This window comes from Genypterus blacodes, unplaced genomic scaffold (assembly GCF_046128005.1).
Source record: "Genypterus blacodes isolate CSIRO-AG114 ecotype Tasmania unplaced genomic scaffold, CSIRO-AGI_Gbla_v1 ptg000077l_1, whole genome shotgun sequence".
Taxonomy (NCBI): domain Eukaryota; kingdom Metazoa; phylum Chordata; class Actinopteri; order Ophidiiformes; family Ophidiidae; genus Genypterus; species Genypterus blacodes.
The window spans coordinates 407,735-545,892 of record NW_027466886.1 but is presented as its reverse complement, the minus strand read 5'-3'; the positions used below and the strand labels follow the sequence as shown (position 1 = coordinate 545,892).

The 138,158-nt window shown below is 43.2% G+C and overlaps 4 protein-coding genes across 8 annotated transcripts; 2 read left to right on the top strand and 2 right to left on the bottom strand.

The window, feature by feature from the left end:
• Positions 1-12,922: 12,922 nt before the first annotated feature.
• On the bottom strand, positions 12,923-46,628 carry LOC143007043 (putative E3 ubiquitin-protein ligase HERC1). Of its 4 annotated transcripts, XM_076158417.1 has the most exons (80): positions 46,555-46,628; positions 42,721-43,721; positions 41,715-41,810; positions 41,422-41,604; positions 41,093-41,305; positions 40,742-40,840; positions 40,407-40,503; positions 40,140-40,283; positions 39,902-40,029; positions 39,181-39,325; positions 38,845-39,016; positions 38,626-38,760; positions 38,369-38,534; positions 37,658-37,783; positions 37,183-37,407; positions 36,943-37,095; positions 36,605-36,737; positions 36,173-36,376; positions 35,843-36,067; positions 35,364-35,537; positions 35,106-35,220; positions 34,816-34,933; positions 34,365-34,566; positions 33,973-34,273; positions 33,700-33,745; positions 33,569-33,614; positions 33,147-33,400; positions 32,844-33,041; positions 32,585-32,705; positions 32,257-32,497; positions 31,964-32,130; positions 31,711-31,863; positions 31,499-31,596; positions 30,533-30,622; positions 30,179-30,346; positions 29,856-30,095; positions 29,650-29,733; positions 29,304-29,529; positions 28,750-29,038; positions 27,635-28,446; positions 27,277-27,490; positions 26,430-26,599; positions 25,602-25,685; positions 25,134-25,320; positions 24,920-25,047; positions 24,642-24,835; positions 24,284-24,543; positions 23,973-24,025; positions 23,671-23,868; positions 23,219-23,384; positions 22,865-23,117; positions 22,532-22,754; positions 22,155-22,429; positions 21,884-22,011; positions 21,630-21,757; positions 21,286-21,513; positions 21,045-21,172; positions 20,564-20,763; positions 20,301-20,415; positions 20,048-20,179; positions 19,817-19,915; positions 19,420-19,593; positions 18,916-19,200; positions 18,778-18,843; positions 18,472-18,597; positions 18,224-18,362; positions 17,956-18,137; positions 17,693-17,848; positions 17,483-17,605; positions 17,229-17,331; positions 16,814-16,983; positions 16,578-16,716; positions 16,315-16,484; positions 15,993-16,162; positions 15,739-15,904; positions 15,572-15,648; positions 15,145-15,397; positions 14,911-15,063; positions 14,138-14,443; positions 12,923-14,028 (listed from the first exon to the last, which is right to left on the bottom strand). In XM_076158417.1, exons 2-80 carry the CDS (start codon positions 43,693-43,695, stop codon positions 13,843-13,845), a joined length of 14,469 nt encoding a protein of 4,822 aa, XP_076014532.1. In that variant the 5' UTR covers positions 43,696-43,721; positions 46,555-46,628; the 3' UTR covers positions 12,923-13,842. The 4 variants fall into 4 exon arrangements, with proteins under 4 accessions (XP_076014532.1, XP_076014533.1, XP_076014529.1 ...); XM_076158418.1 differs by lacking the exon at positions 26,430-26,599 and adding an exon at positions 27,079-27,125 and having other exon boundaries at positions 24,642-25,047; XM_076158414.1 differs by having other exon boundaries at positions 24,642-25,047.
• Positions 46,629-47,326: 698 nt separating this feature from the next.
• Positions 47,327-49,112, top strand: esm1 (endothelial cell-specific molecule 1). The gene is made up of 3 exons (XM_076158430.1): positions 47,327-47,815; positions 48,275-48,418; positions 48,623-49,112. Exons 1-3 carry the CDS (start codon positions 47,509-47,511, stop codon positions 48,718-48,720), a joined length of 549 nt encoding a protein of 182 aa, XP_076014545.1. The 5' UTR covers positions 47,327-47,508; the 3' UTR covers positions 48,721-49,112.
• An 8,663-nt stretch (positions 49,113-57,775) lies between these two features.
• On the top strand, positions 57,776-109,064 carry arhgap24 (Rho GTPase activating protein 24). 2 transcript variants are annotated; one of them, XM_076158408.1, is made up of 10 exons: positions 57,776-58,281; positions 65,255-65,490; positions 76,221-76,308; positions 99,692-99,814; positions 103,192-103,399; positions 104,348-104,480; positions 104,835-104,908; positions 104,996-105,117; positions 105,280-106,474; positions 106,620-109,064. In XM_076158408.1, exons 2-10 carry the CDS (start codon positions 65,281-65,283, stop codon positions 106,882-106,884), a joined length of 2,418 nt encoding a protein of 805 aa, XP_076014523.1. In that variant the 5' UTR covers positions 57,776-58,281; positions 65,255-65,280; the 3' UTR covers positions 106,885-109,064. The 2 variants fall into 2 exon arrangements, with proteins under 2 accessions (XP_076014523.1, XP_076014524.1); XM_076158409.1 differs by lacking the exons at positions 57,776-58,281; positions 65,255-65,490; positions 76,221-76,308 and adding an exon at positions 92,490-92,708.
• mapk10 (mitogen-activated protein kinase 10) lies at positions 108,708-128,833 on the bottom strand. Its single transcript, XM_076158410.1, is given in 14 exon segments — positions 108,708-108,752; positions 108,754-108,787; positions 113,812-113,950; positions 116,058-116,135; positions 116,251-116,314; positions 116,930-117,054; positions 118,684-118,866; positions 121,968-122,039; positions 122,945-123,110; positions 123,713-123,851; positions 124,343-124,401; positions 124,614-124,743; positions 126,964-127,133; positions 128,765-128,833. Coding segments are annotated over 14 exon segments (1,470 nt in total). The 5' UTR covers positions 128,831-128,833.
• Positions 128,834-138,158: the final 9,325 nt, after the last annotated feature.

The following is a 138,158-nucleotide window of genomic DNA, read 5'->3' as shown; positions in this document are numbered from 1 at the left end:
CACGTCATTGCAGGGGAGTCCTCTCGAGACGGCCCAAGGCTCCATTTCCCCAAAGCGTCTTAAATTAAATAAAGTCTCTTTCAAAAAAACATCATAACGAGGCATTTTTGGAAACAGCCGAGATTAGCGGGCGCTGCACACTTTGTCATTTCTGGCATGTTTGCCCTCCAAAAAGGTTAATGAAGTGAGAGAAAGAAAGTCAATTAAATGAAATAAAATGTATCGACATTATTTTCAGTTTTGAAAGCAGGGGTTTAAATAGCAGCCTGATTATTTACTATCTGATGGAAAACATATAACTGCAGCAAAATGTTGGGATTCATCCTCTAAAATGTTATAACTCAGTGAACCTCGTGTGTAAGACGAATAACTGATTTGCATTTCTCCTCCATTTTGCAGCTCAGTGTCTCTCAGTGAAAGCTTTCAATGAGCCGTCCTCACTGGGAGATGACCTTGTTTCCTCCATTAAACTGTGGTGAACAGTGTGCAGCCAAACACATTCTGAGGGTTTCTGGGGACAGGTAAAACATTTGAGTGGAAAAGTCTCAACTGCACCTCAGCTTTGTGCTCGATTTGAATCGAAAAACGGTTTCTAATGAATATATACTGATGTTCTCTGTTCATGAAGGACGTTAAACACGTTCTTGTCATTGATTTTCTGCCAGTCACTGTAGCCGTTTAATCCACTAATCCAGGGAACATAATCACTGTATTTCTTATCAATATTTGGATTCCGGTCAGTTTAATCAGATCCACCGCCCTGTTTTATTTTGGTGTCTCTCACGTGCCATAACAGCAGCTACAGGCCAGAGCACAATGGAGATAATGGAGAATCATTCCAGGATCACCAAGTCGTACTTTGAGAGGGGGACGTATTGATTTTGGAGTGTCTTGTGGTCGATCTTTCTCCCGATTGTCGTCAGCTTAATTGCTTTTTATCGTGCCACTCTCTTCATCTACATGTCGGACCCTTTTCATCGACGTGTTCGCCAAACAATAACTGACTGAGGAAAGAGTGACGGCTGAATTTCATGTAACACCCAGCCCCCCTGCCGACACAGAAAGGGAAATAAATTTGTGATAATTGTCTTTAATACCGCTAAAATAGTCCCTGACAAACTAAAGGAAGTGTTAAGTCTCTATAGTGCTATTTGAATGAAGTTTGTGTCTTTAAATGCTAATTTGCATTAAATTTTCTATGAATAAAAGCCACAATTCATCTCCTTCACTTTGATCTATACTTTCTTACCCAAATAAATCTCAGAATACAACAGTATAAGGTCAATATTGAGCTTAGTACATTATTCAGCTCTTGGAAAGTGAAATGTACTGCACGTTTCTGGTCACGCTGGTTTTAAAAATAATGTAATGATTCATTTTTGGCTTGGTATTGATTTGGCTCATGTCTCACAGTTATACTGGAATCAGACTCATACATGCAGCAAAGCTTAATACTGCAAACATCCTGCCTGGTTTTCACATACATCTCATTTTACTTCCATCGATGTTGCCTGGGGCTGAGGATGTGGCGGTGTTTGGAAAACTGATTCCACAAACATGTCCTGCTGTGGACTGGAGAACAGAGAGGTAATTAGCCGTAATTATTTAGCTATTTAACGTAATACAAGAGATAAACCTGTTGCCGACGCATTGGCTGGGGTTAAATTGCTGTAGCTGTCGAAAGCGATTCAAAATTGATTGCGTTTGTGTCTGCCAGGATTCAAATGTCAGATAAGATCGATCCCTCAATGATTAATTGACAATTTGGAATCAAGTTTAATCAATCAAGCAGTCTGTGAAAACCTCTGAGTCCACAGTCGACGCGTTTCTAAATGATATACTGTATTTGATTGCGCCTGACTTAAAAGTCAAGTCAAGAAGCGCCCTTGAGCAAGGCATTTAGTCACCATTACCTAAAGCATTAGTAGTTTTGCTCAGTGACCCCTTGTGACCCCACTTTGGGCTACAAGAAGCAAGAAAATGAAACATAATAGAAGAGGGGAAACTAATACTCCTGTATCTGCAAAAAGTTCTGATAGTATCATCCAGTGGCATAAATGGAAAAAGTGTCCCACTGTTTCCACACCCGTTTGACTGACAGAGGCCCTGGGACAAAAGGTTTAAATCCAGGTTAAAGTCGTTTGAGCTCACATCCTCATGAATAATTAAGGAGCCCCTAATGGCAAGGTGCCCCAGTTCGATCCTTAACTAAGGAATCAATCACTAATGAGACACTTAGCTCATCAGGCTTGACAACAGTAGACCCAACATTTAACAAACAACACTTCATGTTTGCGTGACGCGTCAAAGCAACACACACACACACACTGGTGCCTCATATTTCCCCGGTGGATGAGAGGTGTGTGAAATATAGGAGAGAATGGGTAGAGAACACACTCAGCGTAATGCACCCTTTAGTTTAGCAGACCAGACTGGCAGATTGGCAAGAATCCATTTCAATTTATCTTAATTCAGTCTTAAAACAGCGGTGATGTTTTAAGAGGCTTTTCACTTTATCCTTGGGAAAAAAATTTGTGTGCGAAGGACAAAGGAGGACAAAATCTGGGAAATGTTGCCAACATGCCTCAGGTGGATGTTAAAACGATAGTCGAGCCAAAATCCATTCCATGTGTTGCCTTGAACAGTCACAAATCCATACAGTGTTTATGTTGTGGACGTCGCTGCCACATGTAAACAGAAACCTTCACAAAATCTCATATGAAGGAAACAGAATCTCAATATTAGACGGAAAACAGCAGCAGATTCACTCCATTTTACCACAAACTAAGGCTGCTATGTTAAAGAAAGGGCATAACAAGGATATAACAGCAATATGTGAGGAAAATGCAGATGTGCTCTTGTCTTCCAATATTAATAAATAAACTAATTACCTCATGAAATTCATAGTTATCTTAATTAGAATTTCTAATACTAATCATTTGACAAACAGCACCCAGGATCCTTTTTTCTTTAATTTTTCTTTTTTGACACAGATGCTTACAGTAAAAGCCGGAACTTGAATCTACTTAAATGTGAGTGCTGGAGACGGGACAGAGAGTCAAAAGAGGCTTTAGGTGAGCTCGGCAGGCTCTAATCAGGAAACTTAAAACCAGCAGGTAAATAGGGCAGCAGAGTCATGAGCGAGTAAGCAGAGCTTGAACAGCGCAGACAAAAGATAAACAAAAAAGCAAAAATGGTTATGATTCTATGTACGTTATTGGATACAATTTAAATATTAAGATTTAATTCCCACTGACCTCATTAATGATCACAGAGTTTCAATCAACTCCTCTTTGACACAGATGAATGTACTTGTGTCTGTGTGTCAGATTCGTGCCTAATAAAGTGGCTGCAGGCTAATGAGACGTCCAGGTGCAGCTGGGAGGAGGAGCAGGCGCTGACGGGGTGATTGGAAACAGGTGTGTGAGGGAGCAGGACGCCACGCTGAGGGTGCCTGGTGGACAGGTAAGGAAACTGAATCACACACACACACACACACGCACACACACACACACACACACACACAGAGGTTTGATGAGGAAGGTTCCATCTGAGGGAAGTGACTGGAGCGTGGCCACAGCAGCTGGTTAACTTGTTTCAGTGCCAAAAAAAAGTGTCTCTCTTCTTCTTTTTTATTACAGCATTCTATTTTCTGGCGCTATTACTTATGCAGCTTTGACTGGAGTAATGGCGCCCCTGTGACTTCAGAGGCAGATTGGTGTGTTTGTGTTTGTGCTTGTTTTGGTGCATAACTCTCAGAATGTGTCCTTGTAAGTTTCTGCAAACTTCTCTTTGGGCTTGATTCAAACAATAAAGCTGTCCTTGTGTGTTTTTGACTTTTATACAGATTATTTTCTGTTATTCTACTTTAATATTTCCCTTACTGCAGTTGTGCACACTGAGTGAAAACAGGATGTTTTTAGGGTAGTCCGCCAGCTGCAATTCTGTTCGGGCCAAATGCAGTCACCACCCATGAAGTGTGCTGTGATATCTATCAGGGTGTGTAAGTGGTTAAATTCAAACGTGTCACATGTTAATACATAACTAAGTAAGTAAAGAATTAAGTAAAGAATGACTGGGCAGTTTGGATTTGTCTTACCAGAGGCGTTTCTACAGGGATGGACATTAAGTTTTGAAGCTTTGACCTTTTTCAACACAAATTCTCTACTTTATTACATTCAAATCAGGGAAAATAATAAAAACACAATATTAAAACACTTTTTTCTGCAGGAAAGAATGAGTGTGAACTGAAAAGAAGCATCAGGTATCTGATAGTATTTGGGCAGGTGCACATTCTCTTTCTGTGTTTGTCGTGCTCTCCTCTTATAAGCTTGTGATAAATCTGTTCGCTGGAGCATCTTTGGATGAGTCAGAGTCTCTCCTCCTCCTCCTCCTCCTCCCATCACACAGTCGTGCATCACATGTGGACAAAAAACAACCCTGGGCTCTGCAGCTGTAACCCCGCTGACAGAGAGCTATCAATTAATACAGGAAGGTTAAGGCAGAGGGAATACAAACTGTAGCTGTAAATCAAAGTTGGAGGTTGTGTTGTGGAGGTTGGGTCCAGCTATTGACTAATGTTACAACCATGAGGAGGCTTTCAAGAAAATGAGCCTTCAGACTCGGCACATGCAGCCGCTGATGGATGGCGTTCAGTGCCTCACCTCTTGGACATCAGACCAAAGGGTTTGATCCTTCTGCACCTTTCTGCTACTGGCAGACTGTGAAAGTTCAAAGGAAGGGCACTCTTAAGTCAGATTAATCTGGAATGCCTCGTTTTCCCACTGTGCGTGTGCGTACACATTTAAAGGCTTGTGTGTGTGTGTGTGTGTGTGTGTGTGTGTGTGTGTGTGTGTGTGCGTGTGGATCAGGCGGCTGTAAACTCAACATAATGTTCTGCAGGAGCGACGGCAAAAGTAAACAGCAGCTGTGAGTGGAGATCACGTGACTCGGCGGCCGTCACACAGGGAACGAGCTTCATCATGATTGATAAGCCCAAACATTGTCCTAATTGAGGACAGCGTGCCAGATCAATGCAATACACACACACACACATACACACATTTAGACGTACTGTATGCATGAATGAATGCGGCGCAGTTATTCACTTTCACTCATTACTTTCCTGCTCTTTCTCTTTCTCTTCAGTTTCTGTAGAAATCCCTCACGCCACAACAGAATTAAGCCTTAAAGCATCCCCATGTAGGCTGTGTACCATTTCATGTTATTTTGTGGACAATGTGAACCAAGAGAATTCCGATTCCATCCATATAAGGCAGCTGCATCGTCTCATTTGAATCACTGAGCCTTCGTTCTGCAATCAGCCGACAACTCCAGACTCATGAAATTGCAATTAACTAGGATGTTACTGATTGTAGCCCGTAACCACATTTGCCCATTGGAATGAGTAATGCTGCGCTGCACAGTAATAGTTAAAAGATATTCACCCTTGTTACGACCTTAAATCCACTTGTAAATGATGAATGAGGGAGAGTTGGTTTTTGCCGATGGGCACAAGAGTTTCCTAATTAGTGTTTCCTCGCTCAATCCACAGACTCTGGACCTGTGAGTGTGTGTGTGTGTGTGTGTGTGTGTGTGTGTGTGTGTGTGTGTGTGTGTGTGTGTGTGTAGAAATGTGAAGTGAATTTGCACATTAAGCCTGTTCCTGCATATTTCTATGTAGAAGTAAAGCATAGAAACATTCCAGGTGCGTGTTTGTTTGTAACCTGAACCTTACAAGCCAATGAGGCAGAATCCTTCAGTGTTCTTTCTGCAAAGTGAGGCAGAAGTGTCCGCGTACCTGGATAGGACGCGTGTACAAGCGCACCCGTGGCACCCGACACTTTGTGTGTAATATTAGAACGTTACCCACAATACTCGCTGCCACTGGAAGGATAGGAATCGACTCGAACTCACACACCTCAAGTGCAAAGAAAGGACAGGTCCATCTGAGTCCAGCGTACACACACACAGGCTTTGTTGTGCTTAGGCAGCAGCTTTGCATGAGCACATTAAAATCCATTTCCAGTGTGAAATTGGATTATTTTATTATGACATAAATCTGTGCTGGTTGATGGTCAGAAACACAGTAAGGACAGCTACTGTGGTGACGATTACGCTGACGTGACGAGCAAATATAGAACGCTGTGACATCATTGTGTCATCAAGTGACGAGAAACGCTCCAGTTACATCATTAACAACATCTTCAACCTCTCCAAGTCCCAGTCATGATAATGTGGGAAACACACTATTGTAATCTTGCCGAATATAAACAAGAACACCATCGGCTTCCACATGACTCACAGGGATGGACTCCATGATTAATAACACAGCTAACCAAGAGATAAATCACAGGCCAAGCTTAAAATATCGTCTTCACCACTTCCATGTCAGCACAACTGTGCACAAGGATATATGTAGGTCAGGCTAATGGTTTGGTGAGATCATACGTGGTGTGTATGAAGAGGTTGGATCTCCGAGTGCCGACAGAAACACGTCAAATGGCAATAATATACAATACTTGACAGCATTATTTTGAGTTAAAAGGAGTTTAATTGTGGTCTGCAGCATATGGGACAAGCATATGGCAACTTGTCCCATATGCTCATTTTGTTCTGTTTCTGATGTTCAGTCTACCCTCACACACACACCCTCTGAGTTACAGTGTGTTTATGTATTCTGGCACATGCGCACAGTGTCGGTCGTGTTTGCATGGAATTATATTAACGGCATACTTGAGTGAAGCTGCTCAACCACTCTTGACCGCTGTTGTTCTCCTGATCTCTTCAGCCTAAAGCCTCCACGCAGCTGCCTCTTGTACAATTTGAGGGAAGAATGCCAACGTTCACTCATCTGCCTAAGATGTTTCTGTGTACCTGAGCCAAGTCTCTTTTTGCATGCCATAAGAAGTTACAAAGACAATTCATGTCCAGGCACATAACTCTATTCTGTCCAACATGCTCTGACCGCTATCATCCATTGAAGGCAGAGAGCGAATTGTGCTTAGAGTGATTTGAATTTGGAATTGATTGCAATTAAAATCAAAACCTAATTAATTAAGCAGTTTGTTTTGTTTTCCTCTCTGCATGTGGATTCTCTTTCAGTCGTACACCACAGGAGGGAATATTTTATATGCACAGCCACGTGCACTTATGCATGTTCTCTCTCTCACACACACACACACACACACACACACACACACACACACACACACACACGTACATACACAGACTGCATTGCAGTACAATCTTGTGCTCCTTCCTCCCTCCTACCCCAGCCTTTGGTATTCAGGGTTCATTTGTGAAAACACACTTTCTGTGGTTCCATATTCTTCCCTAATTATCTCAGTTGAGATATCTACTCTACTTCTTCTTTTCATTCTTTGCACTTTATATGTGCAGATCTTGTAAAAACTCTATGAATGGATGTAGGTGCATGTGTGTATGTGGGTCTTTTTTTGCTCAGCTGGCAAGTTAGGCCTACTTTGTTTGGTATTTTCAGCACCCAGGGGAGCATAAACTAGGTCTCCCACCAACATCTCTCCCTCCCTCCCTCCCTCCTGCGTCATCATCTCCACCCCTTACGAGCAGAGCGTAGGGTTCCATTTGTAAGTCTTGCTTGTTGGAGTTATATATGGCTGTGCATTGTCCCAGAAAACACACTCCCATCTTGCAGGGTCTTTTGCCAACAGCCGTATTGAGTTGCATGAAAGCACTGACCTTCTTAGTTTACAGCCAAACACACCTAAGGAGGCGACTAAATGTACAACCAACAGATGAAAGTACAAACAGCCCCCCGTGTATGCTGGGAGGTACTTGCACACCTCTACTCAGTATTGTAAAAATAGCAGACCCGACACTGATGTCTCTTAGAAGCTCATCACATAATGACACGGGCAGATGGCTTTGACCAAATGTTCCTGATTACTAAGAATATAAAATGATCTCTGGTTTCAACATCATTAGCAAATAAAATAATCTGTTTCTGGCTCGGAATCAACAAAGCAAATCGGAACGCCCTTCATGTTTTGATCCCTTGGGTCGGAAAGGTACGGTTGTTGTAATCTCTGCTGCTTTATAAAAGAGATCCGCTCCCTCGCCCAGATGTTGCGTAATGGCTCATTGACGGTCAAAGCTCTACAGTGGATTATTAGCTTCCAAACCTCAAGCAACAGCTGGCCACCTCTAGCTGTGGGGGGAAGCTGAGCTCGGTGCACGTTGCAGAACACATGAGGTGAAGCCCCGGTCAGTGATCAATGAATTGTGAGTAAGCCAAATGATAGATGTCCAGGCTGAGGTATCAGGCCACTTTATCTCTGGCTAGCAGAGATGCGATCTGCGTATATGGATATATGAAACTGGCTGTGTCTGTATCCATTATTAGGGGGTGTCACAGTTCATTCCGATAACGATTCAACCTCTATTCTTTCTCCACTTATTGGATGCATCATCAAATCTTACATCCTGCCTATGATCTAATCTGATTGTGTTACTTTTGATTCTTCCCAAACCAAATTGTGCAACGGATTCAGCCGACAATAATTAAACATGTAGACGTGATATAATGCATCCTATCCGGTGTTCACCTGCCTCTGCTGTCCACCTGAGCTCTGTTGTCTCGTATCACCTGCATCATTCATGAGAGCAGGAAATAATATCTGAATACACACATCTGCCATTAATGTTTCATTGTTTAGTTAGTGCCCAAATGAGTTTGGCAGCTTCAAATCATGACGCTCTTACCTGTAGTATTAGTATTTTCTTCAAATATATAATCACACACACTCACACTGAAGATATATTCACAAGAATGAGCGTTTTAATAGAGACAGTCTCCTTTGGAGTCAGCAGGCAGTATGAGGGTATTGTATCGCCCCTTCAGACACTGTTGCATTATTGATCAATGCAGTCTCACCAGGTTCCCACCTAAGGCCACTTAAAGCCTCCCTAAGTCCCACGACACGCCTAAGTTTGTCACTGCACGCGTCAGTCAAAACGCAGCCACGACTGAAAATCACGCCAGGAAGAAGAAGTGGCCACTGTGATGCAGTAACACCAACGATGGGAAGGTTTCTATACATACAGCAACACAGGTGCTGCAAAACAAATGCTGTCCGCTACAAGCACACCACAAATACTTACATAAGCAAAAGCATGGGAATATATATTAATTTTGCTCCTGTTGGTTGTCAAGATTGACTGACAAGTGCTATCAGCTTGAATCTCCCCTCCTGAATACACCTGTCAACCCCCCCGAACAGCCTGTGTGCCGGCTCAAAGGTTAGAAATCTGCATTACACTGGCACAGTCTCTATTTAATGTGCAAACCGGTAAAATCAGTTCAGCAGCAGCGGTTTTGGTTTTGAATGAATACAACAATCCAGGAAAAGTATGAAAAACATCTATGATTCGATCAGTGGAGTCAAACGGTTTATCAAAGATAATCCATTCCCTCCAAAGGATGAAGTTTGCGGATCAACTGCACAGTTTACACAGTAACAATGTAAATCCAGGGACTTCCTATGACTGAAATCAGCATCTTCCTCCTCCTGTCTGGCACGTCTCACAAATCAGCTTGAATGTCAACTGGCAGGGCGGCGAGCGTGCTTCCATATCACATCACGGGCTGAAACCGTACCAGAGTCTAAAGTGTCTCTGAGACACACGGGTCACACACTGCCTGTCCTGTCCTGTAATAAGAGACGAGAAGGTGCCAGCCAGGATAACCAAACAAGCCCCGGTGCAGGCCAGCCACACGTCGCAGCACCGCATTACCTCAGCACAGTCCCTGACCCGCGGCCAAGTGCCCTTGTTTCCCACCGCAGCTCTAATCCATTCATGAGTCCGGATTAAATGAGCTCCTCTGATTTTAGGAGGGTAGCGGGGAACTGTTTTGACGGAGGGGGATCAGCTGACCTGTCGCATTCCTCTTTTGCCCAAGTGGGACAATGTAGGTCACACCCTCCTTTGACAAATTAAAAATTCAGCATGGAGAGACCTGCTTCATTCTGCACAGGCATGGAACACTCACAATAAAAATACTAATCTATACTGTACATGTGTCATCTATCATCTATCAACGGCCCTCTAAGGACTTCATATACACTTAACTTATACAAAATACTCCATCCAAAAGCTGCAGTCAGCACATTAGTCTACTGTCACCAAATGTTTTGGTTACATTTTGTCCCTGTCATGTTATTCCTTGATATTTAAACCAAAAGGACGACTAAGCACTAATGCACACAATGGTGAGACACTCAGACTGGGCGAGCGGTGCTGGAGACACTCAGAGTCAGTATATAGCTACAAACTGACATTTATTATTAAACGTGATGTATAGAAATTCCTTCCCTGTCAGATTTGCTAAGGCCATTTGCATTACCTTAGTATTTCCGTATACTTATAATGTTTAAAATGCAACAGAAGAAAAACAGCAAACCGCAAATACTATGTTGCTACTGACAAAACACAAATCACTGGAACCATTTCCATAAATCAGAAGTCAAGATTTGATTTGCATGATGTCGTGGTAATATTTCTCGTCTCACTCCAAGGACGTGTGTGTGTGTGTGTGTGTGTGTGTGTGTGTGTGTGTGTGTGTGTGTGTGTGTGTGTGTATGTCTGTGTGTATGTGATTTAATCATTTTTGTGAGCAAATAATAGTGGATACCGAGGCAGTGGAACGTGAAAACACCACAGGGTCGTTCAGACGGCGCTGTGCATTAATGGCATCATAGTAGAAGCCAGAATAGAATTATGTATTTCCATAGGTGCAGAGAAGACTTTAGCTTCTTCAGGATTGTAATATTTGCATAGCAGCAGGATTTAAACTGCCACACACCATCATGAATAAAGACGGACTAATATATGTAAATGTAAATAAGGCAGAGCTCTTACTTTGACCAAACATTTGCTGCTGCACAACTTAGGCCAAATGGTGTCTATGTGATAGGTAATTATGTAAACCTGCTCTCTTTATTGTCTTCATTCCCTTATTACATCGCCTCCTCCTGAATAATGCCACAGGTGAGCCAAGCAAAGCCAATTTCCTGCAATTATTAATGGGGTAAATATTGGAGTGGGGTGTGTCTCTGGCTTTCCTTTTGTGAATTGCACCTGGTTGGAAGGAACAAATCCGAGCGGCTGACTTTGAGAGGGAACACGTGAGAGCAGTTTTCACCTTTATTTTAAGGAAACTATGTCCAGCTGCAGTTACTCAGGTACAACTTCAGAACTTCATAATCCAAAGAGATGAATGCATAAATGGAGATACAGCGTATTGTATTGTTATTGTGTGTGTGTGTGTGTGTGTGTGTGTGTGTGTGTGTGTGTGTGTGTTTGTGTGTGTGTGTGTGTGTGTGTGTGTGTGTGTGTGTGTGTGTTTGTGCCACAGCAGTAAACTGGAACAGCCAGACTGCCCTCCTATGGGAACAGCAAGTATTACATATCCAAGCAAGCGAGAAGTAGGTGGTCTAACTTTCCTACTTACTGTAAAGCAAAGGTGGTGTTTATGATTTTGCTAATTTCTGGATAATTAAACTCCATTTAAACACATCAGTTGCATTAACACATGGGGATGCATGTCCACTGGATGTATATGAGGAGGGGAAACAAACTCTTGGACAGAAAACAAGCTAATTCAGATGCAGAGAATTTAATTCAATTGCCAAGGTTTCCATGGTTACTTCACATTTCTGCTAACCTGGGTTTGTGAAGTGCTCCTGCCATTAACACTCTAATGTTTAGTGACTTGTCTGGTCCCTGCACAGCCTCCCCGACTCTCGTTCTCCGAGCCTAAGAAACAGCTGGGCAGTAAGGCCTAACATGACTGATGACTGCACACGTACAGACACACACACACACACACACACATGCACACACACACACACACACACACACACGCACACACAAACATACAGTACACAGAGGGTTCAAAGTCCTTCAAGACCTTCAGATGATGTTTGTTCCAGCAAAGAGGTCAAAGTCAGGAAGAAATGTATTATTCATCCATGTAATTCCAGGAAGGATTTGTGTGTGTGTGCGTGTGTGCGTGTGTGAGCGTGCGTGCAGTTGTCAATGTGGATCTGTGCCATGTGCGCTTGTACAAGTATGACTGTTTGTGTATATTTGTTAATGCCTATGTGCACATGCATAGAAAAACAATTACCGCCACAGGGGAGCGTAATCTGTAGCCGACACGCCATGTCCTCGCTCAGCCTCATCATGTGGATCAGAGCATAAATCCCGTATTTTCCTGGGGAAAATCCATAACTGCTTTGCTCCCATCGAATGACCCACGTCTGGCTTCGTTCCATATTCCCAATTTTGGAAACTGAATGCAGGTTCTTGCAAGAAATGAGACATAAATGCCGCCTCTGAACCGTTCATGCACCTGCTTCTCTTTCTAATACTTGGTTGTATGCATGTGTGGCTTTATCTGAGCTCACACCTAATCGCTCTGATTCAATAATACGAATATTTCAAACAAATTCCTGGCATCTTTTTTCCTCCCTGGGCCTTTCTGAATGTACTTGCAAAGTTGATGGACGGGCGGTGCTATTTATAACCGCCCAGGGTTCTTGTGAAACCCCCTCCCTTTTTCTCGGCTGCAACGCTGCTGACTGCAAGTGGGATTGCGCCTTACTGCCCACACCGCACGGAGCCAAACAGATGGGTAATAAGGTCACAGGCAGACATTGCTTGCAGTTGCACAGACAAATTGCAGACTCACCAGCTGTGCTGAGTCAGGACAACATAGGACCCCGGGAGAGTTGAATTAAGATGCCTTTCTATAAAAAGGGAATCTTTTGCCGTGTTACTGGGCTTACAAGAGGAGGCTTTGGGTTTGGTGTGGAAGATATGTTGTGAAATAAAGAGCTTGAAGTCTGGGGACACACAGGGACCATTGTAAAATCTGAACTTCTTTTGGAAATGCATTTATCATACAGTACATAACCTACTTTGTTTGTATCTAACATACACTGTAAGTACTGACGTGCTCTACTTTCTCATATTGCTGCAACACAACTGCTTCCACTTGGAGGAACCCAAGAATTTCTCAGTCTGTTACACAATTGTCTTTAACCCAAAATGCACAGTTAGACTTGTGCGATGGCCTTATCGAGTCAATCACACACATCAGTCGTTTCATGATCTCATTACTCTTTTTCTTCTGGCTTCTCTCCTCTGCTTAACATTCCTGTTTGCAGTACATTGCAGTATAAAACAGGTGTCACTCCCAAATACATCCATTTAATCACATTATCACATCCGTTATTATTATAGCTGCTTCTCTCTTATGGCCATGATATCATTAGAAACACACACACACACACACATTACACATGTATTCATTTGTTTGTATTGTCCATGTGGGTGAAATCAGATTTACCTGCTAATACAGTGAGTTTATGGAGTTAATGTTTGGAGTCTCATTTGGATGCATTAACTCCAAATACAGTTAAGGGGAAATAGACACCAAAGTCCTTAATTAAATATTTTATTTTACAATGGTGCTGCCTAGGTTGGGCAGGTCATTAAGCTAGTACATATTTTCGAACAGTCACTGTAAACTGCTTTATTGTGGCTTGTTATAGCCTGTATGATTGATTAAAAACGGTATTCTATATCCCTGTAGTTTTGATTTAAAGTAAGCACTGCATGAAGTACAACACCTGGTGCTGTTGGAAAGTCAAAACCACACAACTCAGTTAATTAAGCAACATATAAATAGTTACACCAACGTTCACTTTTGGCAAATAAAAATCTGTTCAGTGCATAAATGCGCATGGCATCAGAGAGGATATACATTCGTGGCCCTGTGTGTCATGGCCGGCGGCGTCATTCCTCCGTGTCGGAGCTGTCTGCTGGCTCGGTGTTGTGGGACAGCATGTAGTTGTCCATGTCGATAGAGGGGCAGTTGTGGATGGAGTAGCGAAGGCGCTCGGCGAGGGTGGCCTGGCTCGTGTACGGGGGCAGACGCAGCAGGAAGAAGCAGGTCTGAGCCGTGGGCAGACCGTTTACAGGCTGGGAGAGAAAAAGATCATTCAATATCATTACATTTCACATCTTGGATCAATGGGACATCACCTAGGAAACATCTCTTTGTCTGTCGCCTTCTGCATTAGGACCTCACCCTATCGACCTTGATGATCTGGAACTTTTGCGCCATGTCCGCCGGGTTGGGAGGCAATCTGGACCTGCCGGAGACGAAACGCAGAAATAGCACCCGCTCCTCGTTGGTGAACTCTTCCAGGCTTTGCCACAGCCAGCCGATGAGCTGGTGGCTCTCGGTGATGTCGCGGTAGCGCACCACCTTCTTCAGCATCTCCACGGACACTTCGGGCAGGCCGCACACAAGCTGTTCGAGCTGCTGGGCCGTCAGCAGCGAGAGGAGCGGTACCGGGATGATGGCAGACATGCCATCTCTGATTTCAGCCACCTGGACACGACGCAGCAAGATTATGTTTAACAGCAAAAGACTCAGTAAAAGCAAACACAACCTGCAGCAAACGCTAACGGAGTGGTGAACAGCCTACAAGTTGAAACCCTCATTTTGCCGTGTATTAGCAAGTTTGGGCTGTAATTAGAGTTTGTGAAGTTTGCTGACGCAGGAATCCACACTAGGCCAGCTTTCTCAGCAGGCTTCCAGTCATTTCCAGCAAGTCATTTTCAAGAATGAGCTGTTTCTGGGTGGGCGTTGACAGTATGCAAATGAGGCACGACTCTCATCGGTAGTCTCTAAATCTGCAGGGGAGCAAATGGAGTAATGACACTATACTGGTATCGAGGATATAAATATTGAGGAGATGAAGTGCAAAAAGGGTGTGGATGATAGTTTTGTGTTAAATGGGAGCTTCATACACATCAATATACGCTTGATCCTGCCTACGTAAGCGTTTCTCCAACCTGTGAGTCCATTTCATGCAGTCTGTACTCCAGAGCCCTTTCCACATATTCAGTCCGGTTGTCAAAGGTCAGACCGATGTTTTGACCGCCGGGAATCACAGGAACCAGCCTTCCATCAGCACTGTGGGCCATGAATGAGTCCAGTGGGATCATCTATCGGAGGAGGAAGAGCAGAGGTGAGACGACAAGGGGGACAAGCAGATGTAGAGCAAAAGGAGATAGACCAGTTCTCACCACGTGGAAGTTTTCCTCTGTGATCCCGCTATTTTCTAGGTGAAGGATGCCATGCAGGGTGCGGTAGGTGAGCAGATCCACCTCCTCCAGGTCAGACCCTTCCAGTGGCATTGAGCAGAGCTGTTTCCACACCCAGGGTGCCAAATGCAAGTCCAGTGGCTTCTTGGTGCGGACGGCCACGGCCATGAGAATGCCAAGGAAGCGAAACTGAACCAGGTGATCCTCTGAGAGCGCTGCCGGGTTCAACAGGAACCTGGAAGGGAGCAAAACCAGTGTGGTACAAAGTTAGAGCTAAGATACGCTATGTCAGGGATTTGTGTCTTTCAAGTTGTTTGTTTGTTTTTCTGCTCCCTAGTGGCTAAAATGGTTTAATGCAGTGTTGTGTTTACAGCACTGTACCGTACACAGAAAGCAGTGATATGCGTACCTGTCAGTGTTACTCCCCACATCAGCAAAACTGTTGGGAGTATGTATAAGAAGATCAACCGCCCCAGACTGCAACTCCTGGTAAAAAATAGTGGCAATTTTAAAGTATGACATAAACTCATCTGCTCATCTGCTCATCAGTCTCTGTCACTCTCTCTTCCGTCCTACCTGGCACATCTCGGTGATGGTGTCGTCGAACACCCCACCGGCGTCATCGGCTCCCTCACCGATGAGCTTGACCTTCCAGGCTCGCGACGGCAGCCGCAGCTCCAGCGGATTCAGGCTGACCACCTGCTTTGCGATCTGCACGAAAATGGCCTTGCTGGATCGCCCCCTGCGGGAGAGGGAACGTAGGCAAATCCTCGTAATCAACATTAAAAATCTGCCCTCTGAGAGTCTGCCAATATCGCCGCTAATCTCACCTGGTGGAAATCCGCTTCACAGTGATCTGAGGCCCGTATGTTTTCCCCTGTGTCATGGTTCTGCCAATGGAGCGCACCAAGGGCAGGGTGTTGACCTTGGGTGACAGCAGGCCTCTCAGCTCACCCCGGATGATGGCTGTCGTCCCTGAACTGTAGCGTGATGTGGACACCTGGAAGGACGAAAGAGAAAGGGTATAGAAAAAGGGGGTAATGAGGCAGTATTTGGACAGATCGGCCAAATAAGCACAATTTTACGATATTGATTTTAACAGACGAAAGGCAAGATACTAGGGAAACTTGAGTCTTCTCAGTCTTTGATTACCTGATTCTTGACATCTAAGTTGAGCAGCCGCCAGGACTTGTACATGAGATCAGAAAAGTGGTTAAGAACCCTGAGGCGCATGTTGAGGACACAGGGGCTGCTGTCTTTCAGGGTGTTGTACTGGGGAGGGACCGACTCTGGCAGGCCCAGCTGGGAACTTCCAGAACCACCTGGAGAGGTGAGTAACACATACAGGCTCCAGTGTCGTTGTTTGAGGTTACAAGTTCAAAGAAGTGTGAGTGTGTGAGTATGTGCGTATGTACCTGAGACTTTGGTTGAGGTAGAGGGTGTGGTCCATGCTGAACTGTGGCAGCGGCCGGCAGAGATCTGTCTGATGTTCTTCCCTTGCAGGGCCGTCACAAGTGTGGGCTCCTTCACTGGGTTGCAGTGACCCAGACCCAGCTGGAATGCAGGAACGCAACAATAGCATTTCCATTAAAGCTTCTAGAAGAAAAGCATACATTTTTCCCTCAGGCCTGTGTGTGTGTGTGTCCTTCACCTGTCCCTCGCTGTTGCAGCCCCAGGCGTAGACGTCTCCAGTGGACGACAGGGTGAGAACATGTTCACAGCCCACAGCCACGTCTTCAATGAACAGCCCCTCCAGTGACGGAACCAACTGTGGACAGGATCGATTCTTGAGCATGGAGTCTGGCAGGCCAATCAGACGCTCTGAAGGATGGCAAAAGAAGCAGGCAGAAGCATTTAGTGGTTAATTACATTACATTACATTACGATCATTTATCAGACGCTTTTATCCAAAGCGACTTACAATAAGTGTGTTCAACAAAGGTAGATAAAAGAACTTCAGGTCAGAAGAAATTAGTACAATTAGTGCACTAAATGACACACTGATTGATATGAATATCAAAACAATCAAAATAGTAATGAAAGACAGATTGCAGTGTTATTTGTACCTTGGCCAAATGTGTAAACATGTCCATCATGGGCCAAAGCCACAGAGAACTGAGTCCCACAGCAGACCTTCTTAATTCCCTTGTTGCAAAGTTGCTCCACTTTCTGAAATTAGGAACAACAGAAGCTAATATTTGACCTGCAGCACACAAGCAGCAGTGAACGCATACTAAAGACAATGATCATCACATTAGCCAATCCCACTCTGTGATTATGTTTCTTCTCCTGAGGATCGTCTGGATCATCTCTGCCTTACCTGAGGGTAGTACTTGGCTGTAGAAGAACCTGTCCCCAGTTTGCCATAATCCCCATCCCCAAACGCCCACACAGCCATGCCATCCTGGGAGAGCACCAGAGTGTGGTTGAGCCCACAGGACACCTGAGAACAGAATCACAGGCGTTTAGTTTGACTTCCTTTCTTTTCACTCTGGACGCTTACGCTCACGCTCACGCTCCAGTTCCTCACCTGTCCGACATGGTATCCCTCTAACGCTGCCACCCTCTCAGGCAGCATCTTGTTGGATGTTGACCTGAGACCCAGTCGACCAGATTCACCAGTGCCAAAGGTGAACAGCTTCCCATCTGCCGTCACCACAGCCGAGTGCCGGAAGCCACAAGCAAGCTGGGAAGAGAATTACATAGCGTATTACATTTACACGTTACTCGAGTGTGTCTACTTAATTACTTCTTTGAAAACTTGAAGTTTGAAGGACTGTGGATCATCCCTACCTGAATCACCTCCTCTCCTTGGAGGGCCTCAATCTGTTTGGGTCTCCTTTGCCTTTCATTGTTGCCGTGTCCTAGTTTTCCAAAATCTCCATCTCCCCAACTGAACACCTCCCCGGTCTCAGTCAGGGCCAAGGAGTGTCCATCCGACCCGCAAGATGTCACCAGCTGAGTCACCACATAGCCTAACCCGCAGAGTAAAAGGTCAGTATTTTTAAAAATAAGTACTTGCATGGCTGGGCTTTGACTCAGACAATCCTGGGTGAATTACCTTGAAGGGCAGAGACAACAGTGGGGATGTAGAGATCGTCAGAATTCCCCTGGCCCAGTCTGCCATATTGACCTTCTCCTACAGCCAACACTGTCCCATTGGCCTGAACCAGGAAGGTACAGTTCTGCCCACACACCACCTAAATGACAATGCGCCCACACCCACACAGGAGAGGATCATTAAGAGAACAACAGCCAGAAAGGTGATTCAACGGCCCATAATTACGCTTTCAATCGAAAAACGTGTACCTGTTGTGTCTGTGACAGAGAGGCTGCAAGTGTGGGCATCACTACGTTGGTTCCTATCCCTGCCAACTGTCCATAACGTCCATTCCCCCACAGGTACACCTCACTCTTCCCGCCTTGTTGCCAGTCCTAAACCGGGTTGCGAGACAGAAACAAGTCACAGTTTTCTTACAGCACTCCTGTCGTTGACTTTCAAGCATAGAACAACAAATCCAAATGAAACAAACTACAAACTATAAGACTACAAAATACTCACTTATATCACACTATCAGAAAAGCAATTTATAAGTAAACATGTGTAGCTGTTACCTCTGGTCTGGTGGTGGCCCATGACATCAGCTGTTCATCCATTATAAAGCTCCACTTACTATTGTCCTGAAAGACAAGAGAGCACACGTTTCAATATTTGCACATGATGGGAGACACACAGTTTCAGTCCCTACCCACCAGTCCCTTGTTGATCTCAGTGTTATCCACATCTTGAAACTCCGTAGCAATGAAGGACTCAGGGAACGAAGTGCCACTGGCGATGGCCTCGGCACTGCGGATGGTGGTGGCGTAAGCGGCGAGCCAGCTCCACTCCGAGGGGCAGGAAAGGTCGTCGGGGCTGGCATGGTGCGGGGCGTGCGGGTAACAGCACAGGTGTTTCTCCAGAGACAAGCCCACAGCCAAGGAGGCCAGACTCTGCATGAAGGCACTGTGGACCAGCTGGTCGCCGGCGGTAACATGAGTCTGCATTCAGGGAAGATGTGTAACGTCACTTACTGGCAGAGGCCCACAAGTGTGAATGAAATAGAGAGAGGCTGTGGCATGAACACATGTCCTCTGAAGTGTATAATGTATTAGCAGCACCTTAAATATACTGTAAGGGTGCAGTAGGTTGGTGTCTTACTGATTAGATTGTTGCTTTCAAACACCATTCAAAAAAAATTCCATTCTTTTAGCAAATACCCGCTCATAAGTGTACTGCTCCTGCAGCAGCATGGGAAGCCTCTCCAGGAAGACGGCCAGACAAGGGGCTCGATTCAGACCCGGGATGTTCTGACTTCTGAGGACCGTGCGACAAGATGCCAGCACATGGTGCTGACTGATCCAGTCAGGGGTACAGCAGACCAACAAAACATCCTAAGGACAAAACCATGACAAAAGCAGTTCTTTCACACTTAGCCATTCTGTAAAATGCAGTCGAGATCACGTACAGTATAAACTTTGACTAACTGGACAAACCTTTGCACACCACAGTAATCATATACGTAGTACTTTAAGTTTATGATGATGAATAGTAAGAATGTGAGTACTCTGATATCTGACGCCTGATGCTGATTCATTTATGAATGATCCCTATTACCTTTGACCTTCCGAAGCACGCAGCAACACCAATGTTTGGTATCCAGGTAGTGCTGACCACTGAAACCAAACCTGTAACGGTCTGTAAGACTGAACCATCCTGGAAGAAGCACAGAGAAGCAAGACTGATGAACCTACTGTATTGTTTCAGTTGTCTAGTCAAGTATGTGTAAATGATGAGGGTAGTATTCCCAAATCACAGGGTTGGAACTGCATTCAGGTGTTTTCTGACCTGTAAGGACCAAATGTTGAGCAGCCCCCCTGCTCCTCCAGACACCAGTGCAAGTCCACTGGGGCAAAACGAGAGGGATTTCACTGCTGTGATATTACCACTGAGGATAAACACACACTTTGCCCCGTCACACTGCAGAAACATTTAAAGACATTGATGCTTTCAAAAAAACTGATACATCGTGTTTGCAATACATCATTATTAAAGTGAAACAATGTGAAAATCAACAAATAGAAGAAGATCTAAAACAGACCTTGACATCACTGTTTTTCTCCTGGCTGGGGGAGCTGCCCAATATGTTGGGCAAAGACACAACGGTACCACCCTGCGGTACCGTCCACACATACACAGTACCATTCTGACAACCACTATAGAGACACAAGAGAGATTTTGACTAAAATATTCCACATGTAGACCTACCGATTTTGCTTTTGGTAGTTCTTTCTGTTCCATTGTAAATATGTATAGCTGGCAGTGTTAGATATGGAGTCGGTTGTATTCTATATGTAAACTCACGCAGCCATCATGAGCCTAGGGTTGGGTGCTTGTCCGGGCAGCGAGCACCACTCAACAGTGTTGATGGTGCTGGTGTGGAAGAGGGAGTGAAGGGTGACCCAAGTGCCCCCGCAGCGCCCCAATATCTTTAGCACCTCTGACCGGCCTAAACAAAGCAGCAGGTGGCCTGTAGGGTCCCATTTAACGGAACTCACACTTTCCTGCAGAAGAAGTGTGAAGTTGAACCTTGACAATCATAGAACTGTGTTGATGTCACATTCTCCATCTAAACACTCCTGGTGTTAAGTACATAAACACAGTTGCCATTCATTAGGTACACGGGCAAGATCATTTATAAACTAATACAGTGACAAATGATATCTCTATCGAGCATGTTAATGTGGATGGACAAAACAAAAACATTCTATCATTATCATTTTTACTACTATTGTGATTTTGTACTGTAATCAGAATGGGTAAAGAATGCATTTTGCAGACTAACATGGAAGACAGACAGCACTGTGGGCTTCTCGTCCTCATAGGTCCCAGCTGTGGCCAGGAGGATGTTTCCATTGGGATAGCCAACTGCAAAAGGCTTCTCTGCGTTGTACCAGGCCACACACTGGGGGGCTGGGGGTACAAGGAAGAAAAGAACAGTCCATCACAACTAAGACATGAAACTAACCTGAGATAGATCAGCGAGCGAGCCAAGAACAGAGTGAATGTTTAAGGAGTCTCCTCACTGTCTTTCGTGTAGCAGTGGGTGAGCTCGGTGCTCTTCACATGCAGCTGGGATTCTGGCATTGTGACCTGCAGCCAGCAGAGGGAGCCATCCAGCCTTCCCACCAGCAGGCTCTCAGTCGGGCTGTCTTTGAAGGCCGCCGTCTGATCCAGAACACACAGGCTGAACGTCTGGGTCCAGCAAATGGCTGTGACTTGTGACAGCTGGGCCTCCACATGACAGTGAGACCCTGAGAGATTCATTCAAATAACAGAAATGATATTACTGGTGGTGATATTGTTAAAGTTATTATTTAAAATGTTTTTGTCTAATTAGAGTTTTGAAGTTCAGAGTAAAGAGCCTAACCTCTGATGGTCATGATGCTGATATATTTGTTCTCTGGGGAAGCCAGAAAGTTCCCCCCTGCGCTCCAGTATACACTTGACATCCATTGGCTTCTACCGACCCTCTCTGCTCCAGTGCCATCTGTCTTACTGCAAAGAGTCAGACAGAAGCAAGATGTGACTAAATAGCTTTAGAATAACCCTCAAAAAGTTTGTGATACATCTACCAGGACGAACATCTACATTATTAGCGTTATTATTAATATTTCTGGACACCTTGTACTACAGGAGAGGGTGGTCTTTAACTCCACAGTGTTCTGGTTAATGTTCCACAGCTGCATCATCCTGTCTTGAGACCAGGAAGCCAGCAAACTCTGCTCACTGTTCCAGGAGCAGTTTATCACCTACACAGAACAGAAATGAACCCAAAGCTGTGTTTAGAGAAACATTATTAACTGTGACATCACTGAAACGACATGTGCTTGTGAGGACAGAGCGCATTGTGTTTGGCCTGGATTGAAGGCATACTTGTGCGACAGTCCCTCACCTTGCTGTAGTGTCCTTCCAGCCTCTTGAGAGGACATTTGCGCAGGTCCCCGGCCAGGTCACTGTAATTCTGGGACCGGTTGGGACTGTCGCTTCCCGTGGCAGCCAAGGCCTTCACCAGCTGCTGTGCTGCCCACTGACGGTGTTTGCTGGTCAGCTTGGCAGACAGGACGCACGCGGCCAAAGCATTAGCCAGCTCCAGAGAACCCAATCTAGCTCCGAGCTGGGGTAGGGGAGACAGGTTCGAGGAGGAAGACCCCGCCTGGTTTCCTGCATCTACATCAAAGAGGCCAATGTTACAAAATTCCCAACATAATTCAATCATAACTTGCTACCATGAATAACAAAATGAATGAAATTGCGCTTTCTCTCTCTCACCACTGGTCTCATTTTCAGCCCGATCTGATGTGTAGCAGTGAATTCCCTTTTCAGTGAGCAAGGACACGAGACTTTGCGTGACTAGGAATGTAGGGGGCGTCCTCTCAAAGTAATCCCTCTGCTGCTGTAGTCCCTGAGCTGTCAGAGTGGAGCTCAGATAACCTCTCTCCTGTGAGTCACCAAACACACCTGTGCTCATCCCTGTAGCTGCTGCCATTAGGTCCTAAAATAATGAAATAAGGATAAAAGGATATTACATTTGTTTTTGATTCTTATGACATCTTTCAAATTGAGTAAATAAGAATCAAAAGGAGACATCTGCATATATCTGACCTGAGTGCATATCTCTAGGAGTTGCCTGTAGGCAGCGGGACTGTGGGACACCAGGCTGCCGATAGCCGAGGTGAGGAAGCTGAGGCAGATGGAGTTGCTCCGCTCTGTCGTCAGGCCCCTCACACCTCCTGATTGTCTGTCCACACAGGTATGAGCCCTGCCTCCTGCAGCCAGAGTCATCAATCGCACAAGAATTCGGATATCTGCCAGACCTAAGGACTCCAGTCCAGCGGATTGGTTACATACTGATGCACTGCAAGAGTAAGATGGGAGAGGATGGGAAGAATCTATTCAAAATGAGAACACATCACGGTTTACAAATTACAGATGAAGTGTTGTTCTGCTCAGATGTACCTAGCGGCTGTCTGAGACAGTACTTTCATCACCATGCTGTAGGCCAGCAGGATCTGGGCGGTGGAGGTGACTCTCCTCAACGCTTTCAGTCTGTCATGAGAGTCCCTCAGTGACACTGCCTGCTCCCCCAGGCTTAGTGAGGCTTTCTGGTCAACCAGGGCAATCGCTGGTAAAGGAGGGGAAAAGCATTAAAGCACTTCTATGGTTTTAGACAAAACATACATAATACATAATACATGAGACAGTAAATTGAAAACACGATTTTGTCTGTTGAGTGCACTAAAAGATTAAACAGTGATTTGTCTTAGCCAAAACATGAGATCACGAGGCTAACTGGGGTTGTTTGTCCTCCGATCCAGTCCTCAACATTTGTCAGATTCTCTTGCTTGTGGCTGAACAGAGGGTATGTCCATCTATTAAACCTGCAAAAACAAATGAGCTAACAGCCTTACCTTTGGGGTCCACTGCTCTCATGTGGTCAGCACAGTTGTAAACCAGAGCTCCCAGGGGATCTGTCTCTGTGAAGGTTATGGGGTCTGGCACCAGCTTTTTTTCAGTCAGCCCCAGCGGCCTGAGCAGGAGCCCAAAGTCTTCCAATCCTGTCAGCTTGTCTATGTCGCAGTCCTCTTGGTGGCTAATTTCCCAATCATCTGATCACAACACAGAAGCACCATTGCTATTAGAAAAAAGCCATTTAATCACCACCAGGTCATTGTATTAGGCCCGATTTTAGTACAAAAGTGGCTTTGCCTACCGTCAGAAGTGCTGTCCAATCGGCCTATCAAATCATACGTCAACCCTTTAATCCTAAAAACGGGGACAACAATGATCACAGAAAAGGGATATAATCAGATTTACAATCTAAAATAATATAGCAGATTTAGCAAAATAATCTGCAGGAATGTCAGCAAACACACCAATTTTGGGCCACAATGGTGACAGCAAAAACACTGCTTATAGCTACTGTGACAAACACAGTGGCTACCTGAGTGGCACATCACAATTAACCATGCAAGATTGTTCACTGCTATGTATGTCTGAGTCTCATGAGAAGGAGAGCCTTACCTGTCATATTTGGAATTTGCATCGCCCCTGTTTGCAGCCAGATACTTTTCCCTGCAGGAGCTGCAGAGGAGGTAGAAGGGAAAGTTGGAGCCACACTCCCCTTTGAACCAAACGTCCACATAGGCCCCCGTGCTGTCGTATCCCTTACGCGCAGCACTCTGCCCGCAACCAGGATGTCGCCGTTTTATATGATTGTTAAACTGCAAAGTGAAGGTGTCGCACAACTCGCACTTCACCATCTGACTGCGTTCTTCCCCAGCCTTTAGAGAGAAAACAGTAAGAACGTAGATTTGATTGCATCATAGAGGCAATAAGAGCAAACAAATCCAAATCAAATCAAGATGAGCATATTTATCACCTCAACTATTTGGAGTGTCTCTCTGTCTAAGGAGAGCAGATCCTCATAAGTCTCTTCATGGTAGGAGTCATCCATGAAGCCCAGTTCTGCTTCCTCCTCAGTTGAGTAGGGGTGAAACTCCATCTGCTCTGGCCAATCACACGCCCCAGGGTCCTGCTGATACAGCTGGGGCAGGGGGTTGGGTGATGGCAAATCTGTTGAAAAAAGAGAGGTTTGGTCACAATGATCATATCCCGTGCAAATTGTATTTGAAAGATGAGAGATTCTGTGGTGCTGACCGGTCCTTCGGAAGGAGGTCCTCTGTCCCAGGCCTGACCGCCGTCGTCGGGCTGGAGGAGGTCTGTTCCTAGTCAGGTGTACATCCAAGAAGTTCTCCCTCTCTATCCAATCAAGCCCTGGCAACAGACTGTAAACAAAAAGGTGCACTGGTAATGAAAACACTTTAATATGAATATGCAGTGTGAGTGTCAGAATGCTGCTCAAATATCTGACCTTTCACTGGGTTCATGAGTGGGACCCTCAGGACATTGTACCGTCTCTGGACCATCTGGCGACGGGGTTTCGGCGACACCGTCTGGACTTTGCGAGTCTGCAGCTTGCTGGTCGTCAGTCAGTGGGTGCTCCAACATCCAGCTGGCCAACACCTCAATGGTCCGAGAATCAAGGTCACCTGCCACATCTGCAAGGGAACACAGGGACGTTCAATTCCAAAACACAAGAGTACTGCATTGCTAAATTAATCACACATAAGCAATAAACAATTGTTATAACACCATGCGCTGCCTTATACATTTGGGATGTTGTTTCCACCCAAAGTTAATCACAAAGCTTGTTATGGTTACTTTCAGTTTTAACATTAAAATAAACCTGGAAAGCCACAACACACAGCAGCTGTTTACAGATGTTTGCACCCATAAGTAAGCAGATGAAGCATCTCAGACACACTCTACTGAGCAGTACCTGCTGCCTCCATGGCCCGGTAGATTTGTCTCATAGAGAATCCCATTTCTAGCAATCGACTGGTGACAGACATTTGTGTCCGTTCTGGTAGTTGAGGAGAAAAGAAAAGGTACACAAAAAACAGAAAGCAAAAACATGCCCAGATCTACATTTAGAAATTTCCTTTTTAACTTGCAAAGGATTTCATTGGATGAACAATACAATTTTTAAACGTTGCTTATTTCTCCCATTACTTTATTGAGATATACGATTTACCTGCCACTACATTTAAATAAACAACCTATTCTTTGTATGTCCTAGTGAGAACAAGGACGTTTAGCATAAAGCACATCTGAGAACTGTTCAAAAAAACATCCAAGACATTGACGATGGAAAACAAACACATTCAAACATGTGAGTACACAAACTATGTCATGCATTTATCACATTAGTTTCTTAAATTGCACTGGTTAAACAGCAGAGTGAAACACAAATCGTTTTGAACAGCAAGTCAGTGGTGACAAATACAATAGCTGCCAAAACTACAGTCCATGCAAGAGACAGACAGGTCCCACAGAGTAATGATCCAATTCGTTTTAATTTAACAATATGTCTGAATTTAAGCCAACATGAGAAGGTTTGTTCATGTATCTGATCTGCCAGGTTCCCAAAGTAGCAAAGTATTTCTGTTTCTACTCATTTTGATTTGGAAGATGCGTTAAGAAATTAGTAATTTTACTTTGTAGGCACTACTTTCTGCCAAAATAGATAAACATTAGAAGCAGATTTGTGGATGTACTTCTATCTAGGAGTCCACAGCTCCCCCCCCCCCCTCTCTGTTGTTCTTACCCAGGCTGCTTCTGGCCTGTGTGCTGCAGGGACCAGGTTCCATGAAGCTAGTCTGCTGCTCTGTGAAGGCATCACAAGAAGCAGAGCTGGCCAGGCTGAAGCAAGGGTGCAGCACGGGGGAAGTGTTAATCAGGCTGGTGAGTCCTGGGTAACGAGCTAGCACCATCTGCCTGGAGGGAGTGAAGATATATACAATGACAACACAGGGAGCAAGTGGTGCAAGACAAGCGGCAGTCAGACCTGATCGAATGTTCATATTCAATCCCAAGTGAAAGATAACACGATTAAAATGATTGAACACGTGGAGAGGCAGAATCACAAAAAATTAAACATGTATCATTTTGTCAATTATCTGAAAGCAGGTACATTCAATGTGTTTGTTTATGCAGGCTGGGGCGTGTGTTGGCGAGACTCTTGGGAGACGAGATTGGTGTCATTGTTGGAAGGAACACTCTTCCCTGCAAGGCTCTGATTATATATTTTTGATTACATAGCGCTGAAGCTGTTTGTTTGCAGGGATAACATTGACGCCACAGTGAGTCGGTCAGGTTAGGAGAGGGACAAGAAGGCAGAGCTGCAGCTTAGGTTAGATAGGTGCAGGCACAGTAGCTCACGCTCTTTTTCATAGACATGAATCGTCCTAACTCACCCGTCCCCTGGACTTCAGGCAAGTTGCTGCTGCCAACAGATACACATCTGTAGTAATCAGTAACAGTGTGAGAGTTGTGTGTGCGTGAGTTACCGTTGTGTGTCCATTCATGTGTATGTTTCTAATGGTACGACTCAGTCATTCAGTTAGTTGAATCAAATAACAATTCATTTCAGGTATGTCTTTTCCAATACTCACTGGAGGAGGCTCATGGGGAGCAGAATGCCGAAATTATCAACTTCATCCGGATGCAGGACTGTTGGCAAAGAGACGGCCAAGTCGTTATTAGAGGACGAGACGGAGGCTCTGTGCGATTGGCCGAAGATGGCGGTGCCCTCTGAACCAGCGCTGTACAGGGAGACGGAGCTGGAGGACTTGGAAATGGGCTGAGAGGACACGTTGTGGCCAGATTCTGTAATGACAAGGACACGATGAGAGCTCACATTTTATCCTAGCAAATACCAGAAGAAGAATCTAAATTGTCAAAATCAAATACTACTAGCACACTATGAAATCATTTTAACTTTAACCCTAAATATAAAAATAACAATCTTACCTTTGCATTCCATGTCTTCCTGCAGTCCACTGAGAGCTCCTTTGTAGATCATAACCTGAGCTCTTTCCAGATCAGCAAGGGACACACTCTGTTTGATGGGACACGGTCTGACAGCCCACTTCACCATACTCTGGACCACAAACTGCAGCACTGACCTCAGTTCGGCACTCTCATCCCAATGTTTGCTGTTGGCCTTTGCCTGGTCGGGATTTGGGTTGGAAAATGGACTCGTGGAGCAGTTGGGAGAATCGGATTTAGGCACAACGAGTAAATCGGAGAGCTTCTCGCAGCTAAAAATGGCTGTCAGTGATTTCAAAGCCCCGACTAGGAGGTATGAGACTCGAATTGCTTTGAGTTCAAGGGCAAAGGCATCCATTTTTGATGCTTGGGAGGTTTGGGGAATCTGGGGCAGACAGGGATTAGGACTAGAGGTCAAATCCTGATGGTCCATGATCCTTGTGCTATCTGCGTTTGAAGAAGGTGACGGGAAAGGGTCTGCTTCGACCTTTTGCTCCTTCATTTTTGTCTTCTCCTCCTCTGTCAGCCATCTGTCTTCATATGACATGACATCATCCAGACTGCAGTGTAGGTCACTCTCAGTCTTGTCCCCCTCTGAGCATTTCTTTTTGCGCACTGGGTGCAGGATCTGGGCCCCAAGCAACTTCTGCTCCTCCAGCAGCCCCATCAAATAAATCAGATCTAGCAACACGGTCGGTTTGAGGCCACCGAGTCGCGTGACATCACAGCTGGGCATGTCACAGGGCTCCAAAGAGACGATCGGCGTGTCACTGGGTGACCAAGAATTCATGAAGCTTAGTTAGTGGAAAGGATGGGAAGAATAGATACAGCATCGAGAGACAGCCAAAAGGGAAATGAAAGGAATGGAAAGGAAGAAGCAAGAAAAGGAAGAAGCAAGAAAAACAGGAAGATCAGGAGGGCAAATTATAAAAAGAAAGCAAAATGTTTAAGACAAAGTAGAAAAGAAAAAATAAATGCATACTAACTATCAAAATAAGAGAAAATCAATTCCATGGAACTCAGTTGGAAACATGACTTAAGCAATTTATGCAAATTAAATAGTTAACTATTCTTGTTAAGTTAGTGACATTGGATACCTGACAGAGAGGTCGGCCTCTTCCCACTGAAGTTTGGCCAGAGAGCTTCCCTCTTTCAGCACGCCAAGAAGAATGGCCTTCCGACTACTGGGCTTATGCATGCACAGTCCCCCAGCCCGCAGGCCGCTATCCACTCCTCCGATCAGAGCCAACACTGGCCACACGTCAGCACACAGAGCCACCAGCTTGGTCTCTGTCAGCCCCAGACGATACGTCATGGTTTGTCCCGCGTCGTCACCAGCCTGGTCTCTGTTTCTGTCCTCTTTGTCAGACTGCGTGGGACTGAGGCCTGTAGATGGCCAAGAGACAATGAGGACCCAAAACAGACGATCAAAACACAGATGGCACAGAAATCAATATTTTTATGTCTCCAGTTGGTATCTCAGTTTATTTTGGCCGTATAAAGAAGATTGTTAAATTAAGGTTTCCCGAGCTGATTTCATTTCAGTCTCAGGCAATACACCCATGTGAGCCTCTATGTATTGCACCCTGAAGCTCCCTGCTACCGGGTGCTAGCAACATGGTGTGTATTTGTGCATTGGAGAACACCTGACCTGGTTTGAAACATGCCGAGTCATCCTCTTTCAGCAGGGGACCAATAAGCTCCAGGTGTGTATGGATGTGCTGGTTTATATGCGGGGTCCACTGGTCACACCGATGGAGCCCACGGAGGAGCTGAACTGTAGATTCCAACAGCACGGTGTTACGGGGACTGCAGAGTGGCGCGCCGGGAAGTAAGTCACTGGGCACGCCTCGCATCTGGAGGTCCTGCAGTGCTACCTATGGGGAATACAGGACGTAACCAAGGATGAACGTTTTGCATCTTTCTCCTTATGTGTCATCAGCGTAGATTCAATACACAATTATCATTCGTGTTTTTAAATGATCATAAACTCGTACCTTCTCTCCAGGATTACTGCTGTAGAACAAAACACAGGGGTGCAGTTCAGAGGCAACCACACCTTCAAACGCCAACTTTGGCTCCTTGCAGAGAAAACACAACAAAGACCAGCAAGAATGGAAATGTGAACTTGTGTGAGTTTTCCACAGAATCTCAGCATTTAATGGGAACTTTGCAGACATTAGCAAAACGTGTCATCACAGACCTTTTCGTTCTTTGCAAATGATATAGTGTGAGCCTCCATGTCCAGAATACATGTGATGGTATCCCCCTGGGTAAAGGAGGGAAGCGTACGGACTAGTTCTCCGCCATGGTACAGGTTCCCACTGTAAGCGCGATACAGCCACATGTCCGTAGTGGTGTGGTGGTTGTAATCTCGGACTGGCCAGCGCGAAACACCAATACACGTCCCCTCATTGCCTTTGTTCTCCTTGGTAATGTAGAACTGAGGAGAGAAGAGTGTTGATGATAAGTTGATGGGCACACGTCACGATTAGTGTAGTGAACTGTGTGCATATCAGTCCTTACTTTCCATATGAAACAGCCGGAGGTGATGGCAGCGGTTGCCAGGCCGTAGCCTTTACCCCCTGAACCGTGGGAGAGGATGTTCCCGCTTTCCAAAGAACAGCAGATTAGCTTTTGAGGGTCGAAGGAAAAATCTCCAATAGGAATACATTCATTGTAGCTGCCAGGATTCTGGAAAGAAATGATCGGATGGTAAAAAGAGTTGAGCGCAGATCAAAAATAACTACGTTGAGCAAATCGGATACCATGCATGTAGTGTATAACAATATATAACTGAAAGGCAAACACTAGGACACAAACAGTAGGAAGTGCATAAGCCCAGAATGCATCTTATTAATAATGCATAGTCTGTTTTACCTCTTTATCAACTGTCTCCTCATGGTTCATCTCAGCTAATGGTTCCTCCCACATATAAACAGACAGCAGTTGGAAGAGTTGTTTAACAATCTACAAAACAACAGAATCAAAGAGATATTATCAGCTAAAGTATCTCCATTATCACTTTGAAACGTACATTGTTAAGACATAAACCATCTCTGGCTGTGTTTCCAAAAGAAGTGGGTGACCAGGGAGGCGGGGGCAGTGTGTAATGAGGCTGTCCAGGAGCAATGCAGCCTGGGGGATAAAACCTGTCGCTGAGCTGCTAGGGAGTATAAGTATGAGGAGCTCAAGATGGGGATGGGTAAGGTCTTTGATGATGTTATGAGCCTCTAATCATAAATGCTTTGCAGACATAAAGGGGCTATATATCCCTATGATGTTCTAGGCTGCCTGTTCATTACTTGTCTCCCCAGGCTGTGCTGTTGCAGAAAGCAGATGGTGAGTGAAAGGAGGGGGGGGGGCACTTCAATGTGTGTCAATTGCAGTTGTCTGAGAGGTTGAGTGCAATCACTGGACCTACATTCTGTGGGAAGATGTTCACCTGTTCGACCCAATTTATCTAAAAGGCTTCTTCAGCTAAAACTAATCTAGGGAAATTGTAACAGCAATTATGAGCCAGCCAGGCCCGTCGAAGAAGAAGCAGTCGGAACCCTTGTGGAAGTGAAAAATTCTTACAAATGTTTAAAGTTTACACATTTTTATGGTAAGGGTTCTAAAGAAAATAACATGTCCTACCACCAGGCCCAAGGTGGGGGTTGACATATGGTTTTGGGACACATTTAAGCAGCAATGTAAACAGCTGCTGTTACAAAACCCAAACTACACTACCGAACTCTTCTTCGATCAAAATATGTGTCCGCTTAATCTCTCATACATTGTCATGTACAACATTATTCTGATGTGTCCCCTGTTTTAGGTGAGATGAGGAGCTTTAAACCATACCTGTTGGATTTGAACTGTATCAGAACAAGCGGGTAACAGTCTTTCTAAAACATGGAAGGCCAAAAGCTTAGTGCGAAGGTTCTGGAAGCATGGGGATCCTGCAAAAAGGATGAATGGTGGCAGTGACCCGGGAGTAAATCACAACACAATTGATACTGTTTTGCACTGGGACGTCTGACACTCTGGGTTTTTAGATGGTGCAGAGGTCTTACCTAAGGAGCACTTGTGGGAAATGATGGCCATGAGTGGATCGATCCACTTGACAAAGGTAGAAAACTTTTTCATCACTCTTAGTGAGAGTACACGCCTCAGAAACACCAACAAGTCTCCGAGCTGACATTCCACCACTTTGCTGCTCCCCACTCCTGTAATCACAGAATAATAGCTTTCATTCTGCTCTTAAAAATTACAGTACTTGTTTTGACATTTCAGTGATGTTTTGATATCACATCAACTTTGCCACACCAACTAGATTTGTGCTCTTTCTACTGGAGTCCAGATCTGTTTGCTCAGCCGTTCCTCTTTCCGCTGCCTGCTGTTGGTGGAAAGTGTGCAGGATATTTTGGAGCTGCACACACATCACTTCCATTAGAGCATGGGACACATCCACAGGCAGTGTGTCCTCACAGGAGCTGAGAGCAGAAGACAATTTGCTATGTAAAGCTACATGAGAAAATGGTTATTATTTGATTAAACACAGTAAATTGACACAATTACTTCCAGTTGTATACAACCTCAAACATGCTCCACATTTTCACCTTGCGGCTACAGTCAATATCTGCAGCAGGCGGGTACAAGCTAGCCTGACAGCCCCGCTCAGTAGCATGGATCCTGACATGGAGGCCGCAAACCAACCCTGGTTCATCAGTGCACAGGTGTTGTCGGTCAGCATAGATAGGATCTCCAGGATGCCACACTTGGTGACGAGCACCAGGTCCATCGGTTGATAGCAGAAGTTCAGTGCAAACATTGTGGCTAAGAGAAGGTGCTGGTTGGAACCTGGATATAATGGACACAACAGCTCAAGGGGTTGCAACTGCATGTGAATAATGAGCAATGTGAATGACAGGAAATCAGCCATCACACCTGGATGTTCTCTTTCATTGAGGACCTTTTGTCTGAGGACACGCACCACCTGCTGAAAGAAGCTTTGCGCAGCAGATTGCAGCTCTTTTTGTGTTTCCATGGAAGCTGAATGGGTGCCAGACTGGATTGAGACAAGATTGTGCATGAGAGTTAACGAGAGAATAAATATAGTACTAATACTGCAACACGCATGACAATACTGTTATGAAAAGAGAACACTGAGGATAGTTAGAATCATTATTGTGGATATTTGAGTTACCATGTAATGCTGGGTCTCATAGTTAGCTCCAGAGTGAGAGCCGCCAATTTGTGTTCCCAGGCCAAAGCACCCAGAAAGAAACTGCAGCTGCACCGATTGCAGCAATGCGGGAAATTGCGACGCCACTGAGGACCCACTGCTCTTTTCCTCCATCTTTGACAGGAAGGACGACATCTGACAGAAGGCCTCCACACGCATCTGATCAAGACAATACAAATTACATGCAGGTTTCTTCCATCCTACACTTCCAGTACAGAACAGTCTGCATACATTTTGTCTCAAATGAAAAGAAGCTCAAATTACCTCAGCCCTCTGTTGATGCTGCAATATAGCAAACGTAATGGCCTTTGGATCGGCCTGATTACATGTCTGTCCGCCCGTCCCCGACGGGGAAGGAGCTGGCATTGGGATCAGGTTTCCGCAGAGAAAGTTGAACACTTGATTAAGAATAGGTAAGGTATCACTGCTATAATGGGGAATAGCGGTGGTCGGGCTGATACACTGCCGCAGACGCTCCCAAGCACCTTTCATGATGCCAACAGAACACAGAGGCAAACCTGAAACAAACAGAGGAGAGAGGATGGGTTTCATTCAGATTCAGTCTGATATGATTACCTGAGAAAATGAGATTCAAACATTCATTATTGATGTACCGTGTGCTGTGCCATTTGACACAATTTACCAGATATATATACCATACATTGTACTCAGCCTATTCCACTTACCAATTTTATTCTTGAGAGATCCCAAAGAGTTTTTGGACTGGTCAGACTACATGGAACAAGGCGGACGTACAGGATTAGTATTGATAAAGCAGATAAGTGAGGGACATAACTTGGTGGTTTGAAGGATTTACCTGTTTTCTACCATCAATGGAAGTCAAGGATTCTGCTGATAATATCCTAAAGGAGGAGAAGAAAAACATTTGATTTAAAACAGACACATGCCAAAAACAGTAATGCCACACACACCCACACACCCACACACCCACACACACACACACACACACACACACACACACACACACACACACACACACACACACACACACACACACACACACACACACACACACACACACACACACACACACACACACACACACACACACACACAGCAGAGAATTTACCTTGCTCTGGGGTTCACACTGTGCCTGTTCTCCATTTCACTGGGCTCCACCCAAGCAGGCCTGACCCCTAGGAGAAGGAACAGACAACGGGACACGACCAGATGGCAGGCAGCGGGGAAAGACAAGCTTTCCTGCGAATCCCTTCGTTTTTCCCACTGCTGTTTGGGATCCGCGTCTCTCTCTGGGCTGACGGGGATCTCTATGCTGCCAGGGAGGCTGGAGGTGCCAAGGGACTCGTAAACTGTCACATTCTGCTGCATCTGCATGGCCTCACGTGTGGCCATGAATGACTCCAGTATTTCTGCAGAGAGGAAAAATGTCTTGAGTATCAGACGTGTTGTGAAAGTATGCTTGTCAGGAGTAGAGAAACACACATGCTGTTTCTGACCAACCTGAAAGGTATATACGACTGTTGCTGAATGCGTCATCATCCCCCATCTCTTCCTGGTTGTGGTTTGCTGCAGCCACTGGGGGTACCTGCACTTCCCGACTGCAACGACCTTCTGTTTGCTGCTCAGTATCCTTCACGGCCTGCAGCAATGAGGTGCTTGCCTCCTGACTGTCTTCGACCGAGCTTTGGGTAGACTGAGAGGTCTACAATTCATCAAGGACAACATAAGACAAATAGGCAATAAAAATAAATCAATAAAATGTTACTGTTTAGTCGCTGCTTCTTGTGTAAGAATTGGTAAGAAAGTGACATGAACTCGGGTGTGCAAGTATCCTATGTAAACTATTCAGTGGTGTGTAATTAATGCATACATGCTTCTTTTACTCTACAATTGCTCACATTTAACAAAATAATACAATGTGGAGTAATTCCAGTAATGGTTAACACGGTACCTGTTTGGTTGCAGGTTCCGCTTGTGAGATAACGGCAGAGTTCTTGTGAGCCAGCAGAGCACTTCTGATTTTGTATACTGTTTCATAGACATCCAACAGAATCTCACACTGTTCATATCTGTCTCAAAGTACAGTGGATAAAAATATTTGCGTCAAAATTGTACTGATGTCATACAATGATGTTTCATTCATATCATATATTCCAGTACATTATGACCGAGACATTCAGAGGAACTTTGACAAGAGCAGGCATTTAATATCATATTTTAAATGAAATGTTGACTACTGACCTCTCCTGCAAACAGGCATAATGCTGCAACCCTGTATGCTTCAGAAGAGCAGCCAGACTACAGCGGCAGACGGTGTCGAGCAGACAGTCAGCTGAAGAGCCCACACCCTCCCATTCTGCACTCACAGCCAACAATTAATGAACAAAGTCACATAAAAGAACAAAGACAAGTTAAAGACACAGATTTAAAATACGTATCTGTTATTATAGAGTAATCACAGCAACTCTAATTACGCACTGAGACGCAGACACAACATACCTCTCATTTGAGCATACTCCTCCATTTTCAGCCAGAGAGCATGTGCAGGTTCTCTGGAGGATCCCAAAGCCAGCTCCAGCAAAGTACTGGTGTCCTCACTCAGGCTCAGCTCTGCCAACCGGGCATCACTATTGCCCAGCAGCAACACTTCGGTCAGCCAGGCGATGCCAGAGTCTACAAAACAAAACACATTAAAGAATACATGAAGAGGGCACTACAAAGTACACAAGGAAAAGTACAAGTGATTCTTTCATTTCTCAAAAATGTAGAAATGCATTTTGCCAATAAAAGTAGAAATAGTTCCTCCACCCATGCAAGTTATCCTTTCAAAACAGCAAAGAAACATTGGTACAACACAATACTGAAGACACATTACAGTAGGGAAGTATCTGGTATCACTCTCATGGCATTATGCTAAACAGGGCCAATTTGTGAAGAATCTGTGTCAAACCCAGAGAATATGAATTGCGTGTTCCTACCCAGCTGTTCAAAGTGTGTCTCCAGGCCGTTCCTGAGGAGAACATTCGACAGCCAGAACTCTGATATCTTCTCCTGGAACGAAGGAGCCGGGCCCTGCAGCATTCCATCGAGGCAACGGCCAACAGCCAGCGCTACAGACCTTTCCAGGTCCAAAAGCCAAATCCACATGTAATCCTCCTCCACCTGGTGCTGTTCTCCAATCAATGTGTTTTCTCCATTTTTATCTGTCAGAATAAAATCCCTTTCAGCATTAATGTGCAAAAACATGTCATTGTCATGTCATTCTTGGATTGTATAGGTAGTTGAGTGAACACAAGGATTCCGCTGACCTGAGCAGATTTTATGAGCCTCTGTACCCAGTTCCTGCTCCTCCAGCTGCCCTGTCTCTGGCAGCACCCTGTTGAAATTATTGAGATGCTCCAAAAGTGGCAACAAGTGGCTCAGAAGAGGCTGAACGATGCTCAGGGGCAGCAGCAGCAAGGAGTACATTACCTGGCACAACAGACTGCCAGCCACTGAGCTGTACAACACCACTGAGACAAGGGACGAAGAGGACAGAAGGGTAAGAATGACTGATTGAGGAATACAGAAGGAGACAACAGATAAGATAACCACAGTACTGTAGTCTTCCTACTGAGTGAATTTACTCCTGTTGCTCTGAATCCTATGCCTGCAGGTGACTATAATGACTATAAAAGAAATTGGACAATACAGGACTTGAGTTATAATGAGATACATCTGGCCACACATGCTATTCTTACGGTGCAGCTTCTTGATAATTTGCTTGTCCAACGAACTCTCCTTCAAAAGTGTTGTGGATCTCCTGAGTGTCTCGGCAGCACAGGGAAGCAGCAGGAAAAGATGCTCACGAAGCAGTGTGACACTGGCATCATCCTAGAAAACACATGAAGAATTGTGAGCACATACAGTTATAGAGTTATAGTGTGTGTGTTCGCTGCTTTAAATTTAGGTCATCAGCTGTGAGAAATACTGTAATATGGTACCAAAAACACTACCATGGGTTTGGTGCCTGGGAGTTATTTATGTAATACTGCTTGTATTGCAAATTGCATTTTGTACAGCAAATTCTGTATCACACCTGAGAGCTGGAGCAGACGTAGCAGTGGGCAAGCAGGTGTTTGTGAAGTCCAAACAGTAGCTGGTGGAAGTGAGAGGGAGTGTCAGTCTGTCCCTGGCTCTCACTAGATAGCTGCTTGTCACTGTTTTTCTCCAACTCTCCAAACGCCTGTTCCTGTATGTACACAGACAAACCTACAATGCATCTTTGGACATTACACGGATCGAATGGTAAAGGTGGTTAAGGTTATCTGTTTCATACCGTGTAGAAGCCAATGCTGAGGAGAAGAGTTCTGAGCAGCACCTCTGCCAGGTGGAGAGGGTCACAGGCCTCAGCAGGGCTGGATGAAGAGGAGGGCCGGGCCGATGCAGCTGCCGTCATGTGGAGTCCTAGCGACTTCAGCTCCTCAAAAGTGCTGTAACCTAGCAGAGAGGCTACATGGCTCTGCTCCTGGAGGCTGTTCAGTACCATATCCAACTGCAGACGCTTGACAAGACGAAGAGAAAAAGACAGAGGATTAGTCTGGTGTTTCATTGTCTAGCCTCTTATTTGGACTATGTGAGAGCTTGGGAGGCAAAGCAGGCAGACTACAGGACACCGCCAGGTACTGAATTGGGGCATGACACAGGCTTCAGCATATGATGGTGTTACATGACTGCAAGGTTTGTTTTATGTAGCTAAATGTGACCTAATTTCACGGAGGCAAAGTACAATACTATAATAGTGGACTAGATACCTGTCCTCTGGAGAGGTTGTTCCAACTCTGTGGGCCCTGAGGGAGGAGGGAGAGAAGCAGCTCTGTTCTTTCCCTCAGAGGAGGCAGCAGCAGTGACGCCCCAATAGACAGTGTGTTCAGAACTGCCTGAGGAGAAATACAGCCGTGAATGTCTAAGACAATTTAAAATGACACAAAGCAATAATGGGAAATTATTTACTGCAAGCAATACACCAAATTGAATCAGCAGATAGATGCTCTATGGCCCAAATTCACAGACTGACGTCAGCGCTCCACGTTAAGATGGCAAATGGAACATTACCTTAGAGAAAATAATTCATTGCAAAATGGTCAACTGAAGCCTCTCTGTGACAAGGACACTATAGACACCAGGAGATACCCTTGCCGTGGACCCGAGTGTACTTGACCTCAATGTCATAATTGCCAGAGGGATGAAGAAAATAGAACGACATTGGCGCTAAACGTACAGTATGTCAAGTATTTGATTTATATGTCCTTTACTTAGAACCACGCTGCACAACTAAAATCCCTCCCATGCTCCCACAGTGTTATTCCACTCCACTGATGAAAAATGCCCCCCCCCCCTAGCTCTGCACATTGGGGAAAACATCTTGCAATTCATGACCAGGCACACGTATATAATGTGCAGTCTGAACGTTTACGACAGTAATTTCGAAATGGACAGCCTGTTAAACGGACTGCTTGGTTTACCTGATGTATGGAGTCTGGCATGTTGGTGTCTATGAGCCTGAAGAGCAGGTTTCTGAGGGGCCTACCCTGAGCCCCTAAAACCATGGCACCTGTGCCCCCAGCATGGGCCAGAGACAAGTGGATGGATAGCAGCTTCATGCACAACAAAAGAAATTGGTGGTGATCCCTGAGGAGGAAACATCAGCACAATTAAACACAGGGGAGGGAAAGTAAATCTGCAAAGTCAAAACACAAGACACTCAGCAGATTTGTTTTACCTTTTTGTTAAGAATGGTGCAGGGGGCACGTCACTCCCTATACCATCACAGTAGCTCTCAAGAAAGTTGCGCAAGTAGGTAAAGGTGCTCTCTTCCAAGTCCACACAGAAGGACCTGTGCCAAGCCACCATTTGTCTGGCAATACAAACGCAAAATTACTCTAATAGTACATGCTAATTGTGCCAGCAACTGTCAATGCCTGAAATAATGAGGCTTCACCTGTCTGTTGGAACTGCGGTCCAAGCCAGACTGTGCGACGTGCCAGCCGTGATTTGCTGTATTGAGACGCCTTCTAGTCCAAGCACCTTCTTGGGTTTGGTGACAGGTGTAGACGTGTGGCCCTGTCCACATTGCCCCATCGTGTTGTTCCCCCAAGCATACACTTCATTCTCTAAGAAAGAAAGGTACAGTACATTGCAAAAATCGATTTTCTGTCTTGAAAATTGGACTCAAAAACAGTGAATTTATTGTGAGATTATCTGAATTATCTGACACTTTACAACATCAAGCTTTTGTGGATTGTTTGATGGATTGGGGCTATTTATGGCGTCTTACCGTGGGTCAGAGCCAGGCAGTGGCTGTCCCCACATGAGATGTCAATAATCTTGGTGACACTTAGGTCTTCTATGAACCTGGGCCTGAGGGATGTAGTCTCAGAGGAGCCACATCCCAGGCACGAACCACAGCCCCATGCAAACACCTAAATGAACATATGCAAGCATAAATGAGTAAATTATGAGGTATAACATTTACAAGAAGCCTTCTCTATGTCATCCTTTAATTTCCTCCATCCTTATCTCTGTATGTTTGCCACCATTGAAAATATAATCCAATAGATACACATTACTTGCAGGAGCTTCAAAGTAAAAGCCTTCTAGCAATGACATTAAATGACTCCTGCCGTTTTAGAAACTGAGTAATGCTATCTGTGGTTTTTTAACAGAGGTTAGAAATTGATCAAAGGAAACATTTTCCAGATCATTTCATTGGTGTATTAGTTACACACCAGCAAACTGATTCAATAAAGAGCTGCAAGTGCTTATTCACTTGCATGTCCCTCGCATTGCTTTGGGATAAAACGTCTGCCGAATGGATTAATGTACTTTAAATGTACAGTAAATGTACTGCAGACAGAGTGACCCTCAAACCTGTGAACACAAACGTACCCACTGTCCCATCCCTCGGCTCATGTCAAGCCAGCAAAAACGCCTGTAACTTGGCAGTGGCCGTTTCTGGCACTGGAAATGAGTGTCTGAGCCAACCCTCCACATCTCACCTGTCCAGCAGAGGTGAGGGCCAGAGATGACTGGCTGCCGGCACAAACTTTCCTGATGATAAATCCGTGAAGAGCCTCTATGACCTTGGGCCGATACACTCGGCAGGTGTCTCCGTGTCCTAGTTTACCTGCAACGGTGCGTCACACATCCATGTAGCATCTTAAACTCGCACTATTTCCAGAAAACTTACTTAAAATGGTAGCAGTGGTGCTTGAATCATATTCCATGCAAGCATACCATTATCCCCACCACCAAAGGACCAAACAGTGCGTCCATCCTGTGCCACTGCAATGGTGTGGGAGCTCCCACAAGCCACCTGGCCCACACCGCTGATGTCCTTCACCAGGGTAGGCACGTTCCGACTCTGGATGTTACTGTGACCTGGCCAGAGAGAGAGACACGAGAATGCTACAGCGCAAGAATATAGATGATGGATATAGATGATGGTTTATTGTGTTGTCTAGACATAGAAGTGCAAGGAAACTTGTGAAACACAGTTTGTACCAAGCCTGCCAAAGTCCCCCTCTCCCCAAGTATACAGCTCTCCATCATTAGTCACGGCAGCACTGTGCCTGTAGCCAGCAGACACACAAACAACAACCTGACAGAGACGGGAGCAGATAGGGAAACGTTAGGGGGGAAAAAAAGTCATGGGAGGGATAAAAACAACAGCTAGGAACGATTTTGGCAAGGAAAAAACATCACACACACGTCAAGGCTTCCCATAAAAATACTAAAAGATAACAATGCCAGTCATGTCTGAAATTTCTTCTCCATTTTAGGATTACCCAAGCTCAGCTATCCAAGGTTAGATTCCTTGAAAATGTCTGCATGCTTACTTTGCCTATCAGTGGTCCTTGTATGATTTTGGGGTATTTCTGTGTTGCACTGTTGCCGTGGCCAAGCTTTCCATATTCTCCATCTCCCCAGCTGAACACCTAAAAGAAAGGACTGTTATTATATAGAATCAACACACACACACACACACACACACACACACACACACACACACACACACACACACACACACACACACACACACACACACACACACACACACACACACACACACACACACACACACACACACACACACACACACACACACACACACACACACACACACACACACACACACACACACACACACACACACACACACACACACACACACACACACACACACACACCTCTCCCTCTACAGTGATGGCTAACGTGTGGCCATCTGAGCCCTTGGAGGAAGACACTTTCTTCATGTTCCTGTGTGGTTCCAGAACAAGTTTCCTGGGCATGGATTGATTGTTGGAGTCTCCCAGGCCCAGACGGCCATAGCTGCCTTTTCCACACGCTTTCACTGAGCCATCTGAAGAAACTGAAAATGTGCAATACTGGCCCGCCTCAATCTAAAAGGAAGACAGAGTTAAGGAATCACAAATAGAGAGATAGAATGTATATCAGTGCATAATATCAAAATATGTTTATGTTGAAGTCACGGTTGACTAGTAGTGAGTAGCTTTACCATTTGGGCATCACTGAAGCCCTGTGTCAGCTTTGGTAGGAGGATTTTCTCGAGCGTTCCCTCTGCCAGCTGATGGCTGCTGTTGCTGCCCCAAACATACACCATAACCGTGTCGTCCTCTGCTCCGGCGGCAGATGCGTCGGTGTTGCAGGAACAAAGGCAGCAGGACGCCAGGTTACAAATCTGTGGGGGGAGGAGGGTGAGTGCCTTTGAAACATTTAGTGAGAAGTACAGCTGTTCCTAAAATATTGCTTAATAATGGCTGGTTTGTTATGTGAGCTTCTGCTTCTCACCTCCTCAAACAGGCAGAGAGCCGCCTGAGAGACACGGCAAAGTCCCTCTGCATCCTTCTTCAACACTTGAGTATTGACAGTGTCCCCACGAAAACCCTGGAAAATAAAATGGAGGCTATGTTTATCTTTCTATAAAGTTTGTATTATTACTGTGATGACACACACACACACAACCTATAAGGCAAACAGATTTTTGTATATCTATTGTTTTCAAATTTGATATTCTCATTGTGCCCATTGCATGACCAGGCAGAGGACAAAGTCAGTCAAAACAGCAATTGCAGCTTTCCGATGAAGACTGGACCTTTGCAAGAGAACATACTGTATGTATCATATGGTGTGTTGTGATATGTGTCGGTGTGGGGTTGTTTGCAATAGCCAGCTTGTAGTTGCCATTGTTATGGAAATGATGCATAGCTGATACTTGCCAGGAGATGACTCAGTGTTCATATTTTTATGCAGGCAGGTAGAGTTTTAATCCTTACCTGCTGCTTCCCCACCTCCAGCTTCAATTTAGTCTCAAATAGCTAAGCTACTGCACTGCAGGGATGGAGGGAGGGATGAGGCCGTTTCCCTTCGTTTCATCCCAAGGGCCTCATTTATCGCTCTGCTTATCAATGTGTGAAAAGGTTCCCCTATACAATTTCATGAACTAATAACCACTGCCTCTGAAAATGTGTTTATGCAACCTTATTTACAATACGGTCATATAATGGCACTGTCCCGGAAAGGTCATATATAAACAAAGCAGAGCAACAATAAAGACCATTCCATGTGAGAAAGGCAATATCTAAATGGTGGAGGAGAAGAAGATACAGGGTGGACACAATAACATTAACACATGTATGATGAAATGCAACCAAATGTGATCGTCTTGCAATGTTTGCTGCCTTTATAAATATTAGAATGTTAAATATATCCTTAGATGCAAACAGAGAGGTGGCCACTTGGGTTACCAGCATTAAAAATAACCAAGCAGCAATCGAGAAACTAAAATGTGACATACCGAATATTGCCTCATTTGAATAAGGGTTTGATGGATGAGGTCAAAGCCTACGCCAGCTTCTGACTGCTGGGGGTTCAATGAAGATGACGAAGGCAGTGCAGAGTTGGAGGAAGACTTGGAAGCAGCCAGAGCCACCTCCACCCACTCCAGCAGAAACTTCAGGGCGCCCCTCTGCATAGCCAGGCTGAGCAAAAGCTCCAGCGCCAGCCTTCGTCCGGTCGGGTCTGCCCCGCCGGTCCCGCTGCTCACAGACGTCTTCTTCAGGAAGTCGGCCACCTGTGCCAGGCAGTCCAACCCGACCGAAGGGATCTTAGTTTCGTTGGCCAGAGAAAGCGGAGGCAGCGCGGCCAGCACAGAAGACGCCGTGGCGAGGACGTCGTTGCAGAGCACGGACTCGGGATGCACGGAGGCTGCGTATCGCCAGTTCTGCTGCAGTAAGGAGAACAGAAGGCTCAAACCTGTCCTCACGCCCATCTCTATCAGAACATCCGTGCCCGACTTGGCCTTAGACGCTCCCCCGGACAGGCAAGGCTTAGAGGCCAGCTCAAGTTGCCCACATTCCGTCTCGCAATCAGTGGACTGGGAAGGCATCTGGACCCGGAATTTGTCATGGTACTTTGTGTGGAGTGCATAGTAGATCCTCTGGAGGACTACAAGCCTGTGATGGAGGCTCAAGGTGTAGGAGGTCTGAGTCAGCATGCGGTGCGCTAGCCATCGCTGACTGTGAAGAAGAGCCGACAGGTACTCTTCCTTCTCCTCTGAGGCACAGGTCTCGTACTGGAAGTCTGGCAGGCGTGGACCGATGAGTTCTTGAACGGGTTGGGCCAGAGTCACCACCTCCTTGTTGAGTAGGAGCCTACTGTAGAGAGCAGCGGCGCCGTGCCTGCTGGACGTCTTGACGGTGTCCTCTGCAGCCCAGGAGCTGTTGAAGTGCTCCTGCCATTTCAGCAACACATGGGTCTGGGAAGGCACCATGTCTGAGCATCATCTAGATTTTACACCTACAAAATAGAGAATGTGTTATTAGACTCGCTGATGGGTTTGTATATTGGCATTTGGAACATTTATAAAATTCACACATCTCTTTCTCACAGTTGCTACCCTAACGAAATGAATCACTTGTTTCCCAGAACAAATGATCTAGCGGTCTGCGTTTTCCTTTTCCTGCCAAGTGTATTCAGTACGAAGCAGTTTCCCTCCTCGCCATTGGTTCTTTTCCAACATACATCAGGTCTAAAGCCATAAGCCAGGTAGGTATTATTTAAATAGGCCAACTCACCCTATGAGCACAGCTAACAACACATCGACACCAAACAGGTTTTTTGTCTCACAAGCTGTGCCAAGATATCCATTTTTGAGTGTAATCGCAGTAAAATGGTTGCTTTGTGTCATCAATCAGGGTTCAGTGCTTTGAGAGGTTAGAAACAATAGCAATAGTAACCTGAACCCTGTGTTGATCTGATATTATGCATTCATATTTTCTGGCCCTATCTACTGGTCACGTGACTCTGCAACATACGGGAGGTCCAATCCCAGGCAAAGCACACAGAGGCTCAACCTCTCTCTGGTCTCACAATTCTGCAGGTTCAGTCTGCTTGACACACACAAACAAGGACCCCCCCCCCCCCCCGGCTGCCCTAGGAGAAAGACTCTATATAGAATCATGTTTCTACTGTGCTTTACCTTTCTCGTCATCTCTCTCTCTCTTTCTATCCCTTGTCCCTATCTTGCATGCTATTTCCCAATGCACAACTTTTATGTGTTATGCCCTGCAAAGGCATTTTACAAAGGCATTTTGTACCTCTGTATAATCCCACTGGAAGTTCCTACTGCACACCCAGCCATTCGGCCAAGGTTTTTTCCTTTTTTCCTTATCCATTTAGGTTTTCTCTGGAGTTTTTCCTCGTCTTCTTGAGAGCTTTGGGCTGGGTCGGGAATTTTCCTGATGTTGTGGGTCTGTAAAACCCCTGAGACATTGTATGCGATATTGGGCTATACAAATTGACTTGACTTGACCACCCTGGTTAGCCAAAGGGGTCTCAAATTTTATGTGCAATGTGTCCAGTTTTGTTATCATTTCCAGAATCAATATCCACACCACTTAGCCTATCATACCAGTGTTATTGTGTACATAAAGCCTAAAGCATGTGATAATACAAGGCTTAGCTCACAGTGAGTGAGTTTCATGGCAATCAAGCACCACACCATGTCCGGCTGAGGCTGAGCTAAGCAGTGAAATCAGCCGTTTGGGTGCATGAACGCGATGGAAAGCTGCACAGCTGAAGACCCCTGAAGACCCCTGAAGACCCCTGCCCTGAGTGAAACATGTCATGAACACACACCAGAATGGATGACAGGATCTTACTGACAGGCTGCAAGCATGGGAGTGTACACTTTGACTCCAGAGTCACAGACACTCAACTTGGCTTTCCCCGAGGCTATATGGTTTCCAGTTTGGCCAAAAATAACAAGCATTGATATAGCCTGGAAATGGCTCAGGCCCTAGCTTCCTTGAGCAGCAGCAGCCGACAGCAATGTGGGGTTCAACCAAACAACCTGGAATAGCAACATACTCACGCCAAAAACAAAATGCTTTACTTGCTATTGACAACGGGCTACACACAGAGTTAACTATCCAAATAAGTCAATAAACTGCTAGGGGGAAAACAGAGTCATATATTACTCAAGCCAGTCAACACATATCTGAAAGTTAACACAGCTTAGACAGCTTTCTTTACACAAGTGAAGGCAAATGTATACAAGATACTGAGTGCCAGGTGTTACTGCAGAAATACAGGCTTTGTACTGGAACATTTGAAAATTGACCAGCACACCTATGGACATTAGATTAGGTGGCGAAATAATTAGATCTGGCTTCAAGTGGCTGATGACACATAGATACTCCTCCAGTGCCTATATTTAAGAGATATTCTGGGCCCAACTAAAGGGAATAGAGACCCAGTGCAGATGCAAGAGCTCGCTCTGTTGGCACGACAACTCTGAACACAACAATACTCAGACAATGGCAGGACGGACTGTCAATCAACTACCAAAACAAACACAAATTGTTCTTCAGTGTTAAGGTTTGTATTGTTTTAGACAATCAAGGGACTAATGCCTAATTATTGTAGATATGCTTATTAGGATGCAGATAGATAGATAGATAGATAGATAGATAGATAGATAGATAGATAGATAGATAGATAGATAGATAGATAGATAGATAGATTTATTTTTTGGTGATGCAATTGACTGAGAGTGTCACTGATTCTCAAAGCTTCATTACACCATCACTGCCCCTTATTTCACCTTAATAACCTAACAGTACATCTAATATTATCAAATATTAGTATGAAACAGGCATATTGTGTTTCTAAAATGCACATACTCTCCACTGAGACGTATAGTTACTTAACAGATACAAAGTTAGTAGTATGAAGTTGTCATCCCTGGCAACCGATATTTGTCTTTTTTCCCACGTTTGTAGCCTCCATAACCGCATATACACTGTCCTTGCTCCCGGTAATGTTGCTGATATAGCTCATTGTCGTGTTATAATAGTCACACTTGCATTAAAAAGGGAAGTGCAGCTTTGAAACGAAGTCTCCTCCGCGTCTTTCACAAATACCGGTAACATTAGACCCATTCTGGATGTGACAGCTGAGCTAACGCTGGCTGCATTGCAGCGCTAATCAACAGCGACCAAGCCCCGTCTGAAAGATGACAGCTCCAGGCAAAACATTCCTCTGACCCGCTCACATCAAACCAGAACGTTAATACGAGTATTAATAGAATAAATGTAACCCCCGCTGAAAGACAAATGATTAACGGTACCTGTCCCGTCCCACTGACGTCTCCCGTGGACGAGGGTATCATAACAACCTTCTCTCTTTCCTTCTTCTTCTCCCTGCCCTTTAAAGACGGCAGGAAACGGTATGAAACAGACACATTACCGCCATCTTGTGTCCGGGAGTGTGTACTGTCATTCTCTCCTCCATGACCATCATTGTCACGCTCTTCGACATTTTTGGGGCCCCTGAAGATTATGTTCCCTCAACTCCCTTCATATACTATAATTAATGTAACAACCAAACAAGGAAGAATATAAGAAATAAGATGAATAGAATACCTCACATTTTCCTCACATAATGTATATATATGTATGATTTTTTGATATCCCTATTCTCCTTATAAAATTTAATTGACAAGAAGACTCCTTGTTAGTTTCATGGAGGCTAATTACAGCACCCTTGTTAAATTTAAGTTAAACAAAAAACGAGTTAAATAAGACTGTTCGTCTTTGCTATCTTCCATTAAACCATAAAACCAGGCTGTGCAATGAATAATCAAATACACAACTATTCCTGTAAAGTTAAATTCTTCATAAAAACAGTCAGGAGAAACTGGTGCTATCTGATGCTTTGGGGGCTCTGTCACTCACACGAAAACAAACCAAAGATAACTTATGACATCAGGTCACACACATTTCCACTCCTGGATGGCGGTGCAGAGTTAATCCCACTTCCCAACCGGATTTCTAAAAAAGGGCTCTGGCTGGTCAAAAAAAAAAGCACGACAACACCGGATTGAGGAAATTGACGAAGGCAAGCCATGTGCAAAACAAAGTTGTTCAATGCTGATAACCGTGCAACCTGATGAGCCGCAGGTCACTCCGCTCCAAGTCCGTCCACAGGCAGCCAGACAACAATCTCTTCCACCCGGGATCGCTCATCCAAAAGACGGCAGCTCCGCCACAGAACCAGCCAACGGCTCCTTCCTCCAGAGAAGATGTCTCTCCTCCTCCTCACCGTGCTGTCTGCGATCCTGCTGCGTGATGTGGATGCTTGGGGCGCCAATGTCAAGTATGCGGTGAACTGTCCCGACAGATGTGACGTGAATCAGTGCGGCGGGACGCAGCGGTGCACACGGACCGTCCTGGACGACTGCGGCTGTTGCCAGGTCTGTGCAGCCGGCAGAGGGGAGCACTGTTACCGCACGGTGTCCGGCATGCACGGGGTGAAGTGCGGTCCTGGATTATTCTGTGAGTTCTACAAGGATGAGGACGACTATGGAGACGAATACGGAATTTGCAAAGGTATGTGCAGATAGACCAAATGAAAATAATAATAATGTTGCCATAATGTGCTTTTCCAGCATGCTGAATATATGCTGCATTAGTCAATCTCTGCTGCATCAAACGCAGTATTCATGCCATTATATTTTAAGAGTATTTTATGCTGTATTTAGTGAATTCTGACATGAAATGGCTCTATTGTTCTTTATGAAATTTCCAGTGGCAGTAAAAGCATACACCAGGGCACATCCATAAAATATTATTTTAAGGTCTTTGACACCCTCATCACACACATTCAAACATCAATTTACAGTTTTGTTTCTTTAATTTGCCCCTCAACCAGTAATTATGTAAACTGCAAACACTCCAGAATATCAGTGGGATAAACTGTTTCAGCTTCATTGTGACATCATGTTGTATTTCCCCTGCTTGTCCTTTCAAACAGAGACGCCTGTCCTAAAGTGTTTTCTTTCTTCCCAGATTGCATGTTTGGAACCTATGGAATTGAGTGTCGTAAAACCTGCAACTGCAAGGAAGGCGTGTGTGACAGGGAGACAGGAGTTTGTCTCAATCTCAGATTTTTTGCCAAAATTGCCAGCAAACTCAAGACTGAGCCAGAAGCAGGTAAGCGAGACTATTCTTAAGTGTAAGACTTGTTTTATAATTTAAGAATGTGCCTAGTGAATCTGTGGCTTCTGATTGGTTTCATGACAATCACATAAATTGAGTGCAATGTTGTAAGATGGATGGCTGTGCTTGAATGAAATACTCAAACATTCTTCGTCTTCTCTGAGACATTGATGGCTTTTTTTCATTTTGTCCTTGCAGGGTCAGAGGTCGGCTCGGGAGAGGTCACGAACCAGGACACAAATCACACAAACCACACAAACAGATCCACCGCTCCAAAGTGGCTCAACCCTCGCTGACCAGCGCCGACATAACTACTCAGCCTATTCAGTGTAAATGTAGCAGAGTATTAAGTTATAAATGATGGAAAGATATATTTTATATGTTAAAGAATGGAGAATTTTTATAGCATTCTGAAGGTTTATCTGATTTTCCTGATTGTTATTTTAACCATCACAAATCCATGGAAATATCTCATTTTTATTCTCTGTTCTTCTTTTATCTTTCTTTCTTAGAAGAGTAAGTAAATGATCATCGTCATAGTAACAGTAGCTTTTCTGGCCTATGTAAACCTAATTTTCTCATTTAGTGTAGGAGATAATGGTTAATGCATGGTTAATGTTGCCATGCATGTATGTATGACTAGAATACAGCAATATTTTGTTTGCATTAAATCATTGCATCTAAACAATTTGAATTTCTTTAGAATCATACTTTTATTTATGCAGCGTATGTAAAAAGCTGACTTGAAAATGTGTGGATGTATATGACAGCAGCTAATGTAACAGATCTTCCTTCGATTAAACCAAAGCGATCACTGAAATCTGTGGTTTGACCTTCACGGCATGATTTCTGTCTTTAAAGAAAAGTGACACAAAAACAATTTGACATCGTATGTGATAGTTAAGTAACTGAGCAAATGTGTGTCCAAAAATGTCACTTCATTGAATTTAATTGTGATTTATATAGACAGACAGCAAAATGGGTGAGAAAATATTACAAAATGAAATAAACATAGCACACACTCACCTACATTCAAGAGCAATGGACTCAAATTATCAAAAAGCAGGAATCTGAGGCATTTTTGTGGTCTTGAATCATAACAAGCATCTTGCCTCCATGTGAAACCTGTGATTTCTCACATTCTTCATCTTTGTGGTCTCACACAGTGACAGATTGGATGAGAGACCATCTGTGTACTTCAGGTCTCTCTACAGATTTCAAATGATATCAAATTCAAAGGTTTTTGTTCCAAGAAAGCCATTAAGAGGCAATGTCACTCCTGCATAGAGTTGTTTCATCATGGATCTCTCTGTTAGTGGTCGTCTTCATCATTCTTCAACCCCATGCAGTCCCCACAGTAGCCGGATGCTGCAGCCGTCACACTTCAGTATCTGCTGTATATTGGTGTATACTGTCCAGATGGTGAAAATGCTTTGTTTTCACTTGATATTCAAACCAAAGACATCAGATTTTCTCTCATCAAACTTGTTTATCTTCAATTTGTTTGGCAAACTACAGCCAGGCTGTCTTTCCTGCCTTATAGTCTTGGGAATAGACCAGAAAGGCCCATTTGATTGAGTGCTGCAGATATGCTTGTCACTCAGACAGATCCTCCCATCTTCTATCATTTGTCTGTATTTGGATCATTGTCATGTAACTGTTAGGAGGTACAGTATTGTTGGCCAAATAGCTCTAGATACATGATTCAAGTCAGGTCAAGTCAATTTTATTTGTATAGCCCGATATCACATATGTAATGAAATGATTCAGTGAAATAAGTATGAAAGAAGAGAAATATTAAAATATTAGTTATTCAGTTAAACTTTCAGTGTTGAATTATGTCAGTATCAGATACACTACTGACATAACAGGATTTAGATTTCAGTCTGTTCAGGTTCATCCAGGACATCAAAACGTGTGTATTCAAGACATAAATCATGATCTTACATGATGAGTAGCAACTTGGTGTGCATTATGTGTGACCCGGAAGCATCACTGAAGATAAGATGAGTCCTGTATACAGTCAGTAAAATGAGACTTGGACAGACTTTGTTTCTGGGAAAGGAAGAGAAGGAGACAGTTTTCCCTGTTAATGGGAGGTGAAAAAATGTCCTTATCTCCCTCTGAGGGGTGCAAAAACAGCAAAGGAGTCTGGAGGGGGTTCTCAGCTTCATCTTTTAACAGGAAGACGGTTTTGTCGGAGTCTGGTGTGCTGAAATGTTCTGATCTCTCTCTCTGCTCTGATCTTGTTCTTTAACACTGATAGTTATGATTATAAGTTCTGGTGAATATGATGACATTCCCTTTGTCGTGAATAGTTTAGATATCTCTGACAGTTGTGGAATGCTCGGTTTCCTTAGCTAGTCATGAAAAAATATTCTTGTTGATAACGTGAGGCAAATCACAGTTTGAGACAGGAGTGAAGAAGTGGGGCTTGATTAAGAAATGAAGAGATCAGTACATTTCGTCAGACTTTGCAGCTCAACTGAGAAAAAGAAACTTAATGTAAGTTTTATTGCATTTTCTTACATTACCAAACTCTCTCTCACAGCACTCAACAAAAACAACAACGGAACAATCTCATCTGATAGATACTGTTTAAATATAGATCCATTGCTTCATGTGGTGTCTTCCCGTTCTTCTCCCAGATTTACTGGAATAAATCTTTTCCCTGGACTTCATGTCTTCGTTCTGTCTGATAAGTGAGGGGCATTACTCATTGTGAATAAATTGCAATGAAAGGAAGACGAAAAATAGAGGGCATGAACTTCTTGGAAATTAAGATTACATGATTCTGAAACTCTAGTACTTTTCCTTTGAGTGCATTTTATTTCTTCACGAGGTTATTATGTTGGTCATATTATAATGTATTCACCTCACCGTCACCCTACAAATATACTAAATACATTGATTCATCATTAAACATGTCCACACAAAGCGATTTTGAATGAATGAATTATCAAAACCTTACGAAAACCTCATTGTGCTGTAGTAAAATACAAAATATTAAAGCCAGGAATGTCAAGCATTTCAGTCAAAGCTGCAAAAGAATCCCATAGAGGCTAAAAATATCTCTTATTAGCCTCACCTCTGACTCTTGGTGCTACAAAAATGTTTTCCAGTATTCAGCTTGTTTATTTCCTGCGCTTCCTGACACCTGTGAAAATGTCCCTACTTCCTGTTGTTGTTGTGTCTGCCAGGATAGGAATCTAAAAGCACTTTGTGTGTGTGTGTGTGTGACAGTCCCAAAAGCAAGGGGTGACAAAGAAGTGCCTGTCTTCTTACCATGCAATATATATATATATATATTCATATACAGTATATCAAGTCATTGCTTCAGTAATAACATGACTTGTCTTTAAATGTTTTAATGCAGCTTTGATGCCTCATGTAAAACACTGAATTGCTTTTTGTGTTTGAAATGTGCTATGCCTTGTGGGTGTAAGAATATGCAAATGTGAATCTTAGAAGACCTTCTCATAAAGAAAATAAGAATAAACTGACATATTTTCTCCCTGTGTTGTCATTTGATTGCAAAAGCATCACAAGAGCTAAACAAGAAGATTTTTATGTAACGCGAAGTTTATCGCTCTATCCGGTCACGGCACTGTTATACGTCATAGGCCGTATTTGGAGCATTTCCCCTTGTGACACAGGCAGTGATACAGACAGGTATGCGCATAGGGTCAGGAGAGTTCTTAAGTATTCCGCGTTCAAATGTTCCTCTCGTTCCCCTGAGAACCAGCAAGCCGAGGCGTCGCAACCAAACAAAGGGTCCTGCAAAATAACAGGAAAGCGTTGGTGAGAAATACCCTTTATCTGACTCCCTGAACACGTCACTGCCGCCTCTACATAAACAAAGGTGCGTGAATGAAGTAGTAAATAACACTGATTTACTGCAAATACACGCTCTGGTATTTACAGTTTAGTCCGGCCCCAACAGGTTGTTTATGGACTTTACAATGACAAAGCTTATTGAAGACATCACACGCACATTGTGAACCAAGATACAAAGCGAACGTGACGGCTTGCACGACTAGTTTATTATACGTACGCTATCAGTATGATCAGTATTGAGAGTGTAAAATTCATCCAGCACACCATAAGCTGTCTGATTAATGGAATCAATGGCTTCTTCAGCTTCCTGAGTGTCTTTTTTTGATTCTGCTGCTCGTAAACATCTCGCACTGAACTGGCAGTAGAGCGACAAGCGGCTGGAGCCTTGACCTCTGTGACCTTACAAACTGCTGACCCCCTGCCAAACCCCCCCAAAAAGATCCACTTTTTTGGCAAAAGGGGAAAAGACAGGGAAGCCCAAAGCGAGGTAGAGGTTGAATCATTAATGGCGTCCCAGAATCATGTTGCGAAATGTCTCCAAAGACGTCATCTGTCAGATTGTTTCCTCCACCAAAGGATGTTGTGTTGTTACCAATGTCTCTGAGTTAGTTTGTTTGTTAGCAGGATTGCACCATGGGATGTTGACAAAACTTGGTGGAAGGGTGGGACATGGCCAAGGGAACAAGCAAATACATGTAAATAGTGGGTAAAGCAATGAAACTGAATTGTTGTTGCTTTTTGAGACTTTTTTAAGTGTGGTTTCATATTAGATGGTTGCGATAGTTTTATTTTGATCAAGTTGTATTTGATGATCTGGTTTGAGGCTTGAAATTCTTGTGGATTGTGACTTTGCCCTTCCTCTGTTAGCCTTCCTGCATCAGCAAACAGTTGGTATTGATAGTATACTTATACCACCCACATCCTGCTGCATTACCTTATCCCAAAATACACAGAAATTACGCATAAGAGACTGTAAATGCTGATTTGACTCAAATGAATAATATTTGAACACAATTTAAGAAAGGAAAATCTATGTACACTCATCATCATCATCATCTACACATACACTCATGTTAGGCAAAATCAGTTTCTCATGAAGGTTAATTTGCTTCAGACACATAGTCAATAAATAACTCACATCCATTTTAGTGAATCTAGTCATCTGAATCAACAAGTCTAATGGAGGTTCAGCTCTTTGTCACAGTGAGCAGATGTGTTGCTAATGTATGATGTGTGCCTACACCACACAGCACTAACTCACACAGGGGCCTCACCTCATCACCGGATTAATCAACCTGTCACGGGTTAGGGTTAATCAAGTTTTAAATGATCTATTATTTAGCTTAGGCACTTTAATCAAAGGTAGAAAATGCTGCTGGTTTCATTAAAAGGGGAAAGAACTCAGCAATTATTTAATGAGTTTTAAATTTTATTCCAGAATCAGAATCAGAATCAGAATCAGAATCACTTTATTTGCCAATTAAGTTTGCACTTAAGAGGAATTTGCTGTGGTTCTGGGTGCGAACATATAACATATAGAAAAAGACGACAGAAGACACCATATAAAACAACATAAAACAACATGTACAAACAGCAGCTTGGTGAACACTTAAATTAAAAACACACTATATGTGAAAAATAAGCTTGGTAGGTTTACAGAGCTGCATCATTTTACACCAAATAGTAAATATCCTCATTGTAAGTGATAGAGAAAGGTCATAGTAGTTTATCTAAATTAATCTACAGGTTTATGTGTGGTAACGTTTGTGGCCTTCTCTGTGCTTCACATTCCTTTATTGGTAAGGGACGTTGACCTCTGGTGGCTCCGTAATGGTACTGATTTCATTTATTTATTTATTTATTTGTTGAGATGTAGTTTGTCTTCATGTTCTGATTAAAATATATAAAAGGATTTATTTGTATTTTTAATTTAGCTTGATTTTCTAAATTGTGTATATACCAACTTGGCATAAACAAGGCGTTACAGCACAACTAATGTATATTCATAATTATTAACAATGATGTCATAGTATCACCTGTTATGATGCAAATGCTTCATTTAAATACTTAATAAAGTGATATGCTTGAGAAACAGCTGCAAACATGATGGTTCAGTAATTTTAATGTTTTAAAAGTCACCACCAGAGAGCAGTAGTGCACCAAGTAAAAACATGAGGAGGAAACCTAATGTCTAAACTACTGCATCATTCAAAGCTTTGTTGAAATTTACTGGTGATAAGTGATTTATGTAGAAGCCCTAAATTCTTATAATTCTGTGTTTAAGTTTCCATTTAGTCCATTGGGAAACACTTCCTGTTTGTATTGTCCTCAAAGGACTTTTGGGGTCTGACCCGGAGTCACCAACTCTCCAAAACGTCAGGCTTTTAGGCCATGAGAACTGCAGAACCATGGACAACATCTAAACTCCCTCAGGCTTCCCCTAAGAAGGTTCATCGCCTATCTGTTGAAGATCCCCAGAGTTCCTCATGGGAGTAGATGTGGCTCCACTATGTTTACAGATGAACTCTTTTTGCGTCACAAGGTCACAGGGTTTCATGTTCGGCATTCCATGTCCCGCAAATATAATAAAACATGCTGAAGGATGTCTGTGGACACATGGCTCAGAGCCCACTAATGTCGCCACATTTCAAATGCAGCCTTTGATAAAAAACGTTCTATCTTATGATATATAGTTTGGAAGAAGTTCTTTACTGTACTATTACTATCAAATATGAATATTTGCATGTCTTCAAATATTCTAGATAAACATAGGTCACAGCAGTCGCATCAAGGTTACCAGAGTTGTATCTGTCTTGTGGCAACAGATAAATGGTGCGAATGGTGTCTCACTGAAAATAACAAATGTCTGCAGAATAGATACACATTAATCATATCAGGACTGCCAACTCTGGTCCAGATCCGGTCCGGTTCAACTGTTTGTAAAGGGAGCTCTCTGAAATATAACTAAACTATTAAGGTGGCTGCAGCCTGTGCATACATAACAGCCTGTAATACATAATAATACAGCTACTTTTGAACACTTGACACAATCTGTAACATAGGAAATGAAGGCCCAGATGTGACAGCTCTGTCCTATAATGTGATATCACAGACCTCCCCCCTGCCTCTCTCCACTTCTAGTTTGCATACATATTAAACAGATCAATAGATAATCTGCTCAGCCCGGTGCTACACTTGGTCTTCAAACACATTAGTCAGTGACCCAGCCGGGGTTTTGTTGTTGACCTCAGCAGCTTAGGGTTTGACACCGTCACAGTAAAACTCCTCCATCATCCTCTTCCAACTCAACCAGTCATTCAAGCACACTTACTTATACAAGACCCACAGGAGAGGTTTGATCTGCATTCCACTTTGTCAATATCTGCTTTCCTATAATTCTTCTTTTCAGGTGTAATTACACTGATTAATTGACTGACTACAGTGGAATTTCCCTCGGGTTTTGGCTGCATGTTTCATTGTATGTTGCCGATATGTGAAGCCATTTTGATATGAATAAATAATCATAATGATAATATAATCTACACTGACTTATTTTTAATGCATATGCCCTGCAAATACAGCATTTTCAGATTACTTGTTATTTCAAAACCCAATATTATACAGACCTGTAAAACATGCTGTCTGTTCTGGTTTAGAACCAAATCAGGTTCCGTTTTCAATACATTGGCATACATGAACATGATATCCTTACTATACTTTTGCCGTGTTTCTTATCTAAAACTTCATATTGACTAAAATTGTGGATCCTCTCACTGAACTATTGGGGCTGAACTGTTGTATTTATATCTTCCTATATATCATCCTGTATTGTTCCAGCTTTCTTTGTAATTGGTCTGCTCCCCCACCAGTTTTCCTATAGCACACCTGGCCATTAGAGGAGAGGAGGAGACGTCTCTGAATTGCCTCAAATGAAGTTTCTTCCATTCCACCCCTGTGTGCTGTATGCTAAGGGTTTTTGTTGAGTTTTTCCTCATCTTCTTTGCTTTGAGCTGGGTGGGGGGGCCGTTGATATATTGGCCTCAAAACCCTTGGAAACATTGAGTGAGATATTGGGCTGTATACAAATAGACATATAGCTGAATGAGCCACATTGTAGAGAGTGGTTAAGGAGCTTAATTCTTACTGTCCTCAGGAATGTACTTAGAATTCCTCTGTTTGTTTTGGAATGGCAGCCACAGTAATCTACTAAAAGTATGCTGTTACTTCTATTTATCATATCTATTGCACATATTTTATTTCACATATTTCAATTTAATGAAAAACATCAAAGTTTCCCTGTACTCAGACAGACGTATACTGCAGAAGGAACCGCTGAGACGTTACAGAGCGGGAAGACATTTTAGACCACTCCCAAGTAAACAAGGTGCATTTTCCACTGGTGTGTGTACAGCTGTGCTCGCACCACAGTGAGGGGAGTCACTGAATAAATGTTTGTCCTCGCTGCTGCACGCACGCAGTCTTTTGTCTATGTCATCTTGAAGATGCTTTAAAACTGGGGCAACGTGAACCATACATGTTTGGCAGATTATAAATGATCATTCCACATTACCGTATAAATCACACTGTTTAACGATTATGGCAAGGCTGTGCAACTTCCAGACTCATCAAATTTCACATTCTATTCTCAGAGATTAGATAGAAAAGTGTGACAACACATTTTACCCACAAATGCACTTCTCCTTTGGCTTGATAATTGATCTGCTGCACAGGTGTGGCATATCAAGATGCTGATTAAAAAGCCATGATCACTACACAGGTGTTTCTTATAATGGGGTCAAGTTAAGTCCAATCTAAAATGTGGAGCTTTTGTTGTTCAACACTGTATATCTCAAGAGATTGTACAACAAAGAGCTGTTGCCAGAGTAATGGATGTTCTTTTCTCCTCCATAAGGCATCTCCAGGTTCATTTAAGAGATTTTGGAAGTTCATCCACCTATGAGGTCAGCCATAAAGACAGCTGATGAAACAGCTGGTTGATACATCTGAAGAATTTCTCCACAGGGGAGTTCATCTGCAGTGTTCACCGTCCACAGCGGGGTCTTGATTTTTCTGCACACTTCCTCCAAACTGGAAAAGTCCTGGTTCTTCCTTGGCCTGTACACTCACCAGACGTTGATGTCAACGTCTGGTGTCAACCAGTGAGCATGTTTGAGATGCTCTGTTTTCCAGTTCCCACCAATACCTAACAACTTGTAACAGCTATTGAAGAGAAGTGGGAGAATATTCCAAAGCTAAAATCAAGAATTTGGTCAATTCAATGTGAAGGACATGTGTTCCAGAGGATGAGGCAAATGATGGTCACACAAGATACTGATACTGAGTACTCTGTTCATGTCAAGGTACCTGCAAGTTATGTGTGTGTGTAATCTGCTCTCTCAGAACTGTGATCTGGAGACTTGCTCACTCATACTCACATACATTTCCCCCCCTCCCTCTCTTTTCCCTCCTCCTTCTTCTCTCTCACTACAAAACCTGCCCACACTTACTAACACACACACGCGCACACTCACACACATATTGCCTTCTCAGACCTTAAACTTGAGTGTGAGCGTCTCTCTGTTCCCAGCATGACGAGAGGAGCCCGGACTGCAGCAGAGTGTTGAGTGAGTGTGTGGGCGTGTGTATGTGTGTGTCAGTGCATGTGAGTGTGCATGCGTCTGGGCGGATTCCCACTGACTGTACTGCTGTCCCATGTGTGACTATGCTGACCGCCGCAGCCATCCTGCCTACAGTGGAGACTTTTCTCAGCATGCAGATGGTGTGAGCAGCCAGGGGAAAAGTTTGTAGCAGCTCTTCTGTCAGTCCCCTGTGTTCACACTGTGAAGTCAGTCGACATCCACGAGGAGAGCAACAGCAACCCTGGATTTTGTTGTTGTTGTTGTTGTTGTTATTGATCACCTCCCTATGTGTGATTGTCACTGTCACTGGATTGGATGTTACACTGGTGCACAGCATCATATCAGAGCTGAGAGATTCTGCGAGGGCTGCTTGTTAGAAAGGTGAGTGAGCTGTTTTTTGCAATTTTTTTTGTGTTTTCTGCAGAGCCATAGCGTCTTCACCACAGATGTGCCTGTTGTTCTAGACTCATGTTTACACACCTCTGCACACACACATTGGCATGTCAGAGGAATCTGCAGAGGCTGTAGGGAAAATGTGTGACTGACAGATGATTGGTAACAACTGGCTGCATTGGCAGCAACACCTAAGTTTTATAAAATGACCCATTCTCTTTTTTAACAGTACAGAACGCACTGACCTGTACAATCTTAAATCATCTAGTGCCGTATTTTCAGTTCCCATATTCTATTTCCTATTTTGCTTGTGAGTCAGTGTGTGTGTCATTTACTTTCAGCACATCTGGTGCCAGAACACAAGCGGGGGAGCTCAGTCGGTGTTTTCCATTTTCAAAGCGCTTCAGTGACTTTGGTCTTGTGGAGTAAACATACTAGTACATGTCAACTGTGTGTTTTCTTTGGATTTGTTAATAATTGATGACATGTTTAGAGTTGAAAAGAGATCCTGCCAGAGAAATAAGTTGACAGGAATCAATAAATGTGTGTAGATGTGTGGTATGAGGGGGAGACCTTGATAATGACTTTTGGACAGCTTGACAACATCAATGTTCTGTATTTTAACCAAGAAAAGTCACTGAATGATGTCATCACAATGAAGCACACCTACTGTGGATGTATGAAACTAGACTGGAGCTAATTCTGTTGCAAGACACACAGATGGCAGGACAGTTAGATATAACCACAGAGGCACGGCGCCCCCTGCACGGCTGTCTGCTGGCCAAACAGAGAGGGAAATCCAATCTCGTATCCGGATAAATCTGTTATCTGATCGTGTGTCCCTAAGTTGCGCTGCATGTGTGAGGATGACATACCCAGAGCTGAGCAGAGGGATAGGGAGGATTAGAAATGAAAGGAGGAGGGAAGGAAAGGGGGGGAGAGGACAGAAATCCGTGGATGGGAAGATGTGAAAGGAAATAGGGTTTGGCGCTGAGGTAGAAAGAGGGAAGATACAGTGACTGCCCCCCCTTCCAACCCCCTTATGCCAGGAATGTCTGCAGTGCACAGGCTGTGCTGCTGGAAAACCCAGGGATCAGGTTCCCCATGTCAGCTGCTGCACTGCACTGTTCCCAGGTCTGACTCTCATCTGTTTACGGAGAGAAGACGACGCGGAGGGGAACGAGGGCAAACGTGGAACACAACTGGAGTTGGGAAGAAAAAGGAAAGAAACACAAATTGATTCACGCAGGCCCTTTCCACAGTTTTTGTCTGAAAATAAATATAACCTGCTAACGTCAAGGTCATTTGGTTATTTCAGACCTGGTAGCTTCTTTTTTTACGATGTCATGGTTTCTTTGGCCAATGACAGCACTTGAGAGACAGAGGCACACACACACACACACACACACACACACAGCAAGCATTTGTTTGATGTTATTTGGTGTCTGAAAGTTTTGTTATCAATCATTCATCAGTCAGTGAGAAATGGTACTGCGTCTGCTTAGCATTAGGTCATTAAAATCCAAAGGAGATACTATAAATAACACAGCAGCGCAAATCATAGTGACTTGTGACTAGGAATTCATCATCAGCTCATGATTACCTCATCATTACTTTGTCTGGTACCCTTCAGTAGTTTGTAATCCTACTTGTAAACGATCGCCAGATGGGATTTCTTTACAACAACCTCTCACCCGATGACATTACACTGTGTAGTCAGACTTTGTTGTGTAAAACTTTCATCTTTGTACCATACAGACTGACTCACGGTCAATGTGAAGTCAATTATCTGCCGCTTGGTTCCCAGACATAGGACGACACATGGCATGGGGAAAAATGGAAAACGTGGGAGGCGACTGGCTTAAGAGAGAGAATCATACCAAGTGGCTGCACTGTAGACTATAAAGGGGTCACATATGGCGTCCAAAGTGGCGTGTAGACAAAATATACATTGACTCATCACACTGATTCAGCGGGAAAGGGAATATTGGATGTTTCATCTACAGTGGGTGCCGGAAAAGAAGAAAATGTATCTGTGAGAAGCATTCCCTCTGTTTCTTTGATACATTAAACCACCCACCCCTCCCCTCTTTCCATCCGTTCACCTCTGTGTGTGTGTGACTCACAGGGTTGTGTGGGAAGTGACTGATTGAAGCCCCACCGGCAAAATGAAGGATAGGCTCCCGTGATGGTGACCTCACTGTAACCCCCCTCCAGCATTAAATCAGGATTGACTTGAATCTGTGTGTGTGAGTGTGAGTGCTTGCTGGCAGGAGGGGGTGCATCTGTGTTATATTTTGTGTGGCCCTTGGTGTGTATCCCCTTTCGTGTTTGTGTTAAGGACCTGTCACCTTTCCTCTTTGCACGTCCTCTGCTGGACCAACAATTAGCACTGGAGAGAGCGGTGAGCAGTGTGCCCTTCTCTCACCTCTGTGACTTTCCAGCGGGAGTGTGACAGAGACAGACTGCTCTCTAGGTAACGCGGGGTTATATTTGTCTTTAACACATGTGGGTTGAGGGGGCCCCTACTGTGCAGAAACTTCCACAGGGGCACATAGCGGCCAGAGGAAGGTTGCATAGGGATATTTAAAGGACTTACAGCACCAGACAATGTGACATTCATGTTTTGCCCTTTGCAGCGTACTTAATTCATATAATTTGCTAATATCATTGATTTGCTTTATTTGTTTTTTGCGTTGCTCATTTGTTTTGCAGCCTGGGCAGCAAATCACACTGGCATGCAGTTTGCATACCAGTTGCATAAATACAACTCTGTTATGCCTGGCGTCATTGGCAAGATTAAAACAGAAGAAAAAACTCATCACAAAGGGAGAATATATGGACTGTAAAAATGCCCTTTATAAAGCCCAACCTCTACCAATAAAAACGTTTAATAGTCACTGAAGGGACTACATTGCAGATTGGTTTGACAGTAGAGAATAGACATAATAATAATAATGATAATATAGTCACTTACAGAACATTTTAAGTATGTGGAGAGCACTGACACTGTCCTAATGTCTTTGAAATGTTGCTCTCGTCGATAATAAAACGGCCAGCACCATTACAGTTTTTCAAAGGACCCAAGAGTGATCCTGGTTATTGTTTCAAAGTTTAGATACTTGCCGGCTGAAAGGTTTTTGGGGGACAATGCAGAGCTTTTATGCAGGTCACCCCTGCTGTAGGGACAAGAGGACCAGGGCAAATACTCACTTCTCTATTTCACACACCTTTGATGTCCGCATCATCAATGAAGTATTGGGCATGGGGTTTTTTACGCGACAAGAACCTGGGCCAAGAGCAGCTGTGGAAATGCAGCGATGTGTGCAGCAGACAGACAGATGGTCGGTGATAATGACACTGTGTGCCACGTGTTAAAAGAGATGGATCAAGAATATGTGTCTGCAATTCATCAGTGAATCATGACAGCGACTAGGATTTTTTCCGTCTACTTAGACCTTGTGAGAGACGATAGTTGCAAAGGTTAACTGTGATCTGGATGGAACAGACACACAGAACACACAGGACAGCCATGTTTACCATTATGGCAACATTTCATAGTGAATGATACCAAAGGGGATGGGAAATGGCATGAGGGCAGCTTTCTGGTGCTCCCTTGCTGCTGTTTTGACTGCACACTTCCTGTGGTCGCAGAAGAATTCCCACCACAGTCCATAAGCAGCACTAGAATATGTGACAATTTAGACAAATGGGATGACACGTCCTTCTCTTTGTAACCATAATTTATGATTAAAGGTGGTGATTTGGGTGTATTTTTACAACCAAATTTTACTTAGCACAATTTCAATTTCCCAAAGGATGAGTCTGACAGTGAAAGGAAGCCACAAGATCCTTTTTCTTCCCAAGTAGACAAATCAAACAAGGATGTGTTAAACACAGTTCAGGCTTTGTGTGTGTGTGTGTGTGTGTGTGTGTGCTGGGAGGTGGCACACATTCTATATGGGGAGCAAACAGGCTGTGTAAGCACTGAGAGCTCACAACCTCCTGATGCTGTGAGACCAGACAAGCACTCTAGATCCGCTCATTACACCAACAGGCACAACTGACATGACTGTTTAATCGGATGAAACATGGATAAATTACTATGTTTATTTAAATCTGTATTGTCCTAATTAACCCTCCACCTGTGACAATAATGGACAAAATATAGGAGCCTAGATGGACCATGCATTTTTCTGTGTACAGCTGTTGGACATATTTGTATTCTATTCGGAGAGAGGGTAAACACAAGTAAAGCACACACTCTCCATTCATCTCTCTTTCAATTACATGGTTTGAAGTCATTCATATAACTTGTGGCAAATTCCAGAAATCCTTGGGGCTCTGACCAGTGACTGTTTCTTGTGGCATCCTTCGAGAGTCTGTGTGTGTGTGTGTGTGTGTGTGTGTGTGTGTGTGTGTGTGTGTGTGTGTGTGTGTGTGTGCTGTAAACTGGAGCTGCAGTTGTTTATCATGAAGGTCAGGGTGTCTCTTCCCACTGACTGTTTATGTGTGTGTGGTCAAAGTTCTCAGGCGTATTGTCAGAAACTTCTCAGATGTTCCCAAACCCCAAAAGCCTGAAATGATACCAGCCCATACTAACATTTAATCTCTATCTTAGAATAAATGCTTCCACTAGTTCTGCACATCAAGGATGTTCCCGTCTTTGTTTTCCCGACATCTATGTTTAGATTCGGTGTTCAGTTTGCAATTTGAAAACTGTGCAGTGATTGAGTGTTATTTCCTTGAAAATACTTCCCATGTTTTATGATAGGAAGTGTCATTTCTGTATGTATTGTGTTCATCCACTATGCACCAGTTGTAGTTCAAATACAATAGAACATTATTTTCCAACCCCCTCTTTAGGTTGGGTTTAGGTTTAGGTTTTGTATATTTGTGTATTTGTGTATTTGTGTATTTGTGTCAACTTTGACCATTAGATTGTTGCTCTCTCAATGTTTAGGGATGCACAGTAACATCACATTTGCACACATTTTGGGAGTATGAACAAGGTAAGAAATACATTAATAATATAAATAAATAACACATTTGATGAGGGAAGGATTTTGCACTTTCCCTGAAGCTCAATTATTGCCTCGAGCTAGATTCCTATGAATAAGCCTTTAATTAGTTACTCTTTCAATTCACAGCAAAGCTCAGATTAATCCCAGCAGTGCTGTTTACTAGGCCTAGAGCAGACAGCATGCAATAGTATAGGAGCTGCGGTACAGATGGGTGAATTACCACTAGACTCATTTAAACTGTATTTCTCTGTGTGTGTCTATACTTACAGACTATTGAAGCTAACAGAATTAAGGGCGTAGGAAGCAGGAGGGATAAAGAGAACATTCCCTCCAATATTGAATAAGAGTAAATTATCCCACGCATTCAAGAATTTTTGACTCAGAGGACGTTGAGCCTGAATGGGACTTTTATGGTGAAATAGACTTCAGTGTTGGTAAAGTAATGCCACTACCCACTTCCTTCCCCGTGTTAGTGGAGGAAAGGTGAAGGAAAACGGAAAAAAAGGGAATAAGCAAGTTTTGAGCAAAACAAGTCAAAGCTGCTTTGTGTCCGTGCATGCATCCAGGACGTACGCTTCTCAGACTGTGCAAGGAATCAGGGAAAAAAAAACTCACCACGGCAGCCCAGCTACACTTGCTCCACTAGCTGCACTGCTGACTGGAACAACTGCTGGGCTGCATCTGGTCCTCATCTGGACCTGTGGGCTGTTTGGACCGGCACCAGACGAAGCTCGAGCACAACCTCTGATAACATGGCAGTGCTTCAAGCTGACAGCAGCAGTCCCAAAGTAGTAGCATATGTCACCCAATGATGCTATTGCCTAGGAAAACAATATGTGTGGGCCGAGGGAGTTTGCGTTGAGTGACTTTGCTTGCGTATGTAGTTTGTTTTATGTCCGGTCTGGGATACGTAAAGCATGTGTGTGTCTGAGTGCACAGTAGAGGTGAAATGAATGAGTCCCATTCTCATATGTTGAAGAAAATCACTGGTTACATGTTAGTAATATGTTTACTACATGATACAATTACTGCCATATGATCCAAGGACGAATGTGTAATCAGCAGAAATAGAAACCCTGAATTTCTTTGTAGCTGCAGTGCAACAGTAAACAGTCATAGTGGTTAGGAGATCCCCTGCTGTAATGCCTTTGAGCAAAACAAAGAATAGCTGCAGTCAGTGGGGTGCTTTTCTGCCCGAGGTTTGACTGACAAGGACGACAAAAGCAATAGATTAGATTTTAAGGAGCAATTTGGTACATTTCTAGCCTGTAGTCAAATGAGGAAAACATCAACAATTCACAAAATGAGACTAACACAGAGAAGGACAGCAGGGCAACTGAAGAAGGCGAGGGTGAGAAGACAACAGATTGATAAAGAAAGGAAGTGTGTGTGAGTGTCAGCCAGATAAAGGAGATTAGAGGTCTGCCTTGTGGTCTCATTATCTGGTTTATGAATTCCTCCTCCCACACTTCGCTCATGTCCTCGTCTCACTGCAGCCCTCTCCGCTTCCTCCTCACGTTCCGAAATATTCAACCACGAGACAAACAGGGAGATTAAGACAAATAGAAAAATGAAATGCCAATAGAAAGCGTGGGGTAATGTTTTAATCTCTAAAAATGGTTGAAACCTTCCTGTCTTGATCGTATGATGTATTTCCTTTCAATAGAAGGCAGATCATTTAAACGCGAAACCTCTTACCTTCTTAGACAGTTAATGCAGCAGTCTGTCTGCTCTCCTACTATTAAAGGGTGATTGAATATGAAAAATGTACTGTCTGTATTGAAGGGGGTACTCTAATAAACTAATATACTGTTGTGGTCATACGTTTTTGGAACATTTCATACTGTGTTTTGCGAATTTGCTTTCGAGAACTAAAACAAAAGCAACTGTGATGAAAGACACAAATAATCAAACCCAACCTTTTTGACCTTTTGCAGATTAGAGTTGCCGTCCAGAACTGTTAATGGACGACCAGTCTGTGTCTCACACCAGTCCCCAGCATGGTGCAGGCCAGGCCAACACTGAGCGGCTGTGCCAGGGCAGGTCAAACGTCGTCAGGTGTGGGTGGCTCAGGAAGCAAGGGGGGTTCGTCAAGACCTGGCACAGTCGCTGGTTTGTACTTCGCGGGGACCAGCTCCACTATTACAAAGATGAGGAGGAGACCAAAACGCTGGTAAGGCACGAACACACACACACACACACACACACACACACACAGGTCCAAATCAGGCAACAAGCAATTACAAGATCAGTTATTTTGACTGTTTGGTTACAAAAGTCAGAAACTGTTGTGTGCTCGCTTTGTTGAAGTCTTGACAGAGAGCTTGGCTGAAAGAAGAGGAGACAATGAGAGGACAAGGCCATCTCTTAAGTTACGGTAACCAAGCAGCCTGTCTCACTGAGCATGTGGAAACAGGACAAAGAAGCAGACAGACAGTATTTTGATGTCCATTACTCAGCAAAATCATGAAATGGAAAGAAATCCAGAGGAGAAGGGATCAGTAATTAATTCCACAAGGTCGGTGCAATTGAAAGACGCTGCTTGTTTTTAACGAGGGAGTGTGTTTGATGAAGCTGAATTGACAACCAGGATGAGGATAAATTAGAATCTATTATCAGTGATTTATTGCGTGCCTCTCTTTTAGAGCAGGGGGAGTCAAAGCAGGACAGGAGTGCAAGGGAGCCAAGGAGACAGAAAGCAGGCAGAGATCATATGTATTGATAATTCATCAAAAAAGTAGAGTTGCAATTTGGACTGACTAAGGGCTTTTGACTGAGATGAAGTTTGACTAAGTTAAGCTGTGTGTTAGCATTGGCAATAGCCCAGTTTCACATGAGGTCATGGGTCAAAGGATACAGTATCTTGCGTCATATTTGTAGGCTTGGGTCAGCAGTTGTAGCTGCAACATGGTACTAGTTCACAAATGAGTCTCCAGAATGTCCAGCCTTATAACCCTCTTCAATATCAGATGGTAAGGGTTGTTATGGTTTGTTCTTTTTCAATTCACAGACAGTTTATCCTAGAGGTGATTGCGCAATTCCACTGTGAGAGTGCTAGAGCCACTTTACCTGCTCACTTTAGAGCATCAAAAACAGCGATGTTAAACTTAACAGATGATTTATACATGTTTAACTTTGTTCTGTTGTAAGTAAAAAATGTCCATCTGGGTGGGATGTGACCCAGATGAACACATGACCTCATGGGCCCTAGTGCATCTGCTCCCTTTGCAGCATTTGCCATTGATGGCATTAGTGGAAGTACTTAAGCATTTATAAAAAATATATATAAACACTTTAATTCCAGAGGCCTTGTTCTTTGTTTGCACAAAAAAATACACAAATGAAAACAATCTTTTTCTAACAACCATCCTACACAAAAGACATCTTGTTTTTCAATGGAAACTTGGACACTTGAGCTCACTTGAAGTCTTCCTCCTGCTCATCTACCCACGTTGTTTCTCTGGCTAATTTCCCAGCCGGTCCAGCTGAGCCAAACCCAAACCACCTCAGCAGTGGAAGCCTCTGAAGGTTAAGACCTGATTGTGGGCCACTGGCCAGATATATGGATGGAAGATATTCTCCAGTGCTATTCTTGGGCCGCCATGTTTCTTTAGCACTGTCAGACTGTGGTCTTATATTAGAAGCACCACTTGCTTTGCTCCAGTTCTAAGTACAGAATATTCAGCTGGAACTATGCATAGGCCAACTGTATGTTGGATAGCAGATCTTCATAATAATGTACAGAAGATGACAGGAAATAATCTGTTACTGTTACTTTGTTTACCCAAACAGAAATGCGAAACATTGCTGGCATTACTCCAGCTACCTGAGGAACTCTGCTGTGTTTTGCTATTTTCCAGTCTCTGTCCTACTTCTGAATCTAAGCCAACATAAATGTTTCTATACTTATTCCTCAAGCTATTACCATCTTTTGCCAAGAATGGAAAATTGCAATGAAACTAGGCCATGAAGAGAGCTGTGTGTTCAAAGTCCTGAAATCTCAGTGACCTCCATATAGAAGAACAGCATGGAACAGCACACATCCCCAACAGAGAGCAAATCAGGTAAGGAGAGAGACTAAAGTTGATCCTGAATTCCGGCTGCTTCTAACAGAGCCTTTAACGTCAACGTTTAAAATCTGGACCAATCCGCCTCTCGACAGTTGACTGATATACACAAACAGAAATGAACACAAACACGTGTCTTCACTCAGAGCGTGTATGCAGCACAGCACAGATACAACTCCCTGTCCTGGGGCATGAACCACAAAATGTAGTGGTGTGAAGCCATATTTAGATCAGCTATTAATTAACTGTCTCATGCTGCAATGTTTTCATTTGTTACCTGTCACATTAGCCTAATTGCTGCCTCCACATTGGGAACGGGATGGTCTGCCTTTCTCTAATACCGACGGAAAAGCAGACAAGGAAATAGATGGATGTGGAATTAACGCGGCACTTACAGAGCAGAACTTTGAAACCAAAGCTAGAGAGATTCTGAAAAGGTTCTTGAGTTGAAAATGTTTCCAAAAGTGGATTAGGTTAGCATAGAGAACATAAAAACTGATGGATTGAATGTAACATGGCACAGGCATGATCATTGTCGCAGAAACATGTAATCTTAAATTCCCAAACACAAACTGGCCATAATTTAAATTTAAAGCTTCACATGGATATGAGAGCTTTTGTGCTCACAGATGAGTCATGACGGTCGTGAGACACGTGTGAGACATGAACATCATCGGACGTCAGCGTGTTGTTATTATTATTGTCCCGACAAACGATGGTGTTGTGTCCCATGCAGTCAGGCCAAACCTCTTTGAGCAATGGGAGGAATCTGAAGAATGGAAGTTGGATGGAGGTGAAGGGTCACTGAAGCACGCTTGGGGTACGGCACGTGTGGGCTCAGCGTCAACATGCCATCTGCCTGCCCTCACTCGCTCATGCAGATATATGCGCACACAGGCACGCATGTACTGACATTCCTTTATACAGGCACGCACACACACACACATACGTACACACGCGCTCATATTTCTCCTAGCTGAGCTGTAAACAAAGAGAGTATTCATTCAGTGGATGAAATGGTTTGATTATTGTAATTCAAACCACTTAGTAGTGTATTTATATGGCAATGAAGTACGCAAGGTAACATAATGAATGAATAAAGGACTTGTGAATGAATACACTCAGCTGTTTGAGTGTTATGCATTATGGAATGAAAGACAAATTAAAATTTAATTAGGGTATCACTATAGCAGCCACAAGACGACTGTAACAGGAGCACCGATTCTACTCAGAAAATATGAGCTGAATGAAAGTAGTTGGTTTTAATGGGAAACTAAATCAATAAAACAGCAACATTCCTTTGTTTTTCCCATGCTTGAGCAGTTGCCCCTCTGCCCTTGGCATTTACCAGAAAGAAAGAGAGAAATCCACTGCAGTTCTCTAAGTATTCATACAGCAAAACTGTTTTGTTTCACTGAAGCTTTAATGAAATATTAACACTGGAGCCATGTTTGTGACCTTTACCACAACAGTGACTGCTGCAATGTTCAAAATGAGCTTCATTTGTTAAGGAGATAAAATAAAGGCACTTTGCCAATACGACTTTGACTGAACAGCCAAATTCATGTAGTGTCTATGTACTGTCTATACTGCTGTAGGTCTCATAGATGCACTTTCAGTCGTTCACCTATTCATTGGCTTGTACCTGTACTTGCTCATTGACAATAAAGTTGAATCTAATAATGCAGATAACACAGAGTAATGCAACAAAGGGGAGTCAGCGATTATGTTGTTTGCTGACTAAGCATAACTTGATTAATCACACACTGCCCTGTATACATTAAACTTAACCTGACTGTCTGCTGATCACAGATCAAAACACAAATTGCACATTAATGTGTCAAGTCTCTGTGTTTACATATTAGGGTGTGGCTGGTTTCCATCATAGTAGCTGAACTGAACAGGAAGTACTATATACTTAACACAAGACAGTTTCTGCTTTATGTCTTCCACTTGTCATTAATTGATATCTTGGTTTCTCAGGAGTAGTTTGGCATAAACTTTTTCTGAAATTGGCTGGAGCCATCAGGGAAAGATATCATTAATCGTTAATGAAATGTTGGATCACATCAACATTCAAGTGGCTTTCCATGCAGCAGGGGTCTCTGCTGGTATTTCAGGGTCACGGACCTTGTCTGACTAATATCCATCACTCTCCAATGGCTACATATTTTAACCAGTAAATAGTGTTTTGGTAGTGGGGTCTGCAGATTGTCTCTGTCCAGACTGGAGTAGTTCCAACACTAATATGCTACTTTTGAGGTGGGATATATCTTCAATGAGACTTTTAAGGGATCTGTTGTTAATCCCCTGTATGGTTATAATAAATACCTGACACCAGGGATACCATGATTTGTTTTAGATCTACCTGATGTACTTTTGGTTTTTGCAGTATCCCAATGACTTTGGCTTTTATTGTTATGTCACCAGATTTCTGTCTTTGAAGTAGCATATAAATTTCCTTTATCATTATCATGTCCTTTGTTTTTTGGGGATTTTGTTCTAAAGAGACTGACAAATAAGTTAAAGCCGAACTTGAGTTTTGGTATAAATCCTTTATCATGTCTTCTCAGGGTAATCCACAACATCAGGTTCAAAGAACCTTTAATAGGTAGCCAGAAAGGGGAGCTTAAATTACTGTTAAGGCCACATGAAAGTGAAGTTCATACTTGAGGACACAGGGACACAGAATCTGCACGTTCGCACACACACACATCGGCTACAGTTACTGTAAAATATTCACTTCAGACACAGACACAGACGCATACACAATGTCTCCACAACACAGTCATCCATCAACTGAGTCCAAAGGTTTTTAAAGGGTAACAAGCTCAAATGCATGGAGCATGTGACTGAACTTTACTGCACAGATTTTTACAGCAGACAATATAAATATATGACAAAAAAAGGGAACTACTTGTACATTTATCACCAGAAGATGAAACCAAATGTCATTAGTGAACCATGACTTGTTGTCTCATCACCATCAGTTCAGTTACTGTCAAAAATCTCAGTATAATATGCAATCATTTTATTAAGGCACTTAAAATTCCACCCCAATTTTCATTTTCAACTCTTTTTGCAATATTTTGGGAAGGCCTGTTGCTGAAACTGTTACCCGTATGTGTCATTTATGAATGATGCTCCTTGGGTGTAATATTAGGTATGTGGACTATTTTTTATCTTCTATCTACTTTGATCCATCAATCCAACCAGTGCCTCATTCCTGTCCTTTGGTATAGCAGAGCTACATGTCATATCATCCCAACACAAGGTGTATGACAGTGTTATAATTCCAGGCTTGATTTGTCTTAAGGGACTGTTATCATTTCTGGGGAATGTTTATATCTAAGACCCCAAGCAGTCAGGGGAGATATAGCCCCATTTGACTCATGCATTTATCCTCTGTGGCTTAATAAATCAAGGATATGAAAGTGAAATTTGATGCGATGCAGCTGTAACCTGTGGGCTGGTGTTAAACGCTCTGCAGAATCTGGGGGAAATACCAAAGTCTTATGATTTATTATGAAATGTACCCAGTTCTGTTTCTTGGCCTACTTCAGACTTATTGGTTTGAAATGAGGATCTGGGAGTTCAGTTGAAGTGGCCAGAAAGTTATTTCACTGGTATTGTTTGAAAATCAAACACTGTGTTGATATGCACACACAGTAAGTCTCTTAGATAACACAGTCAGTGTAAAACAGCATTTAAATCATCATTCTCAAGCTGCCACATTTGCATCTACAATCATATTCTCATTTGTTCAATGTGATGCAATGCAGATTACAACTGCAAACCCACAATGAACAAAATGCTTTTATGTGTGTGTGTACTGTGCAAGGGTTCCTCTTAGCTGTAATAAAGTTATACACAGTACAAACATGGAGACAAACATATGACCCTTTGCATTTTTCACAGCAAGAGGAACTCATCAGAGCTTCCTGTGTTCTTCAGAGACACACTGCCCTGCATTGCAGAGGGGCGATACAGAGCTGAACAGTAGAGCTCTCCAGTTTATCATGGGAATGTGCAGAGAGGAATATTAGAATTTGGCTGAATATTTTAACATAGATATGAATGTAATAAATTGTGCAGTTTCCCCCTGTATGTGAGCAAGAAGGCTTGTTAGTATTCTGGAGTCATGTAGGTTTGGATGACGCTTAGGAGCTCTCACAAGGTGGAAAAGGAGTGAGACGTGGAAGTGTGAATGAAATGAAATGGAACAGAACAGAAACTGCAAGTTAACATGCTTGAACGATTCTATTCTGATTCTTCAGGTATTACTTTAATTTTCATCATACCAAGGCGACTGACACACACTCCTGACTTACTTTATTGTGACCATTAATCTACTGCTCAACATGAGGCTGATGAGATCTCCACAGTCCAGACTCTGTTGAGCTTCAGACTTTGGTGATATGATGGAGAAATTCTGATAATCTACCATGTGGTGTTACAAGCTTAACACAGGTTTAGACCTGAGATACTCTCTGGGTGGAGATGAAAGGCCCGATTAAAGGCTCTGGGAGGCAGTATTTTCTCCAAGAGTGACAGCGTTTCGGTGTGTTTTCAAGCAGTCTGCACACTTGGCACTTTTGTTCTTGACATCTTTGTGGTTTTTGATAGATTTGCTGTGTCAAAACCCACCACCGTCTCCTCTGTGTGCCTCCCAGATTTTGTTGCATATTTGATCTGGTTTTGTTGCGTGGAGGTCCCTCTTCATATGAGCGACCTGTTCAGACCACCTTGTGAGCTGTAAATACAGGATTCACTTCAAACTGATGAGAGGCTGATTCAGCTCTTCTAAAGTTACAGTTTACTGATGGAAAATGACTCAGGTTGTTTTAATGGTTTCAGCCTCACTTTCTCCATTTCTCTCTTTTTAATTTTCTCACCATTAACTTCTCAATGCTATTATCTTCTTCTGCTCTATGGTGTCTGACGTATCACATTATTCATCCTCAGTTAATCCCCCGAGTAAATTAAAATTAATGGAGTTGGACTTTTTTTCCCACCACCCTGTTGTGCTTGACTGGCGTATTAACAATTTGGTTAATGTTATGCCACAGCTGTGTATTTATTGAGTATTTTACAATGGTTTGGTTTTATAACAGAGGCTTGGATTTGAGGACAGCAAACTGCAGAATGGATGGTAACTTTCACAGCCTTCTTCCAGTTAAGTTCTTAACTGTTCTGTCGTATTTTCCTCACTCGCGTCCTTCCCTTATGCATTAGGAGGCAAGGAAAGGGGATGAGGACAAAAGAAGCAAGGAAATCTACTTCTTTTTATCGTCATTATTATCATTTGGGAAGCCTCTTCTCTCCTCGTTCTCCGTCTTGAACATCTATAAAGATGAGTCACCGGAGTCACATGAAGGGTTGAGGAGCAGAGAAGGATGAAATAAGATAGAACAAGCTTAGTCTGGGATTTCCTTGTGCCCCGCTGAGTTTGACTTCCTGTGTCTGAGTCAAAGAGGCTTGTGAAGCTGGAGAACAGTTACGATTGGATAAAAGCTGTGCTGATCAACCAATCAGGGTTTAAATACCTCTTAAATGATCGCTGTTTCATCCCTAAATTCCATTAAATTGACCCCCGTGACCTCATGGACCATTTATCTGTTTTCAATTTGAAATCAGTTTCTCCTCTGCAACAGATTACTGAGTTTTCTTACACCGTGTCCTGTTTTTGTACATTCCTTTTATCCATTCAGGTCGTTATCTATCAACCTCAGGATATCTCTTAATTCAAACATCAGGGTTCAATCTTAGTGGCCTTGAGCAAATCGAGACACAATATCTGCAAAGAGGAGTTTGGAACATGCTGATTCCTTCTCTAAACTAAACCCCATCTGCTCATGTTAAGGACAAACAGTGATACTGCAGTAATCTCAGCAAATGGAACAACATACACACTCAAGGCACAGATAGCAGTTTGTGTTTCTGGTCCCATTGTGTCTTCCCGATTATTTAGAACACTTGTCTGACCTGAGAGCTTCGATTTAACAGCCAAGGCTGACAGGAGCGGGCGAAGTGCACCGTCACATGGGAATCTGACACCGTGACTGGCAGTCATAATGAAATGTGGCTCACGTAGCTCAACTGTTGGGAGTTATGATGCAAAGAAATTATGCATTTGGCTTGAACTAGTTGTCAGCTTTCCAGAAGGTTCCTGCATTTAAATGAACACACCTGCACTCACAATAAGTATTCTGTGCCCCATTTAGCAGCAGTCTGAGAGCAGCGGATGTGATTTAATTTGATGTTTTGTCAGGCGCTCTTGAGTCACATCCTCGCACTGAGATGGAGCCTCTTCAAGCGGCTTTTTCTTTGTGTCGCATGTGTCGCATAGGAAATGTTATCTGCGAGGAATGACATCACCCTTGTTAGAAACGATATAAAGATTTACAGAACATGAGGATAAGTTTTTCTTTAATCCTGCTGGGTTGGGCCAGGCTCCTGGGTAAATATTACTCTGCCTGTGGTTGTGCTTGTCTGCAGCAAACAAGAGGCCTCTGGGGAGGACATCAGCATGGAAAGAGCGTCTGTGGCTGAGAGGCGAAGGAGGCGAACATTAGCGTTGTGGTTTAAGAGTATGGAGCAGCAACATAGGTCCTTTCTTTCTTTCTTTTTAAGCCTGTAAATCGGTATGTTAATGCGAAAAACTGTCAAACCTCCTCCTCCTTTCGGTCATTGAAGCTAAGCAGATTCTCCCGCTGACAGCCACTTCAAACAAACTCTCTCCCGCCCTCGTTCCTCTTGCTGTGGAACACGTCTGCGCCGTCTTTATAACCCCTTTAAAAGCACTTCACTCGGGGGGCCCTCAGGTAGGGTTTCCACTTCCTGGTTGTCGTGGTCATGGCTCATTAAAGGTCTCTCTCCCGGCAGGAAGGAGGCCGACTGCTCTCAGATCCTGTGAATGTGTTTGGGTCTTTAATCCTGACGCTGTCACCGATGCACAGCTTGTCCACATTAACCTCGACAGAGGGCACTCTAATGGCTGTCAGATGCTGCGTCGTGTCACCAAGGTCCAAGTTGTTAATAAAGTGAAATATCACCTGCTGAGGTGTGTGTATGTGCTGGGTCAGGGCATAAAGTGTCAATTTACTGTTGATTATTGTCGGTTTCGCTCGCTAATCCATTTGTTATGGGCACCATCAGTAATAGGTGCTCTCCAGGTGAAAGTTGGGAGCTTGCGGCAAAGTTATGTGAAGAATATTCGAGTTCCAGTTCATAGAAGGAGCTCATAATTGTCAGGGCGTCAAAAAGCTCTCATATATTGGGGTGACTTACATTGCAGCTGTTTTCATGCGGCACTTTTGCTTACAGTTTCTTAATGTTGACTGTATTAGGATTCTTCTGTGTCTTATTGTTTTAATGATTACCTTGTGTGCATGGGTGGATTCTAATTTTCACAAGCACTTTATGGTGTAACTGGACTGCAAATGAAAACGTTTCATACATACTGTAAATGACAGAAGAAGAGGGTGGCAGGTGACAAGCTTGAACCCACAACAAACACATTTATTTTTGCCATTAAATTCCAAAGATACTAAATAGGGTGGAAAGCACATTAAATGATATTGTTATATGATTGATGTAGATAGTATAGAATTCGCCTATAGATAATATTGAACTCCACATGCTCTAATTTAATTTCAGGGAATGGCATAAGCAGGTTGAAACTTTAATGTAAAGAGAAATGTTTAATTCTTATCATATATCAGCCTTGTAAGGAAGAATTGCCTCATTTACCGTCTTTAGTGGTACAAAGTTGAACATCAGAATTTATAGAGAAAGCGAATGGAAACAGCCCAGCAGGGCCCTGAAATTTTGATCGGATCTATAAAGGACACTGGAGGTTTTTACTATCCCGCAACGATGAAACCATAAAGGGATTATAGGATTCTGGATGAATGTCAATAAATTACAGACAGTATGAGATTTCTGGCTTTCAAAAAACCCATAAACAAACCCTGTGACCCATGAACTCAGGGCTCAGGACTCCGGCCCGGACTATTAATAGAATGTCTCGGCCTCTCAAGCTTGTAGACGTGATAGAAAAGCTGGTGCTGAGTGAAGACAATCTATGCAGATCTGCTTAGGTGAACCGCAGATATCCTCGCAAAGCCCTTCTAACAAGGCAGTAAGGTCACTGCTGGCTGGACTTGTTTGAAAGATGCTGACGCTGATGTTATGGGAAGCGGAGGAGATGTGGCCTTTAGTGTCACAACAATGATGATGCATCATTGTGGACGGAGCTGAATGTGCCCACGGAGGGCAGAGAGAGATGTCGTTCCCCCAGCACGCTGCCACCTTGATGCGTTTTACAACCGCTGGGCTCGGTCGCCACGATCGGCCCTTGGGGACCGATGCAGCAGCTGCTTGGCCGGCAGAGCTGTTGATGTACATGACTGTGCAGAATCCTCTCACAAACCTCTGGAACCTGGAAGGCTGCTGAGACCAGAAGGCAAATTAGTTGTCTTTGCAAAATACAAATACTAATAGTCTACTACATATAATAACGGTGTGGTCACTGTGAGGGAATCAACTCAGATAACCTGTTGATTATATGAAAACACACAGTACAAGGGGACCAGCTAGCTCTTCTGAATCAAAAGAGCAAACCCAAAAACGCTCAGTACCACTCTTTGTGGTCTTTCAACAGAACCGCAAAAAGTGAAATCCTTTTGAAGTATTAACTGCTTGATAAGTATTATAAGACACAGAAATTGACCACTTGTGGAAAAGAACCATAAGTGAGCATGTCTGTCCTGAATGTTTTAGCTTTAAAGTGAAATGTAGGATCTAATTATTGCCTCTGGATTGTTCTCCATAGGGAACCATCTTGTTACCTGGAAACAAAGTTACGGAGCATCCAACCAGCGGCGATGAAGGAGGAAAGTTCCTTTTCGAGGTGGTTCCAGGTAAGATTAAAACAATATAACTACTTTTCACCTTCACTGAAAACATCGGCAGTATTGCTTGAGCAGTGGCAGCATTAGTTTCCTTGGAACCTAGTGGTGTCACACATGTATATTCTGGTGCAGCTGCAGCTAAATGTATTGGCTGCATGAAGAGTCAGGACATTTTGAGGTCTTAGATCACTTGACGTCTACTCTGTTGCTGACATGTTGGCAGTGCTTGCAGACCTGGTTGCTAAAAGGTGACAGAGAGGATGAGATGAAGAAGATGTGCAGCACTTGCGAGACATCTTGAATGCACGACACAGGCACTACATGGATTTTACATTAAACGTTCCGGTTAGATTTCCCAAGGCACTACGAAGCAGAAACAGCAGGATGAATGTGATGCTGTAAAAGCCGAAGAAATTCCATTGGAGTCAGAAACGGTCGAGTGTTGTGAAACTGATTGTTTCGCTGTAAAACACACACAATCCCCATTGCGTTCCATTTTCTGCTGGCACTCTCTTTTATTTTTACCCATGGTTGAACCAGTTATCCTCTTTCAAAGCCCGCATTTGTCATTTTGGTGACAGATCGTTCCACTAGTCTTTTAGACTAAACAAGCTGGAGTCAGAAGCGGAGTTAAACACATTCCTATCATCAACTCAAAGACGATCACATGCACACAAAGACTGGATGGGTAAAGCTTGAATGATAGTGTAAAAGAGGAAATTACAACAAAGAAGGGGAATGCAGAGAATGTGAGTTTATGGAATTGACATTTGGTATGGACACACACACACTCTCTCCCTCTCTCTCTCTCTAGCTATCTATCACACACACACACACAGAGACACACACACACACACACACACACACACACACACACACACACACACACACACACACACACACACACACACACACACACACACAGGGAATACAGAAACAGCTTTTAAAAGATGTAGTAGCAGACTGCAGCAGCACCAATCGATCCATCGGAATCCCTGTAGAAAACAACGGACGTTTGCAGCAAACACTCTTAGTTTATTTGCCTTAATCTTTCCCCTAATGTATCTCTCCACCACATTTTGTCTCAAAGGAAAAACAAGCCAACAACAGGAAGCTTTCTCGCGTGGTGAATCATGGCTCCCATTGCTGCACACACACACACTCACACATACACACATAGAGACAAACTATCTGACCGGGCATTTATCAGCAAACACTTGGGTAAAGGTCACACTGATTGAGTCAGATGAAGAGCTTGGTGGCATCTTTGTTCCGGGATGTCTGTGACTTTCCTTGAAGGCTAATACTCAAATGATTGTTCCCTCAGTACACACACAATGAAGTGTTTGATTTGATAAGGATTTGAGATGTAAGACATGATTCAAAATGATGCGTATCTTCGCGCAAGCAAACAACTCCCATCAGTTGTATCATTTACATGCAGGTGGTAACATCTCAAGACCACTTGTACAAGATGGACAAAGCAGGTGAAATGGGTGCAGATGTGCTTCACTGGGTGCAGATGTGCTTCACTGGGTACAGATGTGCTTCACTGGGTGCAGATGTGCTTCACTGGGTGCTCTCCATGATTGCGACGCCTGCTTTACAACCCCTCACCACTTTCCAGACACAAACTAGTCCTTAGCTGGAACTCAGGAAATGATCTGCGTAGTTGAAAAGCAATTTTGTTGCAATTCCTTTGATTTCGATCTTTCCATTGTAGGCTCAGAACTTATCAATCAACCCTCATGTGTGCAATCTACATGGGCTTATTTTCTTCTTCTGAGTGTGTAAGAGCATGTAGTGACATGTATTAATGTGGTCATGTAGATGCTATTCTGGAGTATTTCAGTGGGGATATGTGTCAGTGAGTTTTGCTGTGTACTGGAAAACACACTGGATCGTCTGTCCCTGTTATAAATAGTTCCTCTCCATTCCGGCCTAAGAGGAAAAACAATAAAGAAAAAGTCGCTTTAGTTTATACGCTCCTTCACAGTGTTGTGTGCACAGTTGTGTGTATTAGCGCACATACATAGAATCCAGAGACGTATCAGCTTTTCAAAAGGCTTTAAGAAACTTTAGATACCAAACCCCAAAGCACTGAATACAGGTATTCGAGCACATTCATCCCAACCGCACTCGGAAAAAGGGAAGTTTCAAAATCCCAAACTGCACATCGTTCTCCTGTGGATGTTCTGTTCTCAGTTTCTTCTTCACACCTAACGGAACTTTCAGCCGTAACTGTAAAAATAACCGAGCGAGCTGGTGACACTTCTGTCTGTTATCAGAATGCAGTGTTTGTGCAGCTGACTGAGCTGTTGCTATAGGGATGCACATGTGTGTATGTGTGTGTGTGTCGGTGGGGCGGGAGGCATGATATCTGGGTGTAAATTGGAATATTGTTCGGTGAAAATCTATTTAAAGACCCACTCACCAAAAGGCCGTTGGTTAGAGCTGAAGATGTCACATACACAAAATGATAGCGATAATGATCACATGGCTGAGTGAGTCATTGTTCCATTCAAACAAAGCAGAGCTAATGTGAGTAATTATGCCATTCGGGGGGGCTTTCAGTTCCTCCTTTTAACATGCTATGTGCTGCTGTGTCAGGGCATTATAAAACATTGTGTTATCGTTGTGTGAAATGGCGTAAGAGTAAAACCTGGTGAGGCGTAAATGAATATTGTTCCTTTCAATTAGCGATCGCTCTGAATAGAATGCAGTTTGAGATTTTGTGTACTTTTAATCACATGTTGACGTCTCCTAATTCTGCTTCCCCATCACCCACGACCTCTGTTGGGTTCACACAAAACATATCCTCGTCTCTAAAGCTTCTAATGCACAAAAACATACAAGGCTGCCATGGCGACACGCTCAGTAGTAAACAGGAGCAAACTTTATAAGGCTCGCTGATGACATAAGGGCGTTTTCTTCTCGGGCTATCACAGTCTGAGCATGTTACAGCCGCGTCTCTGACACGATGCCGTAAAAGTACTCATGCAGACCAAAACACTACCCGGCATCTTGACAACAAAGGGCCCTGTGGGTTGACCGAAACCCGTCGGGATTTTGAACATTCTTTAATATGCTGCTAATAGCAAACTGGTTTCCTCATTCTGTGTGTCATGCACTGCGGAAAACAAGGCCGCGGCTTATGAGGACGTAAATAAAGACGCCTAAGAGAGCAAATTGGAGGAAAACACAACGCATAGATTCCACTGGTCTAAATGCGGCCCCTGCACTTTGAACACAAGCACATAGACAGTAGTGAAAGCAAAAGCCCAAGCCATCTGGGCCCGTTTGGCTAGACGGGAGACGGGAAGTGATGAAGAAGTGTGTGTGTGCGTGTGTGTGTATGTGTCAAGGGAGGGGGGACTGAACGGCAAGTGCAAGTCAGAGTTGTACACAGTCCTCCTTTGTTTTTTAGAGGTTTGGACATCAGGACATCTGCTGCACTGGGAAAGATGGAAATTCTGCGTCCGGGTTAACACACAACCCAGATTCATTCAGCTCCTCCAGTAAAGTCTCACTTCCCTCATGAAAAGCTGTCAAAGTTGCAGAGAACATGGCTTTTTGTATGCTTATTGTCTTAAGCTTTTCGCTCTGTGCCGCTTATTTCTCTCACCCTGAACCTCACACGTTCACACGTTCACACTCTCCATTATTCTTTGCCAAACTCCAGCTATTTTTTTGTCATTACGCGCCGCTATATCTGGATGACTGGTGGCAAACATGCAAAAAATGGCGAAATGAGGAAGTGAGAGTGAAACAAAAAAGGGAAAAGGAAGACGGCTCCTTTGCAACGCAGCTGTGCCACATGGCCTTTAATGTTTAGACTGGAATCACATACAGTGTATCTCTATTGGAACTGTCTGGCAGATACATGCAGGTACAGACACACTGGGGCTTTTGTTTTGCTCCTCCAAACCGAGACTGTAAGCCCCGGTTGATGTCTCTTTCCATCACGCCGACACATGTTGGAACATGTGTGAGCTTGCAGAGGCTGAGACGGAAAAAATGCATGAAAACAACAATCTATAGGACTTTTGTTTCTTCCAGCGGTGAAGCAAAACGCGAGCAAACTTACATCTATTTGTTGCGCCTTGCATTAAAAGAGAGATAAATCAATTTGGGAGTTGGCGAGGATTCAAGCGCTGTGGGGTTTTGTTTCATTCACGTTATAGATCACGCCGTTAAATAATTCAGTTTAAAATAGATTGCAAAACCTTTGATGCCATTTCTTGAGGGTTTGCAGGGAAATAAGTTGTAGCGTGGGCAACTTTCTGCTTTTAATCCATCTATCTGGAATAGATATCAGAAGATTCTGTCACTGAAGCTTATCAGACGTCGTGAATCCTCCCAAGAATGACAGATATGATCGGAATACAGCTCTGTTCCAACAGCTCTGGGCTGAGGCGATCTGAGCTTTGAGGCACGAACACGTTGAATTTTGAATCGTTTCCAGCATAACAGATGTGTTGCGTGCTTCTGGGTCGTATCGTAACATTTCAGGGCAGTTCTCATTATGATTTTGCTCCGTGCACAATCAGAGGCACTGTCAATGAAAGAGACTTCAAGTACTCAATTCATTTGCGAACACTGTCAGAATATGATTGAGGTAAAATTCAGTGAAGTAAACAGTCCTCGCTCTGCTTTAGATGGAGACACTCTGCTCCAAAAGGCTTAGGCATGTGGGCTTTCAAAACGAGTTGAGGATGGCACACTTTCTTTGCCTCAGGCTCAGGTTTTTGCTCTCTCTCTCTCTCTTTCTCTCTCTCTCTTTCTTACTTTCTCCCTGGCTCGGTGAAGCCACTCACCGGTCAGGCCACAGCAAGCTGCTGCATCTAAATTATGGGAATGTATCCACACTCTTCCCCTGAAGGCGACCACTGCCATTGCGAGCAGGGGATCACATCGCACCCGGCAGGTGGAATCTCCCACCAGCATAACTGTTGTTTACACAGCAAAGCCCGGCCGAGCATCTCCATCAAAGATTGTGTTTGGCTGGAGCTTATTGTTTAAAGCTTTACAGGCATTTCCTCAGTTTAAGTTTGAGCTGCAGTGAACTGTACAGTCAATAACCCCCAGAGGCCCTGTTTAAAATATGGGGATAGTGCCTCCTTGTGGTACGTTTAAGTCATTACAGTATTGGGCAACATCCTGTGAACCGGTTTACCAATTCATTTATGAACATCAAATAAACCTCAAATGTCACTTTAAGTTATCACGCTGAGCACCAGTTCAGCTTCCACAATTATTTTACAATGCTCAGCTCACCTGTAATGATTTGGGATGATGTCATGGCGCCACAGGTCTCTAAAGCAAGCAGGGTGACAGCAAATCAGACTGCAGAGAAACACTCACACGTCCTTATCAATATGATTTGGATTATGAAAATGTGGATCAATATTGTCAGTCAGCGTATTTAGTCCTATGTTAGACCTCTTACCGCGGCATAATGACTGAATGTCAGACTAATGCCAGTATAAAAGGAGGGTGATGATGGATATGCAATTCTAAGTGCAACAGAATAAGCTGAGCTATCGGGGAATTTTACTGCGGAAAAAAACATGTGAGCCGTAATGTTTGAACCCCGGTGATGTAATGATGAATGCATGAAATGAATAAAACATCCCATAACCAGCAGGGGGCTTTAAATAACCCAAACATGTATTTCGAACCCAGAGTTTATGAGCCTCTGCCTCCACTAGTGGTTAGGTTTAAGGAAGCCCTAGAAGAGCGACGGGGATTGCATATTAATCTGGAGTGCTGACATTTCAGTGTCGTGGATGTATGGAGGCTTTAAAATCGACCCCCATGTGACATTAGTCATGGATAGCGCGCGTGTGAGAGAGAGAGAGAAATTTAGAAATCTTACACTGAACATTCATAAAATTTACACTGGATTATAAAAGTAGATTAATGTCCAGCGGTTCATTCATACACTTTCATATTCAACCCCCTGTGGCTCCACTGTGCTAAAATATGATGATGGCCTCAACGTTAACACGGCGCCTCAAAGACCCCCGGGCCCTTTTAATCCCACAAAAGCCTCGCAAACTGAATCTGCGGCTCTAATTCACAGATATTGAACGCCTTTCTGAGAGAAATTAAAGGCGTTCTATTCCCCCTTCACACACACACCCACACACACACACACACACACACACACACAGACACACACACACACACACCTCCTCCCTCGCTCCACTGTCAGAACTGAGATATATTTACAATCCATACGTAAGTTTGACCAAATTGACCTGACACAAGCAGACCTCTTGTCTCGCTCACTCCATGTTTTGATATATTGATTTAATTGGAGGTTCAATGTAGCTGCCATCACAGCATCAAATGCCTCATAAATCACATGACTAGCAGGAGCAACAATATCGAAGAATGAATTAGGAGGGAAAGCTCGGGGGATTGATTTCATAGATATTTCTTTGGTGGAAATTATGAAGCGTGCCAAAGCAGGAATAAGATCCATCAGATCCGTCCGTTTCTTATGATGATATTTCCCAAAAGGTCAAAATTGCTTTCCCACACAAACCTGCACCAAAGCATACAGAGTGGCTTCCTGGAGGCTCTGTGGCTGTTGTTGACATTTCTCATATGTGGGGTTTCTGAGATTGAAATCGCTTGCTGCTGCTTTGCTTCGTATCTCAATTTGTGGCCTTAAGTGTCCAGCATTACCACGAATGACAAAGACTACCTCACACACGCACGCACACACGCACACACACACACGTGCACACACACACACACACACACACACACACACACACACACACACACTTAGACACACACACACACAGACACACACACACACAGGGATCTTATTCAAGAAGTGAGAGGAATGTTTAAGAACGCTCCTGAAATTCTTGCGGTACATTGGAATGCTTTATATGTCTGCATTAGTATTCATTGCCTGTCACCTTCAGTATTTTATAGAAGTGTAAAGCAGCGGCAATGCTTCCTGATTCATCTATTCCTAAGGTGGTAATTCAAACGCATGTTACAAATCATAATAATAAATCATCTAATATTAATAGTGATTGATTATTTGGGGGAAATTTTAAGACAAATGAATCCTCAGAAAGCATATTCTTTCATAAAACACTGGCAGATTCAGATGCAATATTGTTTTTACTCCATCAAAAGTATTTAATGAGATCGTATAGTTCTATTTCTAACATCAGTGGTTTTGGCTCCATGAGTGACTTTTGTCCCTCGTAGAATCTTAGGTGAGGAATGTGTGTGCATTAGTTTGTGACATTTCATTTCATATGCAGCTTGGTGTCATCTGAAATGATAAAACACGATATTTACAACTATGCTGTGCTGAGTTTACAGAAGATTTATTTAGTTTATACGACTGGGTCTCGTTTTTTGAGGCGTCGGCCATCATTTCGGTCGGTTGCGAGAAGAAATCAACGACTCTTTATCTCAGGACACAGATGAAAGCAGTATCACCGCATACAAGCAACAAGAGCCATCAGACATTCAAAAAGGTTGTATTGTGTATAACTCTGCACTTTATCTGAACTGGATGCACCTGATTTCTCCTGTATTGTCTCTGTTTAGTTCATTTTTCACTCAAGAAGATAAGAGTTGTAGTCAAAAGTTAGCTGTTTCCCCCCAAAATCTGATCGGTCGACTCTGTGGAAAAAGAATAGGAGCGAATTGGAGCTAAAATAGGAATCCTTGGACGACTCCTTACTCAGCCGGGAGGTATTGGCAGGGCGGAAAAGGCTGCAGCTGTGAAGCATTGGTGAGGCTGTGGAGCATATGTTTAAGGTGTTCTCTATAAAAACCATTTAGCGTCCCAGAAGGAGAAGGATATACGGTATGTTGCTGGCAGGGGTGGAAATGTTGCAGAGCGTGACTGGCGAGAGATTGGAGAAGGTCTGAGTTCCATTTCTTTGGCAGTGGCGGCTGGGGTAGTTAGAAAGTTAACATCGAGGCAGAGATTAGCTGAGACAAGATTTTAATCCCATCCTCCATCAAAGCGCCAATATTTTACCCCCTTACAGATATTTGAATTCACTTATCCTGAAGTGTGAAAAATGGCCTTACTTTATCATCTGGGAGCAGACGTGTGTATGATTGATAGCTTTACACAGTATGTTCTCCGTGTCTTCAACAATCGGGCCACTTACAGTTCTCGTATGTTTCCGTCTGACCACACTGAGCTCAGTTTGTGTTTATAAGAGGTGGATGACAGCCAGTTGATGACGCTCATTTCTCACAAGCCCATGATTGATCGACCAATAAATGGAAAGAGAGAGAGAGAGAGAGAGAGAGAGAGAGAGAGAGAGAGAGAGAGAGAGAGAGTGAGAGAAAGAGAGAGAGAGACACAGTAACAATGTCAGTGAGGGAGAGAGAGTGTAGGATGAGCAGACGTGGTGGTGTAAAGGAGAGATCCGGTATTTTATGTGATGTTGTAGCCACAGAAAAGATGTGACTGGTTCTACGATCAGGCTGCTGAGCATGTCTCTACGCCTGCTACACCCTGCCAGCAGGGGGTGCAGAATGAATTCAGTTGTAGAAAAAGGCTTTCCAATGTGGTTGAGGCGACCCATGTGATGTTTGAGCCAATTATAGCCAAAGCAGAAAAGACAAAAGTTCCCTTTGGTAGTCCTAAACAAAGAACACCACAAAAGTCCAAATCAGACATTCTAAGCCCTGCAAGATGTCTTTTTACTCGAAGAATGTCCACATCCTCTGACGCACAGTGGTATTGAATAGTACAAATAGTGAAATTCCTCTGCAACAATTTTACCCTCATATTGCATCCCAACCATCGCAAATTCAAAGTCTGTCACCTTTCCCCGCGGTGATAACTCTCATGATGAGTGGGCACATGCTTCAAAATGCAGGATTACACGGCCAGTGTCTGTCCACGTATGACTGAATGTCTTCCTGATGCAAGAAGAGCCAGAGACAGGAATTCCGAATGTCAGAGCCATACACTGCATACCTTCTGTATGAGACTGGATGCAGTTGGAAATATCAGCTTCACTCTCCATGAGGAGCATTCCAGTCTGGGCCGAGTCTGGTTATGACAAATGATAGGTGAGATCTTCTGGAAGAGATCTAGCCAGAGCTAAGCGCAGAGTCCTGCAAGCGTGCCAAGTCTCAGACCGTAGAGAGAGGGACAGGACAGGAAGCCCAGATGCTTACGTAACAGCCTTATGGAGGGGATCGGTATGTGACATGTCACATACCGGTCTACTCCATCAGCCTCCCACCCTAACTCCCGTCCGTAACCTCCTGCCCCACACCATGTACCAGGTCGGGCCAGGTCTTTGTCAGGACCTACAGTGTGTTGGCCTCTGTGTTTCCCCCCCGAAGGTGCTGCTGCTACTGCTGCTAGACGGCAGTGCGTGCATACTTGACTTGAATGTTCAGACACATCGGTATGTAAACTGATTTCACTTCTGAATAAATATTTGGACACGTCTCCTTACTCCCATTCCTTTGTCCTCTCCGCTGGAATTCAACAGGTATTATCAGTAATTAACGTCCTCGCCCGGGTTCCGCTGCCCATGCAGTTAGATGGCATCCAGCAAAATGTGGTTAGCCTGTAGGTCTGAGTGAGATTGAAAAACGATAAGAAGGTTATAAAAGACCCTCCTCAGTGAGTGAGCTGAGAGAGAGAGACCCCAGCGTCTCAGGGCTTCATGGCCTCCGGTAGCTGCCTCGCCGTCCCTGCACGGCTGTATTTATAGAGCACTGTGGATGAGTCATTTGGCCAAGTGCCCGCTCTTTGCTCGCCAGATTTACAGGTCTCCACTTTGGGGAGGGCCCGGGTGATTTACGATGGCCCCCACCAGCCCCCCAACTCCACCTCTCTCACTTCCTACAGAGGGGAGCAGACGCACCATCTTGCCTTTCGGCTTGTTGTCTCAGTCGAACTCCTTCTCTCCTGCGTGTCTGACAAATATGATTCCTCCATTCGCTCGGCACATCAGAGTAAAAGTACAGGACGGAATTTTTGATAGGGAGGCAAACAGATTACCTGCCTCACTATGACATCACTGATCGGTGTGTTGCACTGACCCACTTTGACTACCCGGATGAAGTGAAAGAATTACAGGAGGAGGTGGAGAAGTAAAGGAAGAAGGGGGAGAATAGGAAGGATAGTAGTGTGTGATTAAGCTGTGACAGAGAGAGAGAAGGTGATCCATGGCGTAGGACAGGGACGGATGAAGAAGTGGCACCGGGGTGTCTCTGGTCAGCGGCAACATTGGAGGAGGGGGCGAGTCTTCATCTGCTCCCCATGGATCTCAACTCCAACCCAGGTCTGTGTCTTTACATAACAGCAGTAAATACTAACAGCTTTGTGTTTGGTTTGGGCTTAGGTTTCATTGCAGCGGCGGGGATTTTATTGGGTTTCGTCAGTTCAGCTTCGGGTGTTTGGGTTTCTCAGGCAGCCAGTCTAATCTTAAACTAGAGGCGCAGAGCCGCTTGTAGCTGGAGTGCAACAGTTTTCCAGAATGTTTCCTGGGGGTTTATCATGTCGGCAAATCTGTGTTACAAAGTTACAGTTCATAGATAAGTTTTATTGCAGCTGTGATGTCAGACGAAGAGTTTACGATGCTCCTGACCCCGGAGCTTTTTCTGCAAGAAAGGAGTCAAGTCCCTGCTTTGCACAATATTCCTGGAGAATACTTGTATAATTAAATAATATTTGTTTGCTGACAAAACAAAAATATTTCATCTGCACTGACCTCATTTGTTTAGTAGCACCATTGATAGCAGCCCCTTCAATCAATGGTGACAATGTGATTGACTTTCATTTATTGCATTGTAAAATTGCATTGGATTTTTCCAGAATTCTACAAAATAAGTCAAAGTTAAAGTTGCAATATGTTTGGCACTTTTCAAGATATTTAAACATAATTTAGTTTGACACTCATGCATACAAATGACTCCCAAAATGATCAAATGTATCAATGTTTAGTCCTTAACATATACAACACGCTTAATTGCTATGTGACAGTAAATATGCATGATTTAACCATTAGAGACATTACAGGTGTTATATAACTACAAACGCCAAAGCTCTTTATCGCATTGCATTGCCATAGTAGTAAGTCAAAATCATTCATCCTCAATGCTAGGTTAGATTTCACTCTGCGTGGATCCTTGAGGCAGATAGCAGAACGGACTGCTGAATTCATGGCTCCCAGGCTGCTTGTAAATCCATCCTGATGAAGGCATTTGCGAAGCACGAGGAAGAGGAGCAATGAGGGGAAGACAGGGTGGTCAGGAGAAGTGGAAATGGTGAGAAAAGAGAAGAGAAGCAATAACATGCGAGTAGGAGAACTGATAAAAAACAACTGATGGATGATTCCTAATTTCAGTCCAGCATCTCTATGACTCTGCAGTGTTGGTGTCAGTGAATGTAGTGGAGGTCACAGGGTGAGATGGGGGCCACACTGACACCTCTGAATGCTACGGGCAGTTTTGTCTTCTAAATGGCGATCTGAGTGACTAATAGATGGAAAGTGCTTTTACTTTGAAAGGTGATCAAACAATAAGACAGCCTACAAAACGTGACTAACAATAATAACTGATAATGATAATGACTTTATCAAGAGATAATAAATGGTTTGTGTCCATCTATTGATAACCAATTCTCATGAATAAGAGTGATGTTTATGTTGCCATGTTTGATCTGTACTTTGTCTTTTAGAATGGATCTCTCAATGCAATAGCGACTTATTAGAATATTTGTAACCGCAGATTGATTATTTTTTACTAACATTCATAACTGCAGAACTGATGGCTTATTGGATGGTGAGAGAGTCAAATTGATTTTTCTCAACCTGGCAAGCTGTGTATCGAACCACAGGGTTATGAATGAAGCATTAAGAGAGGAAGTTTTTATTTTCAACATACAAACCAGGTAGAATGTATGAAATAGTGGAATATAATGTGGTTTCGAGGCACAAACACCACAACACGCTCAACACCACCTACCCAACCACACACACACACACACACACACACACACACACACACAACCTCATTGTCAGCGTTTCTCTGCCTCTCCACTCAGATCATCACCCATTTTCCTTGCCTCTGCACTGCAGCCCTCAAGCTGCTGTGTCCATCTTTGTTAGGGAGAACAACACGGATGTTGAGCAGCAGCAGAGACATAACGGCTGCGACGGATAAATGAAAACACATTCATCTTGCCAAAGTTGACGGACAGTCTCCATTAAGCTGTCTGAACATATGGGCAGCAAGACAAAAAGGGGGTGCTTATGCTCACTGACCATCAGCACATTCCATATTTGTGCCCTAAAAATGATCTTTCATGCTCCATATACCACCTTGTCAGTCATTACGTGCAAATATGAACCTGGTGGGAAAGGTTCATACAGGCTGATGATTGATGCTTGTAGGCATTATCTGTACTTTCTATCACTGTAATATCCACCTTTGACAGGTCCCTCAATCTCCTGCAGCAATCTACCAAATGAAAATGTTGATTTATGTTTCTTCACATAGCCAGAATGAATTAATTTTCATAAAGAAATTACATCAAGGTGAAGGAAACTCAGGAGTAGCCTTTTCTTTCATACCCAGTCGTCAGCATTTTTTATTTTTCATTGTTTGCATCTCTCAGGTCAGAGGTTTTGATAGCATATTGAGCTTTTATACCTTGATTAAAGCTGGAGCCTTTCCCATTTCATTATTGCATCCTTTGTTGTCAGCTGTCTTTTTGAAGATGTATGCCAGGTGTTGTTCACACACAAAAAAAGTCAGGTTTCTATAACCCTGTCTGAAAGGTTCAAAGGGCTTTCCATAGGCCAGACTGACTCAACATGACAATTTTGGCTGTTGGGGGGGAGTGCAGGTGTGCCTCTGCCCTGAAGCCCTCACCAGTGCTGAAAGGTGATATTAGACGGTATTAGCAAGGAGAGTAACGGGTACTTTGCAAAGTCTGCTCCTTGCTTCAGAAGTGTATGGGGTAGATAAAGGGATGTTTGCGTCCTGATATGACTGTGAGGAGGTTTGTCTAAATCTGCTCTTTGCAACGTGTTCAGTAATGGAATTTTTTATCTTCACACATTCATACGCATAGAGGTCAATGCGGATGATTTGCAAGGAAAAAGAGGCTCAACTGTGTGTGTGTGTGTGTGTGTGTGTGTGTGTGTTTCTGAATGCGTATGGTCTTTAGCACTGAAAACATCCTGTATTTAAAACTATTTTCAAACAATGTAATTAGTTTGGATCACTGGGTGCACTAGTATGAATTCCTGGCCTGCAGACGGTCCAGATTTACAGTCCCAAGGCCATGAGTGTATCATGAACATGTCAATTTGGCAATCTGTCATTGTCAGATATGTTTATGTAACCATAAGGATAACAACATACTTCCCCATGAACATACACAAAGATACACACAGGCGCACAAAGCTGAATATACAAACACTCAAACAGAGTCAAACCTTATCGCTACCAACAATGTAAAGTAAATGCGTCTGGCTGTATTTGTATATATTGTATATGCTATTTAATCTTACTCAACAAGGCAAGTACAGTATATGATGCAAATATACTGTGAAATTGGTGTCAAACCTAATATTAGGTTGTGAAATCCGTGTCAGATTCCCTTTGCAGGGCTCCTGTAGAGACACTTGAGCATTACAGAAGCTTCCTCTTGATGTGTAATAAGCCTGCTGCTATCAGTGATGTCGTGTTTAGTCTCCTAACGTTGCACACAAGTGTGTAAGTGACAACAGCTGCCAGGCCTCACTAAAACTAAGAGCTCCTAACATTTTAATGGATCATTAATCCCTAGTCAGTATCTGGCGGAGCTGTCATTGGTGTAAATGGTTCCCTCCTAAGGATTTAGGCACGTCGATGAACCTCAGAGTGTGTCTGATACATCGTTTAGTGATCTCTGGAATGAATCTGGAGTCTGCACGGAACGTTTGTGGTTTCTGGGTACGGCTGAGACCTTCAATGAGTTTTTTATTTTTTTTATTTTTTACAAATGTTCGTTTTGGCTGGAGTTAAAGGTGCACCAAGTTTTCATTTTGCTATAAATGTTGAATTCCACCAGCTGTTTTCCAAAAAACATATTTTTAATTGGAATTCTTAAAGCAAATGTCTTGCCTAAGAACTTTCTTAGCTCGAGATTCCCGTGAGACCTTAATCCACCACGCTGGCAGGTTTGAGATCCTGCACTCAGCTCCATTACCATTTAGAGATTATGTAACTTAAACCTAAATAAAAGCAGATATCATGTTAACTCTGTGGATTATATCAGTGAATTAAACAGAATTGCAGATGTAGCGGTATGATCCTTTAAATCGTCCCCTCCTTATAATATCACCTCAGCTTGTTTTTCCAGCACGAGCTCTGTGCACTGTTAAGCTCTGTTAAGTCTGAGCCTCGTTTCCTTTTCCTGAAGTTGAAAACGACTCCCCTTGCATCATGATATATTTACGGCGGCCTTGGCAGGACACACACACATAGCTCTTCATTTAGTTGGCATGAAATCAGAACATTGGGCTCTCTGCACTGACTGACCCACTGACGCTCTAACTGTCTTCATGACAGCTCATTACATCTCTGCTTACTCAAAATGTAGAAGAGCTGCCTTTGACGAATGCAGGACATTTCACATTTTCGGGAGGAATATCTGGTAACTGAATTACTAGTTCAATCAATTTGTTAGTTAATCATAATAAGGTTGGGTTTGTTTGGTTGCTAGAATATTTAAAAGTTATCTACAGATTTCAATGTAGCTTGGTGGGCAGGTTGGACAGGATGCAGAGGAGAATCCATTAAGATGGTGGTTTGAATGGCCTAATGGTGGCGCTGTAATCCCTACTTTTGTGTCTTATTCCTTGGGTCCAAATGACTCAACACCAAACTAGACTGAGTTGTACCTTTTTCTGCTATAATTGTCTTCCAAAGTTGAGTGGGCGTGGCTCATTCTTTACGTAAAATTCTAATTCTTCATTGCTGTATCTCATGAATGAATTTGTCTACTGAAACCAAACGTGGTGGGCATGCTTGGGTTTTAGGTAAGACACGTTTCTGTTCATGTCTAATCCCTGCGACGTCGTGGCACACCTTCCTATTTCTGCACAACACAACATTTCTGGCTGCAGAGCTCAAGCACGCCAAGTATCATGTTTGCCTGTCAGCGCCAAACAAAGGAGGAGAAAAGAGAGTTGGACCCGGGCATTGTTCTCCGTTATCTGATGTCATGATTACCTACTTCCCTACGGGGGCCTGAGAGGGACATTAGAGCCAAACAAACTTAGTCCCCTTTGACCTAAACCATTCCTACTCTCTATGTTACTCTTTCAGCATCAGATGGTAACAGATAGCTAGAGAAACTCTATGGAGTCTGTGTTCCCTGCTAGACATTGTCTGTGGGGATTCAGGTGGAGGAGAATGTTTTGGCGTCTGCCCTCTGATTGTGTCTATTGACATGCGAGGACCACCGTGACACCGGGGGGTGGGGAGGAGGTTTTAGTGAAACTGGACGCCCCCCAGGATCGATACACTAGGGAGATAGACACAGGAGCTAAATCTACACATGGTGCCCGATTACACTGTGTTGTATTTGTGCAACATGATAAATGATGAATAACAGCGAAGCCCTTTGGATGAGACAAAGCTATATTTTCCACATTTTAAGTTCTCATTTCATCATGAAAATTGCAAAATGCAAGCCGTAGCATGATTTTGATTCATTTCATTGTCACTTGCTGATAGCTTAATAGTAGAAATGTTTTCGCTTCTCATAAAAACTATTATTCATGAAGTATTAAAGTTTAAATTATCACACAAAAGCCTGATTTCATTATGTCGCTCTAAATGCCACAGGCTGTTATCATTAGGCTTTGATTGTTTGTCGTGTTTATTAGCTGACAGTCTCTGGCTGAAGATGTTAACAAAGCATTGCGGTGTGAATGGGTGATGCCACGTTTGCTTATGAGGGTCGCGACCCTAGTGTGGAACCAGCTTTTTGTAAAGCCAAGCCCTTAGACGGAGAGATCTGCCTATTGTTCCCATTACAGTGGTTAAAGAGAACTATGTGTGTTTGTGCGCGTGGGTGTGTGCGAGTGGGTGTGTGTATTCCCCAACCCCCTCTCTAAACTCTCAGCTCCCCTCCTTCCCTTTCTCTTTCTCACCCTCTCAGCTGTGCTCTCTCACTCATTCTGAGCCGGGCCAAAAAAACTCCCAGAGTCGGGAGCTCCCGTCCTCACGTTAACCCCCCCGGCGTCCAGGAGTTTTGTATCCCATTCTGGAAGCTTGTTTTCTGGGTTGCCAGAGGTAGGCGAGCGGAGGAAGCATGGAGGTAGTTCACCAGGCAGTTCACACTTTACCACAGTACGGATTATCCGATTTACTGTCCTCACACCAAGGTAACAATGATAAGTAACTGCATGTATTGTTTGACTATTTTCAGCTTTCAGTGCTCTGCTGTCTACTGTAACACACACGCACACACACACACACACACACACACACACATTCTAGAGACATACACAGAACTTTTCTTCAATAGGGAGACATACTTGACAGCTTGTTTGCAAAAGTTGTACTTTGTAGTTAGATTGTGTCGTATGAATGAACCGTACAGAATCTATTATTAGAAAATAATTGTGGCAGATTTCATTCCATCTCTCCTCATCAACAATCAAGCGTTTCCCTTGAGATGCAGATGTTTGTCCTTGTGTCACTTTCCACTGTTGTAAATAAGCAATGAATGTAAGCGTGTGACTTCCTGTACTGCTGGAGGTATTTATGATGTGTGTACTTCTGAGAAGTTCAAAGACTATCATTAGACACAATATTGAATCTCAACTTGTCCCTGCTTGCATGCAAACAAGAGCGCTCATGCCATCTGTACAGAGGAGAGAAGACACTGTGTGATGCATCCCCCCCCACACTTTTTAGTCATGTAAAGCTAAACAAGGTGAGCCAGCGTCTGTATTGTTTTCTGGCACCTGCTTCCTTCATACTTGGCAAGCAGAGCTATCAAAGTCTGGAAGAAGTTAACATTTCCAGAGTGTGTCTCCCAAATATTCTCTTTCACATTCATATCTAACAAAAAAAGGGTGTTTTATCTGGATAAAACTCATAGAGTTGCAGATTCAGGTCAGAGAAGAAGGCTTCAGGTATTTGTGGGCAATTACTGCACTGTGGGGTCCTTTGTTTTCTCTCACCTGTTTGGAGCCATTAGTTAAAGACCAGGTTGGACAGTCTGGCCCCTTATTAGAGCCAGTGGTCACAACTGGAATGAATAGTTAGAAGGTATAACAAATTTGGTAATTAAGACACACACACACAGAGTTGCCATTCATTAGAGAAGATGAAAACTGCCTGGTTGTCAGTAGCAAACTAAAATTTAGGTTTAAAAAAAAACACTTAGGAGCTTTACTAGAACCTGAAGAACTTAAACAAAGGAGGAAGGAAACATGGAAGCTTGTAAGCATGTGGAAGGACATAAGGACACACAAAAACAGGGGGAAACTGACAACAAGCTGTGGATTTCATCAGGAAGTCCACGGAAAGCACACAAGACAATGTGGCCGAGAACACGTGGCTGGATATATCCTGTGCACTGTAGGAAGACCGAACGTGGGAATGGGAATCGTGTCTGGGAAGTGAATGAGGAGGAAGGAGGAGGTAGCTCACCCACAGAGCAGAGACAAACCAGAATACAATCCTTATTTTGCGGACATTTGTTATCAAGTTTGTATTCACCGAATGTCTTTATAAGATTCAATCTTCTAAGATGTAAAGGACGGTGTGTTTCTGCAAAGTTGACACGAGTTCACCTCACTGCCGAGTGTAAAACTTTTGTGGCATTGTGCCGAGAGCGCGGCGAATCAGGGGAACAGTGACAGCTGTCACGGTTGTCTCTTCAGGTAGAACGTGAAGATCCTCCACTGTCTCAGGCGGTGAACTCCTGCCAGGAACGTTCTTGTTTCAGAGGAGGCAATCAAGGGGGCTCTTTCCCCCCTTTTGAGACACAGTGCCAGTCACACTGTAAGTGCTTTGAGATGGGGCTGATAGAGAATAACACCTAAAGGCACTGAAGAATATCATTTTCCCACAGGTGTCAACACAACCTGTAATCTAAATGTTATTATGTGCAAGAGATTACATTTGGTGACCAATATCTTGATAGCTGTGAAAGTTGCAGGGGAGCGAAAGGCTAATATTTGCTCTTCCCAGGAATCTGGCTCCACTTTTATCCGTTGTGGTTTTAACCTGTGGTCAAATCATTGATCGACCTTTCCTTCATAGAGGACAATGTGGAGGTATGTGGGGATGCATGGAGGTTGTGACCGGGGCGAAGGTTCCCTCTTCAACCGCTGCCATTAGCATCCAGAACATTAGTCAATAGTCGATAATCTGGACTAGCAGCTTTTGCTACATATAAGATACTGCAGCACAAATCTATTAACACAGGCTCATTCAACTGCTGCTTGTAGACTTAAGGTCATTTTTCATATAAATTACTTGAGTCTTTAAAAGTATGTAACTGTCTGACCTTTATATAAACACTTACAGTATATAGCAGAGTAATGATAGATTGTATTAGTTTGGAATTGACCGGTCTGATTTCTTGATGATGTAAACAAACTGGTGCCATGACAGAAACGCTGACGACATGGATGCAGTTACAATTACACAACAATGGGGCACTTCAAAAGTAATTTAGTGCTGCTTGAAGTATCACTTATATTTACGTATCAACCTCAGTTGACATTTACGACAATATTTGCATGTAATAATAGACCTTGATTGTTCAAATATATGTATTTTAGCTTTTCATAATGTAGTTTTGTTATTGAAGTGACTTTTTGGAAGGAAACGTCCCTCCATGTCACGAGACAAGACGTGTTGGACACGCGTCTCGCATGGAGGTTTCTGACCTGGTGCATAACACAGTCCAGGGCTCTGTACAGGAAGTTATCCATTTCTGAAGTGTGTTTGACATCTCACCCTTCTTGTTGTTGTCCAAATCAGCCACTGTGGGGGACAGCGTCAACGGGAAATGGCAGGAGGAACGGGACTGTGCGGTAATGGGCGCGGAATGCCATATAATCCTGGCGCATGCTTGTTTAACAGCTGATTAGTGGAGGAAATGCTATCTTTCTGTGGGAGTGATGGGAGCAGGCACACTGTTCAAGGCGGGTCGTGTTTAAATGTGGACAAAAAGCACTGGACAGGAACAAACGGGAAATAGTTTGCATGACAATTAAGGCAAATATTGTTGTCAGGGTGGAGACGCTGATGGAAAAGTATTTGTGAGAACCAGTTTCCACATGACACAGGACGACCATTTATATAAAGATACAGGAACGGCGCGGAATGTCAATGTCTTTCCGCGCCGACGCTCTCCCCGTGTGACAAATCGGTGTCACCGTGGATCCGGGTTGTGACTTTCCCTCTCAAGTGTACGAGTCAGAGGTTTCCCTTATTACTCAAGCTCGGCGATGATGCTCCGGCGTTACAAACATGTCCTTTTGATTTGCCAAACGCTGCTCTTCAGCAGTTCAACAGTTGTTCCTCTGAGGGGTTGAGTCAGTGCTGAGCAGTATTAAGCTTTCACCAACTGTGTAATCCAGATCTTCAGGAGTAAAATGGAGGAGCTACTCACAGACAGCAGGACATGCCAGGAATGTCTGCTGCTGTGGGTGTGAGCATGTAGTCATGGTTACTAGTGTTTTTTAATCCTCTTGTTGGCTCATTTTGTGTGTCAATCTTCTCCAAAATCTCCAAATCTTAAAACAAGCAAAACAAGGGCATAATTAATTATTCATCTATTTCCGAGACAAATTTTCCAGAAGTATCAGACATGAGTTGCTATGAAATGTTGTTGCAATGTATTATCTAATATTATCTCAATCTTGGGAATTCTACAAACTAGACGTGTTAAATAAGGTACGTTTCCCATGCACAGACTAATAAATCAGTGCAAAAATAGCCTGCACCTGCCACTGCACGGAAAACTGAGAAGCCAGTTGTAGCTAAACAGACGGGAAGCTTCCCCAGCTGACTGGAAAATTCCCACTGTTTCTGTCTTTCAAGAACTGCGAAACACTGATATCGCTGTCATGGATAAGTTGACCCTTTTTCCTCATTAGCTTGTACGTCTACTATTTCTCAAACTTTTCCTATCTTGTGTCGTGTTTTGATGTTCACACTTTCTACAGTTGGTTCATTTGGAGTTAGATGTTGTTTGATACATTTGTAGATTGCATATTTAATTTAACACTGTTAACAAGTAAAACAAGCAAATATATCAAATGAAGTTGTATAACAGTATTAATCAGCTCTGCAGGGGGGAACTGATGTTGTCAGCAATCATTTTCTGCACAGTAGTGTCGTGTTGTTGTCATTCGTAATTATAATATCAGAAATGCATCAAGTCATATTCTAGACCCAGTTGGACTCAGGTTCACTGATCTTCTGCAACCCAAATTTTTTTTTTGTTATCTTATGTAAGAAACTTAAAAGAAAGTAGCAATGCAGATGAGGGCAAAAGTACATATTGAGGTCTCTTGTTGCATTTATAATCCAATTTATGCCTAAATAGAAAACAAAAATGCTTGCCCTTAACTGCAAAGGGTGGGGTTAGGTGCCCATTTTGAAGTACTGCCCAAATCCACAAAAAAGGCTTCAGCCGGCAGTGATAGTCGCTCTCTCTCTCCCTCTACCTCACTGGCACACACACTTACACACATACACACATACACACACGGCTCTCCCTGTTGTGCGATCCGGTGTGTAGACGGAGGTCTGTGGGTTGATCCCTGACGTGAGTGCTTTTTTTGCGGGCGGAGTGTATCCGGAGCGACGGGGGCTTCAGCCGCTACAGACACACGCACATGTGCGATCACAAGTGACCTGCAGCCCCACCGGTCAGTGCATCATTTACTTGTTGTTGTTGTTGTTGTTGTTGTGCTTATTGTTGTTGACAAACGGCGTTACCGGAAAGAAAATATGTTGCGCTTCTCGGGTCGATAGTTGGAAAACGAAAGAGCGGATAGCGGTGTGTGTGAGTGTAAGAGGGAGGGAGAGATGTCTGTGTGTGAGGATTTTAGTCATGAGTGCATATAGATTAGAGTTATTATCCTAATATTAGGGGGATTTAATTAGAGGGTTTACTGAGCACACGTGTGTTTCCTCGCATATTCAAAGCTAATGGCAGGCGGTGGCTCTAATTGTCGCCATTGATCCGGCGATCAGACAAAGTTGATCGATTGTGTCTCGTCCATGTGGGGGTGTCGCCTAATTAACGCGAGCTCTCAGTGGAAGTCAATATTGGGTAGGGACTAATCACTGGATGAGGATCTGCGCTGAGCTTCTTCAATATGTAGGAGTTGTTTCTTGGACTCGGATCAACATGGATGGATCGATCGAGCCTGTTGTGCTGATATTTAGAACCGGAAGCCATGTAAAGTCATCGATCACCTGTCACCCAGAGCTTTTTTAATGATATCAATATCAAACTCTGACCCTTTGAACTTTGCCAGACTCGTGATGTTAACATTGTGATGTCGCCAGCATTGAGTGCAGCCTAATTTGTGTTTAAATAAAATCTGGGGAAATTCCCTATTTGTGGCAACATTTTCACGAATATAATTAGTGTCAATGAAGAATTTATTTTGTTAAAGTGTTATTCTCTATCATGTTCTATTTATGTGAATTACTGGACGGGATTTGTACATACAGTGAGAAAAGCAGTGATTGTGATCATTTCTCCCAATCTGTCATCATCCTCTGCAAGTTTAAGACAAAAACAAGTTGCCTGTGAAAAACACAACTATCACAACAAGGTATATCAATCAGGTTCAACTTCAATTCCAGTATTCATCTGTTATATCAGTAAAAGTGTTAGTTTTACCTGTTGAAAGCAGCACTGATTACCATTCATGTGCAGTGAAACTCCATCTGGAACACCTTCCCCGAGCCGGCATTCTCCGTCGATGACACCGGGCCACATGGCAGTAATGAGGTCCGTCGCGGTCACAGAGTTTACCCTGGCAGTGTTTGTGAAGGGTTCGGTGAATAAACATTCTGAACATGTTGCATGCCACACAGGACAAACACTGGCATCTGCAGCCTGCTAATGAGAGCTCATCAAGACTGACAGGGGGGCATCAATCACACTGTCAGGGTTTGCTTCCAAATATAACTGTCAGTCCTGTGGTCTCTGAATATTAGACCACAACAGCAATTCATGCGTTGTTTCAACCGATATTATATGAAATCATTTTTACTGCACACCAGTTAAAATGTGATGTGACAGGATCTCCAATTCAACTTAATGGTGTAAATGTATTATTATCAATTGTGATTTTGAATTTTAGGTCAGAATTCTGCTTGTTAACTCCATATTTTCTATCATCGGCAAGAAAAATATCCAATATGTCATCACCGTCATCATTATCAACACCTCCACCTAGCCAACCAAACAGCCCAGACCAAAGGTGCACAGTGCAGGTTAAATGAGAATATGCCACTTTTCTTGAGTTCCTTTTGAGGTTTGGTGTATTGAATGGGAACACTTATCCAGTCTGACATCTATAAATACGATTCAACATTGACGAGCAAACCTCATCAGTGAGAAGTCTGGATGAGGATCCCTGGTGCTTTGTCAAACTGAGCGTCATGCATAATTCAGCTGTTGTGTCACAGAGCAATTTCCCCTAATAGCTCGTCTCATCCCGTGGTGCAGACGAGGTGCATCTGTGTGAAAAGGCCAGGTTTGGTTTCGTTCATTTAAATTGGACTGAAACTGCTGCTGTGCAAATGGATCTGTTGTCATGGTAATACAGAGCACAGTGTCATTGCTGCCAGATTTTGTGTTTGGTTGAATCGGGTTCAGGTCTTGCACTGGGGTCCTTCTGGTTTCAGATGACAGCAGAGTATCTGTGGCCATTACCCATAAACCTGAGCAGGATAGGCGAGCCTCAAACTTCTGCCCTCAGATTTAAACCTTAATTGTTTATTTGTGGCTACAGGCGAGTTGAAAGGGTGTGACTGCGTGTGAAGTCGCCACATTTATAGAGACGCATCACGACTGGGTGAGGTTCAAGTCAATTATCAGATCATCCGAGGACTTTTAAAGTCATTGATGTGTTCTGTGTCAGGAGGTCAGACTGCTGGGAGGTACGCCTGAAGCGTTTGAAAGGTTTCCAGTCTCATAAACTTTATTGAGAGTGAACAAAGAGGCAATTTTTACATGTACAGTGTTTTATGCTGGAATTCACAACACGTATCTATCAAATCTGATCTGACCTGGATTTGGCTTGTCTTTACAATCAGAATTATGGTCTCTTGTATATTACTAATCTATATTTTGTCTTTCTCACACTATTAACAGGGGGAGACAGAGAGCGGATGACAGCCAACCATGAGACCTACTTGCTTATGGCCAGCACCCAGAATGACATGGAGGATTGGGTGAAAACCATACGCAGGGTCATATGGGCACCCTTTGGTGGAGGTCAGTACACAGGCAACATCTGATTGATTAACGGAATGCTGGTGATGCATCTCGCCACCGTCTCTTACCACGTGCCTTTGAACAATCCCCAGAAGTACCCAATAGTGTAAAAGTCCTTCTTTTACACTAAAGTCACTTTTACCTGCATGTTTACCGCCGTCTGGTTGCATCCAACCAGTTGTTGCATCCAACCAGTTGTACCCACAGACGTTGTATTACAGTAATATGGACCTCTAGAATGGTCCCGGATGTTTGGATTTAACTGTATCATTATGTTTTTATGTCTGACTTCCTGTGTCTCCTGCTGCACTGGCTGGCGTTGGGCTGCATCATGCACGAGCAGAGCTCTGGTGCAGAGCAGCTCGGGGTCACAGTGAATAGACTGAGGCCGCGCTGGCCCCCTCTGTTTTCAGAGCGCAGAGTTTGATGTCTATTGCAGTTGACTGCTCTTCAAAAGGACGAGCCATTTGTTAAAGATGCCACACGATAGGTGGCTCCATGTTGGAGCGGCGCGCTCACACACACACACGTCTCTCTCTCTCTCTCTCTCTCTCTCTCTCTCACACACACACACACACACTCCAGCCTTTCACATTTTGCAGTAACAGCAGAAATAAACTAAGAGCGCATTGGCTGCTTGGTGTCCCGAAAGTGTGATACATTTTTTGGGCTCCTCTTCAGTTGCTGGAGGCTCCGGATCACTGGGCCCCCCTGTGTTTGTCGCTTAGAGCCCCGAAATGTTTGCTGGGATGTTTTTTGTTTATTTGTTGGTCAGCTGGATGTGATCATTCAGTTTGGTGTAAGAGTTGGACAAAGGAGTGATTGAGACCAGACCATTGAGAAATGTGTCACTGCGGCCTCTTCATCTGGATCTTTGGAGATATTTTTGATGGTAATATCAATTTATTTACTTTTTTTAAAAACATTTTTGTATAGATTTTCTAGACTGATCTTTAAATGCAAAAAATATATTGTTGAGTAAACTTTAGTCATAGATGTATTCTTTTAAAGTGAACATTTGGTTTGTTAGTGTATTGTAGTTATATGTATTGTCCAGTTAGATGAAGTGCCACATCTGTTAAACTGTTAAACTAAAATTAGATCTTGGATGAAAACTGAGATGAGCCTGAACTCATTAGAAGCACTTCTAAAAAAATCCATGGAGACTTATTGAACAGGTGTCCAGGTGCAGCCGTGACAGTCAGGCAACGTCATCGACCTCTGTGCTCCGAACACAGAGCCGCTCTGTGCTCTGCAGCTGTGCTCTCACACTGAAACGCTCCCTTTCTTGTCATGTTTCCTCATCATGTCTACTTCAGCAGAGGTCAGAGCACCCCTGGCTTTGTAGCTCAGGTAAGGCAAGACAGGGAGACTCAATTTATACCCTGAAAGCATGATGGATCCTGGTTTTAATGGCTAAAACCTGCTTACAAGAGGTTCTAGTGTTCTGTGTTCTTCAGAATGTAACTGTAACATGTTGTGAGCCAGTGCAAAGGTCAAATCTGGCGAAACGCTCCTCTAATTTTAAGTACTGGAGAGTCTTAACAGGCTCTCAGATCAGCTTTTAATGCTGTTACGGCTGGATTATGTATCACATCTTCCTCAGTTTCTAACTTTACATCTGTCTTTTTCTTCCTTCATGAAATAATTCCTTCTATCTGCAGAAAATACAGCAGATTTCTTTCTGATTTAACCAGATTTTTCTCCATATTTTCTCCATCAATATATAATATGAGACAACCTGTGTGTGTGTGTGTGTGTGTGTGTGTGTGTGTGTGTGTGTGTGTGTGTGTGTGTGTGTGTGTGTGTGTGTGTGTGTGTGTGTGTGTGTGTGTGTGTGTGTGTGTGTGTGTGTGTGTGTGTGTGTGTGTGTGTGTGTGTGTGTGTGTGTGTGTGTGTGTGTGTGTGTGTGTGTGTGTGTGTGTGTGTGTGTGTGAGTGTGATGATCAAATCTCACACACACATACTGTATATACACACACACTTACATTCTCACACACACGCATACGCATGCAAACACACTTCATAAGCTGGTCCGCACACGGAGCTCACATGTGACCCGGGAAAACATTCAGAGACTCATGACCAGAATGTCTGGAGGGACGACCTTGTTTCCATCGAGCTGCTCTGGCTTTTCTCCTCCTTTGTTCTGGTTGTGCGGCTGAGGGCGCACATATGGATGTTTTGTTATTCCTTTGTTCAACACAGCTTTTTTGTAACTCTGATCCCTTTGGTAACTGGACACTTTGGAAATTTACGAGTTGATTGCTGTTTTGGTCACCTAAGACTCTTTTAGGAAGATAAAAACATTCAGAACATTTGTCTGAGAGTTGGAGACGGAGACACAATGACTTACCTGGAGCCGCATTGATGCATGACCTCTGACCTATAGACACTGTAAAAGCCTGAGCCGGGTTCTGTAAAATGCTCGAGTACAGACAGCCGAAGTTCTGCGCCTCTGGCAGCGGCTCGTCTTATCATCAATTTATTAATAGACGTCTCCTGTGGAAGCTGAAACGTTGCATCAGCTGTAACAGCGGTGAGTACGGCAACAAAACCCAGATTCCATTAGCGGAGGAACAACCACTTACATCTAATGAAAATATGTTAGAGGGATTTTCACAATCACTACAGGAGCTACATTCTGAATTACTGCGATGCATTCACACACTTGTACCCGATGTTGTCATGTCAGTGTTAAGTACCAAAATAATGAAAATGAAATTTATTTAACAAATCCGAAGCATTAGGATTCCATCAAGCTCAGTCTAATTCAGTCACCATATCGCACCACGTGTGTGTGTACTGTATGTGTGTGTATGGGTGTGAGCGGCCTCTGTCTGTATCTGGAGACCGGAAAAGTATGCAGATCCAAATCTCTCAGGAAGGCTGCCTTAATCCCCTCTTGTGTTGCGTCCACATGAGACGGCTGCTAAATGGAAATCAGCCTTTTTTTTCTGCTGCCACTGACTCAGACAAAAGGCCAGAGGTGCTCAGCAGGAAGTGAAAGATTTGATCATCAGACTCTCGGCTTTGTGTGTATGTGTGTGTGTGTGTGGGAGTGGATTGTCTGGCCAACTTCATTGCAACTGAAGCAAGAAACTTTGATGTGCTTTAAGCTAGGCAGCACTGTAATTCTTAGATAAATGCCCCTGTCACTCTTTTCATAACAATATTGAAAGTAATTTTTGAAAATGATTTGATTTTCAAAGTAAATACCCCCAAAGAATCTAGATGACAAATTAGAACCAATTCTATGGAATGGAGGAAATTGAGCCGCATTGTTGCCTCCATGTTGCTCACCGCATTCAAACCACTATCGCCAATGTCGTTTTCCAATCGCACACCACCATCAATCACCTCGATCTGTGTTTCAGGGATCTTCGGCCAGAAGCTGGAGGAGACGGTACGGTACGAGCGGCGCTTTGGGAACAAGCTGGCGCCCATGCTGGTGGAGCAGTGCGCCGACTTCATCCGGCAGTGGGGTCTTCGGGAGGAGGGTCTGTTCAGGCTGCCCGGGCAGGCCAACCTGGTCAAAGAGCTGCAGGACGCCTTCGACTGTGGAGAGAAACCCTCTTTTGACTGGTAGGGAAACAGGAGGCCCCTCAAAGTTGAAGGTTCAAAGCTCTTTTCTGTCAGATGAATGCTCAAATAGTCTTAATAATCCTACCAGATTCTTCTTTTAATGTCCACTTAAGCAGCATGAGGACCAATGCAGTGAATATTTGTGGATTTAGATGCATGTTTTGACCTTTAGACCATTAGTTATAGTAGAGTGAAAACAATTGTATATGTAGGACACATGTGTTGTGTTGGACTTGTTTCAGTCACATGAATCAAACACGTTTCATTTAATCACGGAGGGTCAGATTTGTACGACACTCAGCTGGGAGGGGAACGATCGAGCCCCAGATTCTCCACAATATAAAAAATCATCCATCACATAAATCTTAAAACCACCTGCAGGTTCCATCTCCTGCTGATAGGTACAGTAGATGTGGCTGTCAGCTGTACAGTAGAGCTGTTTGTAATGTGACCACCTTGATCCATAACTCAGGATGACACACAAGTGATGGAATCCGCTCCCTCCAACCTTCTCCCCGACACCCTCTCTCACCCCATCCGCCATAAATAAAGCCGGTACGTGGGACCGTCGGGATCCAGGCTGTACATCAGAAATATCAGCACATGGGATGACACCCATGGGTGCCACAGTCGTGTCAGCTGCATTCCCTCAACACGTCTTTCCTCATGTAGACGTCTGCTTAGTCTGCTTGTCTGCGCTCTTCTATTTTATCGTCAATTATCTTCTTACCGTAATGGCTGGACTCTTTCACTTGAGGCTTAATATGTGTAGTTTTATTTTGATATTTAAGTAGTTTTTGTCTAAGTAGGAAATGCACATTAACATTAACTACTGCTGATGCTGTTACACTTGTGCTCCTCAAGTGATTTGCTGTCTGTTGTTGCCACTGTGACATCTATCTTTGATCCTTCTATTCCTGTCTTACGTCTGTCTCGTTTTTCCGACAGCAACACGGACGTCCACACCGTCGCGTCCCTCCTGAAGCTTTATCTCCGAGAGCTGCCCGAGCCTGTCATCCCCTTTCTTAAGTATGAGGAGTTCCTGGCCTGCACCAAGCTCCTTGGCAAGGATGATGAAGTGGTAATGGCTCTCACATCACATCAATCCTCCACATTCACGCACTGTGGCCTGAAGCTGGCCTCTCACTGCCCGGTCATCCATTCTCGCTGTTCCTAGAGGACATTGTCTCTATTGTGCTTTATTTCCACTATCTAAATTGGATTTATGTCACACCAGAAGGCACGATTTTGCTTCAGAAGTGTCTGCCTCCTCTCCACACATGCATGTTCTGTCACATCGCCACATGTGTTTGCGAGCGCAAACCTGTAAATATCTCTTAAGGCTTAACTCGTGGCTTAGAGCTGTGCTGTCAAGTAGTGATTACTGCTGACAAAAGGGATTAACGGTAGTAGAACATGTCCTCTCTGTCTACAGGGTATGAAGGAGTTAAAAAAGCTTGTGGAGAGTCTTCCTCCGGTGAACTACAACCTTCTCAAGTACATCTGCAGGTATCATGGGACATTTAAAGAAGACACCATTGCAAAATTGTGACTTTTTAGGTGAAAGGTTGATCAAACATATTTCATGTTTCCCAGATTTCTAGATGAAGTCCAGTCATATTCAGGGGTGAATAAAATGAGTGTCCAGAACTTGGCCACCGTCTTTGGGCCGAATATCTTGAGGCCGAAGGTTGAGGATCCTGTTGCGATAATGGAAGGTGGGTAGTCAAAATAGACATGTTGTCCAATGCATGAATGTTTTACCGAAAAACTTCTGATCTAAAAAAGGGGGGCGTGAAACAAAGAGTTTGGGAACCACTGTTTTAGTCAATGCGGAAACGAGAGGTTAAAGGTCATATGTTGTGCGTTCCTGTTGTCAGGTACTGTTCTGGTCCAGCAGCTCATGGCTGTTTTCATCGGCCGCCACGATGTGCTGTTCCCTCCAGATGAGGACAGCCCAGTGACGCTAGAGCTCGTCAACAACAACAACATTGATTTACCGAGGCGACAAGTGAACTCGGGCACCGCCGCCGTCACATCGGTCGGACAAAACAAGAACGCCGAGAACAACAACAACACACCTGTAACCCGGCAGTGCGTTTGGGAAGCGCCGGAGTCTCCCTCCCACCGCCAACACGTCGACAACAGCGGCTCACCGCGATCGGCGAGTCCTCGGAACGGCGTCATGGGACGCTTTGACATTAGTCGCAGTCCGCCGCTGACTGTGAAAAAGAACCCGGCCTTCAGTAAAGGCAGCGGCATCGTTACAAACGGTTCCTTCAGCTCCTCGCCTTCCTCAGACCCACACCAAGAAAAAAGGCAGACTTTGCCAGTAGGTGGTAGCATGCAAATGCGCCGGCAGGGGGCGCTCAAGGGGTCCAGCACAAAAATGGGCACCAGTGTGACAAGTGGGAGCAACACCGGAGGGAACGGGACCGGGGTCGTGCGAATGGGCATCTCTAGCACTGACATGGTCACGGGCAGCATTAACGGCAGAAACGGTCTTTGGGTGCCAAACGGCTGTGTCACATTACGGGACAACAAAACACGTGATTGCTCCAACGGGGATCAACCGTCAAATCAGAACCGCCTATCCACCTATGACAACGTGCAGTTAAACCACCAGAACCTGCAGCAGCAGAACCAGGTGACCACCACCACCACGTGTCTGAGCAGCAGCTGTGAGGACAAGCAAAGCGTGGACAGCGCCACCTGGTCCACTTCCTCCTGTGAAATCTCCCTCCCAGACAACTCCACCTCCTGCCGATCCTCCACCACCACCTGCCCCGAACAAGACTTCTATGGGGGTCACTACGAAGATCTGGACGGACGCAGCCAAGACAACGAGCCCCCGAAGCCCGGTGAAGGCGGAGAGGGGGAGGGCAGGAATAACAGCGGAGACAGAGGAGGAGATGGAGCTGGGAGCAGCAGTCGGGGCACCAGCAGCAGCGGTAACAGCGACGGATTCACCGTCAATAACGGGCCGGGAAACCACAGCGCTCTGCACAGCTTAGTGGCCAGCCTGAAGCAGGAGATGCACAAGCAGAAGGCCGAGTATGAAGCCCGGATAAAGAGGTAAGCATGTCCCAAACGTTTAAATCACAGTGGAGGGATGTTCAGATCTGTATAATCTGTTATTTTGAGCACAATTTCTGATACTTGCTTAAAGTCTGACTTGCTCTCCATTTCCCCACAATCCTCTGCTTGACTCTCTCCGCAGCCTGGAGCAGCGTAACCTAGAGCTGGAGACAGAGATGGTGAGCCTGCACGAAGAGCTGGACCAGGAGAGGAAGAAGTACACCATGGCGGAGATCAAGCTGCGCAACGCGGAGCGGGCCAGGGACGACGCCGAACGCCGCAATCAGATACTGCAGAAGGACATGGAGCAGTTTTTCTCCACATTCAGCGACCTCACCGCCACCGGCGCCACCACGGCAACCGAGCCCCGGCGACCAGACCGCAACAACCCCATCTGGATACAGTGAAGGAAGGCTGTTAGAAATGGAGCAGTGGGAATGGGTTCAACATTTGGTGTAATGGTTACTGGAGCTCCAAACAGGATTTGGCTGCTGGTTGGTGAAGGCAGGCCGGGTTGTGACATGGCAAAGGTTTATGCAGGGATGTAGGACATCCTTGGTTTATGACATCTTTGACTTTGCTTAAATATAATAAATGCAGCAATCACCTGGGGTGATACAAACTAATGAACAATAAAATATTGATATTATCTGTAAATACAGCGTTATTTAAACAGCTCAGCTCCCACTGCAGACACTCTCCAGCCTCATCACAAACTGTGACGCTCGCTTAGCTTATCAGATGGGAGTAAAGGGACAGTACGCAGTGTCCTGACTATCTCACTTTAGCTCCCAAAGCCAGATAGGAGGGAAGGTTGTGTAGCAACAAAAACATTCACCGACCTTTGACCTGAAACATCGACCATGCCAAAAACGCGACCCCCGACTTTATTCACGTTTGAAATCTAACCAAATATATATGAAGAGCCTATTGTTCCATGTATTTGTGTGTCTGCTCGTGTACATAGCGGGAAATGTATGTAAAGTAATATTTTAATGTTTATCTGATATTTAAGCAAAGGTATAAATGTGTGATATTTACATTTTGTATCAAGGGTTTTCCTTGCACTTACCTTGGTTTTTATTTTAGTCTCGGCAAAGTGGTACTGAATGTCCTGTCCGTGGCTGTGTGCACCGTTTGGAGAATATACTGTATACCGTATATGTGTCTGTGCTTCTGTGCTGTTACATTTACCCCATGACCAAAAAAAAAGAGCCTGAACTGTAAATATTTTATAGATCAATGGTAGACACTACTTGTTAGTCTGCACTGTGGTTTGGAGCATATTCAGATGGATATGGCATGTTAGGAAGAGATATTGGAGAATGTTTTGTCGCTTGGAATATAAAGGCTGAGTTGCACAATTGCAGAACCCCCCCCCCCTTCCTCAATTAGATATTAACATTAATTCAAAATTTCAAATTATGGAAAGTTTTCTTCCAGTTAAGTCTTTGAGGAAGTCCAACTTGAGTTTGAGAAGCCAATTCTAAAACTTTTCTCAAACTTTCCCCTGTAAAATTCTAATAATATATCCACTTAAAGGGGCAAACCGCCAATTTTACGCATCAAAACGCAATTTGTTGGACTAGGTGGACACTATTCTGCAAGGAAGGACGACTAAAGACTTTTGGGCTGTAGAGTGAAATGTGATACCTCTCGTTGGTGCTTTAGACAAATGTTGGTGCTGCGACACTTAAGCCTCTACTGGAGCTTTTAACTTCTACAAGAGGCTTTAGTCTTCAAACTTGTATTTTTCAGAAACCATGTGATGTCATAGAGATCAGTATCCCCTCTCTACACACCAACAAAAGCCTTCATCGAGTTGTTTTCCTTTCACTTGCCGAATAGTGCGCCTCAACAAATGGCGTCATCCTCTTTTAAGACGACTCTCTGCTTTTGTTTTTCCTCTTGAATTAGCACAGAAACGTGAGCTGTAGGTACAAAATACTAACACAGATTTGTGTTTGTGGATCATTACTGTGAACCAAAGAGGATTACTGCAATGGATGTGTTGGCATTGATGGTGTAAGCATGATGGTGCATGTATCTCAGAGTTGAGGAGGGTCAGTGAACATTAAGCGAATGTGTGTCAAGTGTCTGCATATCAACAAAGTGTATTTATGTAGCTTTCAACAAAAATGTCTACGCGTGATGTGGATGTTATTAATGGGTACAAAAGAGGACACAGTTCAGTACGGAACAGTGGGGCCGTGCTTGCGTACGCTCCCAGTCACACAGGCCTGTTGCTGGCTACTTTTCCTGTGGCGACCAGGGACCCATTTCAACCTGCTGCTGGCCATTGCAGGACCTCTGGAATGTGCAGACAGATGAACAAAAAGTGCCTGAACAACGGAGTAAGGGGAGGGGAGCCAGGGCGTCTCATTTTGCACCCGTCACCGGGAAATAATAGGCTTAAACCAAGCTGACGGTGTCACCTCGTTCCGTGAATTCCACCCAAAAGAGCAGATTATGGACAGACGACAGAGGAAGAGGAGGACTGGTGGGCTAGTGGAATATTTTCATGACATGATACTTGATACACAAAGATCATTCAGAAAATTTCATTAATATGAATAAAAGTGGATTTTCATGTCAGTGTCCTTTTCCTATTGATTATGTTTGATTCTGTCAGGTTGCATTGTTTCATTTGCAGAAATGGGAAACGTCAGAAGTGAAATGTACCACTTTTGACGCAACTGTACTTTACTTGAGCATTTGTTTTTTAGATTAAGACTTTACACTCAACATGAAATAATCTTGCAAAGTATTGTCATAAAGTTGATTTTTTTTTTTTCAATTTTAGTGTTAGTACATTTATGTAATACAGGATTTAAGCACTTGGAGAACTTACAGGTTTTGGTCACATACTCAAACAGCTTGATACTGAAAGGATAAAACTCTATAAGATGATTTTCTGATTTTCTATGAGCTAAAACACCACAACGTTGTTAAGTGACTCCGCCCACATTACCTATGGATCAGTAGTGCTGCACAATGACGTAGAGTCTGGAGTCTCTTTATGACTGGTGAACAGCGGCTCCCAGTTTAAACAATGTAGCTAATTGCACATAAGGTCAGTGCACATCTCCAGGCTTCCTTTTTACACACATTCTGCCTGAAACACACCAGCAAAGACAAGTTTTGGACGTTAGCAGATGGCCTCCAAAGAAAGTAACAACAAATACTACAGGAGCTCATAAATCAGATATTTAATGACTAAGAACCAAGACAAAACACAACATTTTCCAAGGTCAAAGGTTTTGTTTATTTTCAATCACATACATATACTATTTTTACATACACAGTTCCTTTAAAATGTTGAGTGTTTACAGTAACAGCTTTCAGTTAATTTTTTTGTTGTTGTTGAACAATTTCTTTTTCTTTTGCATTTGTTTTATTCGACTTCATTTGAAACGCTATAAGCCTGAAGCTTTGAGATCAGCGTGAAATAAGATACATTTTTCAACCTGACAATGTCAAAAGAATGATTCATCGAAACGGCACGGAGGAAAAGGAACGAGAAAGAAGAAATAGTAAAAGAATTATAGAACAACATCACCTGATTCAGATGAGCTATACAGGGGGTTTCGTCATTGTAGAGTTCTATATTTCAGTTCACATTTAAAGTTTAAACATTTGCTTTGAGCATCACCCGACCCTTGCTGTAGCTTACCTCCCTGTCTGAGTGCAATAAGTGTGTATTGCGTTGTTGGATTGTTGTTGGTATTTACAGAATGACTTTAATCAGATTCAAAAACAAAGAAAACAGAACCCAACAAGCTGAAGTGCTGAAATGAGTCATAAGTGTTTTGTGTTGGCACAGCTTGAGTACAAGATGTGGCTCATAACTTGTGACATCTAATCAATGTTTCATAACTGGAAATATAATTGTGGCTGAATGACAAACATGAATGGTTGACAGACAGATGTGACTTTGGCTGATCTTGAATCCATCTGGGATTATTTTGGGGTCCCTTTGTGGAAAAATGACCAGGATTTCCGAAAACACATTTCTAATTCTAAGGATACGGTGAGTGAACATGAACACACACCACTTCCAAACACATGACTGTACTGACATAATCGATACCTCTCCAGTTTACAGTCAAAAACACACTCACACATAAGTCAGGCTCTTATACGGAAAGAAAATCCACGAAAAAATGAACTTTTTTGTTAAAATGCCAAATCACATCTTCCCATCGTCAACCTTACAGACGGTTAATGTGGGACGCTGGTTTGTTTTTAATCACACAGCAATGACGCGCGAAATAGAAAAACCATACATTTCTACATTCAGTGCTGAAACCCCCAGCTGTCCCTGGATTAGAATCAACTCTACTTCAAGCATTTGGCATGAAATAAGACCACGGGCTGAAAATAGAACTGTTTGAAGGGGCGTCTTATCAAAAGATCAATCACATCGAGGAAAAGAAAGAAAGGGGAGAAATACAGTATGATTCAGATGAACAAATTTGGTTGGTATGGTCTAAAAAATGCCCTGTAGAAAACCTTGATACGCTGTAGGAGCCCATACATTCACTATAGACCCCAATGGTAAAAATTCAACAATTGAAAAGTTCCACCATGTTTGAAAGGATTGCCCCGCGGCCCCCCTCCTGGGCCAGACCCTGAACACAAAGCCGAGCTGACCTATAGCTTATTCTGGAGACCGCCGCCCCCTCAGTCGCCCCTCTTCGCCCTGTGACGGTACTGTTAGTCTATGTGTGTGTTTCATCGTAGACAAGCCACAGGCAGAAAAACAGCATTGATAAAGTCACGTGTATTTGCTGTGTATCGTTTTTGAGTTGGGGGGCGGGGGGGGGATTGGTGAGCCGTTGTATGTACAGAGGCGGGGTGCGTTATAGAATCCGTGCAGAGAAGAGAAGCACAGTGCTGCAGCAGCTGGACTGGAGATCACTGAAACATGTTAGGACATGTTAGGAGACAAAGGCGTGAAAGGTGCTGTCACCATGCCTCTTCAATGATAAGAACAATGCGTGTGTCAGCATAAATTGCACTGTTGAACCTCTATGTTAGATCACTGAGCATGTGCGCCCTGTAATCTATGTCCATGAGTGACGCAGGATGACAGAATTTACACATTAGGTTTATTATGGGGTATTTGGGATTCTGATTTTGTTTTGTTAGTCACCTGATTGTCTGTTTGTGTGTTCCATAGGTTACTTAGTGTTCTCTGATTGCTACTGGCCAGATACAAGGAGACTGGAGACATAGTATGAAACCAGCAACAGTTAAGCTGGTCTCTTAGACAATTCACTTCATCAATATTGAAAGCTAATTTAAGAAGATTAATGAAGTCCAGAGTACCAATTCTGTCTTGTATGTGACAGCCAACTGCTCACATGCTTCACATTAGCCAACTTCATTTATGCATCCTACTGAAAAGTTTGTATATCCAGATGTTTGTGCATCAACGTGTGTTGAACAAATTCATGCAAAATATCCTAAATTCCTTGAAGAATTTCACCATAACTTCCTCTGAACTGCGTTGCGTTACAGGTGATTTGTAATTCATTGCAAGCATCTGAAATGTTACATGATTATATTTGCCAAAATTCTACATGAGCTCAGCGATTCACTGGCTTATGTAAAATAATCGCTTCGTATTAAAGCACCCTCATCTGTCCTGTCAGTGTATTTGCCATGACGGAATCCACCAAAATCTGGAGTTCTGGGGTTAAGCTGTGCTCTGGATTGATATAAGGCAGGAAAAAAACAAGTAAAAAACCCAGAGGGAAAAAGACAACAAACCAAAACAACACTGAATAATTCTGCAAAACTGCATCATTCCAAAAAGGCACTTTCCATATTCAGTTTCCATCTATCTCAAATAAATAAATGAACCAATGAACTAAGCTCACAGCTAAAAAAATAAAAATAATGTACTCAACATAAGCGTCTGTTAGGTAGTCTGTAAATCCAGTTCCCTTTTTATTAACGTGAGCAGTCCTGCAGTGAAATTATATACATGGCTTTGGAACAAAACACTCCATCGCTGTGACTCAATATTCTGCCTTTAAACATCCAACAAAGCCGCTGTGTTTCTGGCGGTCAAAATAAATAAGTAGCAGTGACTCAGAAACACACCAGCCCCCCTCTGGCATAATGGTACATACATGCAGGGGCTGCTGGCGGACCGTGGAGTGGCAGAGGAACATGGAGGATGGGTGGATCATACCAACACACACTGCTACGGAAAAATAAAAAGGAAATTCCGCGCGAACCAGACTCGTTAATCTCACAAAGTCTTGAAAAAAATCTAAATAAGCTTAAGTTTAGAGTATACTGACCCTTTAAGTCCCAAACTCAGCCCCGACATTCATCTCTTCTCTCACTCACAGACAAACACACTCACACACACATGCACACACACACACACACACACACACACACACACACACACACACACACACACACCTGTTCTGTGACCGGACCCCTTCTCCTGTATTGTCTGCAGTTGAGTTAGTTTACATTTACAAAAAAATCCCTATACAGACTCTTATTTTTAGCATACAGTGAGATTAGCGTTGTTTTAAATCTAACCATGCAGGACTACAGCGATAGGCAGGGGGCGGGGGGCAACTCAGGTGGAGAGCCGTGATGTGGCAAGGTGTGCTAGCCAAGAAACAAAAACAAAACAAAACTCCCAGTGTACTGGCCGTCAGTCCCACTCTGCGTGCCCCTCAGCTGTACAGAATTACATTATTTACAGAAGCACAGGGAACATTGCTCTGGGTGAGATATCCCTGCAGAATAACCACATAAAAACACACAAATCTGGCAACCTTACATTGGGGGTGTGTGGCATGTAGGGGATGAGTAAGGAGGGCGTCTCTAACAATACTGCGGGGTGGTTACATAAGGGGAAAAAGGGGGAAAGGAGAGTGGGGTGTGTATTGTACAGTGATGAGGAACTAAACGTCAGCCCACCTTGCCACAAAGACTGAAGCGTAAACGCTCATGTCAGGAGTTGGGAGACCTGCAACCAGTCAATATGCACTTTACAGGAGATGCAAGTCTAAGCATTTGGTCATTTTGTTGGTATGCTGTATACAAGATATGTGGGGTAATATAAGCAAAGCATCTAGAGGATCATTAACATATATCTCAGTTCTTTTGTTTCAGTTTAAATACCACAGCTGTTTTTGAATGACAATGCACAGGCTTTAGATTTCATCATTTTAAAATTTTTTGTTCTTAATATATGAATTCTGATCTTTTCATTCTTTTTATGTTTTGTTTGACGTTTTCCTTGGATGGTTCTTCACCTCCGGAAGAACACGGGGTTGCGCAGGCAGGCAGCTAGTCACCTGCAACACCCCAGGGGTCCCGCAGAGGTCTCCAGGCTGCTGTCGGTGTCTGAGGCCAGGGTCTGGTCGGTGGACATGGAGGAGATGTCGTTGATGGAGGAGGAGGGAGGGAGGCTCTCGCTGCTGTTCACGGCTGCACCTGTGCTGAGGGAAGCAACAGCAGCGGGGGGGTTACAATGTAAAAGAGTCCTGTTCAAGACAGGGGCGCAATTATACCAAATGCACAAAGAGTGAGATATAACTGGACACAATCAACCACAACATCGATCACAGTGTGTCTATAATGAGACAGTGGATTTGAGGTTCGGGTCCTGTGGTGCCACTAAATGTTCAGTTTTGAATTGTGCTGATGTTTCTAATGTTTTCCTCCTCCAAGGAAACACCAAGTGGCCTTGTCAAGTCAGCATTCATTGCAGTTATAGAGAATAAGAGGGTATCATCAATATTCATCTCTGTATGCATCTTGTCTATTTCCACATATCTCAAAAAGTGATTTGCATCGCCCCTGGTTACGTTCTAAAGATAGCTAAAATGGCTCTTTAATCACCTAAAGTTGCTGAGTCTCTTCTTCCATCACATCCATCTGCAGTCTGTGCATAGCCATGTGCATCTTTGAGCCACTCAGTAAGAGTAAAGTGAGTGGGGGAGAAAGTGGACCAACCGCTTTTGCTTCAGAGGACGCCAATAATCTAGTGATGTACGTGCACAGTCCTGCAGGCAAGTAATAAATCTGCTGTGTGTGTGTGTGTGTTCTGTAGGAGGTAATTGCTTAATGGAGACTGGCAGCCATTTCAGCTGACCAAACATACAACACAGAGCTAAGCGGCATGAATGTTTGGCATCAATTCAAGTAGTCATTAGACAATCAGGTTTGTTTAAAAAGAGAAATGACTGTTAAAAGCATCGATAAAGTAAGAAAAGCTCTGATGTGAGATTGAAACTTCATCTTGTGTATTGCTTAGAACGGATGGCATGAACTTTAATTACATCTACTAACCAGCAGATGTCCCCAAATCTTCACTCACTTGTGAACTCAGAAGAAGCTGGAGAGAGATCAAGGTGAACCGGAGGAACTAGCTGACAATCAGGATGATGCAGAGCAGGTGAGGGAAAGCTTTGGAGTGAGGATGTTAGTCTGCAGCTGGAGGAGTTGCAGATAAAAGCTCCATGAGGCTACAGCTGCCTTGAGGAACCATGTCACTCTACTAAATGATGAACCTGGGGACCTGCAGAATGATTTGCTATACAAGAGAAAACCGCCCGACAGTTAAAAACATTCTGAGGATTATGGAGATTCTGGGTCAGCTCTCTCTTGAGTGAGAGTCAGACGTTTCTGGAGAAAGTCGGCCAGTTGGAGAAATCTCTCCCTACTGAGAGAACCCCAAGCTCTAAAGGCTGAGGCAGGCCTGGCCATCTGAGGGGTATTTCTCTTCCTCAGACAGACGGTAGTGGCTCACAAGCACCTGGAGAAAATCCAGGCCACTTATCTGGAAGGACTGGAGCAGCAGAAAATGAGGACAGCAGGATTATGGACGCCACAAGCTCTGCAGCAGAAGGAAGTAGACCGGGCAGAGAAGAAGTGGCAGAAATCCTGCTCACTAACCAAACTTCCACACATCCACATCCAGCTGCTGAATGATGTAGGTCCCTCCCTCCCATATTTTTCAATTCTGTTTTATTCTATTCTCATTCTTCATTGCTGATGTAAGAAGTTTGAATATAAATTACCTGAATTAACTACAGTTTAGTACAACTGATAGTCATCTCATTCTTCCAGGGACACACTTGCGTATGTTGATTAGATGATGTAATCATTTTAGACTAAATGACGTGATGAGCAAAATGGATGCATTATAGAATTTATTGCATTATAGTCTTGGACTGGTCAAGATCCTGTTAATCATTTGATTCCACACTGCCTCTCTGTGGCAAACCATGAGAATAGCATTGAAGTTGCATAACTTGCAAGAAGCAATGTGATGGAACATGGACCAGGGACCCCAACCTCAAATCATGATATGTCCATACATACAAACACACACTACAGAAAATTATATGAAGCCACATAATCTTCATAATCACAGTCTAAAATTATTTAGCAAATTCATGTCACGACACATAAAACAAGAGGGATGAGACGGACACATGGTCAACAGCACAATGGATTTCTCTGTTTACAATGGAAACTCCAGTAAGGTTGTAATAAATTCACTTACAGAGCGATTAGGGTTATGCACTGAGAGTACCTGAAGGTGAAGGTTGTCCCTTCACAACGCCATTCTTCGTTCTCTCCTCAAAATTCATCACCTCTTTGTAGATTAGTTCTGCAAACCACCAAGTATGGAGAGAAAACTCATTAAAAAATAATTGAATATGCTTAATGTGTCAAATTAAAGTTTTATGGTTAAAGTATGAATCTGTATCTGCAGTAATCCGCACCTTTCCATTCATCAATGGAGTGTTCTCTTTCATCCAGCTGCTTGTCGTAGATCTGAGGTGGAGGCTAGAGGTAGAAACACAAAGGCTTAAGTTAATAAGCCATTGATATTCAAATTGCAGGAACATGTGGTATCCAGTTAGTCAACTTTATCTAGCTGCATGTTACTTGACCCCCCCCCCCTCCATCCATTTTATACTAATACTAATGAGGCACTTGTGAAGAAAGTGAACTTCACTCCTAAATACTATTACAACATTTTTCATTTATTAGCAAGGAGAGACAAAATACAAAGGCGTCATTACAGGCGTCATTTAGCTAGACGCTTTTATCCAAAGCGACTTCCAACACACACAATTGAAATTTATCTTGCACCCCCTCATATCACACACACATGCATTACAGACATGGTGCAGGGCAGCCATTTACGGCGCCCAATAGCAGTTGGGGGTTCGGTGCCTTGCTCAAGGGCACCTCGGCAGTGCCCTGGAGGTAAACTGGCAACTCACCAGCTACCAGTCCACTTACTTGGTCCATACGGAACTCGAACTGGCGACTCTCGGGTTCCCAAGCTGAATCCCTATGGACTGAGCTACTGCCGCCCCATCCATCCATCCATACACACACACACACACACATATTGAGTAATCAAAGATGAGGATTTACCAGAGTCCAACTCACTGCCTCCACCTCTGCTGGATCGTACCAAACATTGATGTAGGGGTGCTGTAAGGCCTCGTCCACCGATATCCGTTTAGAAGGGTCGATGATCAGCATCTTAGACAGCAGGTCTCTGGCCTGGCTCGCTGTGGTTTGGAAAAACAGAAACATCCTGTTAACAATATGAGAGAGAGAGAGAGAGAGAGAGAGAGAGAGAGAGAGAGAGAGAGGAGAGAGAGAGAGAGAGAGAGAGAGAGAGAGAGAGAGAGAGAGAGAGAGAGAGAGAGAGAGAGAGAGAGAGAGAGAGAGAGAGAGAGAGAGAGAGAGAGAGAGAGAGGCAAAACCACCCAAACCAGGGAATATGTTGATAATTCTATATCTTTTTTCATTTTGTGCAAATTCTGTTGTATCCCAGTTCAATATGTGTAATTTGATTCAGTATGTTGCAAATGTAGTACAGATACAGAAACTGATCCAGTTATTTAATTTCTCAACATGCAGAAATGTCACTGGTATCAGCAGTTTCTCCATCTTCAGTCTCTCCTGGACTGATCTGAAATCGAGAACCCTTAACCCACATACATTCCCTCTCCTACACACACTGACCTTCACTACAAATAGCGCCTCACCCACAACAACTGAGAGAAAGATAGATGAGCCTCAGCGTCAACACATCAATAACCCAAGGATGGAAAATCTGCAGAATCTCTTCCATGCTTTCTCCTTCTTTCCCTCTCTATCTTCAGTCAGACCAAAGCCTTTGAATCCACTCCAACCTCAAGCATGATGGCGGCTGCATTTCCTTTTTTCGCCATCACTCTAACAGGGAGCAGCCAGAATACAAAAGTGATTCATGAGAATCTCACCAGGCAGTGGCTTTGAAGTTGGAGCAGAGCGACGAAAAAGCATTCTATTACTTTTTTAGAGGAATTTTCCATATTTAAAAATACCATAGATCACTTTTTTTCAAGGAAGATGGGTTTGATAAGAGATGGATCAAATCCCCTCTTGGCTGCACAGCCTGACATTCACAGCATGACAGTTAGTGAACTTATCTAACGGAAAAAAGCCCAAGAAGGCACGGTTTTAAAAATCACAACTTCATGACCTACATAGGACATAAAAAACCTGCGAAATGAGTCAATAAATCAACCTGCCAGATATTTTCTCCTACATATCAGAGATAATGATGCACACCCAGGAGTTTGCAGTTTGGCTGAATCACCCAGCAGCACCCAGAATGTCAGAACGCGTGTGTCTCCCATGTGGCAATGCAGCACTGCTCAGCCAAAGACTCTCTGCACTGCTCGAGTGGCAGTTACGTGTCCGACAAGCAGAGGGAGTTAACACCACTCCAAGAATGGCCATAAACTTTATTGAAACATTTATTGAACAGACCTCAGATTTCCATTATGATTTACTGCAGGCATTAAGAGCCTGTTGGAACTGCATAACTGCAAAGTGCAGCAGCAGACACGTGTGCAAGGACAGTGAGGGCGTAACCAAGCAACACCCTGAAAGCTAATGTATATAAAATGTTTTTTTGCACTCAATAATCGTATCTCATACGTGTGAGTCTCTCATTAGTTATATCTGCCAGTTATTCTGTCCTGTAGGCGATAAAATTGAACATAAAATGTTTTTGGCAAACGCTGACTGTCCCAGAAATACAGAAATATTGTACAATTAATCATTCCATACATTTGAAGATGCAAAGATGGGCACATGAAGTACACAAATTATGGCTCCATAAAAGTAAAAGTGCAGGTTCTCACCTTTGAGTTTGTTGTGCTCAGAGTCAGCAGGGAAAAGGCAGTCAGGGAAGAGTTTGGGAAAGGTGAGGCCTGCATACTTTGGCCTGTTCTCCACATAGTTCCTCACCGTGGGCTGCAGCTTCTTCATGAACTCAGGTGCGGGCGTACCCAGCTGCTCGATCACTTTGTTCCACTGGTCGATGTCTGATGTGTTCATTTAGGATTAAGGAAAACACACATGGAACTAGAACACAACTTCATTTTTGCATAATTTTGCGTTTCTGTATCTGGTCTCATGTAATACCTCAGCAATCTCTGGCACCAGACTTTCCTTCTTATGAAAATGAAATGTGAGCTGGGGGAGGGAGAGAGCATCATGCATGAAGAATATAAAGAAATTCAACAGATATGTATTCATTTCCAAAATATAAAATGAGTAATAAAATATCACATAGTAGCTGTGGAAGTACATGCTCCTCATCCTCATCATAGTTTCTTCACTTGTCCTTTTGCGTGTAAGTCATTCATCATGGTCTGTCACGAGACAGAAAGTCTGAACTGATCGTCTCTATTCCCTCTCTACGGACTTAGAATCATTGAGTATTGACACACTGTTCTATGTTGGTGGTCTGATGGTACAAAAAAAGCTGTGAGCCTGTAAAATACCGCTTATACTGTATGTTTATTATAATAGATCATCATCATCATCATCATCATAAAACGGCTTCAATCAATGCCATTAATCCATCCTTTTTATCAAACTTAACCATTCTATTCTTACCAGTGAAATAGTTTCACTCACCTCAAAACCGTGCTACTGTGAGTTCTATAGAAGTGTCAATAAAACAGAAATAACATTAATTCATTCACTGTGTGCTTTGTTGGCTGTTTGAAGTCCATTGTTCCCCGTGCAGAGCTTAGCCGACCTATAAAGCAGGAACTGGGTCACATAAAGGCAGACCTGCTGATGAACTCCCTAATGAGACTTATTTGTTTGTGCACATTCATCCGTATATTTTGTGTATTTGTTCAAACGCTGTCCCTCTTTCAATGACCCAAACAGTTGGCCACCAGGCCCACCAGAGTTCCACCGTTAAGTCATCATACTAGAATGTTACACGCTCGTCCACCTCTTCTTTATCTCTATTTGCACTTTGGTCACAATCTATCCAAACATCTCCTTTTTTTCATCCACACGGCTGTTAAGCAAGTGTTTGGATTCGCCCCCACAGCTTGAAGTGATTCCCTCAGCGTGTTTCCATCACGCTCAATTGTTTTCAGAGTCATTTGTGTGTTGAAACAGGCACAACTGCTCTCCAGAGAACAGTCTTGCAGGATTTCGACAATATTCGGTTTAAAATCAGACAAGATAAGGGAGCGTTAGAGAGTGGCGGGCGAGGTCACAAGGATACGGTCCATGCCGGGAAACAGCACTGTCCCTCTTATCACCTCTCCAAAGATGCAGCCCACTGACCACATGTCCACTGGAGATGCGCGCACACACACACACGCACACACACACACACACACACACGGGATACATGCGCTATCATTACCAAAGATCTATCAACACAAAGCATTTCTATCTCCTAGCTGACTCATTAACATGCTTGATATTCATGTTGTCATGGCAACAGTCGTCCGATATCTTTTCCCACCACTCCTTATGTAACTATACACTAAAACAAAGTGCGACATGTTACTATATTCGGACTCTCTGCCCCTCCAGTAACACATAAAGAAGCGTGTTTTCCATCATCTTCCCTACTGCACCACATACTTAACAAACTGTACTGAGCAGCTATAGAGAAGTCAGTCACCCTGAGGTGCGGTGTGTCGTGACCCATGTAGCCAGATTGGTGTTCTATATCATCGTCTGACAGACACTCAAAAAGGTGCAGATAAAGTCACCCGGGTCAAAGCCTCTGCAGAGTGAATTATCAACAAGAGCGCTGGTGCAGAGCCCGATCTATAAGCAAAAGATTAACGAAAAACGGGCCGGTCGAGGAAAGGATAGAGTGTCGAGTGAGAGAGAGGTAGAGAGAGGTAGAGAGAGGGCTTATTGCAGGGGTCTTCTGCTTCTCTGGTGCATTAATCTTTCAGGGACTACATGTTCCTAGAGTAACAGTCCCAAGCACCTTCAGACACGCTGGCCTTGTGGAGCTCATTACTCTAACTTATCTTACAGTATTTGGCAGAATATGAAGATGATTTAAATCACAACTGGGACAGTGACAATTTTCACACCTCTACCTCTCTCATGACGAAGCTTCATTTTGTCATTGAAGAGAGTTTGGACCATTAACCTAAAATATTACCTTTGCTCCGGCATTCTTCACAGTGATGAGTGAGGGAATGTATGAAAGAATTATATATTATTCATTTGTTGGGCACTTAATAACTATGCATGACTCGCACGTGTTAAGAAGCAGAAGCAGTATTCTCAGCATTTATCCAACTCCTTTCAGCTAAAAGGAGTCACACTTAAATACGCAGAGAGGGAGAAAATGTCCTCTTGCCAAAACACGACTGTGAATTAAAGCTCTCAAGACTTCCGACATAGACTGCTCATTCTGTGTTATTGCAGCACAAGTGTGTTATTAAAAGACGATCAGTGGGAGTTGACACTGACATGTGTTACAAAGCCAGCTCGGTGTAAGTTTCAGTTAGAATCTGCACCTCAGTAACATAGAGAGAATATTGGAGCAACGGGCACAGAACAAGCTTCCATCAGACTTTACAGAAAAAAAAACAAAGTAAACAAGATTGGTTTCCACACAGAGCTTAATAGATCTTATTCTAACATTATAATGGCCAAAAGAGAAAGAAACAAGTATAAAACGCTGAATATTTGGCTATTTATTTCAAATAGGTCAAAACTGTTTGCCTGCTATTGCATCAGCTTTATTTCAGTTGCTTATTCAAGGTTGCTGCATGTTTTCCAGCTTATTTGCTTTGTTACAGCAATTCCATTAATGCAACTCACTCCTCCGCCAGATCCAAGTCTTTATCCAGATCTGGATGTGGACCAAGTTCCAGTTAGGTGGATTGGTTCTCTTAGATGGTGGATTGATTGTCTGGTTTTGGCTTCAATTAAATGAGAAAAATGCTAAGATCCCTGTTGCCACGCCCCAACCTTCCAAACCAACAGAGACAAGTGGAGGTGAAAATGCAATTTGGGCATTATGTCATGAGGAATATGTCTTAATTATACTAAATGGTAGTATTTAACATTTATCATCTAGAACAGCTATAACTAAAGAGTGTTACCATCAGACCAGGTCGCAGTGTGTTAACAAGGATACAGTCCCGTCCGGGGAAAAGGATTTTGTGGCGCACCATTTCTCCCATAATGCACCCCACCGACCATATATCCACTGCATGTACCAAGGTGAGCGTGGGATATAAAAGGGAGCAGAAGAAAGGAAAGGTTAGTAATTAAGACACAAGCTTTCTGAAAAGGAGGAAACAATGACTAATAAAGAGAGACGTTATTCCATTTTAGAGTATTAATTAGCAAGTTCCACACGGCTACAACTATGCAGGGACAGATGAATGAGACGTTAGGTAGGAGAGTAGGAGAGAGAAAGAGGAAGCAGACTCGAGAGGACAGGCTTCCTCGCTCATCCCTGTGACTAATGATTCATAATTGGAGACCAAATGCGTTCGGAATGTGGGGATTGTGACGAGACCGTCAATCTGTGCTGCCGCTTTGATGTTTCATACGCAGTGACTCATACCTTCAACACCTCTGTGCCCTTTAGTTCAGTTTGTGCAATCATGTAACCACTCGCTTTCCGCAGCATCAATGTCCATCAAAGTCTATACCCACAGAAACACATACAATGAGCTTGTGCTACATTAAGTCTTGATGACCATATTCCTGTTTTTGTATCAGACTCCAATTGTTGATCTTGTGACATTATCTCAAAGTAGACCTGTATGTCCTTTCCCTATACATGGACCAAATATCATCGGTCCCCGGTGGTCTAAATGTGCCACTGGAGATATGGCTGCTTTATTAACTAATTGATGACTTAATAAAGTGAAATTGGTGGAGTTGTAAACGTTTTATTTCAGCGTGCATTAAGCTTCCTCCCACCTTCACTTCAAAGCAGATCGATTACACTCATAAAGTCAAGATTTATGCTGTTAGATATGAAACATAAACTTTTGTCGAGGCATCGCAATCACTGCCAGCTGTTTTAATACAGTACGACTGAGGCCAATCACCAGCAAGGTTAAACTTTTATTGATATTAACGACTTTCTGGCGTTCTCACCGTTCTCTTTGTAGCCCATGCCCAGGATGACCTCTGGGGCTCTGTAGTATCTGGTCACCACGTACGGGGTCATCATGAAGCTGGTGCCTGCGGTCCTGGCCAGACCAAAGTCCAGGATCTTCAGGGTGCAGTCTGACTTCACCACTATATTGCTTGGTTTGAGATCCTGGAGGGAGGGAGGGAGAGAGAGAGAGAGAGAGAGAGAGAGAGAGAGAGAGAGAGAGAGAGAGAGAGAGAGAGAGAGAGAGAGAGAGAGAGAGAGAGAGAGAGAGAGAGAGAGAGAGAGAGAGAGAGAGAGAGAGAGAGAGAATGTGCATTAGTGCTGCTCATGTCGCACTAAAAAAGGTTGGTTATTGCAAGAAACTGCAACAATACGCTTATCATACCAGGCAGGAGCACGCTGATACAACAATTTCAGTTTAAGGTTAGGGGTATAATTTAAATGTCTCTGCTTTCAATTTGTGCTACTAGTCACTAAGCGTCCATCCATTTTCTAATGAGCCACATTCAGCTGACATGTAGAATGTTAAACTAATTAGGCGAGGTGATAAAGCGAGTGACTGATGACCTTTTCAGCCCTCAACACCTGCAAACTTTATCAGCTCCAGTAAGCACTGACTAAGAAGTCCCTCACAAACATTCACGGTCGATTCAGGCCCGATTACTTCGCGAAGAGAGCAAAGGAAATGTGAGTGGTCATTATTATCAACGTAAAACCTCTACAGTATCTGATCTACACGCTTTGCTTCATTATGACACAGCTCCTACCCTGTGAATGATGCCGGCTGAGTGAAGGTGTTTGATTCCGCACAGCATCTGGTAGAGCAGGTAGGACATTCTCTCGTGGTCCAGCTCCATCTGAATCACCTGGCACAGGTTGGCGTCCATCAGCTCCATCACGAGGTACCTGAGAAAAGGTGGACGCATTGATTTACAAATGATTTACACACCGATCAGCTGGGTGAATGATGAATTGGGATACTTTGATGTACATATACTAAACTAATTCCAGATTTTGGTAATAGCATATTGGATATTAGAGATAAAGACCAGCGTCCAGACTTCTGGTTGGAAATGAAATGCATATTGCCTGATAAAAAGACGCATGAATCCTACTGCAGCACTACTACTTTACAGATTGTTCTAAAAGTGAACACGCTCATTCATCATTCAGTGTGAGAACAAGATACTGCCAACAGCCTCAGATTACACCCACTTTCACTGAATACACCCGCACGGTTGTGTGTTCTCACAACAGCAAGAGGGGAAGGGAATCATGGGCACAAAATGGAAATGAAATCCCTCCCCTTCTTGTCCTGCCACCTTACATTTGAGATTCATTTGTGTACACCAAGCGGACCCGTGTTTGTACTGCAAAGAAGTGTATGCTGTACTCACACATCCTGGAATTCCTCTAATGATTTCTGTGGTGTGAAGACATTTAATAAACTGATAATCTGGAAGAGAAGAAACAAGAAGCAGAGGTTTCACTTACAACAGGAGGGATTGGTGATTACACTGATGCCTAAAAGGTCTCAAATAGTCTAATTTGTGACATTTCCAGCACGGTTTTCTGTGATTTTAGTTGCTTCTATCGCTCCTTCCCTCTCTCCCTCCTGTCCTGCATTCCGTCTTCCCTCTGTAATCCCCCAAAAAACTGATCACTCACATTTTTGTGATTGACACATTTCATGAGCACCAACTCCCGATACGCCCTCTTGGCGTGGGTCTGGTTCTGGAAAGGTCTGCTCAGCTTCTTGATGGCGACGTTTCTGTCCAGAACAGCATCATAGCCCGCACTGAGAGAGGGGAAAACCACAGAGAACAGCGGAAAAACTGAAAAATGACATAGCTGAAGTGGTGCTGGCAGGGAAAGAGTAAAAGACGTTATGTAAAAGAATTGGACATGGCAGGTTGCTCAAATTGAACACACATTTTAGAATTATTCAGTGAATAGCACACAGATGAAGACAGGTCATGTTTTCACTCTCTGTTAAATCCCTGTTTCTTTCCTCATCAATTCTCCTCAAAGCACCCGTGTTATAAGCCAACTCGGCTTGGAGAAACCAAGATTGCACGTGTAGCTCTGTATACATCACCAAATGGATTTTTATTGTGGATGGCTAGGCGGGACGCGCTGTGGTTGGCTTGTCATGTCTCTGTGGAGACTGCAGGCCAGGGATGATGTGTGACCATGGAAACAGCAGAGCCTTCATAAAAGCATTAAGCCAATAGGGTTTGAGCAAGTCATCAGCAGCAGCCCCCCCCCCCCCCCCCACACACACACACACACACACACTTTGCTGAGTGAAAGATGAAGTCATGAAATTACTTAAAAGACTCCATCCTTCCTAATATGCTCATGAAAGCTCATCCTGACTAAGCACACGGGTCAAGAGAGCAGAGAGATACGCGCAGATTGCGATGATTGTGGGCGACAGTATTGGCAGAGTCTTAGCTTTCCTCATTAGCATGTTGTCAGGCTGTTCGGGGGGCGGAAAGATCTCTGATTGCGTAAGAACAGAATGACGTGCTGGAGTTTTGATTTGAGATTAAGCTTCTGTGTTGGGTGCTGCATGATGCAATCTTCAGTCTGGAAAGTGGGTGTACTGTATGTTCCGGCTATAAATAGACAAATGTTTATATTCATGGAATTACATCATCGAAACAATCATTTGATTCATAATATTGCAACCAAATTGTCAAGTATGAAGCATCTATAATCTAAATAGGACTATCTTCATTGCAAATCTGAATTTATCTCCACAAGCAGCAGCATAATCTATTAGTCCTGCAGGTTTTCATGTTGTTTGGTTGTGGTTACGCCATCACCATATGACACAAGATGACAGAGCCAAGCACACACAGCAAAGCAGGTTCTATTCGATTTGCTCTCTCTCTCCTCTACATTATCCTTCCCATGGACACAATCCCAGCATTAGCCGCCACGGCCATCTGTGGCTCCTTTGCAAATGTACAAAAACTCTTCATGTGATAACGCCTCAGGACACAGGAGGTAAAGGATGGCAATGAAAGACGGAGGGCGACAAGCTGAAATGAAAAACCTCAGCCTGGTTCATCCCACTGAGGTTCTTTTAGGCACGTATGGCCACAGTGAGATGGCATCAATGTAAATATGTCTAACAGATCATTTGACACAGCACACGTGAGGCTTTTCTTGGCAGCACGTTCTCTGCATTGTGGAAGCGCAGGCATGACAGGAATTGCAATGAACATGAGCCCCATCTCTGAGATCTGGATTAAGAGCCCATCCTGCTCAGCCCTTATGGCCCATAAATACATAGTAGTGGACAGTATATAAGCCCTGTGGTACTTCTCACTATTACTTTCACACTAAAATAGCATCATCATTAAGGTTTTCTGTTTTTTTAATCTAGTTTTAAGAATCTACAACAGCAGCTACACCTTAACATATCTATCATTAATATTATCCCTGTATAAATTGAAGATATGTTCAGATTTATAACTAAAGATTTGGACTTGTAGGTGAAAAATAGGCATTTTCTGATGCTCAACAACTCCATCCATTCATCATCCTTCCCTCCTTCCTTCTATCTGATAATAAAGTTGATTTACAGTTGTGTTTACAAAAACACTACTAGCTTCAGAAAACATTTATAACTTTGATTTATTTGTACTCCAGTATGGATCTGTGCAGTAATAGATAGTCAATCAATTTAAGAGCAGCAACAACAGCACAGGCTCCAACCACCACTTCTGATGGTGTTTGGATCCCAGTCAAAGTCTTAAGGGCAAACAATTGAAGGTTTAAAGCTCAAAGCATGTCCAAATGAATTTCCACCTCTTTCATTACATTTCTTCACCTGAAAATGCTTTACACAACTCATCCTGTGTAGTCAATGAACTTAATGTTGGGATTGGTCAGGAATACGGCAAATGTAAGAGAATTTCCTCAGTTTTGTCACCGACTAAGTGAAATCAAAGCACATTAACTTAAATGTGATATGATGTAAGGATGTAAAAAGAAATGCACTCACCAGACGATTCCCTGAGCGCCAGAGCCGATGGGCTTTAAATTCTGGTAACGCTTTAAAACTGTGAAGGTTGAGTCTCCCACTTCTACGCTGTAGAACTGGTTGTCCACTTTGCTTTTACTCATGTTGTAATGCTTGGCGATATATGACACATCCACTTGTTTTCCAAAACCCTGCATGATGCAAACACAACCAGAAAACCTCAGTTAATGACGTGGAAGAGCTGCTGTGTCATCACTCACCTGCCTGCTGGTCAAGCATCTGGAAGAGAATCAACAACTCTCAGAATAAGAGTACCACATTATATGGGATATATAGGATATGAAATTAATCTAGTCAATCAGCTGATTTACTGTTGCTTATCATAAATACATATCAGGTAAAATATCGGCTTTAATGTCTGTAGTAGCCTAGACCAAAGCCATTTTTCTTTTATTCATGTGCACACAGTCATCAAGCTATAATTACTTGGGCAGAGCAGGTCTACAAATGGTGCCACAACAAAAATATCAGTTAATTACGCAGTCTGTAATTACAACACGGCTCACAACCCAAACAAAGCTGTGGCGCTGCATGAGGGGCATTACACAGAGGGGCAGGAGTCGCAGGAGTCATCACAAACACCACGAAAAATTAACGTTTGTGATGGAATACAATGAACACGGCTGACCAGTCATCCAAATCGATGATCAAATCATTTCATCTGATTGGAGTTTATCCTTTACTGTCCAGCCAACAGGGCCACATGGCTAGTACACATCCAAACATCCATTACTAATGAAAACATTCCATGCAAAGTGTCTGAATAATTCAACAATGGTCTAAGATTAGAGCATCATTACAGTGGTTGGATAGCTCTTATCCCGTAGCAGTGGTTCTCGAATCTGGTTCTCGGGGTTCAACTGCTGCACTGCTTACTTTGTCCACTGATCAGCTACATTAGGTGTGGTCACTTGATCAATAGGTTGGGTGGTGCCTTACAGATCTTGTTGGCTGCTAGACAAGTAAGACATGGAAAACGTGCAGAGCTGCGGCGCTCCAGAACCAGGAATGAGAACCACAAGGTTTTATAATGACATTGCTCACATACAGAAATTGTTGTTTTCATTTCCAGTGATTATGTATTTTAATTATCAATACTGAAAATCGCATTTGCAGTAGTTTAGTGAACACTAATAGCCTCAATCTTAAAGTTTTGACTACTAGGGGTCAGAAAAACTGAGTAACACAAAAGGCCTTTTTCCACAGTCACTAGAGCCCTCATTTATTCTGTTAGTGTTTCATCTGCGCTTTTCCTGCTTTGACGATTCCAAACGTCTGCACAGTGAAAAACAACAACTTTCTGACTCAGCTGAAGTCTTTTTATCTTATACCTGTCAAACTTAAATCCCAATTTCCCTTCTCCTTTGAGCTTTGGTCTCCACTAACGCTTAAGAAGAAATGTCTGGGTAAGACTCAGCTTTCTTTGTCAGCCATGTGTCAACTTTGTCTCTGGAGGCTCATGCAGACATTTTGGGCTGACAAGCCTTTTGGGCTGTCACAGACAAAAGTTACGGGAATAGAGACCTTTGTCGGTTAATCCGAAACGGTGGTCCTATGCTACCTGGAGAATCAAAACACTGAGGGGCATTTAAGAGGTTTGAATCTCCACAGAGCTGCAGATTTAGGGGACATATATCACATGTAATATGAAAAAACATCACATGTAGAGGTTCAAACCACAATTCCACAACACATAGAGCAATGAAGGGGAAATGGAGGGGAATGAATACTGTACCTTTTTTTACCTGTAAGGAACACACACCTGACAAAAGGCTATCTTCACATCCAGGATTGGTTGGCTGCAGTTGTATAAGAAATGTCTGCTCATAAATACCTGAAAGACACAAACAGAGGAAGAACCCCAGAGTCAAAAAGTGACCAAATTATCATAATAGTGGTCCAGTGGTAAAAGGCATTATTTCTAATCTATGACCTCCTGAGAGGCTGAAGCATAATATTTCTCATTCTTGTTCTCCTCTGACTACAGTCATATTAGTATGAGACAATCCCCTCCCCCCTTATAAACTTACAAGTAATAAAATTGATCTGATTCAAAGTACACAGTCCTCCAAAGACTATTAATTATTCACATTACTCAGTTCTATGTGATACTGGTTATGAGTCAAAGATCTTTAGATGTTTAGATGTTTTGGATGTGAACAATAAATTGTGCTTTCATATCAAATACAACTAATGAGCAGTTATATGGACATTTCAGCATGAATTCATTAACCTCTTCAACTTCACTAGGATCGGCAGGGCATTCTTACAGGTTATGTTTTAAGACAGTGAATACAAAATGTATGCTATTCTACAGGGATATGTTTTAATGGCGTGATTGTGCACGAGAGTGGCTTTTCCAAGAGCTTACAGGATGAGGAATTACATTTGCATAAGAGTATCGGGTTAATTAAGGGCAGAGCTGGAAGGCCTTACAGTGAGGAAAAAGGCAAATGGGACGATAAAAGTGGGTTTAAATGCAGATTTGCATATTTTCATTGCTTTTTGGCAGATCATTTAAAATATTGCAAGGGAGGAATGGCCTTCATTATTTCCATCAAAGCAAGACATTTAAGCCGGAGCAAGGCAGGTAGGGAGGTTGGCAGCTTGCCCAGGTAATAACAGGGTAGAAATTATCAGCATCTTCTGAAGACAAATAATATCTGCAGCAACTGTTGGATTAAGGGGGAAATGAATTGGAAAAACATGAAGAAAATGGATTTTGTTGGCATGGAATTGGGAAGAAAGCTGGCCCCACATGTCACTAAAGAGTATGGGATTGGATGTGGGTTTACAATATGCTCTCACAGGAGTAAACTGAGGCTTTCTTCTCACAAACGTATCATTGAGCTCCAGCAGGCCTCTAATAATGTCACAGTTAGAGCTGCTTAGTGTCGCCGATAAATCCAACGGGAGCAGGACAGGCTTTAAAAAAGGAGATGTGGGGCACAAAGAGTGAAATTTCTGGTTTGGCCTATTTAGATCGGCCAGTGTCACTGTATGAAGGGATGATTGCCACTCCTGATGTTCCAAATCAGCATCTGTTTGTGCTTCTGTCAAACATCCCAAATAATGTAAAGGTTGATTATGGAGGCGTTGGATCACAGTAGAGAATTTATTGCATTGCCGACCAATGAGAAGGAGTTATTGAGCTGGGGGAGAAAAACGTGAGTAGAAGAGATGAGAGAAGGAAGCCAAAATACAGTATATTGAAGAAGTGAAGTGGGGAAGGGGAAGGTTATGAAGAGATGATGATCAAATTGAGCATTCCGGGTTTTAAGTTTGATTTTGGGCGAGAATCATATATCGATTTTAAATGAAATAAAACAAACTAAATAAAAGGGAAAAGTGCATAAATGAAATGCATAAATGTAAAACAAATAGATTGATGAATAAAATAATCAGGACTATTGCAATTTAATACCACAGCTGTGTGTTTGACATGACTAACATTTGTGGCACCACATTACCCAGATCAATATTTTCAATTAATCTAATAGTTCAACATTGAATCAGCCACACTTTCGAGTGCTGTGCTTCTCACATCTGTGTACATAAGATATTAAACGTGTTTCTGCAACGGCGTTAAACTATTCAAACACTGCCTAGGTCATCTCTGAATTGTTCGACGAATGTTATTAGGTTATGTGGGGGAGTAGAGCGATTTGGAACATTGGACAAACACGCAAGAGAGCTGAAGTAATAAAAAGAAACAATAAAACGATTACATAAAAAGTGCAAATTCACCAGAATTAATCTTGTTTGATTCTATAGTGAGGATTATGGAAATGGGAACCACTGCTGCTGCTGTAGCAAACGTATATGTGAGGCAGGCAGTGGCTCAGTGGGTAGTGCTTCAGTGGGCAGTGGCTCAGTGGGTAGTGCTTCCGCTTGGGAACCGGAGGGTCGCCGGGTCGAGCCCCTGCCAAAGTGCCCTTGAGCAAGGCACCGAACCCTCAATTGCTCCCCCCTCTGTAATGTAAGTCGCTTTGGATAAAAGCGTCTGCCAAATGATCGTAATGTAATATGAGCCAAAGCTGGGTCATCACTGTATGTGGAACTGGAATATATGCTGTAATATATACAATTATGCTTATAGAAACAAGCAGAGGACAGCAGCTGTTTGAAGTTAAAAGAGATATCGTTTTTACATTGGTGATGAATTCACCATTGCCCATGTGCATTATGTGTAGTCTATGGGCATGTCTAAATATATGCTCTTGTTTTATGGTTTTATCTCCACCTAGACACAATCTTTCTTACGCTACTGAAGCCTTAAGCATGAACAAATGAGCACACACACTCACACACTCTCTTTCTGCGTTCCAAGAAAAAAAATGGCTTAGTTTTTTCAAACCCTCAGACCGAAAACTGCTGACAGCGGTCCAGGTAAAAGTGCTGCTCCGCGAGAAGCAGAGACGACTCTCAGCACCATTACCTAAAATGCCCATATATCACTCTGGTTACAGTATAGTGTGTCTCATCACTGTGAACCTGTGGCAGCCGACTGAGAGGTTGAACAAGCAAGAAAAGGAGCTTTGACAGCTCTACCTCAGATTATTCAAAGAGGAGAAGAGAAGAAGGGTTTGTTATTTAATGTACATGTAGCTACATTAATAACTACATGACAGGGACTCGCATATTAAATTAGATTTCAAAAAATGATATATACATTTTGCAAGCTACAGTATACTTCACTATCTATGTTCTGACCATAAATGTTTTTTTTTACATAATGTAACAGGAGGAAATGTTTTTTGTTTTTTTAAAGGTGATAACTTTCTTAATCCAGGGGTCAGTCAGAGATTTTGGGCCCCTAGAAAACAGCATTGTTTGATGGAACATGGGCTCCTTCCAGCAAACAAATCAAAACAAAACGCATAAGTGTATGTTTTTAATCCATTAAAATTTATATTTTACCTACCTTGTTTGATTGGGGAAATCTACTACAAACTCTGCCAGGAATTTTTTTAAAGTCTTAAAGAACATTAAATTAACCAAAAACTAAACATCTTAAAAGCCTTAGTGTTTAATGTCTTAGCACAATTTGTAGGCAAGAGCTTTGCCTCAATAAACCAATTCAAATTAAGAAATAGGTAAAAGTCCATTTTTGATCCTCGGACTACGAATGGTATGAGATCAGCATGAACTGCTGTTTTCCCTCCTGTACGCTGCTCTCCCTTTGTTTCTTGGTCTTGCGTCAGAACTTCAAAAGTAATATGGCTTCTGTAAGATATTCCCTGCAAGTTCTGTCTTTGGGGTATAGATTGTGTGAAATTGCAGCGGTAGATAAATCACAGTGTCAAACGCTAGATCAGGATGTCAAATATGCTGTATGCTGTAAAAGAAAAATCTGAGTGAATTTGCATCAGTCTGTAGGATGATAACAGCATTGGGATATCATTTATATGTTTTCATTATAATGATCAAAGGTTTAAATTTATGTCATGGAGAGAGCCCTAATCTTGAATATTACAAAGAGGGTGGATCTCACAGTGTTATGGCATGACTAAGAAAATCCTAGATCTGTCCCCTTCATCTAAAATGTAAAGGGTTGTTCTCTCTTCTCATCCAAATCCGTTAATAACTTTGCATTGTCCTGCTAACAATAAACAACAAACAAAGCAGCCCAGATGTGGAAAGAAACAAAACACACAGAAAATAAATGAATACATACATTCAGGCCAATACACACACAAACATTTAAGATGGAGTATAGCCTAAGTCCTGTGACAAAAAGGAACACAAGGTGATATTAATTATCTTGATTGGGCAAAAGCGCATTACAGAATTACAGATGAGGCAAATCATTAATCTCCAATGCTGGTCTTGCCAATGATGAATTATCCTGGTTAGTGTGTGTGTGTGTGTGTGTGTGTGTGTGTGTGTGTGTGTGTGTGTGTGTGTGTGTGTGTGTGTGCCCAAGCCCTTGTTGTTTAGTTGTTGTGCAGGTCCTGGTAGAGACCAGAGGGCACAGACACAGAGTTTTGTGTTACATCAGCAACGATGGGCACAACATTGCCTCAGGCTCTGTGCGGTTTTTGCAGAATAATTGCTAATAATTATGTGGTCAAATGAGTGTTTGCAGATGTCAATAGCATGCAAGCATTGATTTATTTTATGTTGTAAACACATCTGAAGTCATTTTGGTGAAAAAGCGAGCACTTGAACTTACTTATGTACTTCATATAGATATGTATATGTACATGAGCATCATTTTCATCATCCCTATTCCCATAATCCATTTCATCCCTAAGGGTGAATACAAAATTCCTCCCATTTAAATATCCCATCAGTCTCCAACAATACACATCAAATTACTAAAATGACTAAACCTCACTTCATTACAACTGGTTTCATCAAAACAGAGGTTTTAATACATTGGCAAGAATGCAGACCCATTTGAATGTCTCCATTAATTACTCATCAAATGTGCTCTGATCCTCACACATTCTGCCTGAACTAATGACAATAGTGATGTGCAATGCTTTTACTGAACCAAATTTTTATTGAGCATTTGAACCTTGTAATAACTGATAGAACCTCATTTAGAGATAATAAACTCCACCAAAATGTTTCTTGCAGCTACTCTCACAACATTGTTTGCCTCTGCCTCATTCCAAAACACTCATTTCTTTGCTTGGGTTTGGATCTTTCTCTTGTTGCATCATGTTAAGCTTCAACTAAACCTGATGTTCTCCTTAACGATTACAAAATACAGTTTGGACTTCATTTTCCCCTCCCTGGATAGAAGCTGTCCAGGTCTTAAAGCAGCAAAGCAGCATGATGCTCCATCCACCAAACTTACATTAGTACAACCTGTCTCATCTGTCTGCAAATCATCATTCACCATTTTGTGACGCATTTGTATCATCGCAAAACAGTATACTTGGTTGCACTCATGCAAAACATGGAACAACAATAACATGTAAATGCACCCCTCATATTTAAATGTAACAGTTCCAGATCATCTCACATTACCACTTAGGCAAAAGAGTGCATCCTGGTTCACCACACTGCCACTTTGACTGTGATCAGCACCTTATGATACCATTTTACTGGCATCGTCATGACTGGTAATGTAATACAACAAACTGAATTTGTAACATCAGACACAGAATGCTTGCTCTAAATATGTTTTTGTCACCTTGAACAAGTTTAACAGCTTTTGGTTGAGGAAAAAACTACAGGACAAGTGAATACAAAAGGACAGGATGAGCACATTGCCTCGTGTTATGAGAGTCCATTCCATTGCCAGATGGAAATGTGCAGCAAAGAGACAACTCCTGCCAACAGCTGCTGAAAAATGTCCACCACTTTTTATTGGTAATTAATCTAGTAGAAATATTGGTATCAGCATTATTATTATTATTATTATTATAGATTATTCACACGGTTGGGAATAAACCTACATACCTTCCCTCACACACTCTCTCACTCTCTCTCTCCCTCTTGTGTAATAAAAGCACAGTAGTGTAGCATTACGGGTGCAGTCAGAGCTGCAGGTGTCCGACATGCACGATTACCTGGTTTGTCATCCTCTATTTTTAAGCAACAATTATGTTCCACAGTCATAAACTCTGCGATCACAATGCAGTTTACAGAATATTTGTGACAGCGTGTCCCATGGCGCACCATTTACCAGTAGGCATGTCGATTTCAACTGCTCAAGGGTTTCTCATTAAGCACTGGAGCTGCTTCACTGTAGCTGTAATTCACCTTCCTCAGTATCACCACATAAAGATTTATGATGAGGTACAATTATTCTCTAGTACGACTGGTAGAAGGAGTTAATAGTGTACAATGTGCCAATCCTATGCTAGATAAATGTGTTGCTGTTTTCTGTAGTGTCTATCTACCCACATAAGAAAGCATTAAGACGTCAGATATTTCAGATGCCAGAGAAAGCGTCAGCATTAACAACGCTGATATCCATCCATTTCTCCCTTCTTCCCGGCATCCACAACATTGAATGGAGTCTGCATTTTCCTACGTCTGTCTATCCTTTGTCCCGCCCTCCCTCGCTCACACCATTCCTACTCCCAGGCTCCCAGCCTCGCTGCATCCGTCTCTCTCCCCTCCCCCTCCCTCGCAGCTCCATTGTGACTGCTTGGTTCAGCAGCCTCAGCCTCTCCTGCAGTATGCAGCCTTGCCTCAACGTGCAGCCTGAGCCAAATGCAGTACAGCCTCCCATCTGGGCTCTGGGGAGGGGAAGAGAAGCACTTCAAACTGCGGCCCCAGCCAGGAAAACAAGGCAGCGCCGACTCTCTAGCTCGTATAGAGGCTCGGGAATTAGAATGTTCAGCTACATTTATAGATTTGTGTCTTTGGAGCTGATATATGCTCGACGTGTTTAATCTGTTTCTCTGCTTTTGTGCCTTGTCTCACCTTCGATTCTTCATCGCATCCCTTGATCCACTCTAAGTAAACAACAGACATCTTGGTTGAAGGCCTGCTTACGGTGCAGTTTTCTGATGGCTGGATGGTAACAACATGCTCAGCTTTGACAGACACATGGGCACATTCGAGTGATTTACAGCTTTTCTTAATGAACCTGGAACACTGACAGAGACGGGAGCAAGGCTGGAGCACTCTGCTGGGAAAACTCTGCCCTTCAGCCCCCTGAACACAGGGACCCAACACATAAACTAATGAAGAGTTTTAATTTGACATGATTATAGAGCGCCTGTGCTGATGCCATGGTTACAGAAGATAATGCATTCTAAAAATAAAGTACACAGCCTCAAACATCTGACTATTTCTTTGCATAAATTCCACTGTTCTCAATAAATTAATATAAATGCATGGAATATTTACATATGCATCATTGCCACAGAGTGTTTTGGCCTTGTCTGCTTACATGGTCATGCAGTGACATGACAGTGTTCTGTGATGATATCGGTTCTGAATCACAGCTCAGCTTGGTGAACAATAATAAAAGCTACATATTTAGCCAATCAGATCCATTTTCGGGATCCTGGTTGAAATACTGACTAAGTTAAGTGTATTAGGGAGCTTATAAAAATCAATAACTAAATTCCCTAACAATATATTAGAAGAAATGATTATCAGAAGATCAATTAAATCAATTAAAAAGCACAATGACATGACAGGGTATTTAAAATGATTGTGTGAAAGAATAACAATGTTGATATGATTATGTGAAACAGTTACACACAGTCTTGATCATATAAACACAATTCCTGGCACAAACACACCAACCAGTCCTTCCTTTTGTCATTCCTTTCTCCCTCCAACCCTCCCTGGCCTAAAAGAAACACAAAGTAGCTGCATTCCATCCACAAACTGTGCATTGGGAAGTTGGAAGCCTCTTCCTAAAACTTCTATATGATTATAAAAAGCATTAACATGACAGACCAGATGCCAATGGTATGTAGCAAAAAAGCTGATGGAGATTTAAATGATTCTTAATCCAACCGGTCCTCCATAATAGCAATAATTCAATAATGGCAAGAACCAAACAAACCATAATAAAGCTGCTCCTTGCCTACGGCCTACGGCCTATTTGAAGTTATTATACTGTATTTATGTGATACTACTATCATCTCAATGCTCCTACATTATATCATTATGTTTCACTGAAGTAACTGCCCTGTTTTATTGTTGAAATCCATGCAATGTTAACCCAATCTTCTGATTTTCCACCTCTATCAATCTCTGTCGCAGAAGATCCCCCTCAGCTTTCCTCTTGACTCCACTTTTCTGTTTTACTTCACAAAATGAATATACCACAACTATCTTATCTGTCTTCAAGGAGCATATTCATATTTTATTGATCTTGACTATCACAGTGGTAACCTAGTATAACAAAGTCCACAAAATGTCACAGAACTACAACATAGGCCTCATCAATGTGCTGGTGGCTGTTTTTATTGATGACTCTTCATCAGGTAAACAATCAACCTACTTAAAAATCTATATCAGTGATTTGCAGATGGTGAGTGTAAGCCTTCGGAAGCTTCTAAACCATATGCATAACACCAAAGTCCATTTGCAAAGAACACAGTTTGCGTCAATCTGATGAGCAGACAGATGATTCTCTCCAGCCACTGCAGAAACACCCATAAAAAGCTTTGTTTAATTGTTAAGCGTGTTCCCTGCAGCACTTTTCACAAGCATGGAAGCCTGCTCCTGAATAATTCAACACGCAAGGTCACAGCACTAAAATCTCTTTTTTTTCTGTCCTGGACGCAGAGAGTTTGTTATGACAATGTTAAACCTTCCATGGACTCCACAGCACTGGCAAACAGTCCACTATGGGTACACGAGACACACTTACACCTGGAGAAATGTGAAATTTGCGAAAAAATAATGAGTCTAACCAGCAGTTATTGAGTTCAGGGATCCTGTCTGCCTCTTTATAGCTTAGATGTACGTATACACATGGCCTTTATAAACATCTAATACTGCTGCGGAGATGAATGCTCAAAACAAAGCAGATTTAAGGGAATTACCTTCCTCCACAACATCATCTTTTTTAACCTAAGGTGTCCTGGGACAGAGTGTAGCCTGGGTGACTCCCCTCAGCTCTCCCTCTGCATTATGATCACATAGCACGTCTTCTGAACATATTTTCCTCAAACGCTATTGGCATTCCTACATCCAGTTTAGGTTAGAGCCGGAAATCACACATAGCAGACAAACACTTGCCTGCCTAACCAATGCAGGCAGAATCAACTCATATCAGCCAGTAAACAAGCATTAAGGATATATAAAATTGTCTCATAAGACTTGTGAGATGGGGCAAGTCACATTTCTTTGAAGAGGAGAGATGGTGAAAGTAGTGTTATCCTGCATAATAGACAAGGTGCAGCTGACTTACAGAGGGGGAGGAGGGACAAACTCTGCATGTAGGCCCATGGAGCCTATATGAGCCTTATGTTTTGAAGAGCATCACTCAGTCCGGCATCCATTTGCACCACTCCTGCACTCCCACTCAAATATGCATAAAGCCCTTCACAACTAAATTCAAGTGTGATTAGACTAGTGGAGGGTGCTTACATAGATGATTGAATTGTACACGTTTTAATCAAGGAATTGCAAATAATTAATTATTGTACATCAGCCAGTGTGGTGGGATTATCTGGTGTTATTGTCAATGTCCTGTGGTGAAACATAGATGGACAGTTTATACA

What these genes read in the sequence shown, in the direction of transcription:
- arhgap24 (XM_076158408.1), top strand. Translation starts at nt 65,281, where the DNA reads ATGGACGACCAGTCTGTGTCTCACACCAGTCCCCAGCATGGTGCAGGC. An exon ending in CCTTTTCGAGGTGGTTCCAG is followed by an intron (nt 76,309 to 99,691) that starts GTAAGATTAAAA and finishes CACTATTAACAG; the next exon opens with GGGGAGACAGAGAGCGGATG. An exon ending in ATGGGCACCCTTTGGTGGAG is followed by an intron (nt 99,815 to 103,191) that starts GTCAGTACACAG and finishes TCTGTGTTTCAG; the next exon opens with GGATCTTCGGCCAGAAGCTG.
- LOC143007043 (XM_076158414.1), bottom strand. Translation starts at nt 43,695, where the DNA reads ATGGTGCCTTCCCAGACCCATGTGTTGCTGAAATGGCAGGAGCACTTC. An exon ending in ATATTGACTGTAGCCGCAAG is followed by an intron (nt 32,131 to 32,256) that starts GTGAAAATGTGG and finishes TTCTGCTCTCAG; the next exon opens with CTCCTGTGAGGACACACTGC. An exon ending in TGGAAGGACACTACAGCAAG is followed by an intron (nt 22,012 to 22,154) that starts GTGAGGGACTGT and finishes TGTTCTGTGTAG; the next exon opens with GTGATAAACTGCTCCTGGAA.
- esm1 (XM_076158430.1), top strand. Translation starts at nt 47,509, where the DNA reads ATGTCTCTCCTCCTCCTCACCGTGCTGTCTGCGATCCTGCTGCGTGAT. An exon ending in CGAATACGGAATTTGCAAAG is followed by an intron (nt 47,816 to 48,274) that starts GTATGTGCAGAT and finishes CTTTCTTCCCAG; the next exon opens with ATTGCATGTTTGGAACCTAT. An exon ending in CAAGACTGAGCCAGAAGCAG is followed by an intron (nt 48,419 to 48,622) that starts GTAAGCGAGACT and finishes TTGTCCTTGCAG; the next exon opens with GGTCAGAGGTCGGCTCGGGA.